Genomic DNA, 121,613 nt, shown 5'->3' with positions numbered 1-121,613 from the left:
ACAATTAATTGACGACAAACAGTTTGTATTAGATTTGGCGGAATAACTTCAAACCGTTTTTCCTTTTTTTCACTGATACAATCCTATTTTATTATTTATGTTTAGAATTAAATCAAATTTTAATGTCTATCGAACAAATTCTGAGAGTGTTCCATTGTTTAAAACCAAACTTGTCTTGTAGCACAGTAAATCTACAAAATGTCATCTTGATCCCTTATTAATGAGAACATTTCAAAATCTAATAACTCTTTCATAGGGCTCAAAATCCAATGAAATCAATAATTGTCTGAAGTTTTAATTTTTTTATCAGATTGAAATAAATTTATAAATAATGTTTTTACAAAAATCGAAAACAGAGTTTCTTTCTTATTTAAATCATTCCACATTTAAGTTAACAAAATTTTTCAATTACTTTATGTTTGTAAAACTTATAGTTATCGTAAAAAGATTTTTACTACGTAGCAATACGTGTGGATTAAAATCATTCATTCATTTATTTTATTTGCCACTGACCACACTATGCAGGAATAATATCAGGAGGGGAAGATTAGATGGAAATAACTGTGCATTGTGGACTAACAAACTCCACAAGTGATTAATTTATTTAAAAAACCTACAAAGATGACAATAAGTATTATCAGTTGTTTTAATTTAAATTGATTTCATTTAATTGTAATAGGTGGTGTTATTAAACAATCTAGAAAAGTGCATAGAAAAGGTAAACTGAATAAAATTTTAGTCTGTCTCAGCATTTACAATGACTGATTTGAATTTCTTAATGTGTGTTCCACGATACACACTGATTATCTCAATAATCAATTTACTAACTTCTATGTACAAACAGTCTTATGAAAGATAATTAATTGTAGTCTATACAACATTTTAAAATGATTTATTTTTACAATTGATAATTTTGTTGTTACATTTTTCATTATATGATTGAATGGGATGCATTTGGTGTCAGCTACATACTTACCAGAGCTCTTTACAAAAAATAGTATCTGTCTTTTAAATAAAAAAAAATCATGCATAACTGATGTCAATTTAATAAATCTACATTTTCACTACAGAGACTTTTTAAATCAAGGTATTCAATTTATTAAAAAAGGTAGGTAACGTTTATAACCTTTCCTTCATATTAATTTATTGCACTTTTTTTAGTATACTTTTGTTATCAATTAAGTAAGGATTTTCCCTTGTGTAGGATTCCTTTATATGAGTAAATTTAATGGCACAACTATTTTAACAGTACCAGGGACATATTCTACAATTAATTTTGTTTCACCTTACAGAAACATGTGCAAGGATACCCACCAGCACCCCCTCCCCCAGATCATTTTCATAATGCTATGTACCAATCACTAAATAATTCAAGAATCATTTGCTATTGCAACTATTGCGAATTCAACAAACACATCTTTTTAGTTTTGTCACCATTTTGGTGAACCCTAAAATTCAACTTAATCTTAATGAAATGTGTAACTAAATTTAAATGTTCAAGAAGACCAATAATCATTTGTTTCACATTTTTTATTTAATAATTTTTGAACATTTAAATTTAGATATACATTTCATCATTAATTGTCAATATCTCCAATATAAGTTAACTTAATCTTACTTCAAGTTTTCCTGGATTGTCTTCCACAGTCACTAGTTGTAGAATCGTGGTCTTCTGGTGATAACCACCAGAGCAGTCAGAATCGAACTATTCTTGACCGACATTTTTGTCTCGATGTAAATTGCCATCTTCAGGGTGACTTGACTGGACTTGACTTCCACACAGAAGACGACGATTCTACAATAAGTGACTGGAAGACGATCCAGGAAAACTTGGATTAAGATTATAAGTTGTTGAATTTTAGAGTTCACCGACGTTTCAGCCTAGACGTAGAATGATGGAGACTTCCAAATCACCCTGAAGATGGCATTCTACATTGAGGCCGAAACGTCGGTGAAGAATAGTTAGTCGATGATTCTGAAACGGTCGTCACTAGAAGACCACAACTCTTTCTTCAAGTTGCATTTCCAAAACTTTATTTTTTACGTGAGAGTTATTTTGTTACGATTTTCTTTTGTTTATAAATAGTAGATTTTATTCATGTATTCTATGACTGGACAGCTTTAATTTTTCATTTACAGTGGCATCAAAGAGACAAACATAAATACCCGTTGGGTCATTGAATATTTAAAACTTGATGAAATAAGCTATTGGATCCTCTAAGCTATAAAATTCCTGCGCAAAATTAAGTGGAATGACCAAATTTTCACATCTGCCAATACCCATCTACATCTGATTTTGTATAATTTTATACATAATCTTGATTTTTTTTCTCCGGCTTAGCCTTCATCATTAAGGGATTGTCTCACACATCATTTACTGTATCAACAGATTTTAGAACATTTCTGATATTGTCTTGCAGAAAATGTTCCAGGGTGTTCAGAATCTAGAAAAGTAATTTCTAACAAAAGTAGCCTCTTTGGCCTTGGTCCAGGCTTATCAGAGTAGTATCTTTTAAAATGCAGTCACTACAAAACTGCCATGAGACTTCTGTCAGATCTTACTGATTTATTGTCCACCGTACAAAGCAGTACATTTCCATGAATACTTCTATCTTTAAGAAAAAATAATCTTGGTTTTTGAGGTAATTGTTCACATACTTGACAATTCTGCTACCCTGGAACATCTTTCACTGTAATGCCTCCTTCCATGGACCAAACAAAAGGAAACCACTATGTGCTAAATCGGAGGGGATGAGAAGTACTTCTCAGACCATTTTGTTGTTGGCAATACTAGTTAGTTAAGCAGTTTGAGAAAGTGTTTTCTTGTCAGAAAATCCCATAACTTTTCTAAGATCCATAATATCTCTCTCATCACCTCTAGTTCATAGTTATATACCAGCATCTGAAAATGCCATATATCTGATATCCTGTGGTGATTGTTTGGGCCTTTCCTGACAGGTTAGCTTATCCTTTCGCTTTTTGATCATGGCAGATAGTTAGTTGTGAACCATAAGTTTCATCATAAGTAAAAATGTTGTCGATGAAGTCCTTACCATTTTCTTACTGGTCCTTCAGCTCTGCGCACACTTTTGGTCTTATGTAGCTGCAACATTCTGAACCATGTCAACTTCATCTTGCACTTGATCAACAGTACTTCAACTTGTTACCAATTAACAAATTACGAATCATAGCCGGCCAGTACTATGTTGAACTACATCAACTGCCCTTCCTCAATGAACTGGAGGTCTGCATGATGTAGTCCTCAATATGACTTTTAGAGATGTGGAATTCAACTGTTTTCCAGTCACAGAGTTCAAACTGTTTTCTTGATGGCCAAAGAGTCTGCAAGTCATTTACTTTGAGCAAGATTAGGGAAATAAAAGTTGTCTTCCAATTTGACAGGAAGTTGTATGTTACACCACCAAGATTCTTCATTCTCACATTTCTTTACTTTTTGTCTGACACGTGTCAAAATCTTTGTCTTATCCTTTATGTATTTTATGTCAATCTTTCAAAAACCTCAAACACAACTAATCTTGCAAACATTCTGGTGGATATCAATGCAAGACCATCACTTTTTCGCACACATCTTACTTTTTTAATGTGTTTTCTGTTTCCTCTTAATTCTCCATTGAAGTTTAAAAGTCACTTTTGAAATAAAAGAGTAGGCTAGTGTTACATTTTTATTTTGTCCTATATGAGATTTTTATTACCTACACTTTTTTATACACCCAGAATATCTAACATTCATTGCTGAACAGTTTATTATTTGAGCTTTAATGGTACTTTAACCTGGGGTTTGAAGTACATCAACATAGTTGTTTTTTAGTTGATTTTTAAGTTACTCGAATCTGAAGTATTAATCGCATGAGCCAAATAATCAACAAATCTAAGATGAGAAATTTACGGTTTATGTAATTGTTGGCAGTTTCAAAGCATTCATTTTCATATTGTCAGTTATATCTCAGATCTCCATCTCTGAAACAACTGATAACCATCTCTTAAATTATATATTGGTACAGCTTTGTAGATCATCTATATTTACTTTGTCTTAATTAGATTACCGGAAGATTAAAGAGAATATCTCAACTTTACAAAAAGTAACTTTACGAATAGTTACTTGTTTTGTTACCTAATAAATCCCTAAGTTTAAAAGTGTTTTGTTTTTGTACAATTCTTTCAAGTTGCAAAGTACAAAATAAAATATTATTTTTTAACATTGCGCTCTGAAAAATTTACAAGGGCAAACACAATTAGAATCAATCTCCCGAAGACCAAAATATGACAGCCTTCTCCAACCGTGGAAAAGTACTTTCTGGTTAAAAATTAATTTTATTTTCATTTACTTTTTCATCTAATGAACACAAAAAAGATCACACCCGGTTTTATCTTAGTTGCACACACACAGTAAGGACAAAAGGAAATCATAAATTTAATATTCACTGTTCAGGTTTGTTGCAAACAATACACCTGTTCGGTCAACTTTCCCGATAGGATGCTACTTTTAAATTTACACTTCTTTTCAATTTCCATCAAGCCTAGAACATAAAACGAGTGCCTAAAGGAAACGAGATGGAATTCAGACCCTCGATTAAGATTCTGTCTTGTAGCCAAGGAAACAAATTTTTACACCGCTCAACTTTTGATAGACCGCTCTTATTATGTCAGTGAACCAATTATTTCATTACTGAACCAACACTTTGGCTACGAATTAATCATTGATGTCATTAAACATATGTTCACTAGCATATGTCAGGCACAATCTTCAACCATTTTGATTGAATCATGTTTTCGATTATAACAGTTTGTGTTTTGTTTGTCATATAAATTTGTCGTTAGGACTGAATATTAACGGCAATATACACAGCAGAACCTGGCGTTAATTAATTTGCTGTGTTCCATTGACAGTCTGATTGATGGACGATTAAATATTTTTTGGGTCAAAGGAAAAGTCACCTTGTCCATGAGACAATTCTGTTTATAGAAGATTTAAATTCAGTTTTCATTGTCAACTCTAAAGTACAACTCAAAAGAATTCACGCTCGTTTACCCAAGGGAAGTGGCAAAAAAGAATTGTGACCAGCAAGTGGTGACATATCAGGTGAAAAGTGTTTGTTAGCTACAAAATTTAAACCAGGCATTTTATGACTTTTGCATCCAAATCTTTGCATCATTAGACACATGTGTCCTGTTGTGTGTTTTAAAACGAGTTAACCTCAATTAGCTGTACAGATTAATTGTCTTCTGATTGGAAATTTGTCTGTGTAAAGATTGAATAACCAGCATTAATAACCTTAAACCCCGAAATACTTCAGCATTGATGGTTGCATTTGCTTAAACTGAACCCATCCCACGGGTGTGTGTATTTTGAAATTGGAAGCAGCAAAAAACTCTTGTAATATGAATATTGTTTGTTACGGTGATCAGATACAAATTTTTATCAAGTTTCAGTCATATTCAGAATAGATGTACAAAGCTGTAACCAATGTTCACTCTTCAACATGATAATGAATTTGATGGATTAATGGATTAGTACCATCAAATGCGTCTTCATAACAAGATGCTTCGTAACTCCCCTCTACAATTTTTTTTTAATTATACTACAAATTAATTTGTATATTAAAAAAAGCGCCCTGCAATTTAAATTTGGTACCGGTACAAAAACAAATTTAGTCTTTGTGTCAAAATAAATTCTTTCAACTGAAAATACCATCCAGATTTAATTCTTATTTTTGGTCTTTGGGACAATGCTATAGGAATTGTCAGCTCAGTTTTGCATATTTAAACTAAACTATATCTCTGTGACTGTTTCATTTTATTCTACGTTAATGACTTAATTCCCTATATCGATTTAGGGATTGAAAATACACATTTTTGAGCCAACAAAACAGTTGAGGTTCTTTTGCATTATATAATCCTCATGTCTCATCATTCAATATAACTTTTTCATTTCACTAATTTGCAGATTTCCACACTATTCGATGCCATTGACTGTGTCTTTTGGTTCATTAACTTACATTTTCTCGCATTCCTCAGCACTTGGTTCACCTTAGCTCATGCTCCAACAATATTCTTTGTCTTGTAGCACTACTACACATTGATTTCCAATATTTTAATTTTTTCCTTTTCATGCAATTCCAAGATTTTTAATGGAATTTCTTTTATGTCCGTTGAAAATCAGTTTTTGAATATTCACTTAATAAAGCCACTGCTAAACATATTTTGTTCAAATAATATTTTGTTCATTGCGTCCAGCCATTTAATACATAATTTATAACCCAACTAGGTTTTTTATTTCAGAAAAGCAGCCCTATCCATTATATGATCAATCCTTATAGACTCTTAGTTGTACAAAAATGCTCTAATTTATTTTTAGTATGACTTTTCTAAAAATGGTTGCTATTGATGATAAGGTTAGCATAATGTTCAATAGTTCAATGTTTTTAAGAGTAAAACATTCTTAGTAATGAAAACGAAGAAGAAATACTTACTTGTATTGTTTTAAAAAAGTATAACAAATTTTTATATTCTGAGAACAAAAGTTGCGACACTAGTTTATTTTACAAGGGGGGATGGCAAAATGTCTAAAGCGATTCAAAGAAAAAATATCTCTCGTTACTGTAATAATGGTACTGAATTCTATTGTACATAACAAATAACAAATTTAGAAAACTGAACATTTAATCTATGGAATTTAAGTTCACTAATTTAACAAATACACATTCCTACAAAACAGATACACAAACTAAAGAGGGTGATTTTCTTTCCAATAAGTGGGCAAATACTTTAAAAGTGACATTTCCTTTTCTAAAGCATGTAATAAAACATATTTTTGTAGAACCCAAGTTAAAGTATTCTCGTATTTGCCCACTTTTAGAGAGGAAAGGCTAGCGTAAAATATCAATAAAACACACCTTCCCAAATTATTTTGTTTTTTTTTACACAGTCCACTAAAGTTAAAGTACATGAAGTAGAAGATCTGGTGGGCCTTCGGCTTCATCCTGAGATTAAGCGACTAACAACTACAGAATTGTAGTTTGAAAAGAAATTAAAGCAGACGTCACTTGATAAAACAATAACAATTGTAAAACTACCACAAAAATATACAAAAGGAAAAATCTGCAAAATATTACAGCAGTGAGATAGATAATTTACTTAACAGCATTAAACATACAAAAAATAGTTGCTGCACCGAGCTGATTAAACTAGACAATTAGTATTCGACCATTTGAAGCATAAACTGCAAAATACAATCTATTCAGAAATTGATTAATTAGCCAAGTCTGATACTTATCCATAAGTATGTACTTATCATAATTAAAATCCTTAACAGGTAAAGATAATTGTATTAACTGAGCATTTTACAACCATACAACATTTTGTAAATTGCCCTTACGTTATTAAAAGAATGAAACATAAACTAATTTTTAGGGATGGTCAAGTCTCGAAATTTTGGGAAATTTTCGGGAAATTTTCAATCTCGTTACACGAGACGAGATTACTTTTTGGCCGAGATTTTTATCGAGACGAGAATAAAAAAAAAAAAAAAAAAAAATTAAAAACGCCTGTAAAAAGTCAATGCAATACCCGCAATACAGGAGCGTGTTGTAGTTGCGTTTCCTTTTCGGAGGCGTTCTTATTTAATTAATTCTTTTAATGTAAATATTACTTTAATTCTTTTAATGTAAATATTACTTTCATTATTTTAATAATATTACTTTAATAACATTTGAGAAGTTTTGTTAAGTGTAAGCAGTGTGAGGAATGTTTTATTACTATAAAAAAAGTCAAAACAAGTAACTATTTTATAAAAATTAATATTGCTTTTATTTTATGATTTATTTTATTTTAGGATAAGTTGAACTCTATCCTAACTGAAATCACCATGTTTCCTAATCGTAGGCATTTTTAATAAGTTAGGCGTGATTAATAAAAAAATGTTATGCTGATGTTATTTAATGAAAGATTGTAAATATTCTTGCCTATTATCATTATTTTAGTATTTAAACAGTCATCTAACAATGTTACAAAATCAGGTAAAAATTTCGAACGTGCATTTCCCGTTGTGTATGAGAAGAGAAATCTCGTCTCGATCTCGTCTCGAAATTTTATGAGAAATAAAAAATCTCGTCTCGTCTCGTCTCGAACTAAAAATCCAATCTCGTCCATCCCTACTAATTTTACAATATTGATTTGACGAATAGTTGAATTTTACAAATAAATGTTTGGTTTGTAATCCAAAGTAAAAATGAATCAGTATAGAAAAAAATATTATTAAACAATATTAACATAGCAAACACATACTATGCAAAGTATTATTTCAAATGCTTGTTTTAAAAATTGAATTTAAATTATAAAAGTATCTACACCAAATTAAATCAATTATTTCTCAATGTTATATTTTTATTTTAATGGAAATACCATATTTGAGAATGTACAATGAAGATTTCCAAGCCAGAAAAAATACTTTTAACTATAAAACTAAATCGCAAACCCTTAAAGAATATAGATAACTATGCCATCAACAAAATCAGTGGTAATGCAATATATCCTAGGAACTATAATACATAAGATGATAGCTCAAAACAAAACATGATAAATATTTTCATATGACTAGTTTAGTGAATTAAATTTATGAGTTCCATATTAAACAAGTAATACAATTAAACAGCATTCGGTAGATGATATCTCAAATGTAAAAATGCAAAGCATACATATATTTTAGCATACTCATGCTCATTTGAGAATAACTAATTTGTAACAAGTAGCCAACCAAATGACATTAATACATATTATTGAGAGGCCTAAACAGCTTAATTTTTACCAAGAACAAAAATTTTAAATATTTAGCTTATTCCATAAATGCCCCTTTGGCTAACACAAGCTGAATTGTACATGCCTGATCTATTATTGATGAATTTGAAAAAAAAGATTAATAACAATAATTTGAATAACCAATATTTCAACAGACATTTTTGTTAAAACGGTTTTCCTTATTTCAAAACCATAATTTGAATAACCACAACCCCTAAAACAATTACAAACACCGTAAAATCAGTAACTCATACATTTTGGTGCAGCAACCCAACAAACATAAAACGTTTAACAGTAGTTTTAAATCTCTTACACTATTACAACTAACCCTTTGCGGTTGAATCAACTAACCCTTAGAGGTTGAATGTAGGTTATGTCTACAATATGCAAAAAAACACAAGGTTATTATGGAAATTAATCATAAACATTCAAAATACCTCAAGACAAACATTAAAAGAATAGTGATACATTCACCAATGTACTCATAAATTAGATGTTCGAATGTTACAAAAATAAAATTATGGCCTAAGGCCTATGCATATTCATCACGAAATAATAACTTGGGGCGTTCTCGACATCATTTCAACCACAAAGGGTTAAAACGTTAAAACCTTACGCTACACAGTCTTATATACATTAATGTACTTATTTACAACGTTATCTTTACAAAACAGCCTCAAAACTTACCATCCGCCAAATCGTGGAGGTCGGTTTCCGCGAAACCACGGCGGACGTCCTCGGAAGTTGCCATCAGGTCGAAACCTCGGACCGACCATGGGGGGTTGTCTCGGCCTCGGACTCTGGTTATTCTGCCATTGAGGAAACCTCGGCCTCGGATTGTTGAACCTCGGAGGGAACGGTCCTCGGGGGGCATTCGGCTCTTGCAGTGTCGGTATCTGCTGCACCAAGCTTGGCGGCACAGGCGGAGGCAGAGGTGGTGGCGTCAATTTCTTAGTTTCGTTGATCTCTGTAAAGATTTCGTCCACATCCGGAAGCGGAGGGGGTTCAGGTAACTTTGGCGGCGGAGTCAACGTGACACTCAACAGTTTCTTTTTCGGCTCTTCCCTCTCCTTCAGCGGAGAGTCGACCAGGGGTTTGACACTCGGAGCCAAAGAGAAGGAGACACTCGTTTGCGTCTGGGTCTTTGACTCAGTGTCCATTTCCTCATCAGAACTCATCTCCATGTCCACACTTTCCACGTTCACATCTTGAGTACCTCGTTTGGGAGCCAGTGCCATTTTTCTGAAGCATAAATCATTATTTACTAATTGTTTGCAACAATAAAAATATAAGTGTTTGAGGGAATTGTTTCCGCCAATGAATTGCTACAGAATTTGTATAGTTCAAAAGTAAATAACATATTGTGCAAAGCCAAAAAAATGTTTTAAAATATTTAACAGGTTGTTAAGAGTTGCTTGCTATGGTTTTGTTGAAATGAAATACAATATAAATATTTAACTTTTTTAACTCAGGGCCGGGTTCAAAATGTCAACTATCGGGTCTCAAGAGAAAATAAGAATGCTTTTGAAAGTATTGATTTGTAATTAAAAATAGAAGTTGTTAAACTACATCAGTTTATAAAATGGTATACATTAAATCCTGCAATTGCTGTGAAATTGTGAAGATCTCCTAGGTTAAGGCAAAACTATGAGCGTCTGCGTTCACAGCAAAATCGTGATAATATTGAGAATAAAATCTTGTCTTGAATTACTGATGATTAGTATAAGCTAGGGACGAAAATTGAACCGTTCACACCGCTAAATTAGATGGCTCACTCGAGCTTAGACTGAAAATTATTTATAGCCAAAACCGATGTGTTTGGCCAACTGTTGTACCGGCCTGATTCAACAATCTCAAGGACTGCTAATTTGCTATGAAAAATTACACATTATTAAATGATGTGTATATATTTTAATCCAAGTACTGTAATTACTTACCTGTGAGGTCAAAAATAAAAATGTATACGAATTGTGAACTTACCTGCCGTGTTAAAAAAGACAATTTTTTACTAACTGAATGAATCTGCTTATATTGAGATTTTTAGTTCACAACAAAACTGTAGCTATTTAAAAAAATACATTTAATGGGAATATTGTTATTTTGAATACCTACAAAAATATCATTTAAATTTTGTTATTAACTTACCATTAATATTTTCTGCCTAGAATAAATCTATGAATAGCCTAGTCAGTAATAATTTTGGAAACAAAATCATTTATTTTCCTTACTTGAAAAATAACTTCAACTTATTTTGTTTACTTGAACCATAGATATGAGCCAAATATGTTATTTTAATGAGTCTGTTTTTTTACAGCAATACAGTAGAGTCCCGCAAACTCGGCACTCGATAACCCGGCAGTCTGGATAACTCGGCCATCACCTGGCCTAGAAAATCAGTGATTTTTTTGAGTCCGAGTTAAACATGGACTCAAGCCAAATCATTCGCAGCTTGTACCAAGGATTTGTTGTACTATATCTGATGACTTAATATTAACTTGTAATATAAATATAAATAAAAGAGGCAGTTTATAAGCTTAAAAATTGTATTGTTCTTATTTTTAACCCTAGTTCCCGATGACCCGGAATTTCACAAACTTGGCACCCTTCCAGTCCACATTACGCTGAGTTTGCGGGACTCTACTGTTTTAGATATTCTTTCTTGCTATTTTTTACTTATTCACAAATGGAATTTTAAATAATTTATTCTATGGCAGCAACAGATACAAGCATTAGCTTTTAATATTTCTAGATGAAATATTTGTTAATTCAGGGTGTCCGGCATTACAACAAAATACAATTCAAAGACAATTACGGGTTTCCCAGGCTCAAAATTAAAAATGTCCAGAACAAAACTTGACGCTAAAATACGCAAAAGTCACGTGTTTATTTACACCTGCAGGTATATTAAAAACCCTTTGGCAAATTCCATGACAATTTCTTCCGATCGCAGCAGCATCGGTGCTCTTAATTTTCGACCAAGGCAAAAGTTGTATTGTTTTCTCACGATCGCGGCAACATTCGTGATGATTTCCAGCAATCACGGCAAAATCTGTGATAATTTCTTGCAATAATGGCAACACACGTTGACGTTATAATGTCTTTCAATTGCGGCAACCTCCGTTTATCTTCCTGGTTATCATGTCAACACCTTTGATTATTTCTGACAATCACGGCAAGAGCTGTGCTGTGATTTATATGGCTATAGTAATTTTTAAGGGTTGTCTATATAAATGGGTTATCAGCAGTGCCAGATTTACCACTTGACGAATAGGCTACAGCGTTTTGTACAAAACCATTTTTAGAACAAAAATGTAATCATTTGTTGCGATCCAGGTGACGATGATGATGTAATATTGATAGCGGGAGAATTTCACAATTCCAAAGTTCCAATCCTATAGGACGAGGGATACTCAAGTTAATTAGGCCTAGTGCTGAAAATATCCTGAATCTGACAATGATTTTCAGTAAAATAAATTCTTCATTATTAAAATAAACTTGCCAAAGCAGAACTGGATAGCACAGAAGATAATGAAAAATATAGTAAAATAGTAAAAAATTAGATTTTAACATTTACCTCTTTCAAAGTAGGCCTAGGCGTTTAATAAACACAAAATGAGCTCACATAACTTTATAGTTTAAAAGACATCATCATCATGGATTAAAAAATAAACAACAAATTATACAAATAAATATACCAACAATAAGAAACTAAATTAATCATTTTACTTTTATTAATTGAAATAAACAAACTAAATATGTATCAGCATTAAAGTTATATGGAGCAAATAGTAGAGTACAGAAAACATTTGGGGAAAATAGGTGGTGATTAGCTGGAGTAATCATCAATTCATTGAGAATTGATTACGTATACGTAATATACGCACTCACTTGAATACATATTTTAAAATGAATATGAATGCAAGGTGCAAGTAAAATGGAGTGAGACGATCATTGTACCTTTGTTACGGTCTAAAATCAGCTGTTCTATTAGTCAGGACTATTAAAAGCCGTTAAAAACCGATAAAGGGTTTAGTAACGAACCATCAAAAATTACTAACTTTTCTCAAAATCGAACCGATTATGAATAGTGACAGTGGCATCAAAAAAATTCTGATTTATTGTCATTGGGAAAGTAAAAGCAACGCTAAACTTTTCTGACCTTACGCTCAGTTCAACCTTCTAGGATAGGTTCGGCTAAAAAACTGAGCCATTTGCACAACTCTAGTAATAAGCAATAAAGCGAGTCCAGGTACTAACTAGTGTCTCCAAGTGAGCTAATAACCCAACCACAACCTTTAACTATTGATGGAACTAGACATTCCATCCCTATGTTCAAGTTAATAAAAATGGACAAGACTGAATTGAGCAACAAAACTGATGTAAATTACTGATTTCCGTCATACATGCAAACTTTCTAACCAAGTCAACGGATAGTACTTATTGTTAGTTAAAGTGTCTTTTATGTGACGTCAACTATCTAAGTAACAAAAATAATGTAGAAAATAGAGTTTTAGACACTGGCTCATTCAACTAAAAATTTGTGACAGCTGGGCCAGATGAATTGTCTACTTCAATATCCAGTCAATGCTACAACTATTCACCTGTAGTCGGTGTCCTGGTTGTTGGCCCAGGGGTTCTCGTCCCGAGGTGATGACGTCAAACTGATGAGGTTGCGGTGGTCAATGTCGCCTTGTACCCGAACAGACCTCATATCAGTATCCGTGTCACCAAGTGTCAATGAATCTGGTTCTTCAAACTCAGCTGGCCCTCCAAACCTGTGGGACAATTTAGAGACGAATTTTAGAGCCAGGAAACATAGAAACTTCATTTGAATTAGAATATTAACATGTACAATTTTTTAGGGGAGTTGACTAGCATACTTTTCATAAGGTAAGATTTTAAGAGCAGAAAAACGCTTGTTCATAATCGGAAAATGTTATTTATAGATCTTTAGATATTTTTTATACTTTTTCTGGTGTTAAATAATCCACAACATTGAACAAATAGAAAGAAGAGAAAAAAACTTAAATTTGTCACATCTAACTACACCGGGACAAAAGTATAAATCAAGAAAAATAGTACGTACAGTAGTCAAAAATCTAATTGAAAATGGTCACACACAGCACATAAAAATGGACAACGATATGATAAAAACATGCCTCAAAGGAAGAAAAAATGTCTGCAAGGGATGAATGAAATATCAACTCCATCATAAGATACAAAAACATCAAACAACTTGAAAGAGATCAGCAATATCGTGAATATCACACATCAACATTGTCACTCGTAATCGCGGAAACATGGCCATTGCCACTTTTTATTGTGTGAAATAGTTGAAACAAATTCCATCCCTAGAAGTTCAGATTCTCAATCCTAGTTCAAAATTCAAGAATATTTCCCCCCCAAAATTCCATTACTACACAATTAATTTTTATACCTATAGATTTAATCTATGTGTAGAAAAAAAACTATACATGTTAGGAAGTTTAGGTTAGGTAAGGTAGTTGGGTAAATGAAGATATTACGGTCACTTTAAAAAAGGAGGAATTTAATTTCTATTTGAAACACTATAGTAAAGACACTTAGAGTAGAAAACGTCTATTTTACCTAAAATTAAAGCATCAAATAAATCTAATGACTATCAACACAAGACACGCACCCAGATTTCTCGTAGAGAGGAGGCGAAGCAGGAGTGTCAGGCCAGTTATCACCTTGTCCCCACGTGGGAAACTTGGGAGGTAGAAGAGGTGGCTCAGCCAGGGTGGTGGGGGGCAGTGGTGGCGGGGGTAATGTGATGGGGGGAACTGTTGGAATCTCCAAATCCCCCCGGGGAGCAGGAGGGGGCTGCATACTGATAGCCTTCAGTATCTCACTCAGATCTGGCTGTTTAGTTCTGTTTATCACTTCTATTGGTTTCCCGCCCTGCACAACAAACATACAATGAAATAATGTAGAGCAAATAAATTCAATAAATATGTCTTTGTTGTTACATAAACGTTGAGAAAAAGTAACCTAGGCGAAGGACCTAGATTTTCAGGGCTTTTATGAGGATTTATTTGTTTGCAACTGTCACTGCTTTAGTTTATAGTTTAAAAAAATTAACCACTTTCAAGCAGCATAATAAATGCGTCTGATGGGAAAAATAAAAACGTTTTTATTCATTGTACTTTTATGCACAGTATATTTTTCATTAGGGTATATTTCTATATTTACTTTTTTGGTTTGGAAACCTTAAAACAAATATTACAACAGAAAATTCAGTCAAACAGCACTATCACTATCATCCCTTACAAACAATATTAGAAAATAAAACCAAGGGTCCATGAATCTTTGTTTGGGTCAAACACTTTCAAAATAGAATATACCGTAGGTAATTGTTGTTGTATTAACAAATTTTTCTCTATGTGTAACAGACACCCCTCACTGTTTTTAAATATGTGCGTTAAGAATAAAGTTATTTTAACTGATTGATTGATTGCTTCATCATTGTGGTTAGTGTCTAGGACTTCACCAAAAGAAGGATGAGTCGGTCCCCACCGTATCCACAATTTAAACCACTTTCTATTTAAAGTGTTTAATGTTCTCAACTCAGTAAACAAAACCACTAATATTGAAAAAAGTCTAAGCCTACCTCTTGATTAGAATCAGAGAAGTAGTGGGAAGTATTGTCATCAAGTCCTTCGAGTGGTGGCGAAGCGGGTGTATCGTCACAACTCTCGGAAAAAAGCCCTTTCTGTAACCAACAACACAGAGCATTAGTGTCAAATAAAATAATTGTGAATCTCAGGTTCTTTATAACATTTTAATATTGAATCTCAAATCAACATGTTTACTTTCTAAATATTTTACTGATCTCAATTTTGTCTTTGTGAAAAAGTTATTTTCTTGAGGGAGAGTATAGGTTGAAGTCCTGAGAATTGCAAACAAAAACTCAACTTCAGGAGACAAAATTTTTCCCCAATGTGATTGGTCTTTTAGGTATCAAAATCATAACAATTCCGTGGTACCTAACCTATCATCAGGGTTACGAGAAATAAGCCACCAACTGGATACTGGATACTACACAATAGTTATTTGTTCACTCAGAGGGGTTGATACATCTATTAGAGGTTGAAATGAGGAACAACAGATGATCTCTCATATAGCTGTCATTTAGGTTTTAGACTATGAATCAATAGTGAATAGAAAACTAACTAGTGAAAGGAGAATTTTTTATAAACATATAGCCACAAAAAACTGGAACACATATCAATCTATATTTTTTATTCAATTGTTATCTAGGTACTGTAACTGTATGTAGGTAGTTACTAGATAGTTGACCATTGACTTCCAATAATGCAAGTAGGCTACTCATCCTATTGTAAAAACTTAATCCTGCTTTCATTGTTTCAAGTTGGTATAGCATTTGCAGAGTGCTAATGTTGACTTAAATGTTTTCTTTCATATCAGGGTGGACTTTAGATGATGTGCTTTCTCATTTATCTTTGTAGGTCAATGTATTGTTTAGTTAGTTATCTCTGGTAGGATAAGTTAAATAAAAAGAAATGGAAAGTAAACGAAACTCCCTCCACACAACCTTAATGGAACATGAGAATTGTCGGCTGTCAGCCTGATCCATAAGAATTATTAAGCTATGAGAGAATATGTTAAATAAGTGGTAAAACCTACCTGGAAATCAAACGGTAAATTCAGATTTCCCATAAAGCTGCTGAAGCCACTACCAGAGCCCATTTGTGCCGGGGCAGAAGAATCTTCATTGAGTGAATTCTCCGACTGTAAGAAACTATCCAACCCGTTCACATTGGTGGGTGGACAATCTTCCCCCAGTAAAGGTGGAACGGTTAGGTTGTTGGATGAGTAGAAAGGTCTATAATCCTCGGTGGGAGGGGGAACGGAATAATCAGGCGGAGGAGGAACCACAGGTGGTTCGTCATATCCTGAGTATTTCCTCGAAGATTTCCCCGTATCGTAGGTGGAAGTGTTTGTCGTCGGTATATAGTCTGGTGGTGGATTGTTGTAAGGAGGGTTGGATCCATTTCTCGAGTCGGAGAAGGTGGGGGAAGGGTTTCTTGGATTCGGGTACACCTCGGGTGGAGGCGGGTTGGCTCCAGGAATGTGATAAGAGTCTTGGGAATTACTATCGTACGAATTCATCTGATCGTTTTCTTCCGGGTTGTAATAGTTCGTAGCATAACTCGCCTTGTAAGGCGCAGAATACGTCGTAGGTTTGTATGTGGGTTTCGCTACAGGCTGGTAGGGGGAGTTTGACGAGTAATTGGATGCAGAACTAGAAGAGAGCGTTGGAGTAGAGATATGCGTAGCAGGCGGAGGTGAGTTGTAAGACTTCGGAGACGATTTCCGTTTGAAACTTCTCGGAGGAGTTGGTGGTTTGTAGTTCAGCTTAGCTGGACTTCTCGATCGACTCGGACTGTCGATGAGGGAGTATATAGCTTCTGTCGGGTTAGACAACTTTACGTTTTCTGGAACTACCAACTTCCCCATGAACGAAGTCGCCACCGAGTAATTACCTGTAAAAAGAAACTGAATTGTATACAACAGGCAAAACTGTATTTGACAGTTATAGTAGTAGTATTTTTGCAAAAGTGTAGTGTTGCCTTTAGTAAAACCTCAAAATTCAGATAAAGAATTATATATAAGGATATGGTGAAATTGCAAAAAAAAATTATATGATAGTTTGTGTTGATTCAGATTATGGTAAAAGTAATGATAAAGAAAAATGGCCAAATGGAAATTTTAGGATCGGTTTTTAACTTTTAATTGATGCTCATTGAACCCGACAACAATCAATCAAATGAATATTAAACAGTTCTCATGCAAATTAATGTACAATAGTAAGGGCTCAAGAAATCACTACTGTTAAGCGATGTTTATAATGTTGACATACTAGCATTTGTGATTGATTATTAATGAGGATATAGTTGCATTTGTGATTAATTATTAATGAGTAGAAACTTTCATAGGCGTCAATATTAAAAATAAACATAAAAATCACTCACTTACGAACTATTACATGCAAAAAATGTGTTTAGGCTCATATTTCACTTTTCAATATGTTATTGTTTTATAGATTAAAAGCTGGAAACATTAACAAAACTTCTAAGGTTTAAAAAATGTTAATCACTAATTTCAACATTGGTACAACTTTTAAGTAACCAGCAAAATACATTAGGAGAAAAATATACAACATGTGCTTCATGCAAAAATATTGGTGATGTGTTATTTTTTTTTTTTCATAGCTATTGCTTAATTCTGAGCACAAAATATATACTGAGCCAAATGTATTTAAAATTACAACCTTTAAGGTCGATTCACACACATCAGTTACGTCACGTCACAGTTAACAAAAATATTCTTTAATGGATTTTCTATAGCGCTATCTACACCCACCGTTGCAGTTCCGTCAGTAGCTTTGCAGGCGTCAATTTCAGATTTCTTTTTACTGATATTTTTGGATTGTTCGAACGTCTGACGGACGTGTTTGAGGTTATAAAATAATACTTTTTTTTATTTAAATGATCGATTTTATATTTTAAGTAATTGTTTTTAACAATCAACAAGACGAACGATGAAAATTTTATGGAATATTGTGTTTTAATTAAACATTTTTGACTTTAACAACACAGCAAATAAAGTGACAGAAGAGTGACTGCAACAAAAATAACTGACAGTTTGATTGAGGAATTGTGGATGCAACTTTGACTGGACCGTAACTGTACTGTAACAGAACTGTGACTGGACTGATACGTGTGAATCGACCTTTATAGGTTTCACAGTATGTTATAAATGATTTAAAGATACTGAAGTAGACGACCTACCTTATGGGCTAGATGTGGCAAATTTTCGTTAAAAAATAACATACTCGAATGACACAAAAAAAAATTGAACTAATGTAAAAAATTGGTTATCTCTCTTATTGATATTTTGATGGATTAAACACAAGGTGTAGTTTAGTTTGACTTGGTTGAATACTTGGTCCTATTTCATTCAGTCATTTATGCCAGCCCACACTGATGATGGCCCAGTTCATAGTCAAAGATAATATCAAAGATTGGCCTTTGCATAAAACTTACCCGAGTTAACAAGATTTTAATAAACTTTTCGCTAAGTAACTGGTCAGGTTAGCTCACCGTTTTTCTTTGGTAGTCAAGAATTCCTATACAGCCAATATCTTCTTCCCTCAGCTGATGCTCCTTAGCAAAACAATAAAACTAATTTGGAGCATGTTAATCAAACTTAGGTGTCAAGTCAATAAGAAAGTTGGTTAGTTAGAAGGACAGAAAATAAAGTGGGAATAGAATTTTCGGGCTGGGCCAGGCCAACAATTGTAATTAATTGAGGAATTAAAATAACTTTTTAGGTAAGTTTTTATTATTGTGATCGCAAAAAACTTCTTCACAGATTGCACGATCAGAAATTCACAATTCTGCCACGACTACGAAAGATGTTCACGAATTTACTGATCGCAGGCTAATGAAAAGCATTTTACAAACGGATAAGTAAAATCAATATTTTCAAAGCGAATAGCTGTTGGCCCAATGGGAATGTCAAAATTTTTACCCAACCCGAAGTAATAAAGTCTGGTCCGCAGACCTAATAAGATAAAGAGAAATTTACACAATAATTAACATGCACATTTGAACTTAAGGGCAGAGAATGTACTTAAGAAGCAGTTGAGTCCTTTTTACGCTGAAAACAATCTCCGTTTCCATCAAATGCTAAAGATTAAGATAAAGTAGTGTTAATGGTTAATTTTTTTGTCAACTACTTTAATGCAGTTCTTGTTTGAAGTCTAAATAGAAAAACATAAGATGGACATATTCTAATAAGGAGCATCACAGACTTTGAGGGTTGTAGTAAGAATTTGATTAAATGCTGATTAATTTTACTGCGCAGTTTGTTCATGAATTTATTTCTTTCAAATGAATTAAATCATCTTTTTTAGGAACAACAGATGTAACAAAGAGCAAGAGCCTAGAGTTTTAGGATTTTTGTATGAGGATAGCAGGATTTTACAAGAATAGGTAAGCCTGATATCATCACAACATATTTTTGTAACTATAGGTCGGCCGCTTAGAAAGCGACCTCTTCGTAGCATTGGTGCGAGAGAGAAATACCGAGCTGTGGTGGCAGTGAGACAGACTATGACTCCACCCTCACTCGGCTGCTTTCACACTGCACGACATGACAATGGCACGTCATTGACACGGCACCGCCCCGGTGTCATGGGAGTTGGAATCCTGCATTACGAAATGGAACTGCTTACACACACACCGGCGTGTCGTGTCGTGCAGTGTGAAAACGGCCGGCGGAGAGGGGGAACATACCCTCCCTCGCTGTTACCTCCCCTACATGCGCTAAAAATAATCGCGCAGGTCGCTATCTATCCGGCCGATATCTTATGTTTCTTTGGTAGGGTCTAAGCTTCCAAACGGGTTCCACCTGGAGGGGCTGTATATAATAAACAGAGATATTTACAACTTCTTTAATTAAGTTTCAGAGATTTATTTGATCCAAACCAAGTCAAACACTTTCTTTTACAACAGTTTTAGTAGGTACTCAAATTCAAAACTACCATTTTAATGCAGGATTTTTACCAATTTAACAAAGCATACGTCAGCCAATAAAATAAAAACACAAATTATAAAATCAAACACAATTAAGATTGATAAGCACACATGTTAGCAGTGTTGGCAGTGATATCGGTTTACTTAGGTTCAGATTTGACATAAAATGAAAAATGTCAATTTTATTGGGTTTTGAAATGTATTTATCCGATGAACTACCCAGAACTACTTTCTTAAGTTAGTTAATTTGAATTGCAGAATAAAAGGTGGTTAGCTGGGATTAAATGTTACGTGTTTTATGTGTCTTCTGTACGTTTTCTATGACCTCCTGGTACTTATAAGGTAAGCTAACTGCTATCCTCTTTTTTCGATTCAAAATCCTAGCCTAGAGCCTTTCCTTGAAAAAAAATGCGTACCTAGGTTAGTTTTCTGTGAAAATGCCAAATTGGTACCTATCTTTTTCCTCAATTTATGTTATTTTTCTTCTTTATTTAGCATAGTGGGCTTATATTAATGGTAAAGAATGCATTCTGGAATAAAAACCACAAACTGTGCACACTTTTTACCATTACAAATTAAGATGAGGGTGAAAGTATTACCCAAATAGGTGAAGGATGAGTGTAGAATAAGGAAGATTATCTATGGAGCTTTGTTACCTACTGAATAAGATCCACTATTTCTTTAGCCATTTTAATTTATTCAAAGATCAAGAACAGCTGGGTCCAGTTTCAAACCATGAAAAAGCTTCTGATTTTTTCTCAGGATTGAACTGGGGGTTTAGATGACTAGTCGAGCACTATTATCACTAAAAACTATTTTACTGAAATGTTGTTTCAAGTTTCTTGTGTCATTGTAGACTTTTTCCATTCAGATTTAAGCCTGTTATCCCAACATTAAAAAAAAAGAACACAGTTAAATGAGCTACATGCAGAATGTGATACGATCCAAATTCTCTGTTTTCTTAAGTTTAATTACAGTGCAAACTTACATTTTTTTAAATGAAACTTTTTGAACTCAACTGCGGGCTAAATGATTTGATTTTGTGTTTCTTCACTTTGAAGATGTGCTCATTGTAGCACGAAACAGCTGTCGTGTTTGACGACTACACAGGATCATTTTAGGCAAGGTAAAAACCATATTCTGCTAATTTTAATGATCCAGAGGCTATCCATCATGAAAATGTATAGAAAATTCCAATTTCGCATCGATGGTTACCCCCAAGAATTTATAAGCAAAGTTTTTGGTTTCAATTGAATTTTACAAATAACAATGGAGTACAATAGGTACAACAATGAACTAATACAAATTCAAAACTCATAAACTAATACAACTGTAATCAATTGAATTGTCAAACATTTGTGATAAATCCTGAAAAATGCTACAATAGTCGGGGTACGGCCGACTGGAGCATTGAATGTTCCCCTCAAATCCATCCGTCATTGGGGATTTCCATGACCTTTTGTCTATTTCCATGACTTTCAATCACCAGAATCTTTTCCATGACTATCCCTGACTTTCCAGAATGTGGACACCCTGTTTTGTTAGGTGACAACGATGTTGCTATAATTTGAAATAAGTTTTTCTTTCCGTTTTACTTGGTACATCAACTCACCCTATCAGTGGCTATACTCAACTAAGTTCATTCTTATTGCAATACTGACTACAATGGAATGTCTCAATCCATAGTCAAGGGTTCTACTTACTAAGTACTGTGCAAACAAATCCAAAACTATATCATTCTAACTTTGACAACTCTTTTACACAAAATGTTACTTAACACTTTGAGACCACAGGCCTACTTACCGGGTGGCTCGTTATCATCAGGCAGTTCAATGTCAGACTCCGGCGAGGGAGACGGAGCGTTCACGTCAGGCGATGGTATTGGACTCGGTAGCGTTGGTGTCACATCAAGCAATTTTTTCCTCAAGCCCTCCACCCGCTTAAGGAAGTTTCTGTATGCCTATAGTGGAAAGATTTGTTAAAATTTAGTTCAAAGGTTGTGAAGGAATACTCATATAAACATGTTAAGTATATGCAATGTATAATTCTTTACATAGCATATTTATTGAGATGGGGACGCCATATAGGAGTACATTTTAACCCAAATATGAGTGAAGCATGAGTGTAGAATGAAGTGAGGACCCTTGAGTAACTTTCTTACTGACTAAGACCAGCTGTTTCATTAGCCAGGATCATTTATTATGCCCAATGACATTTCCCAATCCATTCAGTTTCCCAATTCCCAATCCAGTTTCAAACCATCAAAAAGCTACTAACTTTTCTCAGGATCGAACCGCAGACCTTCTGTTTTATAGATGAACGCCATAACTCAACACTACTCAGCAATCCAGCTATATGCCTACTAATCCTCAATCCTTACTCAATCCCTACTTAATCCTCAACTGTATACATTTGATTGAAATATCAATAGCTTTTTGATGGTTCAAGACTGGCCCATGAAATTTAGGGAAGAAGGAATTATGTTATATAACTAACATACCTAAGAAAGAATTCAACTTAATTCTTCTAAAAAAGTCTCTTGTACGGTTGAAATATCAAGTTCATTGACCTACAAACTTTTTTTGCATTCAACTATCTTGGACTCTTTTATCAGGCAAGTTAAGTGTACCCATTCCTTCTTCCTTCTGTATAATTTATAAAAGAATACTCTTTAACTGTATGTTTTAACAATCGAGATTTTCAGAAGTTGCAAAACGTACTCACATTGCACACAATTCTAGCTTCCCCTCGTTGAGTATTGTAGAATGATTCGCCTTGCTCCAAGGTTTCAATGAGAGATTTTCTTTCCTTTATTTCTGTTTTCAACGCAGAAATGAATGCAACCATTTTGTCAACCCCTTCTTCGAGCTCCTGTTCCAAATCAGCTCCATGTCTCCTATCTAAACAAAATGTTTAAGTTTTTTTTTTACAGATAACAGTTAAATTAAATAATTTAAATGTACGAGACATGGGGGACCTACACGAATGGCCCATTTTGATATGATTCACAACTCGTCTCCAAAGCATAACAAACATAGAAATTGATACCTTTCAAAGATTACTTCCTAGTAATTTTTTTTTTTAAGAAAAACATAATATGACAATAATACCCTCACTACAGCAAATCTGCGGACTAAGTGAATTCCCATTTCCCTTATTGGATTTTTACTCAAATATTTCCTGTAAATGATAATGATAATGATAATGATAATGATAATGATAATTTATTTGCACATAACATACAAATTTGTGAAAATCACATGTACAGGTGCTTCGTCTTGATCTCTTAAAAATTGATTCTCAGTCCTTAATTATTCTAAAACATAAATTGGTTCCTAAGATGTTGATCACAGTCTTAAATTTAGTGCTACAATACAACATGAACATATTCAAACATAACAAGGTATAAAATTTGTAAATCTACGGGTAACAAAATGGCAACAAGAAAATTAATAGAGAATAAATATATGAACAATAATATACGATTTTGAGACAAACAAATAATTCCCGTAAGTGTTTGGATATATTATTATTATTATATTACCATTATTAGATAGATTATTATTAGATATAACCATATTATTATTATTATTATTATTGGACCCGTAAAATATTAGATGTATTCCCTGTTTCGATCGCATTAGGTTAAATAAATACTTTGGTTTGCTGCTATCACGAAGACTAGAAAAATACCGGTATGGATCATGAACAAATGACGTTTTTGGTCCGCAAGTAAACAAAACCCCTATTCAAATAGCATTAATCTAATTTTGTTTACTTTCAGGACAAAATCGTTATTTGTTTATGTTTATGATCCATACCGGGTCTTTTCTTTCTAGTATTTTTGGCTGCTACAAAGAAAGTAATAGTGTATTATTTGGGGAAATTTTAATAGCTCAGAGTTAAATACTGTAGGTAAACTTGTCAAATTTGATGAGGATATTTTACATCATATTTCCATGAGAAGATATTTAAAACGCAAACTACATCAGTTTACTTATTCTTCTTAACAAAAACATGGAAATTTTAAACTTAGACAGTTTTTTATTAATATCCCTAAAACCATTAGGCTTAAGCGTAACACGCTTAAATTTAGTAAATTATTTGCATCCCTATTTTATACCACCAATTTTAGGTTAAAATACACCTCAATCGTATAACGGGTCCTTAAGTAGGACAAGAAAAAGGGATGTTTAAGAGAAAACCATATTCAAACTGTTAATAATTTTGAAACGATATAAGCGTACAATTCAATCTTTGTTTTTAAGTGCTAACTTGTAAGTATATAGATTGAATGAGGAATTTGCAGAAACCTAAATTTAGAGTGTTCCCCCGGACAAAGAACCATGACATGGATCATATTGTCGTATGAACTAGCAGTTTGGGGCCTGTACTTTACACGTTTTACACATCTGACTCTCCCAGCTGTGTAAATAATTGTACTGCACACTTGTATGCGGATGATCCCCAGTGGCACTTGTCTTATGAGCCTGGTTACATGAGTGAGGCCATCGACAAGATCATCACTGATCTGGAGAACATCTCCAAATGGTCTTACATTAATGGGGTTAGGCTAAACCCAGACAAGTGCACTGTACTTCATACTGCCCGTGTGAACCTAGTACAGACACCAAGAGATAATGGCTTGAGCATCAATCTTGATGGCAGGAGTCTGGCGGTCTGTGACAAAGCCAAAACTCTTGGCGTCATTATTGACAGAAATTTGAATTTTAAAGACCACATTAAACATGTCTCCCAACAAGCAATAGGAAGACTGAGAGGTCTGTACAGGTTCAGAGGTATGCTGCCTGAGGCTGCAACGCTTCAACTCATGCAGTCACTGATATTGTCAGTAGTCTACTACTGCTTCCCTGCATATGGCATATCACTAAGGAAGACATGTGCAGAATACAGTGAATTCAAAGCTCAGCAATCCAATTTGTATTCTGCCTCAAAAAATTTGATCGTTTCCCTTTTCCGTGAAGCAGTTGGGCTGTTGCCCATAGAAGCCATGTGCAGGTTTTTGAAGTGCTGCATGACTCACAGGGTTCTGACTCTCCGTGAGCCCGACTATCTTTGCAAGAGGCTTTCTGTCCGGGATGAGATCATACAACGTAGGACATGTCATGATGAAAGGCTTCACTTTCCAACTCACCTTGGAATTGGGAAAAAGAAGTTTCTCATATTTTGGAGCCACATTGTACAACGGACCACCCAAGAGCCTAAAAACCGTTGCATCCAACAATACCTTTAAGATTAAGTTTAAAACGTTTTTAAAAGATAAAAATGTTTAGTTGTAAGTACAGTAGTTTAATGAAAAAAGTTGTTGTACAAAACTGATATGTATCTGAGAAACGCTTACTAATAAAGACATTTTATTTATTTATTTCTTTAACTAGGAAATCAACAAGCTATTTAATTTAAAAGAAAAAAAGAAAGAAAGCTATCAGAATTGTTGTGATAAAAATTGTGTATCTGCAGAAAAGAGTGTATTCACACTCAAATATCTGGAGTCTCTTTAACAAAAACAGCTTAGCTTTTAGAAAAGCTTTTGCTATTCCCCTTTATCATCTTTTAATTAAGCTTACCTTTCAAGAAAGATCGAAGTGAGTCTGCATCGTTCAGTGATAAATGGCTGTCATTTACGATTTTCCGCTTCGCATCAGTATCTTCTTCCAAGGTTTTACAGGATTTAATTTTTCCAATTAAATGACTTGGCTGCAAACGTAAAATTTTCACATAATTATAGATAAAAGTCTGCAATAATTCATCCTAACAAATTTGATTTGGCTAACAAATTTGAATAGTTCTGATTTATAATGAATACGTATGCTTTGAAACTTTGATGGATCATGCTATTTGATTAAAATTTACTTGATTTTGAGATGAATAAATATATAGTAATGAACATATTTTGATTTGAAACCAACCTTTTCTAAAGGGTGTTTGTCTTTACAAAGATGTTTCTACAACTTTCCATCACAGTAGGTCTATGGTTTTGTATACTTACAACTAAATCAATGAGCAATCTCATGACACACAGAAATACAAATCATAGAAAACCTGTCACAAATTTAAAACTTGGGGGCGTGTTGCTAGCCAAGTGGATACTGTCTCAGACCTCGGTGCAAAAGACGGGGTATGATAACGACTTAACCAGTAACTGTCACCATTTAAAATAATTCCACAAGTTTGGACCGCTTTCCCTTAAAACCGTTTGGAATTTCACCATACAATGTCCATGTAATAGGCCTACTAGAGTTAGTAAAACTAAAAAGTAACTGTTAATAATTACCTGAAAGTCTACAGCATCGTCTTTTCCTTGAGCGGGTTGGCGACTACTGAGTAGCCCGGAAAGATCTGCCAGAAAGGCTTCATCGTAAATTGATCTTTCATCCCAAATCTTAAACAACCTTAAGATTTTGTTTTTGACTTTGTCATCTCTGAAAAATCATACATCAACTTAAAGACAAATGTTTTAAAATGATTTTCCACTTCTGTAAAGTAGGTTGTTATGTAGGCCAATTATATGCTTGATAAAACTGTGTGTTTTATCAGTGTTTTTATCCAGAAGGAAGGGTATGTTATTAAATTTCGATATAAGCATAGTATAGGCTGAACTACTAAGCGTCTAGATGGATCGGGGATTTAAAATATTGAAAAAGGCTTTAACACGTTTAGTACTGTTGCACGATGGCCGGCCGCAGCTGGTGGCTAATGTGTTGCGTGGTTGAGAGAGTGAAAACGTTTAAATTTAAAGTACCTGGGGACCGAGCTTTGCTCGGAGAAAATCATTAGTTCACTCTGAAAGCAGTCTTAGTATCGGAGATACATATAATCTTCTATGTCTATTCTTCAAATTAATAAGGGACAGGATGTATCGAGGAATCGAGGAAAACGATTTGTTGGGTTTAAACTGACGAACCGTTGCTTGTTCTACTGAGAGACGAATGGAAGTGACAAACAAATCGATAGCCTCATCTATTTGGGTTTTATCTTTTAGTTGGCGAGGAAGGAGAAAATTTTCATGAAAGTATTCTTTAAACTTTTCCCAGTCGATTACTCCTTTAATAAGTTTTTCGTTTGGAAGTTCTATTTCAGGTGGTTCGTCAAATGAAAGAATGACTGGTAGATGATCGGAATCAAGGTCAATTAGTGGTGTCATGTGTGTTGGGTGAGGCATATTTCTAAACAATCCAATGTCTAAAATGTCTGGCCTGACATTGTGGTTAAATGAGTAATGAGTAGGCTCATTTGGGGCAACAATTGATACTCCGTAGGCAGTAGCAGCGGCTAAGAGGAGTCTTCCATTTGGATTTGTCTTCAGGCATCCCCAAGCTTCATGCTTACAGTTTAGATCGCCTAGTAAAATAGTAGGAGTATTATCTGGAAAGAGGTTTTCAATGTACGTTTTGGAAAACTTGTACCGTGGAGCATGATAAGCAGAATATAAAATAATATCATCCTTGTTTATTCTTATTTTTATGGCTGTAATTTCTAGGTTATTCATGTGAGGTAGATACAATGAGTGATGAGAAATGTTTCTTTTAACCGCAATGGCAACTCCGCCAGACGCTCTAGGCGCATCCCTGTCTGATCTGTAAACGAGATAACCTGGAATTTTAAATTTTTCCGTTGATATCAGATGGGTTTCTGTGATACAAGCAATGTCAATTTTATTTTGAGCTAGAAAAACAATAAATGAAGAACGCTTTTCCTTTAAACCATTCGCATTCCAATTAAGTATTTTTAAGTTATTCACTGGGTGTAAATTATAATCCATTCTGGAAAATAGATGTTACTAACTGAGAGATGAACGATTTAATTTGAGGGAGGTAAGGTTTAACTAGAGATAATAGTGATTTTAAAATAGGGTGAAGAGAGTCGTGTTCTGAGTTTTCAGGTTCAGGATGGGGAGTTTGTGTTTCAGTACGTTTATGTTTCGATCCGTTTGTAACATTGGCATAAGTTTTGTGTGGGGTAGCAAAGTTTTCGATTTGAGAACTTGCTGGAGGATTGCAGTTTTTAGTTGACAAAGCAGGAAAATGAGTACTACTTGAGTTGTATTGAACTTGATTATGGCTGACTTCTGTTTGATTGGTTGTTGATTGATTTCTTTTGCTGATTGCTCGTGTCTTAAGGCTGAGGTAGTAAGGGCAACCACGATAATTAGCTGTATGCGACTCATTACAGTTAACACACTGGACTGGATCTTCTCTCTTTTTAGGACAATCTGAAAATAAATGGTTTCCTGTACATTTAACACAACGGGGATCAAGTTTGCAATAGTTTTTAGTATGTCCATAGCGTTGACAGCGAATACACTGAGGGATGGCTTTAGACTTTCGCTTTAGTTCAATCTGAATTTTTGAATGGAAAATAAATTCAAGGCCAAAAATGTCATTGCCAGAGTCGGAGTCCTCGAGCTCGATGGCACAAAGAGGTATTGGATATTTATTTTTGTTGTATAGTCTAGTAACTTTAGGAACTGGCAGATTCATTCGTTTAAGTTCTGTGTGAATTTCTTCGTCAGAAAGGGAGATTGGGACGTTCCGCATTATGACAGAGATACGTTTGTTTTCAGGAGAACAAAAAGAGTGATATTGTACTTTTAAATTGTCAAAATGTGCTGTTAGTGCACGGAAGTCATCGGATGAAGACACATTTATTTTGATGGTACTACCTTTGTTCACGGTAAAATAATTTTGCGTTAAGACTTTGTCAAGATCTGCGATCAAAGCTTGATAATTGTTCGAGTCGTGAAGAAAAATGGGTGGAATGCGAGATTTATCAGAAGAGTTAGGAGATTCGTCAGTTTCGTCATTGTCGGTAGTGGATGCTAAAGGACTAAACCTGTTTTGTATTACTGTTTTGTATCGCTTCGTAGTGTGTTGGAAGTTGGAAGATGATGATTTAGCTTTCTTATTGGATACTAGTTGAAATTCGCTTGATTCACCTTCTTGGTTGTTTTCTAGTTCCATTGTGCTAACTTCTAATTGGTGTGATGAATTTGGGAGGAAAATTTTGTTTGGTGGTGCCGATGAGTCGTCTAAAATATGATGCTTACCATTGTTGACTGTAGAGATATTTTGACTTGTTGATGCGTAGCTATGGTCTTCACGATAGGTTAGAATTGGAGGTTTCAAGACAGGGTTCGTCCCGTTCATTTAATGTGTTAACTTATATGAAATTTATTGAAAGTCCGAAAGAAACACACAAAAAGTAACTAAAAATAGAAAAGAAACACTTCAAAAGAAAATCAAAATTATTTTAAAAAGTAAAAATAGGGAGAGCAAAAAACAATAACAACCGTTATTAACCGTATCATCAGCTGGATCTCACAAAATTCGTAATCGATTTATAAATCTGTTCCCAAACTCCACGCGGCTCGCCTTTACAACGTCCTACACCATTTCCTACGTCATGGACCTGTTTCCCTCCATTCCCATAGCACTTTAAGATTGTAGATACCTTAATCTAATCGTTATTAACAGTTCCCACACTCCGGACAGCTCGCCTTGACTACTTCCTTCACCACTTCCAACGTAGCGGACCTGTTTTTCTCCCTTCCCATAGCATTTCAGAATTGCAGATACGTTAATCTAATCGTCACAAACAGTTCCCACACTCCATACTAATCGCCTTTACTACTTCCTTCACCACTTCCTACGTCGCAAACATGTTTCCCTCCCTTCCCATTGCATTTAAAGATTGCAGATACATTAATCTAATCGTCATAAACAGTTCCCACACTCCGGACAGCTCGCCTTGACTACTTCCTTCACCACATCCTACGTCGCGGACCTGTTTCCCTCCCTTCCCATTGCATTTAAAGATTGCAGATACCTTAATCTAATCGTCATAAACAGTTCCCACACTCCGGACAACTCGCCTTGACTACTTCCGTCACCACTTCCTACGTCGCGGACCTGTTTCCCTCCCTTCCCATAGCATTTTAGGATAGCCCATACCCTTATCTAATCGTCATAAACAGTTCCCACACTCCGGACAGCTCGCCTTGACTACTTCCTTCACCACTTGCTACGTCACGGACCTGTTTCCCTCCCTTCCCATAGCATTTGAGGATTGCTGATACCCTAATCTTATCGTCATAAACAGTCCCCACACTCCGGACTGCTCGCATTTACTACTTCCTTCATCACTTCCTACGTCACGGACCTGTTTCCCTCTATTCCCATAGCATTTTATGATTGCCTTTACTACTTCCTTCACTACTTCCTACGTCACGGACCTGTTTCCTTCCCTTCCCATAGCATTTTAGGATTGCAGATACCTTAATGTATTCGTCATAAACAGATCCTAGACTTCGCACTGCTACCCTTGACTACAATGTCTCGAGTAATCTTAAGTATAATCTTTGCTCAATATTAACAAGTGATGTTTTTCCTTTTGTACTGTATTTGTAATTTGCTAGTATACTGTGGGTAGTTGGTTTATTATGAACACGTGCTACAACTTCAAGTCTTTTGTTTACCTTTTCCTTGTTATTTAATTCAACCAACATGGTTACTTAGCAACCCATAAGACTAATGTTAAAAAAATGTGACTTTCAGTTTCGTTTTTCTACGTAATTAGATTTTTGTTGGCAGTTCTAACTGCATGAAACTTGTTTTTAGGCCAAAAATAAACTATTTACAAGATTTGAAGAAAATCGTCGGAGCCGTTTTCGAGATCTTTCTGCAAGCAAGCAAGCAAGCAAGCATACATACAAGCAAACATTGCTCGTATTAGAGTATAGGATTAATCCAAATGAGAAAATATTGTAGCATGTACTACATTCCAGTCGTTGTGGACGTAGTTTTATGAACCCAACAGTTAGCGCCACTACACAAAACTGCTAGTACCGGTAGGTCCTCAGTATTGCCAAATGGAGGGAAAAAGCTGGGGCGAAAAATTTGAATACGCCATCAAAAAACATTACAAAAAAGGCGTCAAGCACAATTTTGAGGTTAGGTTCCTTCTACAATGTTACACTAAAGTAATTATCGTTATTCTATTCAATTTCATTATATCCAAGACAAAACCCCACACTACACTAAATTTGGAACAGTCCCCACCACCGATGATATTGTTGGATCTGAAAACGAATCATACTGGATTGAGGTATCAAACTGTCACAACAAGCGAAACAATGTTCTCCGTGCGAGTCTGAGCTCATACTGAATCAATACTTTGGAGTTAGGAATGCTACGTAGTTTAACATAGTCCGCCGCACACAAGTCCCGCGCTATGTTTAGTATTGTAGGCCGCACTCAACGTGTTCATAGTATTCCTTTCCAATAATCCTCTAACATCGTACTTATACAAATTAAAAACTACAGAAAGTTGTGTTTTGTTGGTGCAAAGATGCAGGTTATTGCTTCTCCAAAATCTCAAATTTCTTTAACTCTACAGCAATCACTAGTGATAGCTAATTTATTCCAGAGCATCAATATTTATCATGAAGAAGAGTGATACCAAAGAGCACATACCTGACCAATGTGGTCGCTTTCTGGAGAGCAGTGCCCCAGCTTTCAACAAAGTCGTAGCCTTTCCTCTTACTGTACTGTATAACATCATTTGCCAGATGAAACAGGGTCAGGCGCTGCTCTATTTTCACTACAACAAACAAACAAAAACTGTTTAATTCAGTCCCGTGTACATTTAATTAAATTTACTTCACCTATAGGTCTATGCTTGCATAGGTGATATACTGAATAATGTTCATAATACATGATTCAATAATAAAATTCTTAAGCCCGCTACAAAATGTTACACCCTGTAATCCAGCAGTTTTACCCCCTCCCCCCATGATTTCTCTGTGATTAGGCCTACTGTATAAAGTTTTAAGCTTCAAGTTTCACAGACCCCTGATCTGGTGTTAACGTTTATTTACGACTCTGAAGGAAAAAAATTTTTTCTAAGTTACCATTGCAATTCGGATTATCCAATGTATTGGAGCTTTACTTACAGACATTAAGAGCGTAACATGTTTTTGCATACATGTGACAAACACATAAATAACGTCACCATAAATTCTTTAGAAAAAGTATGTCTTGTAAAGTAGTAACTTAAGTTACATTATTTTATTTAAAAAATTCATTTTTTTTTAAACTTATATTATTGCTATTAGGTTGTTGGGTCGGTAGCCTCACTAGGATTGTGTATAAACCTTTAAAATTATTAACCACTATCCCCCGATAATTTGGCTTTTATCAAACGTGACACACTTTCAGTTCACACTACCTCAAGTTTGTGGGACTTCCATAACGTTATTACCTAAGTTGAATTAAGTTCCAGTTAAAGTTAGCCTACCTTTCTTCAGAGTTTGTAGCCAAATCGACACAATCTTCTTATGATTTGTTGGTCGGTCGAGACACCATTGAGAGAGGGCCGATATGCTCTCATGTGTATCCTTGAGGCCAACCAGCTTCTTTTCAAAAACTTCCTCGTCAAATGAAGCCATAATCGATGGCAGGAGCAGAAACCTATCCCACACATAAACATGTAGGCCTATCATATATATTTTAGTAGGTATAGGCCTAATATGTAATATGTAACATAATTAATTAAATAAAAATAAAACTGAACTCAGCCTAGCCACTGACAATGCCACTTTACAGTGAGGGCAGAACATCTGTCAACAGTGAATTAGGCCTAGTGAAGGCACAGGGCACAGTTGACACCAAAAAACAATATTATGAACCAACTTATTAATTTATATTAGGGTCTAGGCCTAACTCCACACTGTTTTGGCACAAGTAAGTTTACCCTTAACTTATTTACTTAGCCTGCCTAACATGTTTCACCCACAATTTTAATGGGCAAATATTTAGGTACTGTACTTACACTGGGATAACTTATGATGTACCTAATTTTTATATGTCTAGTTACAGTATTTTTAACGCTGAATCCAAAAATGCAATCAGTTTTTGTCGGAGAGATTCCTAAGTGGCCGTAGTGGCTGTAAAACGAAGGTTAGGATTACAAATATAAGGATGGGATAATTGAGCGGTACTGATGTAACTTAATTAATGGTGATATATGGCGTGGTCCGGACGGGTCCATACTGAGTGAGGAGTGAGGACTGAGTGAGAAGAGCAAACAACTGTCTAATGCGGAATGATATCAAATCAATTTGTTTTGAAACCAAATAATGAGTTCTTATTTAGGCATGTGAGGAAGGTAGGTATTTTTATGCGGATTTGTGACTGTATTAAGTGTTTTGAAGTGAGGTTAGATTAGGAAGGTAGCCTACTTAAAGGCTATGTTATAATGATCCGACTCATTAATTTATGTAAAAACAGTCTGGAAGTTGCATAAATTAATGAGTCGGTTAATTTTAACCTAACCTTTAACTTAAGACCTAATCTAACCTCACTTTAAAGGACTTAATATAGTCACGAATCCGCATAAAGTCAGACCTATCTTCCTCACATGCCTTTTCTGACATAAAATGTGATTTAAACATTAATATTAAGGTTGGGTGGGTTGGGTTAGGTTAGATTAGATTATGTAACATCATTTATTAGTTGCTGATACATTAAATTATGCACTGTAGCACGTTTTCACTTTTAGACACAATGGGATTATGTACTATGAGATTATGCACTATGGCACGTTCATTAACAGACGTTGGGGCATTAACTTAGTCAATGGTTGATGATTCGAATGAGGACGATGATCATGTCGGCAGTGGCCTAGCTTCTATTGCTGATATTTTACGTGAACAAATTCTATTTTGTTTTTAAATTTAAGTTCATGTGATTAATAGGCTAGTTTATGTATTGTAGTTGATTTATTGTATTTTCTAAAAACAGTACCAAAGACCATTTTCTTTTAAAAATCTAAATAGTTATTGCATATTGTTGTTACCCTGATTTTGCTCTCATGGCGTCGTGTGTGGTTTTGTTTGTTTAGTATCAAATGTACCTACTTACAGCTGTTTCCACTACACAAACCTTCCACCCCTTTTAGTGTTAGTCGCCACTAGAACTTGGGGTCGTCCATACCACAAATATGTTACAAAATTATCAAAACTGAAGCTTAATATTAATTATTTAACCGTGCGGCCACTTAGGAATCTCTCCTACCAAAATTGATTGCATTTTTGGATTCAGCGCTAAAATTGCTGTAAGTAGGCCTAGACATATCAAAATTACATCATATCCTAGTGACCTAATTAAAATCTAAGGTAGGCTAGGCTACATTAGATAACTTATCACTTACCTAGAGTAATAGCCTATCACATAGCCTATCTTAGTGTTTTTTTAATAGACCTACTAGTAATTAATTAGGCCAATCCTCACTGATTACTTTGTCATTATTAGGGTCGAATTTGGGAGCGTTGATATTTGCTGCCTTTTTGCTTTGCAATAATTAAGTTATTGCAGGAACCAAATAAGTGTCGATTAGCCTAGCCGACTTGATCACTAACATTCAACCTCAGGGTAGGTCTATTTAAGTCCCGATATAAACTAGGTCTGTCAAGTAACATTCACAATGCACAATATCTCTTCGACATTAATAAAATAGCCGTACCAACCACAATAAAAGAACTAAACACATTCAGATAATAATAAAAACAAGTCTTGTTTGCCAAACGCTATGCCGATTTAGTGATAAAACTAGTAACACACACAACACTAGTAACTAAGGCAAGTTCACGTTGGTTGATGTTGATGGAGGTTCCAGTCCAGTGCCAGTCCAGTCAAGTCAGTTGAGTCAGTCAGTCCACTCACTCCACTCAGTCCCAGTTGACTGTCGAGGTCGAGCACGGCCACCTTAATGCCGGGGCGACTTTGACTTTAGGCACAGCCACCTCTGAGGTGGCTGTGCTTTAGGCCTATTGCCATTGATAATATATTTCGCGTAATCATTTAGTCTATGCTAGTACAGTAGTCGCCTCGTGGTCGAAAACTCGACCAAAAATATGTACTGTGCCAGTTCCTCTATTTTCACACATACTGTTGATAAGACATGTGATTGGAATTTCTTCTATTTGTTTTGATTTTCTGTATATGTTTCGTTATTTCATCACCAGCACCAGCTGACCAGCATATCAACCCATAAGGCCCATTCTAGCCCATGTTAAATTTGGTACATTTTAAATTAATTTGTTGTGCTTAGTTCTGAGCATATTAAGGAATCCTGCACTATTACAGGCTACAGGCTAATATCTTTCTAACAGTATGAGTAGATTTTCCCTGCGATGCACACGAGCTGAAAAAATATTTTTCAAGAAACATGCCTATACCTATTAATATATAGATAGCACAGGATTATAATTATTACGACCGGAGCTAGAAGTAGCACTTAACAGTGACGAAGTTTGCGTCGCTTACGCCCTTGAAATTTTAACGGTTTTACCATACCCCCCTTTACTATCTTCTCTATGCCAGTAACCTGAAAACTACTTGGCCAATTAATTGAGCTGATTGAGCTTTTTCCATTAGTAAAGTCATTGATAAAACATACTCCCGTAGTATTTGAATCCTATGTAGGTAATTGGATATCTAGGTACCCAACAAATTAACGCAAACGCGGTGCACCAACACTACCATAGATAAAACGTTGGTTAGTCTAAAATTCTATGATAATACATACAGAACGCGCCGAATGTTTCCAAATCGTATATGACGTCATGAAAATATCCCTATGTCACTCAGCCTATAACCATAGATTAAACATACTCCTCTTGAGGGGTGTATGTTTAATCTATGCTACAACTATTCCAGGTACGGTGATGGTGACAGTATATCTCTAGCCCTGGATGGTGACGGTGAATTTGGTGAAATTATTATTGTGTATGTTTTCTTCTTGTTCTTCCTTGTAGACTGCTCGACTGCTGCACATTTCCTGTTTAATCGGTCAATTTCTCTTGAGGTTATCTTGTAAGTATTGAGATATTATTATCCATAGTAATCCATTATATTCTTTAGGAACGTATGCAAAAAGTTGGTTTAAAATGTAAACCCCGCCATGATTATACGTTTTGAATATTTAGATTTAGGTTGATGGGACCGAGTATAAAGTTCTGGTAGGTCTTTAAGTCCCTAGTCTTAGTCTAGGTTATTTTCAGTTGTAGGCTCAACTTAACACTTTTGGCATTAACTTTCACTCAAGGTGTTCTACCTTTATGTGTCCTAAATATGTATATAATTCTTAGCCTATCTGTACTTTCAAAAGCTACTTTGGAAATTTTTGTTTGCATCCTGAGGTTAAAGTTGTATCTAACCCTAGAAATTAGGCGTAGGCCTACTAAGTCATCGACAGTTCTTGATAGGCTTAACCTTTCTTCAAATAAATCGAAAACAGCTTGGCAATTTTTAAATGAACACAGGAATACAAAGAGATCACCAGGGCTTATTGTCAAGTGCGTCAAAAATAAAGATGGCTCAACCGTAAGAGATTCAAAGTTGATTTCAGATCTGTTCAATGTTCAATGACTTCTTTATCAAGGTACACAACGTACACAATAAATCAGAAGCCAGAGTGTTTGTTGATGGCCCCCAAATCAGACATTCCTCTTTTTTCCTTACTCCAGTTTCATCAACAGAAGTGGCCGACGTGATGAATCCTTAAAATCAAAGTCATCCTCAGGAGTCAACAACATCTCTTCAAAACTTCTTAAATCGTGTTCCCATATTTTTCTTTGCCCTCTTGTTCATCTTATTTAATTATTCTTTTGAAAATGGGGAGTTTCCCGACTTCTTGCATCATTCAACAGTAAAACCGTTAGGCCTACAAAAAAAAGAGGGGAAAATGGACGAACTTGATGATTTCAGACCAATTTCTATCATGTCAACCTTTTCTAAGGTTTTTGAGAAGGCTGTGTTGATCAGATTGTGGTCTTCTATCCTTCAAAATGACACTTTGTTTTCAAATCTGTTTTGTTTCATCAAGAATAAATCCACGGTTGATGCAATGTTTGCTTTAACCAACAGAATAGTTGAATCCTTGGATAAAGGAGAATCAGCTGCAGGCGTTTTCTTTGATCTTCAAAAGGCTTTTGACATGGTTTCTCATGAAATGCTTCCAGAAAAACTCGAAGAAATTGGTGTTAGAGGGATAGCCAACAAATGGTTTTGCAGCTCTCCTTTCTAGATGGACGTCGTCAGAACGTTGAATTCTCGATAGAAAAATGTGGGATATTGACGAAATGTAGCTCTAATGTGAAATAGGTAAAGGGAGGTGTACCCCAGGGTTCAATTTTAGGGCCCCTATTATTCATCATATTAATAAATGATATTCCAAAAAGCGTGTCTGATGCTGAGATATTTTTGTTTGCTGATGATACATCATTGTTTGTTAAGGATAAATGTCGGAAGAACTTTAAAGAGATTAAAGCGTTTCTTGAGCCAAATGCCGTTCTTCAATGGTTTTTAGACAACAATCTAGGCCTAATTGAAAATGCAAAAAAGACTAGTTTAACTTAGTTGATTTTAGGATTTCATCTCACCTTTTTGAGGAAATCAGTTTGCATGTAGATAACGTGGTGGTAGAATCCAATCATTATGTAAAATTTCTAGGCATTTCTATCGATAGGAATCTGAACTATTTCTCTCATACCTAAGTTACTGATTGTGTGACTGCAAAGTTAGGATCTTCACTATTTGTTCTTTGCAGACTTTCAAAATTTATGAGCAGAGATGTTTTGCTAACTGTAATATTTTGCCCTCATATATCCACATTTGTCCTAAGCCTATGCCGTTGGCATTTGGGGTTCCTGAAAACGTTCACACCAAACAAATCTTTAGGATGCAGAAGAAAGCTATCAGAGTCTTAGGTCATCTCAAGCCAAAACAATCATGCAAGCGCTTTTTTCCGAAAAAGGTCTTCTCACTTTTCCGTGTATTTAGGTACATTTTTCATACACTGCTTTTCCTTAAGAAAAACTCAGCATCTTACCAAATTCATGTATAAAACAAGATCTAAGAACATCCCCATATACAAAACTTCATTTTTAGCGAATTTCCCATATAGGGAATAAGCTATTACCGTAGGTCTCATGGTAAGACCTAGACTCGGGACCGATTTTCTTTTATGTTTTGAGGTCCCCAGAAGCCAAAAACACCATCCGTTCAAATTCATATATATATTTATATATGTGTCCGTTAGCGCGATAACTCGAGCAAATATGATCCGATTTTGATGAAATTTGGTACAAACGTGTAAACCTACGTTTATTCGAACGAGTTCGCGAACCAGCATAATCGGACCATGGGAACAGGGGTTTATGGGGGGTTTTATGGGGTAAAAATGGGGTTTTCCCATTTTTAACCCTAAAATTAAAAATGTTTGCAATTTCTTTCTCAACCACTTTGTAGAGCTTAAAAAAGAAATAATTTATTGAAGCGCTGTTTTATGCCTAACAGTCACGGACAAAATTAAAAAAAAGTGTAATTTAAAATTCCCATGTTGTTCTTATGGAGAAAATGAAAACTGTTGTAGTTTACTTGTTTATGGGTATATGTTGATAAAATTTGGCAAATTTATTTATTTCATTTTATACTATTGACATATGGTCAAAAAACACTTTTTACCTTCCCCGTAGCAGCAAACCTAAGCTCTGGTTATATCTAATGTTATTTAAATTGTGAATAAATATGTCTCATTTATGGAAATATTTTAGTAAAAATGTAATCAGACAAGTTGAAATTCGCTTAGTCTGCAGGTTTGCTGCGGCGGGGGTATTTTAAATCATATGTTTTACAATTCTGTCATTTTTTTAATGCCATCCCAAATGCTCTCATGAGTGAAATGGACTTTCGTAAATCTAAGAGACAACTTAAAGAGTTTTTAATTTGTACCTAATTGTTTTTATAGTACTAAGAACTTCATTTGTTAGTGTAAACAAGATTAGATTGTGACGGTTGCCAATGCCTGTATTTGAGTTTAACGACAATAAAAATCATTTCATTTCAGAACGGAACGGTAATTTTTTTTAGGTTGCACTTTAGTTTACGTCTTACATTTACCATTAACTACTCCCCAGCTGATTATAATAGAACTGTTCTAAACTAAACCTGACATTAATCAAACTGCAGTATGTGAGTAAATGTAGGACGTAAACTCAAGTGCTGAGGCAGATGAGTCTGATTCAAGCATTTATTCTTAACCTTCAAGATTAACTTAGGCCTAACTTATTGTAGCTTAATACAATTAGCTATAGGCCTAATACTAATTCAACTGAATGCAGCTGTCCATATTATGTAAATTATAAAAAAGAGTGCATACAAATTGTTAAATATACTCTGTCACCATAATAGTAAAACATTGAGTTGACGGCATTTGCACTAAAACGTCACCAACACAAAACACTCATCAACCCTTGTACAGTATATTCATAACAATATTTGTATATTTTATAACAATAACTTATACAATGTTTAATTGCATTAAAAATCAATGCTAAAACTACTCGTTTAAATACAGTAATAGAATAGCATATCTTTGGATTTAAACATCATTTAGACATTTGATCAATTTAAAACAGTTGATTGAAAATGTTTGTTTAAATTCTTATTTACCGGTACCGGTACTTCAAATAAAATATAATATTTTATAATATTTATTTCAATACTAAGTAGGTATATTAAAGTTTTTTGAAAAATAAATTGTCATAGTAGGCCTACTTAGGGGTTAAGTTTTGGTGGCAGACAGCTAAAGTAAAATAGGCTAATCAGTATTTGATCATACCTATTTTCGGTAGCCTAATTTCCTTTTAAAGGGAACATTATTATTATCAATGATTTCTTGTAGATATATTGATATTAACAAACTGAAACTTATCTTACCAGCTGACAACTACGATAAATAAATATTGTTCCGTATCAACAAACAATAAAAAAATTTGTATTGAAATGAAACTGTTCTAAACTAACCAAACTTGCTGTAACATTTCAAAATTCCGTTTGATAGCCTATTCCCCATATGTCTTTTCTGTTATCAAACGGAATTTTGAAACGGTAACTTAGCCTACAGCAAGTTTGGTTAGTTAACACGTTCGCTGCTGACCGCTAGATGCTGGGACGGCGCCAGGAGCTGAACTAATGCTCGCCGCTGCGTAACATTGCCACCAATACACTGAATTACAGTAAAAACAACAGTAGTTATACTGTATGGCAATGTTCTGCAATAAAAGGCTTTGGACATAGTAGGCCTACTAAGTGATTCTGATAGATCAGGAAAGAGGTGGGACAAAGCCTTGTTCTAAACGACTCTGGTGGTGATTTTGAGAAACTATATATTTTTATTGTCAGAAAAGTACGTCCCCACGAGCTGCAACGAAATATAGGACGCTTGTGACAAGCTGGCTGATCCATGAAAATGTTAAACAACAATGAACTGTGACGTTCCGCAATGTCCGTAGCAGCGAACATGTTAAATTCGGTTAGTTAAGAATGAATAGTTTAATTTCTTAATCCAATACTCTAATACAAGCTATAACTAACTCAGCAACTCGGTTATTGAACCAAGTATAACTTAGACATATTTGCTATGTCTGTCTGTCTGTAATTTAATTGCGTTTGAAGATATTAAAACAGATGGAATATAGATCATAAACAAAAACAAAAATATCGATAAATCGAAAAGAAATCATCGATAATAATGCATGTTCCCTTAACAGGAAAGTACTGTATTTTCCCCCATATTGAGTAACCCTCAGTGTAATCTTTGCTCAATAGTTAGGCCTACAACTGATGTTTTCCCTTTGTACTGCATTTTGTAATGTATACTGTGGATGGCTTGTGATGATCACATGTTACATGTCCTGTGTTTACCGTTTCCTTGTTATTTTTGTTCAATCCAAATAGTTACCTATTTAGAAAAACGTAAGGCCAATGTCAAATTTTTTAATTTTCCAATGAGTTGTGTAGTGAAATAAGAATTTTCCTGAGGTAGTGGCTGTCGCCAATCACGTTTTTCGGGCTGTATAAGTAAAGTCCTTAATTCCAAAAGTTAGTCAAAATCCTTCCGCCGGATTTCGAGATATATACACACACACAGACTGACAATCAGTCATTGCTCGAATTAGAATATAGGATTCATTGTTTTTGTTTAGGCTAATGAGGAATAAACCCTCTATCAATGAAATTGATTCATATCTTTCAGGGTTATCTAAATATGTTATTTCTTTGTTTTAGGACTTTAGAAAGGAAAACATGGCCAAGTCAAAGAACCACACCAATCATAACCAGAGTAAGTTTATGCCTACAATTATATTACATTATAATGAGGATTTTCTAATTTATATATAGAGCCGGAAAAAATCGAGCAACTAGTGAACAATGAGCTGTGTACAATCCTAAATCTGTGAAGTTTACTGGTTCGTCTGCAAATTCCACTACCTACTGGGTTGGGTCATGACGAGTAGGTCTTGTGAACCGTAGGAGTTTCTTTTCAGACAAGTGTATCATAACCATTGCAAAGGGTTGACTTTAAATTTTTACAAATAATCTAATCTTCAATTAATATATTTTGTTTTTACAAACAGTACGACTTTACCTAAACATTTTTCACTGGAAAACCTGCAACTATTCTGACGAGATTCTCCTATTGAGTGCTAAGTATTGAGTTTAAAATTAAAGTAAAACTTTTTAGATATCTTGTTAATTACAAACTATTTTTTAGATCGCAAAGCCCACCGCAATGGTATCAAGAAACCAAAACGCTTCAGGCATGAGTCTACACAGGGTGTAAGTAGAATTTTCCACCACTAAATGTTAACCCATTGGCCTGGCCATGAGGCAACTCTTTCGCACAGGTCTCTATAGGCATTTGGACACTTTCCGTGTCTTATGTGTTCTATAAAGCTCTAAGAGATTACTCTACTGTACCAAAATCACGCATGAGTAGATGAGTTATTAACATTCCTGATATTCTACAAAACAAGCATTTTAGGCTAATTGTTTGTTTTTCGTTAGAATAGGATCAATCCAAGTGCCCTTATAAGAACCAGACAAAGGTTAAAGCTGTTTGGGTTTGTGGTTTGTGAGAACGCAGGCGATGATGTCAGTAAGTCACCGCGTGAGCCACCAATGTTGCTTTTAGCGTGATGATTAGTGTGGTGTTTAGTAGTGTGAGCTGCCAATTCAGTCATTGAAGTCAATCCCCAAAAATAAAAGTACAAATCTACCAGGTCAAAGGAAACGAGATATTAACTACAACAACAAAAAAGTAAACCAATGTTAATCCCAGAAATTGGCACATTTTTATAATAATCACCTGGGTCGGTCCTGTGGTTTTGAGAGCCAACTGTAATGAAAACTTGCACATTTTGCAGGTCGACCCTAAGTTCCTGAGAAACCTCAGGTTTGCCAAGAAGAACAACCTGAAACCAGCTGCTCAGATCAAGCGGTTCGAAGAACGCAAGGCAGCCCGCGAACAGAGAATGGCACAGCGAAAGACCGCTAAGAAATAGATTTTATTTTAATAAAATAACTTTTAAAATACATGTTTTGTTATTTACTACCTCGAACTTTTTTAATACCGTAGTGATTTTATTAACCCTTTGTGGTCCAATATACAATATAGAGAATCTGATGTAAAAATTATCCTAACTGCTGTGCAAAAGTCTGGATAGTATAGCTGGCCTACTGAAAGAATAAGTCCCATCAGAAGGTTTTCAATCACAAAGGGTTCAAGATTTTCACACTCAGTAACATTGCTTTTATGAAATGATGCCCTAGTAAAAAAAAAAAAAAAAACTAACCTAATACTGTACCATATTTGAAAGGAGAGAACTATTATAATAGAAAAAGTTAGATTTTTAAGTTTACCATTCTTTTCCTGAAACTCAATCTTTGTAGAAGGAATATTTAGTTTGTAGTTAAGTAACTTTGTGCACAATAACCTAGGTTATTAGGATTTTTAGTGAGGATAGCAGGCTTACCTGAATGGGGAAGAGTCCAAACTGGCTAAAGAAACGCTAAACTTTACACTGACCTATTCAAATTTGCTGCTCTTTACCATTTAGGTAATGCTGGGTTTTCCTAGGTGCGGAATAGAGATTAACATGGTTCCGCTTCTAGGAAAACGGTAACATTAAATTACCTAAGAGAAGTGGAGTCCTCTCTCCACTTCCGCGCCTAGGAAAACCCGGCTTAAGCTTGTTAAAATGTACAGTCTTGTGTATCTTGTGCCAGTTTTAACTCTTGATTGTTCTTTAGGGGAAACTTTGAAAGTTTGAATAGTAATTTCCTTTGTCAGTTAAACATTCTTTATTTATATCTTGAAATTGAAAACTTAAATATCAGTCCTAAGAAATAATTTATACTCTTAATTGATCAAGATCAAAATTATTTTGTAGTTTAGATTACAGTAGTTAATTTTTTCGGTTTAGCTTAAATTCAAAATTATTGTTTGCTATCCTTTGTGTTCAGCAGCTTGCTTGTGATAGAAGCTTGTGGCAAGAAAGATGTATCTTATTTAATAAATTATCATAATATTTCTTTATACAGCGCACAATTAAATTTATGGTACAGTACCTGCAAAATGTGGTCCGACAATTTTACCAATTGTAACATAACGATTTTAAAAATTAAATCTTAAACTTTTTATGGTTGAATATAAACAGAACTTGACTTTTTAGGATAGCTTATTTTAGGGCATAAGGACTCCTAAGATAGCAAAACTTGAAGGTGCTAAGTGTGACATACCCATCAAGATTTTAAGAAGAAAAGAAGTACAGGGTGTTTATAAAAGAATACCGGGATTTTAGATGTTCATAGATCGGGGACTATTCAAGATGATTAAATTATTTATACGTCAAATTGAAGTGGAAAGAAGACAGTTTTTTCTCATACTTTGACACTATTCAATAAAATTCAGATTTTCATCAATCTTATATGAGCGTAAAACTGGCTAAGTCTGTACACTTAGTGCAATCGGCAGGTATATCTGATGTCTTAACTGAATCTCTTTAGGCACAAAGACTCTTTTACATAATAGCATCTTGAAGTGTTGATTTAGGTATGTTAAACTGAAGACTTTGTTGGACAATCGATTTTTTTTTGCTTCTGATGCAGAATTATCGGATTTATTCGACTATGTCATCACTTGTTCTTAGCCGGCCTGGTGAATGTCTATTCAAAACACTACTGTGCCACGAAACTCATTAAAACAGCTTCAAGTTTCTTTATCAAGTAGATTAAAATTAGTTTGATTTAGCAATCGATAAAAACTCTGTAAACCACAGATTACACACTGTGCTTTCTGCGCCATAAACATTGTACTGGTGACTGGCGTCGGGTGTGTGAGACCATTGACTATATATGTGAGACGCAATAGCGGCCTACCACCCTGCACCTAGGTCAAAGTTTCCTCAACAAAACTTAGTTGTTTTAGCTTCAATTTGACGTATAAAAAATTTAGTTACCTAGAATAGCATCATTGACTATACACATAACTATTCTGTTTATAGTCAATGATAGTATCCAAGCATTTATTATTTAATATGTCGGCATTCTTTTATACACATATACATCTATAACACCCTGTATTTATACATTTCTTGGTTACTTTTAGCGTACCAACTCATCATTCCTCACATAAAAAATAAATACAAAATTGTATAGTACCAAATACCATTTGTTTTCCTCTTTTGTGTATGGGAGCCACATCTACTTAAATGAGTTTGTCAACCAGGAAAAATTAAACCACATTTTTAAAAAAGAACTGGAACAAATTTTTCTTTTTATGCGGAAGTTTCAAATTTTTACGGGATGTCAGGTGAATTGAAACAAAACGATCAATATTAAACATTAAACTTTATTTGGTCATGTATCCTGTATTTTCAGAGATCCTTATATTGTAACCATACACACACCCACGCAAAAGCGTACCAACGGAACAGCTACGAAGATCTTGCTTCATCCGGCTCTGACTAAATATGCGTGTACACAAATATAAAACAGCGTAAAATACGTTTAAAATAGAATACAGACAAAGCAGATGGAATACAGGTTAGATTGAACGACATAGATAGTTGTGATAGACACATATCGCCACACACTCACTGGTTAGCTACGTTACGAGACTTTGGTAATATACTTAATACTAAGTTAGACGTTAACTCGGTTGCACCGGACAGCACTTAAACTGACAAAAATAGTTATTTAATATTCTCATACACCTCTAAAAAATATTCACCTGATTGTGTTTTTAAAATATATTGTATTAATTCAACTAGCTAAGAAAAACTTCAAAACATTAAAACATGATTTTTCTAGATCTATGTTATAATAGGACACAATACCATTTGCTATTAGAAAAATTACATCTTTTCACCTAGATTTTGTTGGTATTCGTAATTTTGGTTTTAGCTAAAACATTGACAAAATAAATAACAAACTAGGTTTTATAGCCCTAGTTTCATTTTCTAATCTCTTGCATGGGATGATTTTCTACCTAAGGCCGTTATGGAAGGCATTAGATGTAGAAATCTTAACTTATGTAGTTGAACGTTTGGCTACTGTATAAAAAAAGGACGGTTATTTTAAAAATTTCTACAAACTATCTCAAACAGTTGTGATTCACAGCCAATAATATGTGTCGATGCAGTAATTTTCAGATTATGATTGTGATTATATTTTTGTGACAAAGGAACTATTTGGTCCGTGTACAAATCGTTTTAAAATGGATCATCCCTAATTAAAATGTTAATCGATAATACAAGGGTTTGCAGTTTTGAGTATTGTGTAAACAATCTTTTCCTATATGCTAAGCAATATTTAAAGTCTGTTAATTAAAAATTTCCTAAAAAGCATCTTCTTTGAAATTTTTAGCTTATATACATTACAATTTACATTTATCGGCTTAAGTGACAATAATAAAATATATAAATCAAACAAAATTAGTTATATCTTACTTATCCTAAGGTGAACGTACCAATTAACACATATTTCTCTTTTGAACAGTTTTTTTTTATAACTTTTTAATGAACTTTAGGTTGAGTTATGAACACATTTTGAGAAATACATGCTAATGAGTCACCGTTCGATAACAATATTTTAAAAGTTGTATATTAATGATAATTAACCAACAAAACATATAAGAACTCGATTAACTATGTATAAAAATATCAGTAATACGACTAAAACAATGTACAACATAAATCTAATCTACTCTACAATAAAACTTTCTTACAGAAATTGAAAATCTTGGTTAAAACGCGATAAGAATCACAACGATAATACTACGTTCAGATAACTTATCCATTAATGGTCCATGGTTTAATATGTTCCATTTACCAGCTTACAGACTGATAGTTCAAAAACACTAAGTGTGACAGAGTCTGCAAATAGCTAACAAAATATCTCCTTCTCCATATTAAACAAGTACAATGTTTCTAAAAACATAGTTTTGACTAAATGCATACATGACTGGTAAATTAATTTCCCAACTTATGAAATCTAAAAGGCAGTGAATCAGAATACAAAAGTGAGAAAAATAAAGTGCTGAAGAAAGGAACCAAGTGATTAAAGAGTTGGGTGCGTAAGGCTGCGACTTTACTCCGTATCTCCTCAACTCGACTTCTTTTCTTCTTCTTTTTCCTTCCCATCTGAAACCAAATATATTGCTGTTGAGAAAACCAGCTATTAAGTATCAAGTACTAGACAAAAGGTTAAAACTGATAGAGAATTAATATTCTTCTACATTTACCTGACAAAGCAGGCTTCCTTGCACTGATTATAGCACGCAAAGCAGCTAATTGCTGCATTTACTTACATTTGCCGCACTCATTTTACACTCCAATATTCCAACCAAACAACACAAAACAGTGTGCTTTTATAAAGCATGTAATACATGTACGTTTTAAAATAAGTTGGCAACACTTAGAGATACTATGACTACAATCAGCTGGTGCAGCGTTTCACAGCCTTTGAGTATTGATACAACGACTTAACCTGTTGCTTCATGTTAATATTCTATTCTCATTCAACGCTTAAACGGGAGCGCGAAGTGCGTTTGCAACACACGAGAGAAATGTTTACGGAGGCAAGTAAACATTGTTTCTCGAAACAATGAAAATAATCCGTTGTGAAATAGGCACAAATTATGAAAAAACCCATAATTTGCTGGTAGTTTTTAAAAAATTTTTAAAATTACCATAAAAATCTGGGTCGCTGGAATTTACCCCCTGGGCAAAGCTGACATCACTATAACATAGTAACCTGAGCGCTCTAAAGAATTTTACCCACACAGATTTGGAAGTCTAATGAAAATAGACTGAGCATGATAAATTAGAATCACAATAAAAACGGAATTTTACCCCCTGTTTATTTAACTAGCGATTAATCAACTGTAGAAGTATGGCCCGGATTTTTACCATTTTGGCCTGTACACTATATAGGTTTTATAATTTGATGTGTTCTGATTAAATTCACAACCGTGAAAATATAAGTTTAATTCTACCTTTAATCTATTTAACTGATGTTGTGCAACTCAAAAGTTTGCAGTCGGATTTTTACCCCCTGGTTTGCGACGTCAGTTTCGCCCAGGGGGTAAAATTTTCGCTACTCCAAAAATCTAACAACATTTAAAACGAAACTAAAACATAACTTAATACACATGGCCATTTATTCTCTAGAAGAATTTTTTCACCTCCCTGAAGAATACTAGATTATTTAAAGAAACATTTAAGGAGTTGTATTTTTTAAATTTATATTAATAAGTAATGTTGTACACTATTCAAATGCTGTATAATGTATATACTTCTTAATGAATAAATAAATATAAACTGATTTGTGCTTTACTGTTGGGTTAAAAAAAGAGGACAATCTATTAGATCTATTAGATTGTTTTATAATAAACAAATTTAGGCAAAAACACACTCTTACAGACAGCAGACTCAAACTTACTGTTTTCTACCAGCCGCCACACTCCTTTGTATGAGGGTTATGCAAGACCTGGTACTGAATGTGTTAAAATTTTCTTCGTCTGATTTGTAAGGATGACAAATCTGAGTATAGTTATCCTATGATAGAACTTTGATTAAAGAAATTGTAAATATACCTGCTGATGGAGGTGGGGAATCGTTAGACTCATCTTCAGATTTCTTCTTATCGTCCTTATCAATGCTCTTGGCTTTCCCCTTGGCAGGAGTTGCAGGTTTAGGCTTAGGCTCTAGACTCGGGTCCAATACAATCTTTCCAACGTTCTTGCGATCATGCATCTTCTGCATTGCTTCTGGCACCTGAGTACATAAAATGATGTGAGAAAAATAATTTCAGAAAGTAGCAAAATTCTGATGCCAAGATGTCTGTGCTAGTCCCGCCCACTGTCTTACGGTACCAGGCCAAAACATCTGTTACTTTTTTAAAGAGGTTGGCGGTCTCTTTTAATTTTGCATTTGCCCGTCCACATAGACAACATATTTGTGCGTGGAATGTATCCAGCAAAGCAAGGGGTGAGCCGGTACAGTGCGAAGGTGAACTGTACTGATAAAATGTTTGCGGCAGTGATCAGGATCCGAACCCACGACATCACTGCCTTGGGCCCGAAGTCTGTGACGCTACCAACTGAGCCACCTACTCACCTGGATAGCCCTCGTATTAGATGTTAGTAAATTACACAACACAATTATTCTACGTGTTAAAATTTTTATTTGACTAAATATACTGCCGAAATATTCTGAAAGCAACGTCAGCTTTGCAGCTAATAGTGGTTTGAGCTAGAAGCTCAAGCACTTCTTGTTACGTTGCTCATTCCTCCATAGACAGTATATGGCTTGGCCATTGTAACTGCCTGCCGTCTTCGGAATGATTTATCTCATTAAAGACGGTGACACACTATCGATCTTTTCCCCGAACAAGACTCCGAACCGAGCAGGGAGAAGGGAGAAGGGAGGTCGAAGGGAGCATGTTCGATAGTGTGTCACGGGTCCGTACACCGATCCAGACGGCGAACCAGACATCAGGCCGAGCAGGGTGACGAGCGCTCTGGAGGAGGTTTTTTTGGCGAAAGATCAAAGAAAAGATCGGTCCGATGTACGATAGTGTGTCACGGTATATTTTTTGCCCCGTACATCGTCGCAAGCGCCGCACCGAGCGGCCGCCTACGCTAGCGTTGATAGTTCTAATTTAATATGGAATTTAAACTCCTTAATTCCTAAAATAAATAAATGTTGGGTAATATTTTGCCGTTATATATTATGGGCATTTATGTTGTAATGTTGTTGTTTGTTTGGTCAAGGTTGAAAATGTATTTTACAAGTTGAAACCGTTAAATCAATGATACCAATGATGTTTAACTTGAATTTAGTAATTTATGTTATACTTTAATTCTTTCAAAATTAATATAAACATAAATATTATTAAAGGCAATCGAAATTATTATTCTGTAACATGTTATTTCATGTTTTATTACTGTTTTAGTATTACTGCCTCTGCGCTCTCACTCACACACGCTCTCCATCTCTCTCTAAACTCCCTTTGTCGCGCTCGGTAGAACTTGTCTGGTCTTGGTCTTGTTCGGGGAAATGTTCGGATTGAAAATTTGCAGATTTTTACCTCCCTTCTCCCTTCTCCCTGCTCGGTTCGGGGTCTTGATCGGGGAAAAGATCGATAGTGTGTCACCGCCATAAAATGCTTGGTAGTCCTCCATATTTTGTGGTTGCATTTAATAATGTACCTATAGCAATATAGCTTCGGGCTAGTTTTTGCTTTCGAATTTGTGTTGTTACTTAAGAGTGAAACAGTTTTAGGATTTAAAAGTGTAAATACTATGTTTGTAATGAATGAAGAGAAATGTAAAAAGAGCCATGTGACTTCGCTTAGCTAGTTTAAATAAGAGTTTCATAGATTCATTGAATTATAAAATTTTATCCCATCGAAGGAACAATTTTCACTCACATCCTCGAGAGCCCATGTAGAATCAACTACAGGTTTGATCTTGCCAGCCGACCAGAGTTTGACGACAGTGTCGAAGAGTCCGGCCACATAAGACGCTCGGTTCTGTTGGTACATCAAGTGGCGGAGGTTTAGACCACTGAGTGACTTGTTCTCGTCAAACAACTTGATAGGAGACACCTTGTCTACCTGCCACCACTGCAACACAGATGGGAAATTAATATGGTTACTTTGTGATAATAGTCAGGGATGTTATTAGGTGAAATGATACAACATTTTGTCACGTATTACTTTCTCGGCCAGTACGTTCAGCCGATCGCTGTAAATAGGCAGACACTATCAAAGGGGCAGGCATTTAATTTGCTCGTTGAAACAGATCAGACAAGGTAATAGGTGACATAGTAGTATCATTTATCCTATTACTTCAAATAGCGCCCACCTCTACTGCAACAGGTCAGGGAATTTAAAACTAGTAAAGCAATCAGTTCCTTTTATGAAAGAAAAAATCCCAAAACTATCCAGATATGAAATACTATATCTGTAATGTGCGTAGTTCAACTGATAATGACTTCATTTTAAATTTTATATTAAGTCAGTTTAAAAAATAAAGGGACAAGAGTTTTTAAAATGAGGTCAGAAACCATGGCCAATCATTGAGAAAATTAAAGTGTACAAATGCAATTAAAACCAGTTACTTTCAATAACAGTAGAACCTGTTAAAATATGTACAATAGAACCCCGGTTAACCGAAATAAAGGGGGACAGCTGTTTCGGATAAACAATTTTTCAGTTTTATTTTTTTTCCGTTAACCTGATTTCGGTTAACTGGGGTTCTACTGTATTAGGATCTATCTTTGACTCTTTTTTTCTCTTAACCATGCTGATAGAGAAATGTCGAATAGTTTAGGTCATGTGTTAACGAACTACAAAGGATATATTGTAAGCAAGAACTATTTCTTAAAAAGTATTTTTCAAGTGAAAGAGGTGAAGTATTTTTTCAGATTGAGAGAGTGAGTATCTTTATGATTTGGATAGTAATACTTTAATACTCTACTTTGAAATGGCGACCATTCAAATGTAGATAATTTAATACGTACTTAGAACTACAATATAAACAAAAACTTACAGATCGAGCAGCGCTGAAAATGCTCTTAGTTTCTCCAGTAACTACGTTGGCTGATCCTGAAATGAATTTAAAATTTATAGTGGCAAAACATACTACTTGCTGGCATAAAAGCAAACAAGATTCTTTTACAAGCTAAATTAAAAGATGAAAATAAGTACTTTTTTATATGTCAGTTACTTTTCATCAAAATTTATTACATAAAAAAATCATAACTCAACACTTTACACAATCCACTGGCACTGGATACCTAATGGTAATTGAAGCCTCTTAGTCTATTCATGTATGTTAAGTGTATTCTTGTAATAAATAATTGATTCTTGAAATAGGTGACAAGACAATAACTATGTTACATACGGCCTTTGAAATGGAAGTGATGATCGCAAATTTGTAACTTATGAATACATCTTGTTTTTCTAAACCAACAACTATAAATGCATTCGTTTATTTGGTTGTTTGTACAAATTTAAGATTCATCAGTTACATAGTACTATTAATCCAGAAATGCAATATGAGATTAAAGTTCAAACTACGGATATAATTTATAGTTAAAAGTAATATAATTTTCAAAAATAAATAATTATTGATAAAGGCAATTTTTTAAGTAAAATATGATATTAAAAAATTATGATTTTAAAAGTCAAATGCAACAAATTTGAACTAAAACACGGTTTGGTAAAAAATCACTCAGAGTGGTTTTGGTTGGTTCGGCTTCTCAATCTTTGTTCATAGTTTAACGAGTTGCGTGTTCAGTCGGACCAAACTCTAATAGAATGAGCCTATCGACTCGATTTTAGCCAAGCGCTTGAGTCTGATTTGCTCCCAACCAATAGTTTCAATTTTGCAAGTCAAGTCAGCCGGTTTCTCTCGTGTGTTAAAGTTCTGCATTCTCCACATGGGTTCATGGAGTGATAACTAGTGTGTTCTGGTTTTTTCTTCAGATTTACTCGTGTGAGTTCATGTTTTGACTCATAAAAAGGCTTGTTTATTCAAGTAAACTGGACTTGTCAAATCGCTAATTTCTGTCTCACTGGTTCTTAAAATCTAAGTAAAAGTACATATAAGATATAAATTACTATATTTTAAACTATGACTAGAAATATTTCTGTAACTCACCATACAGTACATATTTTCCCATGGGTTTCAGCAGGGAGTATCCACGATTGCACTCTTCTCCGCACAAACAATCCAGAACAATATCCACTCCATCCGGGGATATTCTGGAATATGCAATGATTGTTTAGCTATAGACATACAAACTTGGAATATGTAATGACTGTTTAATGTTTAGCTTTAGAATTACAAACTTTAATTTTTAAATTACTATTGCATAACATGGAGTTAAAGAATGTTACGTAGGGTATAGAAAGTGGCTCTATTTTTACACACAATTAATGAACAATGCATTATTTAAGCTAGACTAGTGCCTAAAGAAAGTTTCACCTAGAATAATGTGTTAAAATAAAAAAACAAAAATATTTAGAGTTTTTAATTAGAAGATAATTAATAGTGATCAGAGAAATGCTAGCTAATTATACATTTTACTTATTTATTTATTACCTTGTTAAATTTTTTATTCTTTACTAAAACCACCATTGGCTTCATATCAAAATTTTTATATTCTGGGAGGAGGCTGTTTAAGGACAGTTGTTCAATTCTAAGGAATCACTTTGAAAATTTAAGGGGGCTGTGGACTGAGAAGAATTCCAACATTACTTAAAAACTTAGCGGTGTGATGAAATCAATGAAGGTTAATTTATGAGTACTCTTTAGGTAATGTTGGTTTACAGCCAGTGCCAAAATAAAGGCTTAAAACATATTCAAATTAAGAATGTCAAAAAAGTACCAAACTGCTGTCAAGAGACTACTAAGAACTGGTGCATAAACCGACTCCGCAGTTGAATATCGCAGTCCTAGGAAAACGACATTGTCAAAAAACACAGGTGCTAGAAAGCATAATTTACAATCCGACAGCAGTATTCGGTAGCTAGAAAACCCGCCTGAAGAACTTACTTTTTCAGCTCCGCTGTATAGTCAGTGCCTCTCTCCAAAAGATGGTCGACACTATCCTTGATGGCTTCATGTTTAGACTTGCTGGCCACTCCAAACACTACCGTGTCCTTCTCCGTCTTACACAGCTGCGCGACGGCCTGGCCCTACAGAAAAATATTGACTTATTATAGATGTGTTTATTTATTTTGTTAAGGTTAGTGGCCTCTCTTAACTTCACATTTACCGTTTCACATGGGCCTTAAGCCTGTGCGTGGAACAAATCCAGCAAAGGGTATAAAAAATATTTACTGTACATCAGGAAGCGAAACGCTAAAACACTGCCATAGATCCTTTGTGCTACCAAGTTACCAAGTGACCTATCCAACATACACAGACTAGTATTAAAATAGGAATTTAAAATTGTAAATTCAACTCTATTTTAGAATAATTTTTGTTGAGTGATCCTTAAAGTGGTAAAGGTACATGGGTAAATAATTTTAAAATGTTTAATTCCCACTAACATAAGGAAATACAAATACCCTATCAATTGGATCGGAAGAGGAAGTCAGATTTCAAGCTCTGACGTAACAACAGTACAGCGTGAAATCAAATTGGTTAAGCTTTCCCTGACAAGAAAGGGGGCATTAGATCACTGGGCTTGGAACCCAAACCTTCCCAAATAAACAGATGTTCATTACTGTTTTGCAAATCAGTTCTGTAATCAGTTTGACTATTCGAAGAGTGAACATGATCATTTATCTCTGAGAGTATCTCGGCTTACTGATTGGATGAATTTCAGTCATAAAAAAATTATGGAACACAAAATTACTGGAAAAATGAAAAAAACCTCTAAAATTTGATCATGAACATTTCTGAACTGTAAGAATAAAAAATATGTTCTTCATTACGTTTACATTAGTTGCATAAACCATCAACTTCATAAGGATTGGTAAGCAAATAAAATAACCGTACACAAGGTGAGTTTTTAATCACAGACATTAAAAATGTAATTTTCTAAGGCCATACTTAACTGATTATTGTTGACTAACTAGAACCGTATAAACAGCACAGTATCATTTTAAACTACAATCATTGATCTGCCATGTTGAACTAAATTTTATGTTGAAATTTGAATAAAGGGATACATTCAATAAAATTTCAAGGCCACTAAAGTTTGCGTTTACACCACAACCAGGATCCTCGCCACTTACTATGATGAACAGAACGGCGCCATTTGGCCATTTGCAGCTTTGTATCACATTTGCACGCTGTGTGTCTTAAAAATTTGTTAAATTATTGAATCTCCCGCGTCATGCGAGATAAGGTCAGTAATAGTTATTTTATTGCAAAAAACATATCAACCCCTGACATTTATTGCCAGATGACAGAAAACCCTAATGCAATCAGTGCAAAATTGGGTTAGGGAGTTTAAAACGGCCATGGAAATGTCCATTTTGCAAGACTATGGGGGTGGGCACCTAGACTTCTCACAGAAGCCCAAAAAGGAAAAAGATTTTTCCGGCCATTTGTACATATTCTAACCCATTTCCGCACTTTACCTACACTGATTAAATAAGGACTATAACCTTCAGTTACCTGGCAATAATGTCGGCATTTGATATGTTTCTTGTGGTCAAAAAACATCTCACTGACCTTATCTACCATGATGTTGAAGATCCAATAATTTAAAAAATGTAAAAAATACCCCCGCCGCAGCAAACCTGCAGACTAAGCGAATTTGCATCTGCCTGATTGGATTTAGACTAAAATGTCTCCTTAAAAATATCACATTCCTTATTTAAATAGAATCAGTTTAACACATACTTAGGTTTGCTGCAACAGGGAGGGCAAAAGTGTTTTTTTTTTATGTAAAATGTTAATAGTTAGTAAGAAATAAAAACATTTTCAAAATTTGGGCAAAATATGTTAATAAACAAGCAAACTACAACAGTTTACTTATTCTCCATAAGAATAACATGGGAATTTTAAATTTACAATTTTTTGGAATTTTCTCCGTAACCATTAGGTGCATTATAACGCTTCAATATACTAAATTATTTGTTTTTTTAAGCTCTACAAAATAGTTTGGAAGGAAATTGCAAACGAAATAGCGAAATAGCGGCGAACTGTCTCGTTGTGGCTTACACGCAAACTACGGAGCTATGCCAATGCGGGAAAAAGGCATTTCTTTAAAAAAGCCACCCTCTTAGTTCAACTGGTTTGGTTAACATACAGGCTTTCAGAAACAGGCAAACCGTCAGTGGCCTGATCTTGGGTTACACCCGAAACTATGGATTGAATAATTATTTCCTTACCACGCCACCTCCAGCGGAGTGTACCAGTACGCTCTTGCCCGGAGCCAACCCTCCAAGCTCAAACAGCAGAATGTAAGCCACGATGTAGTTCATGGTGAGTGCTGCAGCATCCAGGAAGCTCATGTCCGACGGTAGAGGAAACACGTAAGTCTGAGGTACACTGACTAGCTCAGCCCATGCCTTGTACTCAGGTAGAGCCACTACTCTGTCTCCAACCTGTACAACAACAGAAGAGGCTCGTAAACTCGTAAAAATGAGAGGCACATTCGCTGAATTCTTTTATCGTTGAAAGCCATGAACAATTTCCTTACACAAAGCTCACACTGTTTCAAAACGTAAACAGCCCTTTGAAAAAAAAATATTGTGTATTAAATTTAAATTTTTAAATGGGTTCAAAATGGACAAACATTAAAAATCATACATTTTTAATAAACCCCACATCATTCACAACAGACATCCATCTAGGAATTCTTTGAACTGAAACTGAAATAAACAGTAATGTTGTGAAACTATAAGCGTTCCAAGGTTTTTCTGGACAGATGACATTCCAGTTAAATCATTAGTGATAAGACTTGACTGTCTAACATAATTTGGTCTTTCTTCAGAGTTCTCAATCTCAGAAGCAACCCATAACTGGGCCATTGCCTTCTGTCACATCCATCATGGCCGTGGTAACCTTGATAGAAATTTAATATTCTGTATAAAAAGAGTGTAATTTTCTGTGTGAATATTGAAACTGTTAAGTGAGAAATACAGTAGTTTTGTGAAGATGTTATTAACTTCAAACTAGGGATGTTGAGACTGAAAGATTGATGTTTCCATCAAAACAAAACCAACATGTGATTTATGCTGCGCTGCAGTCTGCACACAAATGTCTTGGGTTTAATTTGTACAATTGTATAGTAAAAAGAAATTCTTTCCTACTCTACTAGAACCCCCCTTTGATCACATATGAAATAAACTTTATCAACAATCTGACACACACTTTCTCCCATTTGCTTGGCAACAACCTTTATCATGGGTACCGGTGGGAGTAACTATGATATTTTATTGGGACAATCACAAAATTTGCATAGCTTTTGGGCTGTAGTTTTTACAGCAATATGGTGGATTGAAAATTATGATTAGAATTATAAGGACCATAACAACCCTAGTTTTTGATCATATTTTCCATTATTTTTTGGGGAAAATTACCATAAAAAATTAAAATGAAAATCTGTAGCTATGTACGTGTTCACACATACACACACGGACAGACATCACTTAGAAAAACATCATAACAATTATTTACCATCTCAAAATGAACTTAACGGTGAACAAAGTATTTATAAATAAATACTGTACCTAATGTTGTTGTATTAATAGTCAAAGCTAATACTGAATTAAGGAAGAGATTAATAACAATCCAACAAACCGATAGGAAATTATCTGAAAGGACCTAAGAAAATTGATTGCACATTTTTATGGTTAATATTTTTAGAAATTGATTACTAACACAGTCACACAGAGAAGAAGAAATAAAGCCATTTGTGTAATGTACAGTACATTCCTTCACTGTATCACTGATTAAATATTCAACACAAAATACCAAATAGATAACAACTTGGCAAGGACATATAACCTTGAGTTCTGCCAGTGGAATGAGGCAATTGAAAGGAATCTAGTAATTAGCATAGGTACTTATCAAAGAAATGTTGGCAAGATATCTTGTTTCAGAAGAAGGCGGTTTTGCAATTTTATACCTTAGTATATCCAAACCACGAACTTTGAAACCTTCATTTAAAAAATGTAAAACAACTGCAATGGAAGTAAACTGATTACTTACTTTTGACACAAAAAAATTTCTTTTGACATATGACATAACATATATTGGTAAGATTGAGAGTAAAGAAAGAATCCAAATTAGGATACAGATACTGTAACCACAAATTTCTTATTTTTCCAAATTAAATTAGGTTATATTTCTAACTCTATACATTATGGCACGAAACTTAATGAAGTCTGTTTAGTCTTTATATACATAATATAGGTACCAATTTAAATGTTGTGACAAAAGTTAAATCGTATTTAGAAATTGACCATCGACAGTATAGTATGTAGTATAAACTATATACCTATATCTAAAACAGTCTCTAGCAGAATTTAGAATAATCAGAATATACATTTTTGCTAATCCTACTAAACCAACAATGATGATTCTGTTCCAGCCCTAAAATTTAAACAGTTTCTACCACAACTTGCATGGTTTGGTATCATAATATATTCAATGGTTATAAATATTCTTGTTCTTCTTACCTTAAACTTCTCAACACCTTCTCCAACAGCCTCTACTTCTCCAGCACATTCGAAGCCCAAGATGAATGGAGTCTTTGGTAGAGAGTCGATGACTCCTTGCCTTACCATCAGGTCTTGGAAGTTCAGTCCGCTGTAACAAAACAGATTCATTAGAACTTAGAAGTTCTTATACACTTCATGTTATTTTTGTTAGAGTAACTTACCTGCACGGAAAAGAGTCCCTGGCACAATAAACACCTTTATCTTCTATGGTTGAAAATCCCTATAACCTAAAACATCCTATGGATATGACTTTGTATTCTATATGTTATACATCCTTTACCACGTGCTATATCATTATTTATCTTTGATAAATGCTATGAAGTTGATCAGTCAGATATTTCTAAATTCTAAAATAGTTCTGAATTGTATACCGCTATTAAATGGCTTTCAAATATCGCAAAGTTTGTTTTGACAGAGTTCTGATTAATTAGGATTTAACGGACTATTGGTAGAACTAGTGATTCCATCTCCGTTAAAGTTATGGTCACCAGTTTTTAAACTGAAATAGACGTAGGTGAATTGTGTCTCCGAAACCCGTGCCAATAAAATCACTGATTTCTGTTGAATGACTTTTTAACCAAGTCAAACTTCTAAGACAACTTTTTTGTAAACTATGGCATCTTTTATGTCACATAAACTATCTTAGTGACAAAATCTAAGGGTAAAAATAATCTTTTAGTCTCGGTACTTTCCTGTTAAAGGGAACATTCATTATTATCGATCTGATTTCTTTCGATATATCGAAATTTTTGTTTTCCTTTACGATCCATTGATCCATACCTTCTGTTTTAATATCTTCAGACACATTTATATTACAAATTGACAACTGATCTTGTTTAGGCAAAACATAAATAAGTAAAACTGTTCTAAACTAACCTAACATAACCAACCAAACTTGCTGGGTTAGCTGTATCATTTCAAAATTTTGTTTGATAACAGAAAAGGCATGTGAGTAATATGAAACGGAATTTGGAAATTTTACAGCAAGTTTGGTTGGTTAGGTAAGGTTAGTTTAAAACATTTTCATTTCAATATAATATTTTTAAATTGTTTGTTGATACTGAACAATATTTACTTATCGTAGTTGTCAGCTGACATCTCGTTCATTATCGGATCAAAAATAGAATATTGATGTATCGGAAAGAAATCATCGATAATAATGAATGTTCCCTTTAACAGGAAAGTACCTTAGTCTCTGTGAGTGGCTCATAGAAATACATTCTTTAAATTAAAAAATCACTGCAGATGGTGCATATAGACAGGATGTGTACTTCAGTATCCAAAAGTGGTTTGTGGTATAAATTATAAGCCTTTTAATATAAAAAGAAATCAAACTATATATTCCGGTTAACCAAGACTCCAGTGATACAAGATTGATTTAGAGCCAGGATAATTTAATAATGCAGCAGGAAATGGTTATGAAGCCTGAATGGTACAATTATATGGGAGGGACAAAGAAGCTTGTTATTCAATTGCCATTTACTTCCAATAATACCCCAGCTGACTCAAATATCTCCTCAGCAGCTGATTAGTACCCTGAGGTCCCTTGAGAATACTGAGTTTTAGTTGTGTTTCGCTTTTGGCACACAGTTATAACTATGTGTTTCAGTTAGTAAGATGAGATCATAGTTGGTATTATGTGGTCGTGTGTCACTTGAAAATTATTTAATTTACTAATTAAACTAATAAATTTTGTGAGTTTACAAATCTTGTGCTTTAGCTGTGTTTTAAGCTATTTTCAAGGCAAAGTGTTTCTATAAGGGTTTATTTATGGGAGCAATATACTACAAGACCTACACAGTGGTGTTGTCGTTGTTGTTTTCATATGTATTTTTCTAAATTTTTAAGTTTAATCCTCAAAATATTTTATTTCTTTCATAGATTATGAAACTTACAATAAAATTATTTCATTACATTCTACATTTTTGATCTCAAGTGTATTATCTTGAATAGATTTACTTTAATAAAATCTGTGGTTAAAAAAAATAATAATAATGGTCAATTAAGAACATTTTACCAAATTAACTGCACTTAACAGCAAACAACATTGACAATAAATAACTCAATCAAACTAAATACCACACACATTTTGAAAACCATACACATTTTACTAAAAGTGTATGAGTAAGAAATCTACGAGTATCTATATCCATCTATTCTATACTTTTAATACCACTCACTACGACTCACTGGCTTTATCTAAAAGAAACTATTGACCAAGAACTCAGGAATTGGGCATGGAGATTCTAATTAGGCTCTAGGTGTGCGCTGCAGCTGCCCCTGTTGTTAAGTGTTTTCAAGAAATTCTATCAGGGCTCTGCCCCAGTGGCCTCTTAAGTTTCCATGTTATATCCTTATGAAGAAAATATTTGTTTACATTTGAACAGATAAATATTTTTGAATTTTATACTATTAACTAAGAGAACAGCTGGTTGTATTTATTTGATTGAAATGAAAATATTTGCATTATTTTGTGGCTTGAAAATTTGTGTTTTACCGCGTAAAACTTTTTGGAATCGTTAAATTAATTTAAAAATCTCAATATGCACACTTATTTGTTGATGTTTTTAAGATCTGTTTCTCAGCAACTAAATATCAATATATTTTTTATTGTGTTCACAATATCAATGTCAAACGATTGATTATTTGCAATCAAGTTTCATCTAATATTTTAAAAGGACGGCATCTGTCTTCTTCTATCACTAGGCTACTTTATGTTTATTTTTATAATCGGTGCTCAAGAGAGAAGATCAGAAGTACTTGATAAGTTCTTCAATCACTTCCATTCCTAGGCTAATAAAAATGGTACAGAATTTCAGATGAGTATGTAGCTTTACAATTCCAGTTAACGTTTTTGGTGGATTTTGTTAGTAGCATTAGCTTTTTATGTTTTTTTCGTAGAGAAATGTATAGAGTGAGTAAGAAATGGAATTATAGTTTCCAGAGGGTCTTCATTTTACATGCAAGGGATGCTAGGAATGTAATTTCACTGCCTCATAAACAGTCTGGCTTATAGACCAATTAACTCTTGTTTGTGGCACTTATGAATGAATTGTAACAATATTTGTTAATTAAACTGTAATCAGTCAATTTAAATTAGTGAGTTTGACTAATTTTATTGACCGAAATAAGCGTAAAAGTATTTTTTTAAATTTAGTTTTCCTGGATGTCATGTGTTTTATTTTTTACATACTAATTTCAGTGTTCTCATCTTTGTTTGATAGATTAATATTTCATTAATATTAATTTAGATACAAAATAGATAAGTTTGAATTTAGAGTACCTATTTTAAAGGCACAAAATGTTTACATAATGAGGTTTTTCAAACAAGTGAATAAATTTACCATCTACAATTTAGTATATCGCACATATTCTACTAGGTACTTCTAAAATCCAAATAAGACGAAACAAATACTCTTTAAAGTATTGTGAATTATCAACAAAATGAATTAGCCTACTTATCCAGTCAAGCGCAAGTAGATTGGTTTAACATGTAGTGGATGACACTTTATGTTAAAACACCTTTTCAAATAGTAATTCATTAATTGGATTAATTCTAGGTTAGCATAGAAGAATAAATACACAATATTTAGTAGGAAATAAATTCAATAATAAAGATACTGCAAACCTCCATTTTCAGAGTAAAGAAAAATAAAAAAGGGTGAAAGAATTATGTGACAATAAGTTTGAAATAAAACTTAACATTATAAACTTTAACATTTTAAATAAATGGGAATAACTTAATTCAAAAACCTTTTTCACATTATTTATCGCAGTATTATTTAAATAATCAAATGGATGAAAATTTGACAGATTTGATAGTTGACTGAAATGTTATGGAATTCCGTTTCAGTTGGAAGTCTTGTAAAGGAAGTATTAAAAAGCCTACTGATCTGGAAGGTCATCTCTCATCAATGTCACTGATAAGATGGCTCCCTCCAATAAATCATTACTTATGGTCAGTTGAATGAACTGAAGGAAGGCGCTAATCAATTTCATCTTTCTGAGTAAATCATTTTATGATTTCACTTTAATTTGTCAGAGGTAAGTTACTTTTACTTTATCCCCGGGTATAGATAGAAGGAGCAAATTGTTTTCACAATTTTTTAATCAAAAATCAGTTTCCAAAAAGACGTCTGTGTATGTGTGTGTGTCTCAATCTATGTTAGTTGATTTATACAGAGCGATCACCTGTCCAATTTCGATTAAATTTGGTATGTGGATAATCAATAGTATCTCCTGGAGTTACGCTACTGTTTTTAAATTAATTTTTTCATAAAAACCGATCAAATAATGGGAAAAGTCGCATTTTTAGAAAAACGGCTTGAACAATTATTATTTTAGTATAAGGTCCTTCTAAACTCAAAACAAAAAGGTACAACCCCCAAATGCTGTAAAAATTAGGGGTAGTTTATTGAATGTTTTGTGATTTTAAGCATAGTTACTCCCACCACTTCCCCGATATAAAGGATTGTTGACAAAATAGTGTGATAAAGTATGTGTCAGTTTGCTGATACATACCATTTATTTTGTTTGCACTAGGATGAGAATCAATCTATATATTAATAATAGGCAATTATGTTTCTTTAAAACCTTTTAGCGAATTTCCCATATAGGGAATAAGCTATTACCGTAGTACTCATGGTAAGACCTGGGCGCGGGACTGATTTTTTTTTTAGTTTTGAGGTCCCTAGAGGCCAAAAACACCATCCGTTCAAATTCATATATATATATATGTGTGTCCGTTAGCATGATAACTCGAGCAAAAATTATCCGATTTTGATGAAATTTGGTACAAACGTGTAAACCTACGTTTATTCAAACGAGTTTGCAATCCAGCATGATCGGACCATGGGAACAGGGGTTTACGGGGGGTTTTATGGGGTAAAAATAGGTTTTTCCCATTTTTGACCCAAAAAACATAAAATTTAGCAATTTCTTTTCAAACCATTTTGTAGAGCTTAAAAAAACAAATAATTTAGTATATTGAAGCGTTATTATGCACCTAATGGTTACGGAGAAAATTCAAAAAAATTGTAAATTTAAAATTCCCATGTTATTCTTATGGAGAATAAGTAAACTGTTGTAGTTTGCTTGTTTATGAACATATTTTGATCAAATTTGGAAAATGTTTTTATTTCTTACTAACTATTAACATTTTACAAAATAAAAAAACAGTTTTACCCTCCCTGATGCAGCAAACCTAAGTACTTGTTAAACTAATTCTATTTAAATGGGGAATAAATGTAATATTTTTAAGTAGACATTTCAGTGTAAATCCAATCAGTCAAATGGAAATTCGCTTAGTCTGCAGGTTTGCTGCGGCGTGGGTATTTTCTCAGCTCATCTGCATCACAGAGCAAAGAATAATAATTATTATTCTTTGCTCTGTGATCTGCATCGCTGAGAAAATCTACGCATACTGTTAGAAAGATATTTACCTTTAGATGTGCAGAATCCATTTGTAAATTAAAATATGCTAAAAAAAATAAGCACATAATATGAATTTGAAACTTTAAAAAAATTAACATGGGCCTTATGGGTCGCCATGCTGATGATGAATAAACAACAAAATATAAACAGAAAATCAAAACAAATAGATGAAATTACAATCACATGTTTAATTTACAGCGTAGGGTGAAAATAGAAAAGTCTGTACATTATATATCGGTCTACATACCGGTCATACATATTGGTCGAGTTTTCGACCACTGGACGACCACTAGTATTATGTTAAAGTATTAAAAATGTAACAGAAGAGCAGAGGAGTTTTAAGGTTAGTTTTAACAAACATTCAAACCATAGTGGTTTGGATTTTGGCCTAATACAGTAGTACATATTATAAGGATTCTTATTCTTAGTTCCTTTTTGAGCACACTTTTTACTATAGATACATTACAAGAAAGTTAGGCACAACTGTACATGGGAATAAAATTTTTGTTTTTCTAGCTAATGATATATGCTGGTAATAGGGTAAACTATACAAACTATAGGTTGGCTCCACATTCAAACTTAAACCTAGCTTCCCTAGGTAAATGGTGTATTTTACCTTGACACAAATGTTTCAAAGAACAAATGGAAATATAAATACGTGGTTGTAAGTGATTGGAATGTAAATAAGATAGCAATGAGTCATGTGTGTGTGTGCTTTGATCACCTGATTGGAATACTGTTGGTGAAGAAGTAAACAAACTGCTAAAAATAGCACAAAGGAATATTCAAACTAGGGAACACAAACAATTTCTATTAGTAAGGATGGCATAAATAGAAGATTAATTTTTACAATTTGTATCATGATCATATTCTTGGTAATTTTGTGTACAAAAAAAATATTAAAAATATTGGATGAAAAGAATACACTATCTAACTTATTAGGTATTATGACTTAAAAATACGGTTAAATCTTGTACACCCAACATTCTCCAAACTAAAAGGGTGTAAAATCGCTAAAAAAATCTGACTAAAAAAATCAAAATAGCTTATTCCCTCATTCCCTGCATGGTAAATTTGATAAAACAAAAAACAAAAACCTAGCAAGAAAAAAATTAATAGTGTAGAAATAGTCAACTATGCATGTGTTTGACTTCAACTATTAGGGGCTCAAATTAATCAGTTTTGATAAAACAGCCCATCTGATTGAACTGACCTCACTTGACCTGATAGAAATTAAATATTTACTATTTGAATTTGGGTTGGCGTAAATATTACAATGGAAAATAGCGAGAGAGCCTGGATAATTTGATATACTAATAAGGAAACTGAATTAACACTGTGCTACGATTCTTGGTAATCATTGTAAGAGCCAATTTGAAAACTATGGAAACATAGGAAAGTCATAGAACACCACCAAGGAGAACAAATAGAAATAATTTCTTTTTAGAATTTATAATTGTTATTATGGACAGCCTGATGCGGCTATGAGTAAGGCTATTTGTAGAAAACACTAAAAAACAAGATCAGCTTTTGAAAAATGATAACCTATTTTACAAGAAATGTTGATTATATCGATCTGTCATGTACATATTAAGTATTTCCATAATCTTTGAGTCGCATATTTTAAAGTCATCAGAAATTATTACTGTTATTCGAAATAACACCTGTAATACTTGGCTATTGCTCGAATTCGAGCAACAGTTACACACTTAAATTAATACAGTATAAGCAAACTGCACAGAGAAATTTATTAATGCACAGCGATTCTATTTTTCCGAGTTGGCACTGATAATGACTCTTATAAATGCTTCCGTAGTATGGGACATTTACTGTGTGGAAATAGACTTTATTTCTCAACAAATGAGCAATTCTCGTGTCCAGCTCTAGCTGGAGTGATGGATCGTGGGAGGCTGGAGCAGTTACTTTCTGCTGGAGACAGGTGTTAGTGTTTATCTCCAGCTTCTTTGTGTTTGCTGTTTATTTTAGGGGATTCTGGACAAAGATGTGTTAGTCCTAGGGAAAACATCCACATAAATATAACAGTAAATTATGTGATCTAGCTGAATGTTGTAATGTGAAGTTTCAAATGTATAATTCATTTAAATTGCTACTTTGTTTATGTTTTCTACTATTATTAGAACTAGAGGTCGTTCAGTGGTCGAAAACTCTACCAAAAATATGTAATTACTGACTTCTCTATTTTCACTCAACGCTGTAAATAAAATAGGCTATGTAATTTTGTTTTGATTTTCTATTTATATTTCGTCACCAACATGACAACCCATAAGGCCCATGTTAACTTTTTTATTAGCGAATTTCCCATATAGGGCTATAGGGCCCATATAGCTATTACCGTAGTACTCATGGTAAGACCTGGACCCGGGACCGATTTTTTTTTTCGTTTTGAGGTCCCTAGAGGCCAAAAACACCATCCGTTCAAATTCATATATATATACTGTATATATATATATTTATATATATATATATATATATATATATTTATATATGTGTCCGTTAGCGCGATAACTCGAACAAAAATGATCCGATTTTGATGAAATTTGGTACAAACGTGTAAACCTACGTTTATTCAAACGAGTTCCCGACCAGCATGATCGGACCATGGGAACGGGGGTTTATGGGGGCTTTTATGGGGTAAAAATAGGTTTTTCCCATTTTTGACCCAAAAAACATAAAATTTTGCAATTTCTTTCCAAACTGTTTTGTAGAGCTTAAAAAAACAAATAATTTAGTATATTGAAGTGTTATAATGCGCCTATCGGTTACAGAGAAAATTCCAAAAAATTGTAAATTTAAAATTCCTATGTTATTCTTATGGAGAATAAGTAAACTGTTGTAGTTTGCTTGTTTATTAACATATTTTGCCCAAATTTGGAAAATGTTTTTATTTCTTACTACCTATTAACATTTTACATAAAAAAACACTTTTACCCTCCCTGTTGCAGCAAACCTAAGTTTGTGTTTTAACTCATTCTATTTAAATAGGGAATAAATGTGATATTTTTAAGGAGACATTTTAGTGTAAATCCAATCAGGCAAATGGAAATTCGCTTAGTCTGCAGGTTTGCTGCGACGGGGGTATTTATTATTTTAAATTCAATTGTGCTTATTTTTGAGCCTATTTTAATTTATAAAGGGATTCTGCACATCTACAGGCAAATATCTTTTAGCAGTATGCGGCGATGCATACGAGCTGAGAAAACTCCACGCTGTAAATAAAAATGTAATTTTGTTTTGATTTTCTATTTATATTTCGTCACCAACATGACAACCCATAAGGCCCATGTTAATTTTTTTATTATTTTAAATTCAATTGTGCTTATTTTTGAGCCTATTTTAATTTATAAAGAACTGCACATCTACAGGCAAATATCTTTTAGCAGTATGCGGCGATGCATACGCTGAGAAAAAAGGGTTTAAAGAAACATGCTTGCCCTTGCCTATCAATATACTGTAGGCTATAGATAATGTGTACTTAATTGTTTTGTTTGGACTTTTGAAGTGGAATTAGACCATATTGCTGTACCACAAATTAACTCATTAAGCAATTGACAATATTGCCATGTACTTACATGTTGAGTATTCTAGATGAGCCCAACCAAAATATTGCTTCCTTATGGAATTAGTTTGGAATTTGGTTTTTGGCTAAATTTAATACAAAGTATTAGCTTTACTATAACTATTTCTGCTTAAAACTTAATAATTGTAGTGACGTTAATTACTTATTTTGGCACTGTAATACTGATTATCAAAAATATCTAAAATCTTCTCCCAATTAATTCTCAAAGATTCATTTGAATTTATCCTTAATTGTCTGTCACACTTATTTCCCTTATAAGCAAAAATTTTATTCATTTCCGTATTACAACAAAGCAAAGGTAAAATAGCCTTATCAAAAATCTTAATCCATTACAAGTTACTAAGTTTCTTAAATTCTCAATTTCAAACAGCTCAGCAAACTTTTTAGATATTCCATGTGCAAACCGTATGAAACTGAAACTTGCAAAGAAACTTATTGCTGCAGAGTGCAGAGGGGAGAAAGTATAATTTGCCGTGTGGGCGGTAATTTTGCCGGGAAGGACGTTGACTTTGGCGCCAAAACCTGACAGCCTCGGTGCCAGACTGTCTGCTACAGTAGCGTGTTATGGACATATCATCGACCCTAGCCCTGGTTACCCGACCATGACAAATAAACATGGTTAATCTCTTTGTTCGTCCTACACACGAATCCGTCTCACTTAGTGGCGTCGCGACTAGCCAAGGCATTAAGTAACACATGTATACATTGATAACTTCTAATCTTGATTATACTGTCCTGTAAATGAGCTTGTTTCACTTTGGTTCTCTCTGGATAACGTCATATAGGTTATGTACCACCGAATTCAAATTGTTAGCGAGGAAACCTAAAAAATCAGCTGATTCTATTTGTGAGCGATTTTTTTAAACAATGTTTTTATATAAAATTTACAAATGAAGTTTACAAGCGAAAAACATATTGTCGTCTACTCCACTTTCTTTTTTACCCTATGCTGCAATAAGACAAAAATAAACTCCAACTCTTTAACAGTTCCTACATAAAATGAATCATGCATTAAAACGTCTCCAAAGTGAATCAAAGAAGGCTATATTGTCTGAGTGACTAGTGCGATGATGAGATGATTCACATCAACAGCGTCGTTATCCTATCAACAATGATGCTACTGTGATATGATTTATGATCTGAGTCATCATCAAGGCCGCCGCTCTATCATTGTCATATCCGAGAAGACTTTATCAATTAAATATCGAGCGTTGATTAAAGTGATTCCAAATGTTAATACAATTTCTTATTGGTCTGGGTAGATGAGTAGTGTGGTCGCCTCAAATCTGAAGACCGCTAGTTAAAATCCAACAGAGATCGATTCTGAACCCAAACGGAATTATTGTTATTCAATTTAGTAAGACTTCTTTCACACCAGCGCGGTGCGGCACCGTCCCGCACCGTCGATGCGGGGCGACCCGCAAGGCCCTTTCACACTAGCTGCCCGGATCCGGGCGTTTCCAGGCTGAAACTTTATGATTTTTGGATGCATTTCATTCAAATAAATAAAAGTAAGGTGGTTATGCTACTTGTTGTATCCGAAAATAAAATACAGTGCCCCCTTGCTAAATAACCTAATTGGATCGATGCCGTGTGTGTAAAATGTCAATTCCTTGTGTTTTTAAAAGTTACGGTGACAGCTGTGGGATGAATCTGTATCTGAACATCAATATTTGTAGGTGGTTTTAGCTTAAACAACAATTCATTTCCTTCCATTTATTTAGAAGAACATGTAAGTGCTCGTTAAACCAAATGTTTTTATATTAAATAAATCAGGCATGTTTAATAAAATCGTTTGTAAAAATTTAAACATGCAACTGAAAGATGGTTTGCTGCAGTGGGGGTCTCGTCCTACACGCTGATCTTCAATTTAAACCAAAATATAAAGCTTGACCAAACCAAGCTCTATATAAATTTGAACCTCAATACCAAGAACAACAAACTTGCCTATTAACAAGAGTACAACAAAATCAACCACACTCAACCACTGATAGGCAGAGACAGTCAAAAGTACTGATTTATGTGCGGGCAAAACCAGCCCGTCCCGCGCAAGTGTGAAAGCGTACATAAGAACCCATGATCTAAAAACTATTCATGCGGTTTCGACCCGCATTGGAAGTTTAGGTTCGTGCGGGTGATTTTACAACCCGGACGGAGGTTTAGGTCTGTCCGGGTCAACCCGCACTGGTGTGAAAGCTCCCATATGATTCAATAGTCTAAACAGCTTCGTCTGGTGCGGGACGGTCCCGCACCGCGCTGGTGTGAAAGAAGGCTAATGCAATCTATTATCACTGGGCTAAAGGCAATAGTATATTACGTTACTAGTCCTGAAAATAAGTGTTTACCGGACGAGTGTGGTCGTTCCCGTGCGAGACGAAGTCGAGTACGGGATTACCATACGAGTCCGGAAAACACATTTTGGACGAGTTACGTACGATAGTTTACGCCATACTACTGAATCTGTACAAATCCTTATATATTTCCACCAACTAAAGGACTAAAAATCACTAGTCATGAGAGGTTATGTTTTTGTTTATAACCACTCATTGCCACCTAAATACAGTATAATCAGCTGATTGGTGTCCGGTAAAACTCATTGAATGAACGAAGTGAATTCTCATACATGACAAAATGCATCTCGTTGAAACGCAAAAGCCTTTAGAAATACTATGTATATCAACTTGAAGTGTTGCACAAAGATTTTATAGCATAATATCTTGAGAATATCAGTTGTTGAAGAATATTTATTCTGTAATAATTATAAAATCCTTAAAAAACCATTTTAATTTTCGCCCATAAGAATAACATTAAGAGCTACCTTCTTCTTCTTTTTTTTTGTTTACATTTTACAAGCAACAATTTTGTCGCATATTTGAGACACAGAGAACGACCAAGTCTCTTGTTTCTTCTGTCCATGGAGTATACAGGTTTGCTTAAGAAATCTTTTATTCCACGGGTTCTAAAAAAATAACAATTGGTCTACTAAAAGAAATAGGGAATTTAAAATATGTCCGGACATAAGTTTATTGAAATCGATGAAAATATATAATTATTTTTTTTAGTTTTACAAGTTGAAGTTGTTACTGTTACTGTGTCAGTGTCAAGTGTCAGTGTTAGCATTAGTTAGTAGCCTAATGATGGTATGGTTGTTTTGTAGGTTATGTTATTTGTTATGTAAGACCAGTGACCACAGACGTTGGGTTAATGGGATGGGTTGCTCGTAATAATATAGGCTACTTTTGTAGTGTACTGTTATCTTAACCTCGCCCAAAATTTTAATTCAGTTGAAGCTATTCATTATGTTAATTTTTAATATTAACATTATAGCACACTAGGCCTATTATTGCCTTTTCAAAATTTTTTTCTTATTGTCGTCGGATCTCGGTTGTCTGCTGTCATCCTGTAGGTAGGTAGGTAAGAGCTCTGTGAGTGATTGATGAAGTTTTAGGGGTTTGTTTTACTTTAAAGTCCATCTAGACCTAACTTACTCAGCCTACTCAGACTATTGCACTAGGTTAGGTAGTCGTTAGGTAGGGTACCGGCAGTAGCAGTAACAACCTGTGTAGGCTTAGGCTAATTGACAGGGTGTTCCCTTGGCCCATGTCAAGTTCATATCAGCTACATCAATGGTAAAACCCTACCTAGATTAATTCTACAGTCCAAATGAAGGTAATAATATTTCCTCTAGCTAGGTTTTAACTTTTATACATCTACTTGGCCTTAGTTGGCCTAGGTAGGGAAAGTTAAATGCCTACCTGTAAGTATAGCCTGCAGTCAAGTCTTAGGGAAAATCATCCAATTTAAAACTAACTATCAGCATTAGGCCTACGGCATAGTCACATTCTCTTTGGGTAGGGTTTATTTCTCAAGTTAACTTACAGTTCCGCAGAGGACCTGCGAATGCAATTTATATCTTAATCGGTTGAAATGGATGAGTTAGTTTAAAACTCTCTTTGGGTAGGGTAAGTTAACTTTATGTTCCGCAAAGGACCTACAAATGCAATTTATATTTAATCGGTTGAAATGCACAAGTTAGTTTAAAACTCTCTTTGGTTAGGGTGAGTTAACTTACAGTTCCGCAGAGGACCGTGATTTATATCTTATTCGGTTTAAATATTGATAACTTTTGACTTCTGTGAATTTTGTAGCGATTATTATTCGGTTTAAAAACTTATATCGCTAAGTACTAAAAATTGTTGCTGCACTTAAATACCTAAGTTAAAACATCTGTCCTACACTTATTCAAATGAATATATCAATTATTTCTTGCGTACCGGTAGTTCATTTGATATATCAAGTTTGGTTTGCCTAACCTAATTAACCGAATAAAATAATCGATATAAGCCCCTAGGCCTATTGATAGTTTGCATTCGAATGAGTGTAGGGCAGATGCTAAAGTGCAGCCAAAAATGTTCCCAATTTAAACATTGAATTGAGTTATAAGCTGTTAAAGTTCGAGTTTTTATTGATGTTTTGTAAATGAAACTAGGCTAAACTTCACTAAGTTAGTTATTGAATCAAAAACAAAATATATTTTATGAAAGTTAAAGGGGGGTCTACACGCAAGGATTTCGCAAATGTTTTATCTGAGTAGGTAAAACGTTGCAGTCAAGTCGTTGCAAAGAAATGCGTCCATACAGCACAGGTTTCAGCACCAACTTTTAGTGTAGTTTTGCGATAACTTTCAGTGTATGTGCATGTAATATCATGGAAGATGTGTTACTGTGGTCGATTTTTGCAGCCAGTGTTAACTTACAAGAAAGCAAAGAAATAAGTCTGAGCGACGACGGTGCTCACCATGGTCAAGACGTTGGTTACTAAAAAGACAACCAATTTCATAATAGTTTCTCTGTTCATGTTTGAATCTGATGCTTTGTATTTTTCAAAAGTAGGCCTATCTAAGTCTTTTTCTTATCACAGTCACTATGTTCCTTACCCTTGACCCTCCATAAATAAGGAAAACTACTGTACAGTTCTATGAATTCAACAATAAAATCACGGGAACATTTGCGAAGATCTGCGATCGTAATTAAAAAACACACTCTGACAGCACGTGAAGACAACACTGCATACTGGGGTTTTGAGCGTGAAGACGGAGTTGAAACGGATGACAGTGTAGGCCTACACATGCAACGACTTGTCTGAAAACGTTGTCAAAACTATGCTCTCCGCAATAGTTTTATCGCTCCGTCTTCCGTCTCTGCGCAGTTCTCAAAAATGCGCAGTTTTGCGGTACACACGCAACGATTTGACTGCAACAATTTACTTGTGCAGGTAAAACGTACGATAAATCCTTGGGTGTAGACCCGCCTTAACTTAAAAATACAGTAACAATAACCAAAACTTGTTGATATGATTAGTTATGAGACTAGACCTCATAAATCAACTTAGAGTTCCGAAATGTAGTAATTTCATTCTTTTTTAGACATACAAATTTACAAAAATGATCAAAAAGAAACAACTTTTTAGGCTATTTTAAGTTAAATGTTTTTGTTATCTTAAGCCTATTTTTTAAGCAAATTTCTCATTGTAGGGAATAAGCTAAATGCTGTAGTACTCATGATAAGACCTACACCCGGACCGATTTGCTTTGTCACTCTGAGGTCCCTAGAGGCCAAAAAGACCATTCGTTCAAATTCATTTTTATGTGTGTCCGTTAACACGATAACTCAAGGCAAAAATGATCCAATTTGATGAAATATGGTATGCATCTACTCGAACGAGTTTACGAACCAGCATGATTTAACAATGGGAACAGTGGTTATGGGGGTTTAATTGGGTGAAATTGGGTTTTTTCCTTTATTGACTCTGAAACATACAATTTTATTTACAAACAATTTAGTAGGCCTATACTAAAGCGTTATTATGGGCATAAAGGTTACAGAGAAAATATAAAAAAAAAACTAAATAAAAAGTATTCACATTATACTCATGGAGAATAAACATACAAAAACACTTTTTAGTTTTACTGTACCCTCCCGATTGCAGCAAACCTAAGTAGACTCACTAAACCAATGTTATAGGGAATAACTTAATTGTGATATTTTAAGGAGCTATTTAAGAGTAAATCCAATCAGGCAAATGGAAATTCACTTAGTCTGCAGGTTTTCTGTGGTGGGGGTTATTTATATCATAGGCCTATGGGAAATAGTTTTTAGGTTCACAGATGATACGCATCCGGTAACCGGACATGGATTAGGCGTCCGGCAGTGATGGCACCGGGTTGTGGGGGCACGGAACGCCATTTCTACAACGATACGATGTACTGTGATCGGCGTTCGTGGTGTAGTGGATAGAGTGCTCGGCTGATATGCAAGAGGTCCCTGGCTCGAATCCCATTGGTAACTTTAACTTTTTGTCAAAGATTTTGCTTAGAATGCAATTTCTCCTTAACTGTCCATCTTTTGTTAGAATTTTTGGCATTTATAATTTTATTTTATGAACAGAATTTAACCTTCGTTAGATTTTTTCATTATCAGCAAGTTTGGTTGGTTAGGTTAGGTTATGACAGTAACTACCGGATGCCTAATCCACGTCCGGTTACTGGACGCGTATCCTGTGCATGTTATACGTTATGTTAAATCAAATCCAAAAATCGAACGAAATAGGAAATACATGCACGCTGTACTAGCTGATCGTAATCGTAATATTTTTAAGTATTGCCCACTTATTTTCAAGCGTACACGCTGTTTTGTGTTGTTTGGTTGGAATAGGCTACTGGTGTGTGGCAAAAAAAAGTGTCAAGTTAGATGTAGTAATCCTAAGCAGCTTTCTGTGCTATGATCAGAGCAAGGAAGGCAACTTTGTCAGGTAACTGTAGGAAAATTAAATTTGATGCAATATTAATATTGAACCGAATTATAACTTAATCGATTTAGGGTGTATTGATATTTAATCCAATGATAACTATTGCAGATTCTCTGTGGAACTGTACCCTTCTCTTTGAATCCCATTTAATTTGGCTTAAACATCGATAGTTGGAGCGTAATTTGGATTTACACAATGCAGGCACTATCCCAAGTGATGAAAAAGTTATAAGTTAAGTTGGGAAAATAGCATAGGTTAGGCATAGGGATCCCTTTATGGAACCTTACAGTAGGCGCAGGCTTAAAGCGTCCGTAATTTATCACAGTCGATAAAAATTAATGTGACGAGAGTTACAAAAAAATTTACCACAGAACTCCACATTACCTATTTCTTGGTTTTAAACTGGCTTGTATCACCATGAATGTATAGGCCACATAGCCTACATGTTTCATATTAAATTTGACCCTGATATTATTATACTGTAAGCTTGCTGATGGATGGCGAAAAGAGAAAATGAGTCGTTTGCTGATTATTCCTGATGGGTTTTTTTCTTGGGTTTGCCTAAATAAGCGACTCTAAGCAGTGCCTATTGTTAATTTTTATTAAGGGTTTGCATTGGATCAATTATGTACCTTTGCCGGATGAAGTTTAGCAAAAGAAATATCGTTTTTGTAGCCTAAATGGTAGGTCCTCGATATGTTGTAAGTAGCCTAATTGTGTTTCTTTAACATAATATGCCTTAGGCCTACTGTGCAACCATTTAATATATTCCATAATTAAATATGACCTTGCCCAGCCTGTGACAGGTCATACACTTCTAGGCATCAGTTTAGGTGAAAGAAATTCCCAACGTCTATTAGCAATTAAGGAATAACATAGATTGGCAATACCTGTACACAGCAATATCATAGTAGTCGTGGTTGGCATAATTTTATGTAATGGGATAAATAATAGGCTACCATTACTGTAGTGGTGAACCTGTTAGGCCTAAGCCTACCATAGTGATAAAAAGATTAAACTTATCGAGAGTAGCCTTCCCTTTTATTTTAGAAAGTCATCTGAACCATTTAGTCGAACAAATGAAACACCTGAACTTGTTGTCCAAGCGCTGGCAAACCAAACCCTGTGTGATCACTTTTCTAGCATTTTGCTTTAGCTTCACGCTTACGATTAAACGCTCGCTGGTAACTTTGAACATGGTTGATATTAGCAGCGGATTTGCCAAACTTGCTTGCGAATCAGTGCTGTGTGATTGGGTGATCGCAGTTGCTGGCAATTCGTTATTGACAGTGAGAGTTAGCCAGGGGTGTCGTACAAAAAAAATTTTGGGAGGGGGACACAATTTTAATTTTTCACATTAATTATAATACACAGATTTCCCAACTATATTTCTCAGATTTCCCGACTGTAGGCCTATTACTCAGATTCCTCAAACAGCCCAATTAATATTAAGTTTTAACAGTACAGTAGACTCCCTCTTTTCCGGTCACCTTTTAACTGGACACCGGTTTAACCGGACTACAATATTATAGGGAATTCCAATGCTGGTCATGCTGGTTACTTTAAAACAACATGTCGATGACAGCAGTTACGGCAACTGAGGGGGCGTTCCATTGCCGTAGGTGGTGATGGTGCTCTGCCAATCTAGCATTAGTTTCAGGCCAGTTTCTGGAATGCTGCGCTGCTCGTCGGAGTCAAAACCATATTCTCCTGAGTTACGTAATCTTAGTTGTCCACCAGTAAACTGGGTTCGGCTGGCAGCAGGGGTGGAAATCATTAGCATCGAGTGGTCAAACGTTGATGAAAGGGGGACGCATTGTCCAAGTGGCACAAAGTTAGGAAATTCCAATATCCCCAACAGTTAAATTTTTATGTAACCCTGAAAAGTGGCCGGACAAATTCAGGACAGGTACACTGAGGTGGCTTAGTGTGTTTCCGGAAGACGAAAGACTGATGGTTGCTTGCAGAGTAGTCTTCAGAGACTTGCCAGTCCCCCATACGGTAGGCTAAGGCTTTCAATGCCAGAGAGATGTCAGGAACTGCCTCTCCATTCCCAGGGGGCAACAAACGGTGAAAACATCACCTGTGTTCCCATTCCACCTTGCATTGAAATCCCCGCAAACAGTGACGCTACCATCGATGTTCACGATCTCGTCCTCCAGAGTGTCAACCATCTGGCAGTAGCCTACTCTGCAATGGGCTGGTTGGTTGTGAGGTAGCAGTATAAAAAAATATACTTGATATTTAGAATCTACATATTCATGTATTTTCATCTAATGATAATGTAGAATATTAATCCAAAATATTTAAGTTTTAAAAGTGTCCCTCTCCTGTTAAACATTTTGTTTAATCATTCACATAACAAAATTAGCAGTAGGTTGCAGTATGATAATTATTTATAATTGTAGCGAATTTCCCCTATAATAGGGAATAAACTACTACCGTATGCCTCATGGTAAGACCTTCCTAGACCCGGGACTGATATACTTTTTCGTTCTGAGGTCCCCAGAGGCCAAGAACACCCGTTCAAATGCATATAGGCCCTATATATAATATATATGTGTGTCACTTAGTGCAATAACTCGAGCAAAAATGATCCAATTTTAAGAAAATTTTGTACAAACTGTAAACCTATGTTTATTTTCCCATTTTTGACCCTGAAACATAAAATTTCACAATTTCTTTCCAGATCATTTTGTATAGCTTACAAGAGAAAATAAATTGAAGCGTTATTTTAGGCCTAACGGTTTAACTTACGGAGATATTGTTCGAAGGTTTACAGAGATATTGGTTTTGTGTTACGGTGATAATAAAAAAAATTAAATTTAAAATTTCCATGTTATTCTTACGAAGAATAAATAAAGTGTTGTTTACTTGTTTATTGATATATTTTAATCAGATTTAGCAATTTTGTTTATTTCATACTAAGCTATGAACATTTCAATACAAAAACACATCTGGTTTCATTTTCTGTATCAGCAAACCTAATTACTCATTAAAATAAAGTGATTTAAATCCTATACGCCAATATGAGCAATGTTTGCTTGTATGTATGTATGTAGGCGCTATGTATGCTTGCTTGCAGATAGATCTCAAAAATGGCCTCGACAATTTTCTTTAAATGTTGTAAATAATTTATTTCTGACCTAAAAACAAGTTTACTGCAGTTAGAACTGCCAACAAAAATCTAATTACGTAGAAAAATGAAACTGAAAGTCACATTTTTTTAACAATAGTCCTATGGGTTGCTAAGTAACCATGTTAGTTGAATTAAATAACAATAAAAAAATTAAACAAAAGTCTTTTAAGTTGTAGCATGTGTTTATAAAGGCATCTATCTACAGTATACTAGCAAATTACGAAATAGAGTACAAAAGGAAAAACATCACTTGTTACTATTGAGCAAAGATTATACTGAAGATTACTCGATACATTGTAGTAAAGGCTAGCAGTGGGGAGTGTGGGATCTGATATGATAATTAGATTAAGGTATCTGCAATCCTAAAATGCTATGGGAAGGGAGGGGAACAGGTCGGTGACATAGGAAGTGGTGAAGGAAGTAGTAAAGGCGAGCAGTCTGGAGTGTGGGAACTATTTATGACGATTAGATTAAGGTATCTGCAATCCTAAAATGCTATGGGAAGGGAGTAAAACAGGTCCGCTACGTAGAAAGTAGAAAAGGCGAGCAGTCCGGAGTGTGGGATCTGCTTATGACAATTAGATTAAGGTATCTGAAATTCTAAAATTATATGTAAAGGGAGAAAAACAGGTCCGCGATGTAGGAAGTGGTGAAGGAAGTAGTCAATGCGAGCTATCCGGAGTGTGGGAACTTTTTATGACGATTAGATTAAAGTATCTGCAGTCTTAAAATGCTATAGAAAGGGAAGGAAACAGGTTCGCGACGTAGGAAGTGCTGAAGGAAGTAGTCAAGGCGAGCTATCCGGAGTGTGGGAACTGTTTATGACGATTAGATTAAAGTATCTGCAGTCTTAAAATGTGCTTTTGAAAGGGAAGGAAAATGGTCCGCGACGTAGGAAGTGGTGAAGGAAGTAGAAAAGGCGAGCTATCCGGAGTGTGGGAACTGTTTATGACGATTAGATTAAAGTATCTGCAGTCTTAAAATGCTATAGAAAGGGAAGGAAACAGGTCCGCGACGTAGGAAGTGCTGAAGGAAGTAGTCAAGGCGAGCTGTCCGGAGTGTTGGATCTGCTTATGCCCATTAGATTAAGGTATTTGCAATCCTAAAATGCTATGGGAAGGGAGGGGAACAGGTCTGTGACGTAGGAAGTAGTGAAGGAATTAGTAAGGACGAGCAGTCCGGAGTGTGGGAACTGTTTATGACGATTAGATTAAGGTATCTGCAATCCTAAAGCGCTATGGGAAGGGAGTAAAACAGGTCCGCTACATAGGAAGTAGTAAAGGCGAGCAGTCTGGAGTGTGGGAACTATTTATGACGGTTAGAATAAGGGATCTGCAATCTTAAATGCTATGGGAAGGGAGGAAAAAGGCCCGTGACGTATGGAGTGGTGAAGGAAGTAGTAATGGCGAGCAGTGTGGGAACTAGAAACCGTCTGTAACAGTTAGATTTATGTATCTGCAATACTGAAAGCTATGAGAAGGGATGGAAACATGTCCATGACCATTGAGTATGTTTATACTCAATGCCATGACATAGGAAATGGTGAAAGAAGTACTAAATGCTAGCAGTGCGGAGTGTGGGAAATGTTTGTGGCAATTAGATTAATGTATTTAAAATACTAAAATGTTATGGAATAAGATGAAAACAGGTCCACGAAGAAGGAAGTGGTGTAGAAAGTACTAAAGTGTAGCATCGCAGAGTGTGGGAACCATTGTGTTAGTTAGATTAATTTATCTGTAATAGGTACTTAAATGCTATGAGAAGGGAAGGAAACAGGCCTGTGACGTAGGAAATGGTAAAGGAAGTAGTAAGGCTAGCAGTGCAGAGTGGCATTTACTATAATGTATCTGAAATCCTATAATGCTATGGGAAGGAAGTAGTAAGAGCGAGCATTGTGGAGTTTGAGATGGATTAATGTATTTGCAATACTAAGACTGCTTTCAGAGTAAACTCTAATGATTTTCCCCGAACAAAGCTCGGTCCCCCGGTACTATGAAATAAATCTTACATTTATAAGGGAATATTTTAGTAAAAATCCAGCTAGGTAAATGGAAATTTGCTTAGTTTGCAGGTTTGCTACAGCAGGGGTATTTGAAAATGTTACAGCTCCTGGTGATAGATTGTGAAACTGATATTACTATTACTCAGCATATTAGAGCAATTGCTGTTTTTGTAACACATTGAAATATATTCTTTGATTATAAATCGCAGAAACTGGGAATATTTACCTGTTCCTTTTTGTGGATTTGATCAAACCTGCCTTATGACCTTGGACCAAGGTTGGCTTTGCCATAAACCACCCTGCTTAATCAGCTGATATGAATATGGTTATTGTTGGCAAATTGTTTGTATGTATGATATGGTCTTCGTTCATTCTCATACGCGACTTCGGAGCGTACTCCTAGTTACAGTACAGTAGTACGCAATGAAACCCCATTAGAATAAGCTGGCGGCAAACAGCTGTTTTCTGGACTAAATACTTGCGTGGGAAGTTCGTCAAAATAATGTAGTGTGGCGTAAAAGATATTACGTTATCTAACAAACAAAAGACCAGCAGACCAAATTTTGAAATAGCCAGAACCAATTTTATACCATGAAGGACACTTGGGTCCAGTTTTGAACCGTCAAAACCTATTGAATATTCTCAGGATCGAACCGGTGAACTGCTGATTGTAAGGCGAGCACTATGAACTCTCTCTCAGCTAACCAACCATTCATAAAAAAGGCAATCTTTAACAATACAGAGTTTTGGGGCTAGGATTGTGTAGTGCGTATCCGAGACGTAGCAGAACCCTCTTTTGCCCTTTTCAATTTGACAGATGACAGCTGACAACTAGCAGGTGCAGATACAGTAGGCAGTGGCAGATGCAACGACATGCCCGGATGTGTCCGTCGTGATCAAGTAGGCTGTGAAGTAGTAAGCAACCTCGTATTACGCACTAATACAGGAAGAGGGTGCGATTTTTTAGCTTGTGTGAAATAAATTAAAAATATAACAAAGAATATTCCCCTTTATTACATTACATCAAATAGAAAAGGGGAAAATTCATAAAAATATTTCGGCATCGTTATACATCACTTAATTAATAATATCATTTCAATGAGATTGCAAAATATAAACGAGAATCAATACTATTATGACACGAAAGTATATAAATAAATGAATTAAATTAATTAATTTGTTGATAAAAATATTGAAATGCAGATCAAAATCCTTTGACATTTTATGAATAAACCTGTAAAATGATGGAACACCAATTAAAGTCACATTACACTTTGCCATTACATTAAAACTATCAATTAGCTGTAATTTATCACTCTAGCTAATCTAAAGTGCAGTCACAGTTTTCAAATCAATTCCAACAAAATGTACAAATCGTTAATCAATAAACGTTTACGGCTACAGGAATATCTTGTTCCGGATTTAACAACCTGTTGGACAAACCTGTAACCTTTTGTGATTTATTTCCAACATCCATCGAGTCTCAATAATTGTTTTCCCTTTCACAAAGGGATATTCATGCGGTCGATTTTCTATTGACTGTCGAATATTTATCAATAAACAGAGAATCACCGTATCGTGTTTTAACAGTTGGATTTACAAAATATTCCCTGGTCAATTTTGTTTTTGAAACCTATGCATAGGATATGAAACCTTAAATGTTGAGTGTAAGATGTAAATGTTAGCGAAGTAGAAACGATAAGTCATAATTATATTTGTATTAAGCATTGATAAATAGAGGTATATTTTATTTGTACGTGATCGAAATAAGTTTTTAGTAACGATTTCGTCTTACTCCACCCTCCACTCGATCTGCTTCCATATTCAACTTAAAATACTAAAAAAATTCTACAAAATTCATTGATGTTAAAAAGTAATTGTGAGTCGATTACTTAAACAATATGACGTTTTATCCATGCTCAACGTTCAGCCGAATTGCTGTTTTGAAGTTAAATAAATCAATGAATAAAGAAATTGATTTTACAAAAAAAAATCTAAATTTAAAGTTGACAGTATATTTTTTATCTGAGAAAGAAGTGTTGGATATTTCTCAACTTTTGTTCAAATTATCAATGACACATTCAGATACATTTTAAATTAGTTGTGTAAAGATACAATTTTCAAAATAAAACAGCATTCCAGCACTGGTAAAAAATGTAGCTTCTTAATAAAACCTCCTGCGCTTACTAGTTAGCAGTGTAGCATATCAGCTGATCGACAATGAAGTAAAGAAAGCAGAGATGCCAACATATGAGCTTGTTTTTGGTCGCTAAACAGTGTCTCGCACTACTGTACTAGCAAATTGAATTGTACTTAATGCATTTAAAAAAAACACACTGTAGACATCCATTTAACTTTAGAGTTTTATCAAACAAATTGAAAAAATACTACAGATTGTTTATAAATCGTATTTCATATTCGCCCTAATTCGGAAGGCAGTGGCCGAGTTGTATAATGGTTGTATGGTGGCTATTTCAGCTGTTCAAGAGGCCCGATGACGTCAGAACTGGTAGTAACAATCAACTGCGTTGCTTATATTAGCCATACACAAGTTGAGCCTATTTTTAACAGTTCCAATCCGAAAACATTGCAACTTCTCGATCCAGTATGTTTACCCTTTCTACTTCTTTCTTATATAATAACTAGCTGTTGTACCCGTGCTTTGCAACAGGAAGAGGACACAAAATAGAAACATTTTAATCATTTTATCTCTTGCATATAATAGTTACAGATCCGCCAACGCTTTTAGAAACAAAATTCAAATTTTATAGCCTTAATAGAAACGTTTAAGTTATGACTTTTAAATCTGGTAAGTAGTGGATACCACCATTTTGGTTTTAAATAATTTTAAATCTTGTGGAGTGGAGGCTGATATGAGAAAAACTGACCAAATCTTTGAGTAAAACTTGAATATGATTTACCAGATTTACCTTCATCTCCCTTAATTACACATCTTTTAATTTATTATTGACATTTTAAATTTCAATTTTGAAGTTGCAAAAATACTAATTATTAATTTTAAATATATTTATATTAAACTCTTCTTTATATTAAATCACAAATCCTTTCATCTTCAGTTTTTTCACTCACAATAAATCGTTAGCAAAACTAAGTCAGCTGTTATAAACTTTAGAAATATTGCTGTGCCTTATCAATACAGTCTTTTGAAATATTAAAGAAACTATATCCATAGGTACTATAAAAAATTTCAAACAAATAATTTAGCATTAAAGACAGCAGACAAAACTAATATGATTATCAAAGCATCAAGGACTAAAAATGTAATAGCAAATACAGAATATGTTTCATTGCATCTCTGATTCTACTATACAAAAATATCAACAAACAACTTAATATACAAACCAGTTCTTTTAATCAGTTCCATCGTCCATTGCCTTTACATTTTCACACTTACCATTGGGAAAACATAGTAACAGATATTTCATTGATTTTAGAAACAAAAGAACACTGTGTACTGCTTAGTTTTATGATATTTTCCTTGGTTTAATTTAATGGTGTGGCAAAACACAAACAATAAATTTATCAAATAAAGTAAAATTTGAACTGAAAGCTATGTTAAGATAAAATAAGAGTATTTTGTATTACCGCACATATACAACAGATTTTAGAAAACAAAAATCAAAGACAATTTAGTTATTGATGGTATTCTTTAGTTTAATTTAAGCATAGGTTTAGCAAAACACAATAACTTAATTTACCTAAATATACATATAAAAAACAATGTGATGTGCAAATTATAGTTAATCTAACACATGTGAAGCAGTTTGGATTTATTTAAAGTAGCCTCCAAATTCATACAAAACATCTTTACATTGTAATTTTCATACTGTTTCCATGAAAACATATCAATAACATTATTTTCACTTAAGATGCTTTAAAAAATCCAAAGCAGAGCCGGAGTTGATACAGTAACGGTTATAAAATCTTTTTTTTCTATAGGCCCCTAATCATTGACATAGTTTTAGAATAAATAATCCATGATAAAATGTTAGATCAAAATAAACCTACCTCATATTTATGGAAAATATTATTTATTTGTATCAGCTGTCTGAAATTATTGTGAAATATGCAGTTTAGCAGTTCTTCTTGTTTATATTTAAATGTCAAAGCAAATGTAAACAAACATTGATAGTGTTCTCATCACAGCCATGGAGACCAATCAATATTTACTTTTAAAATGTTCACCTAAGAACTTTTAAAACCAAAGGGGCAAAGCCTACGGTCAGTATCGAAATGTGAATAGTCCTATAATGGTCCTTGGTATGGTAACTATATTTTTGTAAAATTTAAGCCCAGTTAGTTCAGTAGTTTTTGCACCTATTAGTAATACACATACAGACACCATTAGATTTTTATATAATAGTATAGATATAGATTTGTATATTTATGTTCATTAATTTAATTAAACCGTCGGCTACTTGTTTCGTGAGGGAGCGGTTAAAACCCTACTACTGTCTAAAGTCAATATTTTGCTGAATTAAATAATTAGTTAGTTAGCAATATGACAAATGCCATCTTGGTGCAGATTATAGACCCAGCTCGGAATCAATATTCTCAATGAAGCGTTCAAATTAATTAAAACTCTTGTCTAGCAGAGCATAAACTGACAATGTGAATCTTACAAAAGCTTGTTACGGTATGCAAAACTTAATTGTTTATGTCGAGAGAACTTACAATCAGTTAGTGTTTATGAATATCTCAATCAAAAGACAGTAGAGTGTAAAAACGATGGCGTAGACATTATTCAGCAAAAACGTAGTATTTTACTGTTTTGATTTAAGTTTTAAAACGATTCTGTAAGGGGTTTGACACGCATGCAAAATTATAATTTACTATCTGTGTTTAGATTTAACGAAATCAATCTAAAAAAAAGACAGTATAATGATGAATCTGCAGAAAAGAATCCAACTGGTAAATAAATCATTAGTATTATCTTCTCAACAATATGTAAGTATACTTTGGACGCCTCTTATTAGAGATTTGAAGGAAATATTCCTTACAACTCCCCAGGGGAAAATAATTGAAAACAGGCGTCGACAAGCAACAAATTTACCAATTTGCAAAACTCATTTCCTGTCAAGCGAATAACTCTCTCGAGACTGTTATTTCGGATAAACGTTGCGAATACCTCATATTATGGGAGCAGCAGTTAATCATTGACTCATTTCTGACTAGAAACCAACTCGGTGTGAAATTAATAAACTTGAATCGCTGCAGACATATTAACCTGATTCGTTCATGTATCTAGGACCTTATGAATCAAACTTTGTAGAAGACCCAAATGGTGATTTTTGTATTGTCGTTTCGAGATTTCAAAAACGCACAGAAAACATTACACTGGTTGTTGATAGCGTTATACAGTAGAACCTTGATAACAAGACTTTCATGGGGATTGTAAAATAAGACTTGTTATCAAGGTTAAATAACTTGTTCTTATCGAGGTTTAAAATAACATGTGATTAGGGGTAAAATAATTTTAAGGTGATTTGAAAATGACACTTGTTATCAAGGGCGACCTGTTATCGAGGGTCTTCTTATCAAGGTTCCACTGTAGTATCTACTCATACTTAGAAATTTATTCTAGTGTAAATATAATTCAAAAAACATTGGCTAAAACAAAATATTTTCACAAAAACCTGTTTGAATGGCAAAACGTAAACTACACCAAATTTCTCAATGAATAAACAACTAGGCTTTATTTTTAGCGTTAAGAATATTCAACACGCTTATCCTTTGAGTATTTTTAAAAATCGATAACTGAAAGGGAAATTAGTATCATCTTTGATAAATCACGGATCAAAGGCTTTGATTTCAAAGAGCTTCTGTTGAGGCTCATTCCAAACATCCTTTGGAGATTTGGATGAGCATGATTACCCTTATCACGATAACCTTTGATAACAGATCTTATCGGTCTTTGGATAGTTACGAAAATCAACAAAAGATTACATCAGAGCAATGTTGATGTAGAGAATATAGAGATTAATGATGAGAGTCTTATAAGTTGTATGGGACGAAATGTATAAAATGGGAATTGAGAAATATCTTCTCGGGTTGAAATAGGCTTTTAGGCTTTTTACTCATCGAGAAAAATTATTCAAATCCAAAATTGACTAAGGAAAACACTCTAATTTATTTCAGTTACATAACATTTTCTTCGGTCTAATTCTAATACAATCGATAACTACACGCTGACTATTCGGTTATTTACATCCGAATATTATTGTGAAAATTTTGCAGCCATAACCTCCAGCTGTTTCATTTTGGTAACAAATTTTAGCCGCGCAACGCACACTTTCAAAACAGCCGGTTTTGTAGTAGTGTGCAAAAATATTTATCTTGCTCCCTTTATAAAATACCCCGTCGAGAGTTAAAGAAATTAAATTTAAATAAAGTATTAATCCAAACAAATATATTTCGTCATGACCCATTTTCTTTTGCTGCAACTATAGATTCAACATACTGTAATATCCCTGATAGTTTTGTTATCCTGAAGGAAAATAATCTTAAAGATTATTCCGTCCGGCTTTTGTGGATAGCGTTTTGTTGTTCGCTATTTATTTCTGGTTATTTATATTACAAAACTATCTGAACCAAAGAAAACTATAATTACAAACCATTTCTTCTCCGTCAGCATTATCAAATGATAAATTCCACCCTTAACTAATAGACATTAGAACAACTAAACGTCACCAGCATAATATACACATAAATCAGGCTTGAGATATTTTCATTAGATGATAAGTCTACGGTTAGACTTCTGTATCTGTTGGCACAAACAACCGAATGAAAAATCGATTATTCGATTGTTTCATTCGATATATCGTTTGGTTAGTTAGGTTAGGTTAACCTTACCTAACTAACCAAACGATATATCGAATAATCGATATATCGATCAATATTGTCATTCGGTTGTTTGTGTCAACAGATACGGAAGTCAACCCAAGTCTACTTGCACTGCACTATTCAAAATTAATGAATAAACACAAAGTTGAGATGGTATTGTTACGGTTTAGAATTGACAATGAAACTTAGTGCAACATCACAGATCAATGTGATGTAATGAGGTGATGTTGACATTTTGATGTTGATGTTGATGGGATTTGAGGGTGATGCAAAATTGGACGTCGGGGTCCACTAATGGGTTACCAACCCCTCGGGCTTTTGGGGCTACACAAATGGATCCAAGTGTTAAGACGAGGCGTGAAAGATTATAGTCACGTTCTTATACAACTGTAAAAATAACCATTGACAAAGTAATTTTGGGATAGATTTTTCCTTTTGGTTTTTTAATACAGTAATCTTACTAATATTATTAAATGTGAAAGTTTGTTTGTTTGTGTGTTTGAAGGTCAATCACGCATAAACCACTGGATGGATTGGGCTGAAATTTGGCATGATGATAGCTCACACTCCCGATTAACATATAGGCATATTCTTATCTCAAAAATCCCTTCGGGCTCCGCCCCAGTGGCTCTGTAGTTCCCCATGTTAACCTTATGAGTATTCATATTTAAAGGGAATTACAGAATTTAGTCAGCTGTTTATACAATATCACATTCGACTAGCAAAAATACTGTTTTCCTACAGTCACCCAACAAAGTGGGCTTCCTTGCACAGATTATAGTTCAGAAAGCCTTACTTTGGCGCACAGTTTTTACCAGTATTCCAACCAAACAACACAAAACAGCGTGCTTTTATTATGCACGTAATCCGTGTACGCTTGAAAATAACTTGGCAACAAAATAGTTATTTGTGTAACTAGTGGTGAAAGTGGCACTTTGCTGCACACGAGAGCAATGTTTACGCACGAGCCGCAGGCGAGTGTGGAATGATCTCGAGTGTAGCAAAGGCCTTTTCTCTTGTGTTACACATTATATTTTTCCTACAGTCACTATAAAGCATACAAATAATTAGTCTTTCAAACACTATGCAACGCGTTTTTAGGTTCAGCTGGCAACACAAATGGTGCCCTAGAGAAAGTAGTACCCGCGGTCCGTATCACTCCGCTATTTTTCCTCGGCAAGAAATGTGCTCCGCGTTTTGAGAATATAGTTCCGTATGTTTTTGTAATTTGAAGTGGTTTCCGCGCCTAAAAAAATAAACTTCAAAGAACGAAAATCTCATAAAACAATGAAACTGCGAAAAGGTTGTTGTGCACTAATCAACTTTTGACTGTTACATTGGTTTCACAAAGCAGCAACAAAAAACTGTGATAAGTAATGAGAACTAACTGTCAAGGGAGGATTGCTTACAGTTATGTTTATGTTTTTAATTTCATGAATAGTTTGTGATATTTTGCGAATTTTTGATAATTATTTTTCTCTATTGTTTCTATTGTTTAGGTGAAGTGGTAGAACATTATGGCTATGGTAGATATTGTGTAATACTATAGAATACTGTAAATTTAAAAAAGTAAATTTTATCAAACTGTGTCCTCCCTCATTCCAAACGCAATGCTTGAGAGTAGAACTGCAATAAGCATTTTATACTTATATGCCAACCCCCTACGAAGGACGGGTACTCTGCTAGTAGAAGTATATTTTGGAAATTGTCATATTTTTACATAATTGTTTTCAATAACAGCTGATTTAACAAATATTTTAATGCACAATTAGGCGGAAGAAGTTAAATTATTTAGACACGTTATTTTGAAATATAGGCCTACGTATGCAACATACTACAAAAAAATTCCTACGTTAAGAAAAGAAATAATAACCCTATCTTAAATGGGTTTTGAGAAAAATTGCATTTAGTAACAATACAAAAATAGGCAATAACAGTCCCCTTAAGTTTCCCATATGCCACTTCCAAAATTCAGTAATTTTGTCAATCTAAAAGTTACTCTGAATTAGAATAAGCGATAACTCTTTGAACAAGCTTTAGCAATACATTTGGCTTTATTCGCGATGACAAACCTTATGCTTTGATATCGATATTCAATCAAAGTCAATTGATTGTTGTCATCGGCTTAAAACCAATGTAACAGTCAAAAGTTGATTAGTGCACAACAACCATTTCGCAGTTTCATTGTTTTATGAGATTTTCGTTCTTTGAAGTTTCTGGAATTTTATTCAACCTAAATTAACTAAACAATTTAATTAGTTATTTGAAGAACCTTTGGAATTTATGCTTCTCTCAATCTTCGATTTTTTAGGTGACAATAAAAACTCGTTGGTACAAATCGAATTTATTAAATTATATATTTTGCTATTTGAAGTTATTCCTGAATATTGTGAAACATTTGACAAAACATGTTTTATATTTCCATATCAAAGTTTTAGCTTTGGTTATAGAAACGCTACCGGGAAGTAAAGAACTTATGATTTGAATACATTTGAAAATCTAGAAAATGTGCCAGTAGGTTATATTATATGTTTACCACACCGACCCCCTAGAAAATGTTAAGACGAATATGATCATTTACTGAATGAGACGAGCTAAGAAGAAACCTGCCTGGTGGGAATACTAAATAACGTACAGTACCAATAAGTGTGAAATTAAAATTCTTTAAGAGCTTATCAGCATATAATCTAACCCTATTGTTTTGGACATTACCTTAATTTTCTCCTTCCGTAAAAAAGATAAAGGAATATTTATAAGTATGAGAAAATCTTTGGATTAAGTAAAACAAAATAAAATACTTATGATAGGTCCGAAATTATAATTTTCTATGAGCTTTACCAAATAACCCTATAGCGGCTAGTATGTGCTCCTCTAAATCATTATCTCCTTCCGCAAAAAGATTCAGTATTTTTACAGGATAAAACGTTATGCTGAGTTATAATCTGTACGACGCCAACACAACATGTAGCATGTGAGTGAAAGATGAGCGTGGAATAAATTGATTGAATGAGTACAAAACCAAAGAGAAAAACTAATAACAAGTAATTTCAAAATTAGCATAAGTTTAGCTTTACCCCGTATAGGCTAGTGTTATTTTTTCGATCCCTTATAAATAATTCTTTCCTAAACCCTACTTTCCCTGACCCCTTTGTCCTGTAGACCTCACTGTTCTGTTTTATATCTGTCTGCCGCCCCCAAAACGACCGTCCCGCCATCTTTGGGGGGAGGGGGGGTTTACGAGCTTCTGAATTTGTTCATAAAAGTGGTTCCAAATAAAATCACCAGAATATGTTTCAGAAACCAGTGGTATTGTGTGTACATATTGGATAAAAATTGAAGCCTTCGAATGCAAACACCCTATATATACAATATCACATTCGACTTGCAAAAATACTGTTTTTCTACAGTCACCCGATAAAGTTGGCTTCCATGCACAGATTGTAGTTCAGAAAGCTATACTTTGGCGCACAGTTTTTACCAGTATTCCAACAAAACAACACAAAACAGCGTGATTTTATTATGCACGTAATCCGTGTACGCTTGAAAATAAGTTGGCAACACAAAGATATTATTACTACGATCAGCTGGTGCAGCGTTTCCCATTTCGTTCAATGTTTGGATTTAACCTAACCTAAAAACGTGTTGTACGGTGTTTGAAAGACTAAATTTACCACTTCGCCCACTAGTTACACAAATAACGATTTTCTCTTCCAGGGTGTTTTTTTTATCACTCAGTCCGGAATAATAATAATTAACGCGTTAAAATAGTTTCATTATTCTCTGATTTACTGTGGTTCACAAATACATTATCATTTCAACTTATACAGTAAGAAGAAATCATATTCAAAAACCATACGCGAAACCTTCACCATGTAAGGTAAGTGAATCAATGTGGGAATAATGATATTGAAGAACACGTATTGAAATAATACACGCGCTGAATAAAACATGTCTTGACCTTTTACGAATGAACTTGTAACTCTGTCGGATTGCCTTTTGATTTCATTGAATATAAGGGTTACCTTTTCAATATGTTATCGATTTTTTTCGATCGACATTGACGTTAGGGTTGATAAAACAATAATTTAATAAATTAATAAGGGGGGTATTGCATTTTGCAAATATACTTTGAACCATGTTTTGCGTGGATCGTTAAAATTCTTGTCTTCACAAATTTCTATTCATCATTAAATCCGATTCAGTTTAGCTAAAGTAATTGTATTAACGCTGAATTTTCAACAGTTATATTATAATTAATTTTAATTTTTAGGTTTAATCGTATACAGTATTTTACTTTTTTTGTATTTAGCAAAAGTCATTTTTGTAGTAGATTAAGAATTATGCATGTGAATTGTAGTTTAAGGTCCAATAAATTGGGGATAAATTTAGATAGATTTAGATTAAATTTAGATAAATGCATTTTGTATGTAAAATACATTGGAGTTTTTGAGATAAATTGTTTAGAGGATCTTGTTTATCACGAACAAGTTGTAAACACTGAAAACTATATCCAGCTTCCCAACAATTTTTTAAAAAAATGTAAGAGTTTTGAACCTAGACCTGAACAACACTAGACCATTCCAAATTCTTAGAACAAAACTAAACAAAAAGTAGTGAAACAAAAGGAGGCTTTAGCTAATATATGTGAAGACCTGACAATTAACACGTGAATTCCCAGAAAATCTTACTAGCACATACACTTCACCATTCAAAAATACAAAATTCTCAGAACAAAACAAAACCAAAGGTAGTCGAGGTGTGAAAACAAAAGGAGGCTTTAGCTGATAAATGTAAAGACCATTTGAACCACGGGCCAACAATAAAGATGGAAAGTTAACGCACCCAGTCATGGCTTTTAGCTAATGGAATCTCCCTGTCCACGGCCTACTGTCTTACTGCCTTCACTCATTCTTACTTACACCCTCCCCTCCCTGAATGGAGGAAATTCCAGAGCAGCTTCATAGAAACACTTATAAAGGTTCCATTCAACCAGAATGGGAACGCTAATTCTTTTCAACAGCTCACGTGTTTTTGTGTGTTCGATGTCCGTGGCATTCCAACGTTTTTGGTTTGCCCACACCCTCGTCTAGTTACTAACATCGACCAGTCATTAGTATCATTAATCGACAGCTCAGTGAGAAATAGATTCTGGGTACAAATACCCCCGCCGCAGGAAACCTGCCGAATGTGCAAATTTCCATTAGTCTGAATTGCTTTTCAATTAAATCTTTTTAAATAACATTAGGTTTGACGAGTACCTAGGTTTGCTGCTACAAGGAAACTAATTAAGTTTGTTTATATTAATAGCTTAGTATAAAATAAATAAATTGTCCAAGTGTGATCAAAATATATCCATAAACAAGCAAACTACAACAATTTACAATATTCTCCATAAGCATAACATAAGAATTTTAAATTTACATTTTTTTGAAATTTCTCCGTCACCAATAACGGTACGAAAACACTTTGATATCCCAAATAATTTGTTTTTAAGCCCTTTAAAATTCTAGAGAGAAATTTGGAAATTTTGTGTTTTGAGGGTAAAAAAAAAATATTTTTTACCCCATTAAACCCCCCGTAAAACCCCGTTCCCATGGTCCGATCATGTTGGTTCGCGAACTCATGCAAGTTTATCCCACTTTACACCATTAAACCAAGTTTAACCAAAATCGGAAAAAAATTACTCAAGTTATCGCGTTCACGGACGTATATACCCATGTACTACCCGTGTTCAGTATTGGAAAACATGGAGACTGAAAAGACTGGTATGGATATCGGTACATATTGAAACCCACCAAATAACTACTGTTGTAGTTTTTAATTCAAAATCTGTTATTCAAGCTTTTTTCTGTTGGTTTGTAGTTTTGCAAGAGTTTACCAAAAACATCGCCGGAATAGCACTGCCATTTCTTCGTCGAGATTTTTAAATACAATATGGACGACTTGGAACCATGGAACCAATAAAGAACTAACTTGAATCTAACAGCTATTTGTCTACAGTAAGCTTGAATAGTCTTGTTAATTATTCCATTTACGATCCAGACGCCACACACATTAATAATTGGATGAACTAACACTGCTTGGATGTGATGAGTCATTTATTCATTCACAGACTCACTTCTTACTCATCTTTCCCTCTCTTTCCCTGTTTTCCCCCTCTCTCTTTCCCTTCTACAAGGCTGTCTGCTTACGCATTCCAAGCCCGTCGTTCATTTTATGCTGCCCTCGACAAATATTTTCGGTTTCCCCCAAGAATGCGTTTATTTTAAGCGACACGTGGAGGGTTTTGTTTTAAATGATCCTTTAGTATAATTTATTGTTAGTTGTGGTGTGAAGTAAATACAGACAGTTTCTGTTATACAACTATTTTTCAGGTTGGGTTAGAACTTAAATTGTGTATTGTTATATTATATAATCTTAGGTCTTATAGCGGTCCTTAAAATGCACTTATATTGTATGAGAAAGTGAACGAAACCAACAAAAACATTATGACTGTACCTATGATTTTATTTGTTATGAGGTTATGGCACATACATAATATAGTAACCCTACAATTATTGCAGATCGTTACTACCACAGCGGTACTATTTAGCACGTCAAATCCTTATCAAATTTGCAATATTATCACCTACCATTAACTGTCAAAGCCTTTTATCTGGCCTCAGTCATTGGCCAGTGACCTATAATTGCTCATTAGTGATAACATTTGAGGTCAAACCCGTGTTGTACATTCCGGGTTTAAATTGGGATTTAATTGATTTCGATCGGTTTGGTTCTTAGTTTTCCCATGATCCTGTAAATAAGTTTATTTCACTATTGGATTTTTAAATGATAAATCTATTTTGTTACCCAGCACGGAGAAAAATATCGAAAAGAATGAACACCATTTTCGTAATCTTCCACTTAGGACCCATGCAACCCATGCGAGTATAAATAAAAACAGCCAAAAGCTAAACTGATCTGCTGAAACATGATATTATGCAGATGGTAGAAAGCGCGGGTGGAAGTTGACAAGATGGTATTTTTCTTTTACACCTCACACTATTCGGTTTGACACTTTTTGTTTATCCTCATTGTGTCTCCACCGAAAAATAACTTGTGATTTTAGCCTAAATAATTTGTCTAACTTTCTCCCTGTACTTATAAGCTGACCACAACGCAACAGAAAACGAACCATCACAGCTGAGCAAACTGCAATTGATCACGAGTCTCTAGCGTATTCAATTTATTAATTTTTTGTGACCTTTTCCGTTCATTCACGTGATTCACTACAATTGAAGTTTTAAGTTATGTCAAGGTTCTAACCTAACCTGTCCAAACCCAAACTAAAATAATATTACAAAACCGATTTCGAACAACACCACGATGAACTATCATGACACCGGTCGCAAAGCCTACGTAGACTAAAATAATGAAATCCAAAAAAGTTATTTGTAGATAGTTATAAGGTAGGCCTACAATCTTCATTTATAACTTTAACCTATTGCTGCGAAAACACAAGGTGGTCAGGGATAGACCAAGTGACCAATGACAGAAGTCAAAACAAGAACTAACATGCGTGTTTGGCGACAATTAACCCAATTTGATTGTTGCCGCTATTGGCCATCTATTGGCGCATACAGTGATCGATTGTAGCAATCTGACTCGGGTGTCTACCACTCTATTGGGTTGAAACGTGAGTTTACTGATAACCTGAAAACCTGAGTTATAACTATAACTCCCCCACCACTCCGTTCTCAACTTCTCCCCCTTTCCCCTCCCCTTCACCCATCCCACTCCCACCTGTAGACGACAGACTTCCCCTCAAATTCCCCCTTTCAAACCCCTATCCCAGAGGAGTGTTAGATGTTATTAACTCGAGAAGTACAGTGGCTCGATTTATTAAAATAATTGAACACTGGTCTACTCAATGTAAAACTGCCTTAGTGGATTTTATTTTATTTTAAATTTGACTAATAGATGATTTAGGTGATCTTTGAATATTCTAGACTTGGTTTATGTTCATTAAACGGCTTCAGATTTTTTATGTACTTTGAAAATGTCTGGTTTGATCCTGAGAAAAAGTAGTCGATTTTGGTGGTTCGAAATTGGCCCCAAAGACATTTTCTTAATTGTACGACCAAAGTCTATTTGGTCGTACAATTAAGAAAAGGTCTTCTTGAAATTTACTCTGTTTCCCCCCAAAATACTTGACTCTGACTTGAAAATACAACGATAAAATAGGTTATATGCTCCGCAAATTCAAATTCCTCGCACCGTTGCAAAAGACAACGTCGACGAGATACAGGAGGCATTGACATGACAGGTGAGCTGGGCTGTCAGGTATCGATCATGAAGGCAGTGTTTAGTGTCTAGTGTCTAGACAAACAGGCGTCTTCGTATTAGGTTAAGTTTAGATGGTCACGATATCGTATAGCTAGTCATTGGCGACCAGCGGTATTCGAACCTTGAACCTTTGAGGACCGATACCCCGAGCTCTGCGAGACTCACACTTCCCAAAGGCCAAAATACTTAACTCTGACTTGAAAATACAAAGATAAAATAGGTTATATGCTACGCAAAATCAAATTCCTCGCATCGTTGCAAACGACAACGTCGACGAGATACAGAAGGCATTGACATGACAGGTGAGCTGGGCTGTCAGGTATAGATCATGAAGGCAGTGTTTAGTGTCTAGTGTCTAGACAAACAGGCGTCTTCGTATTAGGTTAAGTTTAGATGGTCACGATATCGTATAGCTAGTCATTGGCGACCAGCGGTATTCGAACCTTGAACCTTGAGGACCAAAACCCCGCGCTCTGCGAGACTCACACCCCCCAAAATACTTAACTCTGACTTGAAAATACGACGATAAAATAGGTTATATGCTACGCAAATTCAAATTCCTCGCATTGTTGGTGCAAACGGCAACGTCGACGAGATACAGAAGGCATTGACATGACAGGTGAGCTGGGCTGTCAGGTATCGATCATGAAGGCAGTGTTTAGTGTCTAGTGTCTAGACAAACAGGCGTCTCACGCTTACGCTTACAATCCGCGTCATGTCAGAAGGAATTAACTACTATTTCAATCCCTCTCAAAAGGTACTGAGGTGCGCAAGTGTAAGCATTAAAATTTAAGGTTTTAAAAATATCCGAGCATATTTCGGTTGAGTAGAGTACTTTTCCGATTTTTTAAGGTTCTGCGAAAATATGTTGTTTTATCCTGAGAAAAAGTAGTCGTTTTCGGGGTCAAAATCTGTTTCGAGCCCACAACTCCAAAACATGAACATTCGAGTGTACAAAACGTAGTTTTTCAATGACAGAGTACTTTGTTTAGTAGAATGGGATCATTTCGTTAGTTCGAAATTGGTCACAACTAATCTTTGGTCATTGGGCTTTTAAAAATAGGTCTGACTAATAAACAACCAATCAAAAAACAAAGAGTTATCTGACCCCTATCTACACTCATCCTTCAAATTTGGGTGAAAATACGCTTAGTTGATATTATGTTCTATCATGTGAGATCCAATTAAGCAAAAATATTAACATTCTTGATGGATTGGGGAGTTGTTTTATATAGTGTAAAGTTAAAAATAAATTCAATGAACATTCTAATTCAAATTCAAACATATAAGTTTGTGTATTGCACATTGTACTCCTTTAAACACTAATATAACAGGTATACAAAATAACGGATTAATTCAGAGTGTAAAACAAAGCACTTAATAAAGCAAGGGTGGTGAAAGTACTGTTTTGCAGGGAACAGTTTGTTTTAATTAAATAAACACTTTCGCGACTGCTTGTAGCCAAGCTGTACGTGATTTAATTTCTAAATGAATTGTGGTTTTCCAACCACTATTAAAACTGTAGGAGAATAAAACTACTAATGGATTTAACAATTAAAAATACTTAGTATTTTTCAATTGTTAAGTATTCTTTATTACTTGATACACGCCATAAAAAATTTTAACAGATTTTATGTATGGGAACAATTCACCATTTTTTGTCAATATCCCTCATATTAGACATGTTGTTGGTTAACGACTCATTGTTTTAAGCCTGTACATACTACAAAGTTGCTTTAGAACTCATCGCCTGCAAAATTGAGATATTGGTTCAGAAGCAAGCGAATAAGAACGTATACTATCGAAAATTATAAAAAATAAACAATAATATAAAGATAGAAATTTCTAATCTGACTTCAAAATTTAGTTCGCAAGTCAAATTTTTAATAACATAGGGTACTTAAAAGATTACATTTAAAGGCTATCCAATATTGTTAAAATATTCTTTCAGAGTCAGTTTTAAACATGAAATGTTATGGTTTTAACAGTAGGTGTCTTAAGTTTTGACATTTAGGGACAGAGTTCGCTTTAATTCTTCCAGAACATGATAATTTCTTATCACAATGTTTATCAGTGACCGGTTCTAACGTTGTGGTCCTACAAAGTTCCTCAAAACTTGGACTGTAGGAATATTTGACAAACCTGGGCAGAGAGCAATAATTAAATGATCATTTGGGAATGGACATATTTCATGTTACATCCAATATTATTTTCGAAAATATATTTATTTCAAACTACTAACATTTCACTAAAACACATCGTTGCCGTCCCTGTTGTAGATAACCTAAGTAATCGTTATACTAATGCTATTTAAATACTTGAACAAAAAAATACTCTTGGCCAAGGGTTACTACAGTGTTCGATATTGTGTCGCTGATGGGTTTAGTTAGTTAGTTTTTTTTTTGTTGAAAGAAGTAATTGGTATTGTTTTATTGAAGCAACATTGTCTATTGTTTATTTTAATTTTAGTTCTACGCGATTAATTTACATGACCAATGCAAATTTTGTATTTGTTATTTTTGTTTAATAAAAAAAAAAAATAAAAAATACTTGATAAATATGACGGAGATATTTTAGTGTAAATCCAATCAAACAAATTGAAATTCGCTTCTGCAGGTTTGGTGCGTTGGGGGTATAAGTTCAGTGATGGAAAGTGCCCACAATAATCAACGTAACTCTGAAAATTCCTAGAACAGTTACATCCTATTGTTTATTCCTTATTTTGTTCAACTTCATAATTCACTTCCAGCTAGAAATCGATGGCATCACTGTCACTAGGTCTACAATCGATGGTTTACAGTAAGCCATTTCCCATTGGCCCAATGGTGCCAGTCCGTCTGTAGCGTGCTTTCCTGGTATATCGAGCCCTAGGTTATTACGCTAGCAGTTAAATATCCTCCTGCCTACAAACATTAAATTTTAAACTTTACACTACCTCTACCCCGTCGATAAGTGTAGAAGCGATTTTCCACAATATTCTCACATATTTTGATGTTTCAGATACCAATTTGAAATATAAAACAATTTCAATTCAAGTATCCGATATTCCGCACACGTTTTACTTGTCCGTGATAGAAGTTGAACATGTGGGAAGTGTTAAGTGTGGCAGTAAATCAAAATAATGCGGGAACTTTGGGGGAAATCCGTAAAATATTACTCTGTGTGCTTCACTGAGAGCTTGGTGACTGAGCAAGACGCAATGTATGCTGTATTATCACTTGGCTTTGCAAATGCACGTATAGTACTGTAATAAGCCATAAAAAACTAAAATTAAATTACTGATATTTTAAAATAATCAATGGAAATCACACCCTTGCCGCAGCAAGCTTCCAATAGAGAATTTCCTTTGCCTAATTGGATTTATCTTCTTCTATCTATCTATCTATATAAATAAAATTAGAGTTTTGTCTGTACATTGCTCAGAATTATATACGTTTAGGTTATTTTTACGTTTTATACATTAAAGAAGCAGAAACGAGTCTTATCTCAATTTCTGTCTGTCTGTCTGTCCCTTTGTTTGTAACACTCAAGATGGCATTTTACGCAATCTTCTCCGTGAAAACCAGAGTACATATCAAGATCCAAGTCATTTGAATGTATTCACTGGATTGGCGAGAGTGTCTTTAGTGATTTAAATATAGCCTCACTACTTTGTAAATAAAATTACGGACGTTCAAAAATGCAGTTTTGTGCGATTTTTGTCAAATTTCCGTTCAATTTTTATCACATAATCGTCTATGAAATAACGAACAGCTGTTCGGATCAAGATTATTTTTTCTAGCTGTCAATGACATGTTTACAAATGTTGTTTACAAATACCGCAACTATTTCGAATCACGTTTTGAAAGCAAATCCCAACCAAGTGAGATTAAAAACGTTTTTTTTTCTTACATAACGGATTTAATTAATCGCAAGTGCAATAATATAGTCTAATAGTGTAACCGTAAATGAAATTAAAAAACTAGACATCGTCCAAATCGGAACCAGAAATTCTTTGAGTATAAAATGTTTCTTGAGTTTTGATAACCAGAAAGAAGAAGACCTTGAATCAGTGTTGTATAGGGCTGTGACACTGAAATGATCGTCGCCAATAGCTTACAAAAAAGGTTTCCACTCATTGACGGCGCTTCAATGGCGGTTGTGTAAAGTTTAAAGTAAAAAATCACAACTGCAGTGGGTGATTGTAACAGAGGCAGAGGAAGTGCTAAACTCGCTTTTCCAATGTGTCACTTTCTGTTTCTACTCACCGTGTGATGCAATCGCTGGACCATACAGCCAATAGGCCCATAGCTCATATCTTGGGTACGTAAGCCTACATATTTATTCATAACAACCTTTTTGACGACGATCCTTGATACCGGTACTTTTCCATAGAATACATGGCCTACCTACTTAAAAAATAAAATTTCAAATGACTTTACTACTAGCTTGGTTTTGACCCCAACATTGTGTGATTTTCGTCACATTTCCTTCTAATGTTAATAGATATACTAATCATTGTTTAGAGAATGCGTAATCTATTAAATAACAAAAAGTTGTTTGGGTAAGGTTGCTTTTTTCAAACTGACACCGATAAGTTTACGCTATAGGTAACTTTTTACGAGAAAATCCAAAAGCAAGAGATCAATAACCTCGGGACTAGATATTAATGTATTTAATTGGTCCAATTTACTATAGTTCTTAGGTAAGTTCTTACGTAGGTACTGGTTCTTTTCCTTAGAACCGGTAGTTTACAAATTTGATATCGTTGGTGTTGCACCTTATTTATTAGAGCCGTCCGTATTCAATTTAAGTGATGTCTTAACTCTGTATAGTTTTGCTTTTTCTGTCTGGATTCCAAATCTTAGCTTACCCGGTATGCTAAGAAAATGATAACCTATTTGAGTAAAACATTTGTTGGGCAAACCATCATGAATTGTTTACGCCTTTATATTGTTTATGTATCAATAGTTCGTGGCCTTTTTTGGATTGTTGTGTGTATGTCTGTTGGTAACGCATTTATGTCCTTATTTCTCAGTGTTTCACGGAATGGACAAGAGCACCTTTGATACTGAAAATGTCAACCGGAATAAAGAGTTAAATGGTGAGGTTGAGGTAGTACTTTAAATACGTTTAAGTTAACCGATGTGGAAAGTAACTTTCAATTATAGGCCTACTTTAGGGCTACGCTTCATGGATCTATAAAACATTTTTTAGTTTAATCATTGGACATATGGACCAACACGATCCGGGTGACATTTAGTTGCGAAGCATTTATTTTGGCTTGAACTGTCAGATACTGTATTTGCGAAGGTTTATATATAGGCCCTAATAGTTTTGCCAGCATATCTGCAAATGTGCAAACTAATTGTTGTTCTTAATGTTAATATAAGAAGATTTCAACTGACTACTATAAGATCCCCGTGCGTAGAACGGGCACACAGCTAGTACTAAATAACTTATTTATCAGCATCGTGTTATTAAATTACCTGAAAGCACAAAACTACGTCAAATAATACTTGTGATTCTATATTTACACTTATAGCCTACTGTTTACCGACAAGATGGTAATACATAAATGATGGTAAGTGGTGATCACCAAGTGTACAAATATATTATTACAAGTGTTATTTGACGTATTTGTGTGCTTTCATATTCAACGTATACTAAACATTTCCTTAAAAACATGCGAGATTTATTATGATATTTAAATAACAATATAGGTACTGCACTACTTAGGTTCGCTGATTTTGGTAAAATGTTTATAATAAAATAAATAAATTTGATCAAAATATGTATTTTAACAAGAAATCCACAACAGTTAACTTTTTCTCCATAGGGACATCATAGGGATGTTAAATGTATCGTTTTTTACTTTCTACGTAACCGTTAAGAATACTACAATATAATAATTTTGTTTAAGCTTTACTTGATGGTTGCAATGAAAATTATTGAAAGGACTTTTTTTGGCTACACCTCGTACTTACTTATTACCCGATCTTTATGGTTCGCAAACTTATTCAAGATTTCCCTTAGCCCCAAATGCATGTTAGTTCGTAACAGAGTGGTACATTAACACTATTTTAGTTGTAAAAATACAACAAACAAGTACCAATAAGCATAGCTGTACAATAATTTTCACTGAAACCTCATTATTTTTTTAATACTGTTTATCTTCTTAAATTCAAGAAAAAAGTCTAGTGACATTTTATTCTAGTGTATGTTGAACTGTACAGTTTCTCTGCCAATCAACACTTGAACTCAACGACGGAGGGTGGTCGACAGTCTGGTAAATGAATCAACAATTTAATCAACATTCTCCCACCCCAGACAGCGACTCCCTCCTTATGCTGTGCTTAAAGCTATACTCATTGTGTTTATGTGTGTGTGTACGTCTGGGTAAATTTAAATTGTCTGGGTAGCCGAGTGTAGAGCTCGCCTTCAAATCTGAAGGTCGCTGGTTCGATTCCAAGCGAGATCGTATCCAGACCCAGATGACATTTGTCATTGGGTTATCTAACAAAAAGGTCGACGTTAGACCAGGGTTTGGACCGTTCCCTTTCAAAACTAAAAAAATTAAATTGGCGTAGAAAAAAACACAAAATAAAAAACTCTCATACTGTATACAGACATTAAATAACCTGCATTAGATGCAGCAATTCAGTTGCCTGACAAAAAACAAAATTGTATATGATCCAATTACTCTGTACCAATAATTGAGATGGGAATGCAACACGGTTGTATTAGTGATTTTAAAATGCTAAAATATTTAACATTATTAGCCAAGAATGTTTAATTTAAAATAGAGTACCGGCAGATAGATGAAAATATTAACGTAGTATAATCAGTTTTCTTCGTAAGTAAGAAAGTAAAAGTTACAAAATATTAATTATTTATTTAACAAGTAATATGATCAAATTAAATATGCAATTCATGATCATAGTGTTTTCGTTGCACTCGAGAACGAGAAACTATTTTGTTCCTCTCGTCGGACTAATTAAAAAAAATTACTTTTTTTCAATTGATCATTGGCTGTCGTGTTCAAGTTATGTAATATTGTAATTTTACGAAGCTTTTCCTTTAATTTGCAGTACTTGTTTGCTAAATGAGACGATACATTTTCTGCAATCGTAATTTAAAGTCGCTGACCTTTCCTTTGCTTTTCTTGCGTCATGGTAAAAGGCATGAGTCATACAACCAACATTCAGCTGAGTTTATGACTAATGGAAGGACAGCTGACTAAAACTTTCTTGCAGTGTTTTTGCAACTGCAATTTTTTAATTGGATGTCAATGCACTTTTGATGATCTCACTTTTGTCTTTTTACTTGTAACTATCCCTATAGCATATTGCAGTGGAACCTCATTAAGAAGAGCCTTATAAGTGTTTTTCAAATATCCTTGGTTATATATTACCTTTAATTACATGTCATTGAAACCTTGATAAGGAGTCAACCTTGATAACAAGTTATATTTGATCATCCCCCATGGACTTTGTTATCAAGGTTTCTACTGTGTAGGCGAATATAATATACAAACTACTATCCAATATTACATTTTTGTTACGTTCCTTTCATCTACGGATATGTAAACATAGTTCACTTTGGATTTTGTATTTGAAAGAAGGAATCCACCTTATAGGAGGTATAAGAATCAGATTGGGCTACAGTTAACAATCTATTTCCCCATTTGTATATTTTTCTAAGTTTGCGCATTCGAAAGGATTCAGTAATATTACCTACTAGTGAACTAGTCAGTGGAACAATTCACTGCGTTAATTTTTATTTTAAAACCTGCTATAATTTTAAAACATGGAAAGGGATTTTTAGGGTTATAATTGCAAACAAATTGATTTTTTAACAGCTGTAAGCACGGGAGGAATCAGCTGTGTATAGGCCCGCCACTGCCACTGCGATTCGGACGAAGGCCAGTTTCCGGAAATGCTACAATCGCCGGATATGCGCTACCAACTTTGTTTTTTAAGTCGCCGATCGTACAGCACAAATTACGTAACAAGGCGTTGAGTTATATAAGGGTATTTAACATATAGATAGGTTAGTACAGCTATTTATTGTAGTGCGTGGATAGCATTAGTAGTGAATTTAAACAATACAATGCCGGCGCAGTCCGTTTATTTCTTAGTATACTCCCAAGTGATAACCAATTTATTTAGTCAACAAATACAGTACATTAGAATTTAATAAGCCGTTATTATTTTACCTAATTAATACCTTAATGCAATAGTAATGGAAAATACAGTACACAATTAAACTTAAATGTACAAGAAAAGTAATTCAAACAAAGAATAGGGTAGGTACAAAATGCATTAAAAACTATTGGTTTTTCCCGCGCTCTGCAACGGGACTAGGATCAGGAAGTGATTGGGACTATTTTCGTGCGTAAATCAATAAATAATATTTCTCGCTGTTAATTTTATCTCAGCAATAATATGTAATTTTTCTAAACTTTATTTAAATGTACATACGATTTCTTGTGTCCCGAACTAAAACTTGCAATTGAATATATTCCTGTTTGGGGCATCTAAAAAAATACAATCGATTCAAAATAATCCGACCAATAATAGACTAGGCCTACTAATGGATAAGCAGTATCCCACAGTAGCATTGTTTTGTATGCACTATATACACGTCAAAAAAATACGGGGATTAATTTAAAAAAGAAAACACGGATTCTACAGACAAAGGAATTAGTCCATTGAAATCAAAATTATCCAGAGCGTGCCAAAATAATACATAAAAATTCAGTTTCGAGCAAGGGTATGTAATAATTAAACATGTTAAGAAAATACTAAAATTAACAAATAATCAATACATTGCATTACATAATATTTTAAAACATGACGCAAAAAAATATGCAAAAAAATACGCAAAAAATAACAAAAAAAAATAAATCACACAAATTGTTCTGTGTCCAAATATTTAAACACTAATGCAATTTGAATCTGTAGGTATGCAGATAATTTTGCTGCAATAGTCTTGTCATGCGACACAATAATTGTCCAAAACAAAAAAATCCACGAAATAAAATTGAAAAACAAAAAATTTTACGAAAATTATTTAGTGCGTGCCCAAAGACACGTAGACTGCGAGATAATTTTGTTCCCTCGCACCCATATCGATCGGCCACGCCCTACCCAATGCGTAAATCCTACAAGGGGGGATCGAATTTGAGTCTGGCAGACGCAGGGGTGCTGTTGGCGGGGGGAGGGGTGGGGTGGGAAAATGGGAGAGGGCGAGTCACTCCTACTGACACACCTGTTGATATTCTACCATATGGCAACTTTGATGTATGTGAAATAAAAATGCTTCATGGCAAAACTTCGCCAATATAGATGTTTGAATTTTTGAATTTTGATGTATCGTGACTGAACTGTAAAAAAATTATTTCACAACGAATGGGAATACAGTGAAGATATTTAAATTTGTTCATAATTAAAATAAGAATTTGGCAATTTAAGGGGTGTGTGCTATTATTATGAAGTTATTTAATAAAACTGCATAGAAATGTAATATGTAAATTTGTCGAATGGTTTTAATGTAGAGCTAACCGTACCTTATAAGATGTAGCCTATGGTATTGAAGTTTTTGTAAAAATTCTTAGCTAGATGCACACATTTTTCCAGTTTTAAGTGTCAATGTCAATTCTAATACAGATTTGAAAAGTATTCATCATAATTTAACATGAAAATATTTAAGCTACATGTATTTATTTAAGTAAAATCTGTATTAAGGTATACATGCATGTGAGGTAAAAAATCAGAAATATTTAACTTATTAAAATAAATTGGCGACAAACCAACAAGATTCTACTTGTCCGAACGAATTTGGCAAGTCAAATCACAATTTGTACCCAGCCGGCACGCCACCCGGCTAACCATATGGAACCACGCAACATGTTACAATATGGGAAATATTTATAAAATTATAATTTAAACCACTCACCAAGCCTTCACCCTGATTTGAACTTCCCCTTCGGCCACGGTAGGTTCTGGTTTCTTCAACACTTTGACGGATTTCAGCCCGCCGAAACCGGTCAACACGACGGCTCGCATTTCTTTCGGCGGTTCCTCCGCGGGTTTTTCTGGTTCTTCGGTTTTCACGGCTCCGTCCTGGTCGGGTTTCGGTGTTTCCTCGACTTTTTTCGTTTCTTGTTCCTCAGCCATGGCGAAGTGTCTCGGTCACGTTAGTTCAAGATGCGGATACTTCGGCACACCAACAACGACTGAAAGATGCGCCGCGTCGAGACTGGAGTCTAAACCTTCGCTAAATCATCACGATGTTGTCCCCTGGCGCTGCGGAGTGGGGGAAATGATTCTCCCTCCACCTCCCCTCTAGACGGCGACCAAACAAGCCCGCGTTGTTTTACATGCATATCATCATTGACTATATAACACTAGTGTTATATAGTCAATGATATCATATACCTATGCTGCAGTTTTTCAATAAGTTAAAAAATGAATATTTATAAAATTAAACTGTCATAAACTAACCTAACCAACCAAACATGTTGATTATATAAAAAATATATAAAATAATAATCGAATGAAGGTTTACTAATCGAAAAAATAGTTCTGTTCATAAAATAAAATTATAAATGCCTTGAATTCAATTTTAGAATTTATTAATTATGAAATTAAACTGTCATAACCTAACCAAACCAACCAAACTTGCTGATAATGAAAAATCGAACAAGGTTTACTAATAGAAAAAAAATAGTTCTAAAATTATAATAGCTCAAATTGAATTTTATAATGTTTCAATTAACAAATTAAACTGTCATAACCTAACCAAACTTGCTGGTAATGCAAAAATCTTAGACAAAAAGTTAGTGCTACCGAGAGTAATCGAACCTGGTACCCTCAGATTCTCAGTTCGGCACGTTATCCATTAGACCACCGAGGCCGGTGGCCACAAACCGTATCGTTGCGGTAATGGTGTTCCCTCAGCCAATAGAATGCTTTGCTTCCCCCACTCCGCAGTGCCAGGGGACAACATCGTGATGATTTAGCGAAGGTTTAGACTCTAGTCGCGTCGAGCGTCAGCGGAGGGATACAAACACTCCGCGCGTAACAGGTAGTCCGCGCGGAAACTAGTCCCGTCTGTTATCAAGAGCGCGTTAGCGCGTAGATATTTTCTGTAGCTTTTAATTAATGCAATAATTTCATTTTAAATATCCTCAGTTTGTATTTACTAGCATTCATCTTGAATAAAGCTGTTAGGGTAGTTTGTAATATGTTTAAATCAATCCGCCCTTGCTATTGAATGCTGATAGATACGAACCCCCAATCTGTTTTATCATCGGGAAGTACATTACCATGATATCGGTGTAGTCATTTCGTTCTTGAGTCAGAGAATTTTACTCTGATTTTCTGGATTTCTGAAAAGAGTATTAAAACCACAAAATGATTGTGCATCTTTTGAAATAATACATATTATATTTTTATGAAATTATAATCGTTGGGAAGTAAAACTTAATAAAGTTTAATTAAAATTATATTCTTTTGGAATAAAAAAGGTTATATTTATTTACTTATTTACCACTATACAAAAATGTCATATGTCATGTAATATAAACTTTATTATTTTAAGTTATTTATTATTTTACGTTTTGTAGTTTTTAAACTACAACTTATTTAATTCTGGTTCCTTTATGGTGGAGGAGCCAATACTGTACTAAGGAGTATATGTTATAAGTGCATGTAATTTATATTGTTGACTTTTTAATTACATTTCATTGATTGGTTGGAATTCCTATTGGCGTTATTAAATCAAGCCCTAAATAATTGAAGTTTTTAAATCTTACACACTTGCACATAGATAAAATTATATAAATATTAAAAGTTACTGAAAGAAACCCAGCTATTTTTAATACCTTTAAAACTAAACAACATACATCATCAAAATATTACAGTGTAAATACTGTTAAGAAATGTGTGAGTCTAACCTAACCTATTATATGTCAGTAAACAGTAGTCTAACATTATGTGAATTATGTTACACATATTAACCCCTCCAGATGTAAATTTGTAGTTCATTTGTCTACCTCCATGGTCAATACCTATTTTTGCTGAATCGAATAGGTACTTTTTTAATCGTAAAAAATAAATAAGTTATTTAACAAAGTATGACGAACTTAGTACTCAGCTTTGAAACAGGTAAGATTCGGATTGTTGCCTTGCAAACAAGTTTTGAACCCTATTGAAATGCGTAGTTAACTCTCGATTAACTTGTTATTCCAAATTCTTACACATAAAATTGCATTCATCCAGTAATGCTACAAAAATATCATGAGGTTTTAATTGCTAGGATTTAAGACAATTTCAGAGGTGAAGACACATTTTGCCTTCCCTCTTATTACGTTTTGAGTTTTTAAACTCGTATTGGTTGTAGTTAAATTCTTGCCAAAATCTCTCGAATTCGATGAAGTTTTTAAGTTCTCCCAATAAATTTATATGTTTTGTTTATTTTTACATTTCATTAATTTCTCTCTTCTTGGAAACGTCTGTATTAAACGAAAATTCTCACTGTTTCATCTTTTTTTAATAATTCTCTCAAAACATTCTCCAATATACAAATATGTGGAAGAATACAATAATTTTGGACTAAAAGAATTGCATTTCCTGAATTGATTACAAGTCCCCGCGAAAGAATGTAAAAAAATAATTCATTAGACATTAGACTATCTACCGGGGGCGGGGAAGGGAGAATGATTTGGGCATGTGCTCGTTGGAAAGAACGGCCAAAGGGCTGCCCTGATTTTAATTGTGAGTTATCTATTATTAAAGAAATCGGGAATCGGACGTGTAATAAATGCTAAAACAAATACTGATTATTTATAAATTTAAATTATAAGCCAATCATCGGTCTCAAGGAAGAGGCACGACTCTCAGCTTCTTAAATAATATAGTTAGTTAATTTTGGTATAATTAGATACCATAAGTAGCTTATTATGATCAAGTAGCCTAATATATGGTAAAAGCCAAGAATAAATACCTAATAATAATAGCTAAGTAACGAACAACACAATAACAAGAGGTATTAAAGATAACATTGAATTTCAACTCGTAAGGGTAGCTTTGAACTGGGCTTGCGCTTGAAGGCTATTGTGAGCTGTGATATTCATTGAGATAAATAGATTATGATGATATCATTATTGTCTATAAGTTACAAACTATGATATTAATGTTAATAAATACTAGTTGATATAAGCCAATCATCGATCTCTGGTAGGAAAGGCGATTCTCGGCTTGTCAAACAATATTATATATCAACTCATCAAACAGGTCCTATTATCTATATAACTCCGGCACTAAAGTACTAGCATGTATGGTAATATCGTTTAAATATTAGAATTTGTTTTACATTATTGAGCTTTTTAGGGACTTATGTCCCTACAAGCATAGATTAAAAGAAGTAGACATAATCCTTTTATCTATGCTACAATAGTTATCTGTAATTTACAAAATCAGACTATAAGTGACTGATAAAAGATACCAGGGCCTGGGATAGTAGCTAGTATTAGTATTAGTACTAGTAGTAGTACTAGCTACTATCCCCGGCCCTTGAAAGATACATGATTCATGATCTTATAAGCCAATCATCGATGTCTGGTAAGAACATCGACTCTCGGCTTTTCAAACAATGTCTGCTTATTTGAATTTTATATGAAAACATAATAGCACTGAAGTTTGGTAGTCTTGTACTAGGGGCCCGAAAATCACTCCGAGAACCAACGGACATAAAGGCGTTTTTGTTAAATTTCACTATTTAATATGAAAAATGTTTGCAACATTTTCAATGTATTGCTTATTATATTATCTTTTAACTCAAGACAATTTCGTTTTTATTTGTATACACTTAAATTATTGATAAATATATAAACTCCAGTGGATAACTAGCGGTGACAAAGCAAACTGCTAGCGCTGAATTCGTCAGCGGCAAATACAAAAACTACTAGTGCATAGTTACCTCTCATCGCCGCAAAAGCGCTAGATGTTTCAGTCTTCAAACCTGCAAACCATTCAATGCTGCAAACTAAGCGAATTTCCACTATGTTGATTGGATTTACACTAAAATTCCTCCTTAAAAAATATCACATTTATTCCCTACTAATAGCAGAGTACCCGTCCTATGTACCGGGTTGGAATATAAGTATGAAATGCGTATTGCAGTTATACGATCTTTGCGTTTGCAATGTGAGAAGACACGGTTTGAGAAAATTTGCTTTCTCAAATTTACGGTATGCAATAGTATTACACATCTACCATAGCCATAATGTTCTACCACTTCACCTACACAATAGAGAAAGATAGATTATTAAAAATTCACAAAATATCACAAATTATTCATGAAATTAAAAACATAAACATACTTAACTGTAAACAGTCCTACTTTGACAGTTCTCATTGCGTATCACAGTTTTTGTTGCTGCTTAGTTCAAATTAGCTGTTTTCATAAATAATAAAAAAAAATAGTGCTGCACCCTGTTGGTAAATCTTATAGCTTTTTATTGCTTTTGCTTATCATAGAAACAACTCTTTTAGTTGAAACAGCTGGCTTTTAGTTGGAACTACAGAGCCACTGGGGCGGAGCCCGAAAGGATTTTTGAAAAAGAATTTGCCTATATGTCAATCGGGAGTGTGAGCTATCATCATACCAAATTTCAGCCCAATCCGACCAGTATTTTTCGCGTTTACTTGTCACAAACATACATATATCCATACATCCAAACTTTCTCATTTATAATATTAGTAGGATTTAAATAGCATTAGTTTAACGAGTACTTAGGTTTGCTGCAACAGGGAGTTTTTTTGTAAACTGTTAATAGTTTAGTAAGAAATGAATGTATTTTTCAAATTCGATCAAAATATGTTTATAAACAAGCAAACTACAACAGTTGACTTATTCTCCATAGGAATAAAATGGGAATTTTAAATTTACAATATTTTGGAATTTTCTCCGTAACCATTCGCAGCAGAATATGGGATACGGAAGAGGGCCTAAATAGAATAGAAATTCTAGTTAATGTGCTATAAGAATAGCATTAGAAGCCATTAACTACTGATTTTTGTTTACTTCAATACAGCTGATCTTGATTTTTCATTAAGCCAGTAAGCAATAACATTTATTTGGATTACTCATTTGCCAGTCAATTCTGCATACTGTCATTGACTAGTTGTTGTATTAATAGTCAAAGATACTATAAAACAGGAATAACGTTACCTATAATAATTCAGACTTTTAGTTACGTCTTGGAAAGTTGAAATAAATTATTTTACAGTAAAACTTTTCAAAGTTGTGTATTTTTAACCTTTAACATGAAATAACCACATTGAGTAAATAATTAAACGATTCAAGATTAGTTGGAAAACTTCTGATTTGTTTTTATTTCAAAACATATGATCAAGATTTATTCCACACTTTCTTTGTAAATTAATAACATATGAGATTTTATTGTAAATTTATTGCAATTTGAGATTTATTGTAGTGTTTAATCAATATTTAGTATGAAGTGGAATTTAAACGGCTACTCTTAGAAAATAACCTGGGAATAAAGAGGAAATAGGGTCGTACAGGAAATATATTTGTTAATTAAGTAAAATGACAAGTTACCAATAGGCGGAAAAACAGTAGGTATTGTTTGGAGATTTTAAACAGGTACTGTCTGTTGCTCTATCAAAAAAGCTTAAAGTAATATAGCCTAGTAGCCTAGTATGTATGGAAATAGCCTATCATTTTTTTTACAATACTAAGCTTTTTATGGACTTCCCTACAAACCACTAGTTGTCTGTAAACTATGAGTTACCGTGAGTTACTCAGTGACTGATAAAAGATGCTTTTATGATCTTATAAGCCAATCATCGATGTCTGGTAAGAACATCAACTCTCGGCTTTTCAAACAATGTCTGCTTATTTGAATTTTATATGATAACAATTAAGCGCTGAAGTTTGGAAGTCATGTACTTGGGGCCCAAAAATCACTCCGAGAACCAACGGACATAAAGGTGTCTTTGTTAAATCTCACTATTTAATATGAAAAATGTTTGCAACATTTTCAATGTATTGCTTATTATATTATCTTTTAACTCAAGACAATTTCGTTTTTATTTGTATACACTTAAATTATTGATAAATATATAAACTCCAGTGGATAACTAGCGGTGACAAAGCAAACTGCTAGCGCTACATTTGTCAGTGGCGAATACACAAACTGCTAGTAGAGTTACCTCTCATCGCCGCAGAAGCGCTAGCTGTTTCGATCTTCCGGATCTTCTGCTCCCACTAGAGTATTTTATATACTCAGCTCAGAGTCAGAGTAGTTGAGATAAAAATATGCTACTTACTAAGATGTAATTAAATACACCCGCCGCAGCAAACCTGCAGACTAGGCGAATTTCCATTTGCCTGAATTGATTTTAAATTAAATCTATTTAAATAACATAAGGTTTGGCTTAATACTTTTTCTTTGAAATCGAAATGGCGACCATACAATGGTAGGTATTTTGAGCCAAGTATGAATGGAGTAATGGAGAAGAATGACGCGATCTTGTAGCCTTGTTAGTGACTTTAGGCAGACATATTCCTTAGACACAGCTGTTAATTAATACCCCATACAGCTAATGGCAACTAAGGGACCTACAGTTTATAGTGGAATCTGAACCACATTTTTGCCTTGGTATCAACGAATTGGTCTAATTATCAGGAAAGCAATGCATAACGTGCATAGGGTTGCTGCTACAGGGAAGGCAATAAAGTGTGTTTTTTTTATACAATATTAGTCGGTAGTATAAAATGAATAAATTTGCCAAGTTTTATCAAAATATTTCCATAAACAAGCTTACAATATTCTCCATAAGAGTAACATGGGAATTTTAAATTTGCAATTGTTTTAATTCTCTCCTAACCATTAACTTTAGAAAAAAACTTAACTAAATATAACTAAATTATTTGTTTTTTAACCTCTTTAAAATTATCTAGAGAGAAATTGGGAAATTTTGTGTTTAGAAGGTCAAAATTTGGAAAACTAAATCAATTCCTTGGGGCTCCACCCCAATGACCTTTTAAGTTCCCTCCCCAAATTAGTTTACATTATGGGTATATGGATAATTTTTCACTACTTTTTATGAAGCAGCTGTTAGTATTTAAATTGTTTTTTTAACAACACACATTAGGGAGTTGAATTAGACAAAAATTAGTATTTGCAATATTATTTTCTGATTAAAATTTTTTTTCTGCATCATATCTGTCTGCACATGCAATATAAAGTTCCATTACAAAATCAATGGAAAATATCAAAATCTCAATATCTCAGTGTAACTCTCAAAATTATTTCTAATTGGATTTTTTTATATCTATATCTATTGTACGTGGTGTCTGCCCTTTTTTACCCGCCTATAAACAAAAAAGATATATTGTTTTTTGCGAAGACCACCGGCGTCAGGGGGTTATGGTATGTATACCCAAAGAAAAGGTGGGTGCGGGGGTCCTCCCTAGTAAAATAATTTGGAATTTAATGCCTAAAAACATATGTTTATATACGTATTTGAGCTCTAAGCTAATTGTATTTATGTTATAAATTATTGATAAATATATAAACTCCAGTGGATAACTAGCGGTGACAAAGCAAACTGCTAGCGCTACATTTGTCAGTGGCGAATACACAAACTGCTAGTAGAGTTACCTCTTTTGTTAGATAATAAAACTAGCTGGCCCGACAGACGTCCTGTCCTAATGTGGTTTTATATCAATGCTCGTTCATTTTCAAGATGAGCTCTTTCGCATGCCTCAATCACGTCCTGGTTGAAGCAGGAGTTGCTACGCTTACTCACCTTTAGGTTGGAGCTTGCCTTAAGGTTAGCTCGTTCGCTACGCTAACTCGCCTCTGGGTTGAAGTTCGTTCGCTACGCTCACTCACCTTTTGGTTGAAAATTAGCTGTTGTCATAAATTTAAAAAAATCCTTTATGCGAGCGGTTGCGGAGCCCATAAATGACAAACAAACATATAATACATTGGATTTGATAAATAGATTTCGGGGGGGGGGGACATATCCCCCCCCCTGAAGTTTCATGACAGCTGACACTGTTTATGTCGTTTCCTAGCCTCAAAACTTCACCTCAAACACCTGATCACTAGTGACATCATAAACATGTTAAACAAAACAGTTTCGGGGATCGATGAAAGCTTGGTTGGAAAAGTTTGATCATTATAGTACATCTGGTTAAGTAGTTACTTTTCTATTTAATTTTCAATCCTAAACTTTCCTAGCTTTGAAGTTTATTTTTTATTCAAGCTAATATTTTTGAAATTTCAAACAAAAAATAACAACATACTTCTAAAATTTGCTGTCCTGGGCTGCAGCCCCTTCAGCTTCCCTAAATCTGCCACTGTATACACCACTATATTGAATTGCAGCCTTGTACAGTAATTGGGTCACAACCAGTAATTGATTTCATCACAGTACTCTTTGAACTAGACTTTTTAAGTTAACAACATGTTTTTCATAGGGGGGAAAGAGGGGGGTATTAACTACCCCTAGCTACTTTGGCCAACAAAAGGTTAAGAGCAAAAAAAAGAATAGAACATATTTTGCTTTTAAAAATATAGCTATAGACAAAATTATCTGCACAGTGTACAAACTGTTTAAATTTTCCTTATACTGTAGATTGCACAGTGACTGCTCAGAAAAAAAAAAAAAAAAAACTAGATCAGGATTTCTTAGATGAAAACAAGTAAAAGAATAGTTTATTAATTAAATGATTTAATTTTCATTTTATGATTTTTTACAAAAGAACAATCTTAACTTAAACAAACTTGTCTTTATCACCACCTTCGAGTGCTGGACCTTCTCATGACGAGGCACTGAAAACAAAAAAACCTTGTTAAACCTTAAATAATATTACAAGTTATTCTTAGTGTCATTCCATCAATGCGTTGCTTATTTCTGCAAGAAAGTATATGTTCTGTTTAAGAAAAATCTTTATTGTTATGCTACAACAGAATGAAGACCGAACTCAGAACTCCCACTCAACCAATTAAAAGTTGCGTATGAATCTGCTAGACTCTACAGCAGAATCAACGCACGGCTGTCGGCTATCACTGGCTGATAGGCTAGGCCTGATGTGAGGGCTGTTAAGGTCCAATTCCTAGAGCCGCGCAGCTGAAATAAATGACTGCTTTAATGCAAAGTAAATGCACCCGATTCCTATCGAGCGTCTACAGCCGCGCGGCTGTAACAAATTTATAGTTTAACATACGGAGTTTGTGGTGTGCATCTTCATAGATGATGGAACTGGTTTGTCACCACCCATTCGTTTTCAACCCCAAGAATCCCCAATACTTGAAGAAGAAGTCTCTGAATGAGAAAATACTCTTAAATCCCTTTTTACCAAAGTACCTTTTTACCCTTTGTACCATGAACAATGGATTAGGTTGTTTGTTGTTTTTTACCATTCACATTCACATTAATATTTTCTTTTCCTCCTCTTCTCCAAGTAATATTTTCGCTGCCAACTGTGGCAATCAAGAGTGCAATTGCACTAGTCACTAGTCGTGGCATAGGAATTAAGACAAGTGTCTCGAGCCGTACAGCTCTAAACGCGCGGCTCAACAGTCGCAGGATAGGAATTGGACCTTTAGTTGGAGAGATAACTAATGTCACTACCATTGCTATGAGCTGATCATTTATACAAGTGAAACGTCAACTTTTAAAGAAGCCACAGTGACATCAGCGCTCCTGTATTCTGTTGTAGATAGCAAATTAAAACACAAGGTTTTTTGGCTCAGTAAAGAGTTCTGGATCGGATCAAATTAACTCTGTGGTATATAACACATGTTTTACAAAGCTAGAGAATAAATAGTTGTTACAATGTAAAAAAGTACACCTCAAAGACTGCTGCTCAACTTTGTGGGGCCTATATCTAAAAAAAAAATTAGACGATGAATGTAGGGATTTTAGTTTTTTGGTGAATTACAGTTGCAAGAAATTAACAACTGGATGTAACAAAAAATTATCAAAAGACAGCAAAAATTGTAACAAAAAAAAAGTAAAGACATGTTTTATCCAGAGTTCATTTTCCTACTACTGGCTATTGAAGATTATTAATTAATTAAGTTAATAAGTTAATTAAATAAAAAACTATTTCATGTTCAATATCCTCTGATTCTGTTATGATGACCGGTTTCGTGACGACGGTCACATCATCAGGTCAATCCTCGTAAATGATTCGTTAAGTACACCGTACACCGTTTGTGTTTACCGAACACAAAACACATTACATTTACAAAGTATTTACAGGTAGATACCATCGCGATGTGTGCATGCTTAAGTCGAGCCGGCTGGTTTGCAATGGTTTCTGTCGGTAAGAACTAGTGTACTTAACGAATCTTTCTACGAGGATTGACCTGATGATGTGACCGTCTTCACGGAACCGGTCGCCATAACAGAATCAAAGGATATTGAACAGGTAACAGTTTATTTAATAATGTTTTTATTCATAAGGTAAAAAGGTTTATTCTCAAGGTAAACAAGTAAGAAAGTCTATCCCTCATACTTAATAAAAAAATACAGTAGGGATTAGGCCTAAGGGAATGATAATAACCCAAGACTATCTCTTGACTTTATCATAGTAACTTAAATTTGACTGTCCCAAAATGGTAAATTTTGGAGGAAATTTAAAACTTATAAGCAATAGGTATGCTGGTACGGTATAACATTTTAAATGTTTGCTATGGATTAAGATTGTACATTTTTACATATTTTTTGGCACTTTGTTTTTATCTATCTAGCTGGTTTGGAGATGATCAGTAAAAGTTAATGGAAAATAACTGTAGGAAACGTTGAGCAAAAATCTCTAAAACAGTATACAGTAAGTCAATATTCTATTTGACAATCATGATTTGAAATAAAACTTTTTTAATGTGTTTGAAAACATACACATAACATATTTTTATTATTGTTAAACTATGTTAAAAATGGATCCACAAATATTTGAAAACTAATAATTTTTATAGGCTGTAAATATATATATATATTTGAATTTTGAATTCAGAACTGTCTATCGGACTTGACCTAATTGTACTTAAGTAACTTTTGTTTTAATTTGTTAGTTTAAAAGCTGTACCTGTTTTTTGCATAGTGTGCCGATTCAAGAAGATGACTTAGAATAGTTGGCTGCAATGTAGTGATATAAGACGACCAACAGGAATAAAGAAACACCCAAGATGTTTGCAAAGACAGACAGCTGTATGTCGGTTATCATTCTGAAACAAAATCAACTGAGAGTTAAAACAGAAAGTACACTCTGTGAATAGAATTAGCCATGAATTAAGCTTAAAATAAGGGAGTCATTACCCAAGTTAAGTTTTTATATAGTTTTTGTCGAGATATACAACTTGTATTATTTCTTAAACCGATTTTGAACTAGGAATATTATAAAATACCCTCGCTGCAGTAAATCTGCAGATGAAGCAAATATCCGTTTGCCTAATTGGATTTACAGTAAAATGTCTCCTTAAAAATATCACATTATTTTATTCCCCAAATTAAATAGAATTAGTTTTAACGAGTAGGCTACTTGGGCTTGCTGCAACAGGGAGGGTAAAAAAGTATTTTTTGTTGTAAAATGTTAATAGCTTAGTGAGAAATGAATGTATTTTCCATATTCGATGAAATATGTTCATAAACAAGCAAACTACAACAGTTGACTTATTCTCCATAAGAATAACATGGGAATTTTAAATTTACAATTTTTTGGAATTTTCTCCGTAACCATAAGGCGCACAATAACGCTTCAATACTAATTTATTTGTTTTTTTTAAGCTCTACAAAATTATTTGGAAAGAAATTGTGAATTTTTTTGTTTTTAGGGTCATAAATGGGAAAACCCTTTTTTTACCCCATAAAACCCCGTTGCCATAGTCTGATTATGCTGGTTCGCAAACTCATCCACTAATAAAAAAAAGTGGACAGTAGAAAAGTAAATAGGCTAGTGACAGGACCAAGGTTTGGACCGCTCCCTTAGGGCTACACGGCAGGGTTGTCACCTTAGGTCAGGAAAAAATCGGGACATTGCCCCATCCCTCCTGGATTTACGTAGGCTTAAACACAGTCATAAGGAACCAAAATCGGGACTGTCCCGGCAGAATCGGAACGGGTGGCAACCCTGCTACATGGCTACACAAAATAAATACTGACAATGGCGTGGATAAAGAGGAAAAAATAAGAACCTAGTAAGATACCTACCGGTAGCTTTCTATAACAAACACAAAACTAAAGCCATATTTTCTAAAAACATTAACGTCACTGTGCAAAGTTATTAAGTGTATTATTTTACCAAACCTGCATTTCATCTTATCTTGTTTACCCTACTCCTCTTCCCTAAGACTCTCCATCCATGAAACTGGTTGGTTACCATTATGTGTTTTGATATTTATAAACTAGGCTACTTTTAGGACGGTAGGACGTAAAACCCAATAATACAGTTTTATAGGATTCGAATTTGAAATATTTTCATAGGACTGTGAAGCCGGCAATCAACAATCAACTAGGCTAGGACTACCTAGTTTGAGGCAACAGTCAACAACAACTTGAGTTTAAACATGCAAAGTACACAAATTACCCTCACCTTAGTCTGTGATACTAAACTGGCAGAGGCAGAGACGTTATCTCGTATAAAAAAATAATACAATTTAATGCAAAACTAGAAGTGAAGAGCCGACCTTTTTCGCCTCTACACAGATAGCGATTTCCTTTTCTTTGACGTTTGTTTGTGTCTGTCTGTCTATGTCTGTCTACGTGTGAAGTGTGGGTGTTCGTGATTTGACGTTTTGATTTTTTTCTTCTCTCAAACGCATGGCAATGACTAGTTTAAATGATTACCATGGAACCTTTTAGTTCATAGTGGTGTGTATAGTATTTTTTAAACTACAGTTTACTTAATTTCAATGCTAAAACTATAGATTAAACATACTCCTCCCTTGAGGAGTATGTTTAATCTATGCTAAACCGTACCTTAAGCCTTGTTTAAATAAGTTCGGCATTCAAAGGAATCAAATGAATTTATTAGGTCGAGTAGGCCTACTTACAATGTACTTCTCCTTCCACCATGATGTACTTCAAAGTTATACCTATGGTTATGCTTAGGCCTAATATATTTTTAGAACTTCTATCTTGTCACACACCAAGGCCCCACTAGAAAAAAGTTTTTAGAAAAGTTTTTCTATTGGGGCCTTGCACACACACAGCTTAAAATCTCCTTGGGTGGTGACTGTTGGTGGGTATCATAGATGAAACATACAGGTAGTATACTCGTTTATAAATGGAAGTGGATTGTTTAGGAATTTTACAGTTGATTGCGGAGTGCAAGGGATAAATGCAGGGAATGAGAGTCGACATACAACTTTTGGAAAGGTTTTGCCAGACAAATGACAGAGTCTCAAGGATGCAGATGGAGGGAAAGGTTAAATTCCAAACCTCCTTACAAGAATGGCGACGTGGGAGGGAGAAAATGGTTCTTACTGTGTTCTTCTGAAGCCTAAACAAGAAAAGTGTTCTTTGATTTTCAGCACCCCAAATCGGCAGAGCATATGAAAGAAAAGGATATATCAACCCGTAGTAGGCTGAAATAAGACAATCAGTATTAGCAGTTCTGGACAAAGTACGCAGGACGAAGAACATGAGCGCCCGCAAGATTTGGAACAGGGGGATGCAATATACATAACGAACGAGCGTCTGGGGGGGGGGGGTCTGGGGCCTTGGTGTTTAATTGTGCTTGAGGGAAGGTTGTTAAAACAGAAGTAAATACCCGATAACAGTTGATAACAGAAGGAAATAGTCTGTTATAAACCTGTTAATTTACTATGTTACTGTATAATTTCATTTATAATTTGTTGTCTTATAATAATTGTTATTCATAATTTTCTGTTTTAGCGAATTTCCCTATAGGGAAGTAGCTATTACCGTAGGTGGCACGGTAACACCTAGACCCGGGACCGATTTACTTTTTCATTTTGATGTCCCCAGAGGCCAAAAACACCATTCGTTCAAATTTATATATATATATATATATACGTCCGTGAACGCGATAACTTGAGTAATTTTTGTCCGATTTTGATGAAATTTGGTGGATAAATTTTAATGAGTTCGCGAACCAGCACGATCGGACCATGGGAACAGGGCTTTACAGGGGGGTTTTATGGGGTAAAAATTGGGGTTTCTCACTTTTGACCCTCAAAACACAAAATTTCCCAATTTCTCTTTAGAACTTTTTAAAGAGCTTAAAAAACAAATAATTTATTATATAAAAGTATTTTTGTTCGATTATTAGTAACGGAAAAAAATTAAAAAAAATTGTAAATTTAAAATTCCCATGTTATTCTTATGGAGAATATTGTCAAATGTTGTAGTTTGCTTGTTTATGGATATATTTTGATCAAACTTGGCAAATGTATTTATTTTGTACTAAGCTATCAATATTTTACTCAAAAACACACTTTATTAGTTTCCTTGTAGCAGCAAACCTAGGTACTCGTTAAACCTAATGTTATTAAAACATATTTAACTGAAAATCAATTCAGACAAATGGAAATTCGCTTAGTCGGCATGTTTGCTGCGGCGGGGGTATTTAATATGCATGCTTATTGTTTTCAAACTTATCGCAAATTGTGTACCTACTCTCATTAATGACAAATGGTGCATTGCCATGAATAAATAAATAAATAAATTTATTCAATTATAATTTTGCCCATTTCGTGAGTCAACTTAATTGTTGTTATTTTGTACGAGGATTATGAGCAGGTATAGTGCAGTGTAAGTCAATTTACATATTAATTTATATTGTAACTAGGATTTACTTACATTTAATTTCCCACATTGATGAAACATCTTCTAGTGTACATAATCAATGCTTCCTGCACGCAAGTTCTGTTATATATTGTTACTTCTTTCTCTATGAATGTTTATCCTAAAATTAGACTAGACGACTACTAGACGTCAAAATCGAGAACAGCAACAGACAACAGGTTTACGTTTTGTCCTCTAGTTTTGTGTTGTGTATGTCAACTTAGAATATCAACCCTTCTAATTAGTTTTTATGTTTATTTTGTGAATTTTTTTAGTGTATTAGTTTAAAATAAGTGATTATGGTTTGTAACCTTTGCATCGAGATTCTTGGACCAGCTTTGGCAATGACCCCTACAAAGTGTTTTGTACAATGCTAAGACCTAATCAACATTACAGTTGTTTACAGTATTTTGTTCTTCAAAGATGAAGATAAATGGACTCAGCTAATACTGTATTTCTAGTGTGTTCAAAATAACTAATACCACACAGACATTATTCATTAGATAATGTTAAATTAAAACTTAATTATGGCGGCAAGCAATCTGCAGAAACAAGCATCAAAAGATGTGCCTGGTGGTATGCCAAGTAAAGAAGAGTGCATTTACACATCTCATTACTGTGAGGAGAATATCTGGATGCTTGTGAAAAAAATTCAAGAGACCACCCCAGAAAATTTACCTAATTGCTTCGTTGTGTTTATTTCAAATGAAAATAAATACATACCATTATGGAGGCAATCCTCAAGCAAACATGAAAACGGGCTAGTCGTGTGGGATTATCATGTTATAATGGTGTATTACAATGGAATCAAATCATGGGTCTATGATTTGGACACACAACTTTCGTTTCCATCACAGTTTAGTGAATACAGTAAAGAGACTTTCAAATCAGACGACTTTCTGAATCCGCTCTGCCACAGGTTGTACCGAGTTGTACCAGCTGAAAGCTTCTTAAAATACTTCTCCTCTGACCGAAGAGATATGAAGAATGAAGATTCGTCATGGAAAATGCCACCTCCTCCTTATCCTCCTATAAGAAGCTGTGAGGATATTCACAACCTCCCTCATTACACATCTATGAAAGCTAGCAACGATTCCGGCCTAATAAGTAAGTTTGGCAATGTCTTCAATTTAAAAGACTTTATAGACAGATTTACATGCAAGAAAAGTCCAGATGTGAACTATATGTATCCACCAGACCCCTTGCAATCAAGTTGGATGGCTTAACTTAAGAGTTTTATAGGCCTATTTCAAATTCTTGAGCTCTAGGCTAATGTTGGATTTGAATTTAATGTGGTTAGTAGTTTACAACATTTAAAGACCATAAAAGCTATGCTAAATTGTACCTAACAAACAAAATATCCCTTGATAAACACAACAATCGAACAATGCTCAAAACAGTAGCCTAAGTTAATTATTTGAAGTTTCATTTGCATTGTGCTGTGTTAAACTTAAGTAATTTTGATTCCCTGTAATAAAAATAGGATATTTTAAAATGCTTTCTCACAGTCAAAAGCTTTACGTAACTTCCTGCTTCTAACTTATAGACCTAAATAATTACAAGCAGCTAAACTGCTACAGTAGGTAGGCCTACATTACAATTTGGCTTCCTGTATAATAGTTCAGTGATGCGACATCTGCCTCCCAGAAGGCAGCGATGTCGGCAAGGATTGAGTTGAATGCGTCGCTGCCACATGTACTCCGCCAAGTAGGTATACAGCGTGCTGTGGCGGTTATGTTAGGTTGGGTTATCTTTATCATAAATTTGTTAGAAGGACTTTCCTCGTTTCGTTATGAATCAAACGATACCAGATGAGTTATCACTCAAGACACTGATACAGGCGGTGACAGGTGATGTGGGCGCTCCGGTCAAGGACCTGACTTTGGCCTTCTTGGAGGGGATTTGGCGGGCAAAAGTGTGACTCATCTGTATCGTTCGATTCATAACGAAACGAGAAAAGTCCTACAAACATATTTGATAACCCAACCTAACATAACCGCCGCAGTGTGCAAGGGTGGCCTCCCTATAACACGAAAGTACCAATTTTTCAGTAGACCCTTTCTTTGGATTAAAAGACATATTTTATTGTTGCTTTAGTGCATCTGACTTAGCTGCTGAGACAACCTTAAAACAACGTTAATTTTACCAAATGAAATATACCTAACCAACTTTGACATCAAACTCACAACTTTGGATCACTTTTAGCACAATAACCAATAGCATTTCTTCATTCAGCAGATTAACCTACTTTAAAAATAAGCTAGATGGAAAATACTCATGATTTTTGTACATCCTTTAGGCATATTATTTGCGTTTGTTTTATATTTAACCTTTACAATTATTTTATAAGAGGATACATTGTTTTAAGTAGTTTAAATTTGTTCTTCTAAGAAGAAATTATTTTATCATTTTGATATTTGATTGTATTTCCAATGGAAAACATAAGGAATCTCTCGGTTCTTTTGAAAATAGTCTACTTAGGCCTAGAATATGGTGCTAAATGTTTTATTTTAAGCATATACATTTGTATTTGCTCTAGATAATAATTGGTGAAGCTACTGAAAATTCAGTTCTATCCTTCAAAAATA

The 121,613-nt window shown here is 34.4% G+C and overlaps 4 protein-coding genes across 5 annotated transcripts; 1 reads left to right on the top strand and 3 right to left on the bottom strand.

Annotated features, from left to right (window-relative positions):
* Positions 1-9,349: 9,349 nt before the first annotated feature.
* LOC128996809 (uncharacterized) lies at positions 9,350-17,330 on the bottom strand. The gene is made up of 5 exons (XM_054422289.1): positions 16,483-17,330; positions 15,446-15,547; positions 14,474-14,736; positions 13,416-13,589; positions 9,350-10,056 (listed from the first exon to the last, which is right to left on the bottom strand). Exons 1-5 carry the CDS (start codon positions 17,314-17,316, stop codon positions 9,498-9,500), a joined length of 1,932 nt encoding a protein of 643 aa, XP_054278264.1. The 5' UTR covers positions 17,317-17,330; the 3' UTR covers positions 9,350-9,497.
* A 4,492-nt stretch (positions 17,331-21,822) lies between these two features.
* On the bottom strand, positions 21,823-35,021 carry LOC128996506 (regulation of nuclear pre-mRNA domain-containing protein 2-like). Its single transcript, XM_054421883.1, has 8 exons — positions 34,629-35,021; positions 32,715-32,887; positions 31,892-32,018; positions 26,695-26,842; positions 25,988-26,117; positions 23,124-23,299; positions 22,203-22,359; positions 21,823-21,959 (listed from the first exon to the last, which is right to left on the bottom strand). The coding sequence occupies exons 2-8, from the start codon at positions 32,863-32,865 to the stop codon at positions 21,823-21,825; spliced, it is 1,026 nt and encodes a 341-aa protein (XP_054277858.1). The 5' UTR covers positions 32,866-32,887; positions 34,629-35,021.
* A 1,152-nt stretch (positions 35,022-36,173) lies between these two features.
* LOC128996815 (uncharacterized) lies at positions 36,174-42,856 on the top strand. Of its 2 annotated transcripts, none has more exons than XM_054422296.1 (4): positions 36,174-36,292; positions 41,549-41,603; positions 42,036-42,100; positions 42,688-42,856. In XM_054422296.1, the coding sequence occupies exons 2-4, from the start codon at positions 41,567-41,569 to the stop codon at positions 42,823-42,825; spliced, it is 240 nt and encodes a 79-aa protein (XP_054278271.1). In that variant the 5' UTR covers positions 36,174-36,292; positions 41,549-41,566; the 3' UTR covers positions 42,826-42,856. The 2 variants fall into 2 exon arrangements, with proteins under 2 accessions (XP_054278271.1, XP_054278272.1); XM_054422297.1 differs by lacking the exon at positions 36,174-36,292 and adding an exon at positions 36,357-36,438.
* A 2,297-nt stretch (positions 42,857-45,153) lies between these two features.
* LOC128996943 (synaptic vesicle membrane protein VAT-1 homolog-like) lies at positions 45,154-104,409 on the bottom strand. Its single transcript, XM_054422485.1, has 9 exons — positions 104,129-104,409; positions 57,980-58,109; positions 55,685-55,900; positions 53,391-53,533; positions 52,494-52,597; positions 51,381-51,436; positions 50,258-50,452; positions 48,420-48,600; positions 45,154-46,965 (listed from the first exon to the last, which is right to left on the bottom strand). Exons 1-9 carry the CDS (start codon positions 104,347-104,349, stop codon positions 46,928-46,930), a joined length of 1,284 nt encoding a protein of 427 aa, XP_054278460.1. The 5' UTR covers positions 104,350-104,409; the 3' UTR covers positions 45,154-46,927.
* Positions 104,410-121,613: the final 17,204 nt, after the last annotated feature.

Source organism: Macrosteles quadrilineatus, unplaced genomic scaffold (assembly GCF_028750875.1).
Source record: "Macrosteles quadrilineatus isolate MER2022 unplaced genomic scaffold, UCM_ALF_1.0 Scaffold_6__1_contigs__length_79288215, whole genome shotgun sequence".
Lineage (NCBI taxonomy): Eukaryota > Metazoa > Arthropoda > Insecta > Hemiptera > Cicadellidae > Macrosteles > Macrosteles quadrilineatus.
Note: the sequence above shows the minus strand (reverse complement) of the source record. Positions and strands in the feature narration are given on the sequence as shown.

Excerpts from the sequence above, each read along its gene's own strand:
- LOC128996809 (XM_054422289.1), bottom strand. The coding sequence starts at position 17,316 with ATGGGGAAGTTGGTAGTTCCAGAAAACGTAAAGTTGTCTAACCCGACA. Across the intron at positions 15,548-16,482 it reads ATTTACCGTTTGATTTCCAG|AAAGGGCTTTTTTCCGAGAG; the intron begins GTAGGTTTTACC and ends TGTTGGTTACAG. Across the intron at positions 13,590-14,473 it reads CCTCTCTACGAGAAATCTGG|GTTTGGAGGGCCAGCTGAGT; the intron begins GTGCGTGTCTTG and ends ATTGTCCCACAG.
- LOC128996943 (XM_054422485.1), bottom strand. The coding sequence starts at position 104,349 with ATGGCTGAGGAACAAGAAACGAAAAAAGTCGAGGAAACACCGAAACCC. Across the intron at positions 55,901-57,979 it reads AAGGTGTTGAGAAGTTTAAG|GTTGGAGACAGAGTAGTGGC; the intron begins GTAAGAAGAACA and ends GTTGTTGTACAG. Across the intron at positions 50,453-51,380 it reads TTTTCAGCGCTGCTCGATCT|TGGTGGCAGGTAGACAAGGT; the intron begins GTAAGTTTTTGT and ends TCTGTGTTGCAG.
- LOC128996506 (XM_054421883.1), bottom strand. The coding sequence starts at position 32,865 with ATGGCTTCATTTGACGAGGAAGTTTTTGAAAAGAAGCTGGTTGGCCTC. Across the intron at positions 26,118-26,694 it reads ACGATGCTGTAGACTTTCAG|CCAAGTCATTTAATTGGAAA; the intron begins GTAATTATTAAC and ends TTACGTTTGCAG. Across the intron at positions 22,360-23,123 it reads AAGCTAGAATTGTGTGCAAT|GCATACAGAAACTTCCTTAA; the intron begins GTGAGTACGTTT and ends TTTCCACTATAG.
- LOC128996815 (XM_054422296.1), top strand. The coding sequence starts at position 41,567 with ATGGCCAAGTCAAAGAACCACACCAATCATAACCAGA. Across the intron at positions 41,604-42,035 it reads CCACACCAATCATAACCAGA|ATCGCAAAGCCCACCGCAAT; the intron begins GTAAGTTTATGC and ends ACTATTTTTTAG. Across the intron at positions 42,101-42,687 it reads GGCATGAGTCTACACAGGGT|GTCGACCCTAAGTTCCTGAG; the intron begins GTAAGTAGAATT and ends CACATTTTGCAG.